This window comes from Sminthopsis crassicaudata, chromosome 5, assembly GCF_048593235.1.
Source record: "Sminthopsis crassicaudata isolate SCR6 chromosome 5, ASM4859323v1, whole genome shotgun sequence".
Taxonomy (NCBI): Eukaryota; Metazoa; Chordata; class Mammalia; order Dasyuromorphia; family Dasyuridae; genus Sminthopsis; species Sminthopsis crassicaudata.
The window spans coordinates 267904589-268048767 of NC_133621.1; the positions used below are offsets into that span (position 1 = coordinate 267904589).

Consider the following 144179-nt stretch of genomic DNA (forward strand, 5'->3'; position numbering starts at 1 on the left):
TGCAATAGGTTAGGTTCACAAAACAAAATAGTGACTAAGAATGCACTATTTGACAAAAATTGCTAGGGAAACTGGAAAATAGTATGGAAGAAACTAGCTATTGACCAATATCAAACACCCTAAAGCAAGAAAACAAATATATTCATGATTTAGACAAAAAGGGTGATATTATAAGCAAATGAGGAAAAAAAGGACTGTCAGATCGGTGAAGAAAGATAAAATTTATGGCCAAAGAAGAAATAGAGAACATAATGTGAAATGCAAAATTGATCATTTTGATTATACTAAATTAAAATTTTCTTGATTTCTAGGGGAGAGGATCAGGGAAGGGAGGGAGAAAAATTTGGAACGCAAGGTTTTTCAAGGGTGAATGTTGAAAACCATCTTTGAATGTATTTTATTTATTTATTTATTTATTTAGTATTTTCCCCAGTTACATTTAATAGTTTTTTTTTTTTTTTTAAATTAACATTTCTTTTTAAAATTTTTGGATTCTAGGTTCTCTCCATTATTCCAAGCAGCAATTAAGAAACCACTTGTGAAGATATGCAAATAAGATAAGGCTTCATCTACTTTAGAATTGGAATAGGCCTGAAGGTCCTTGAGTACTGACTCAAGGACTAACCAAAGTTCCCTTTCTGCTTTCTTCCCATGATAACATTTTCTCCCTACTTCAATCAAATATGGCAACTATGTACTTATTGGACAAGTTCAATTTCCTGGGTAGTTCTTTTGTTAAGAATGTAAGACTTTCATCCAATGAGTATGATGGTCAGTGGTAGGAGGGGTGTTTGCATTAGAGACTGTTTTATACTTGAAATAGTATATTCCAAAAGTGACTCCTCCTTTCGATTGCTTATTTGTTGAGAGGGATGCCCAATTCTCAAGAGAACATACAGTGAACTTTTGATTTGCACCTAGAGATCTTTCCAGCTATTTATTAAATGGTGACCATCACCATTCTGAGCCACACAATTTTGGGGGCTCATCTGGGATCACATGACTTGGTGAGTAGGCAAACACTTGGGTGCTAGCAGGGCAGCACCCTGCCCTGATTTTGGCAGCCCGCCAACATCTGGCTTCTCCTTGCTCTCCAAAGTAATGTATGCCTGAAATGGGAGAGACTCAAGGCAAAGCAAAATTGAGAAACTTCACAATAAAATTCCAACCAGCTAAATGTAAGGATTGATCAGTCAAGCAATTTGCTGCCCAGCAACCCAGAGGGAAGACCCTTTTGCACCCCTTTATTCAAGTTACAGACTCTGGAGGGCTGCTCTGGACAAGATAGGATAGGCCTTCTTGGGTGACTGGAGTGAATTGGGGACAATGGGCATATTTGGGCATTTTGGAATTAAGATTCCATCCAAATTCAATGGATGTGGCCCAGTCACAGCCACCCCTTGTGGAGAAAAATTTAGAAAAATGATCAGAAAATACAGGGAAAAATAATCCTTTGGGAGATAAGCATTTGGAACAAACTGCCAAATTATAAAAGAAAGAGCAAGAAAAAGATGATAAGGTATGGTTTTGACTGGGATAACTATAATATTGGCCTATGTATGGTTCCCTTCAATACTAGGTGTGTCAAAAACTAAATTTGTTTGTTAATAGTAAAAAAATCTACTAATCCAGAAGAGGAAGTATATGCTCCCTGGGGCCAGATAATGTTGAGTAAGAATCAAAGGGAAAGAATGTATTGGAGAAGACTTTAAAAACACAGCAATGAGAACCATTATTATCTCTCCATCCTCCATACTTAGCCCCACCTCAGGAAGCCATGGCCTCCAGAATTAAACTGGAAAGAGACAACTTAATTCAATCAGTTCCTCCTGGGGACAGTGGGACAGGGGGGAGGAGGTGAAGAGAACCTGAGGCTACAGGAGGATTTCATTCAATTAACCCCACTCAGCCCCTCAAGGGGCCATTTGCTTCATTCACCCTTACATTAGGGAAGTAAGAGGGTTCTTAGAGAACTGATAATTATGAGAAATTGAAATGCCGTGCCAAAGGAACAGAACATGAAAAGGCCTTTGGAGTGATTTAAGGGACCCTTTTCCAGAGCCCAAAACACCAAGTCCTAAATTGTCTCCCTTAAGAGAAGTTCCCTTCCCTTGGTTTAGGGAGGTATAGGATATGTGAATGCTCCCCTGAGTACCACAGAAGTCAGGTCCATTAAGAAAGAAATGAGGCCCTTAATAGAAGATCCCATCTGGCTAGCAGAATAATTTTACCAAATTCTGAGTCCTAATATTTTTAATTGGGGAGAACTTATTTTGAATAAGACTCCCACCCAGAATCCTTGATATGGTGGGATCCCACCAGGAGACACTTGTTCTTAGGAGGCATTGGGGGCCATAGAGATCTTTAATGACCTGTTTGCCTGAGGAGGTTAAATTATCTAAGGAGACCCTGGTGATTTACTTGCATTCATATGGGAAAAAGGGAAACATTGTGCCGATTTGTGATCATTTCAGAAGTAGGAGTGGACTTGCTGAGGAATGAATTTATTCCCCATGGACTCAGCATATACCCCAGTAGGGACTGTTTTATACTTGAAATAGTATATTGTAGAATGGTACTAATGAATGAAGAAGACCAGACTAGGATACAGTCTGAGGTTTGAGCAGGACCTGATATACAAGGAGAGCAGAGCTTCCCACCCTGTGGTTCTGAACCAATATGCCATTCTGGGCTGTGTTCCTAGTTCTGCTAAGTGATTCGGTTTATTGGATCTAAAGGATGCATTCTGCGGCTGCCCTTTAGAGGAGAGTAGTAGAAACGTCTTTGCTTTCCAAAGGGAATATCCAGAGACTGAAAGGAAGCAGCCTCTTGCCCCAAAGTTATATTGAGTCCCTGCATTTATTTGGTGGAATCCTTGAAAATTGCATGGGAGACTTCCAACCAGTAATGGGAACTTGGGTGCTACAGTATGTCAATGATCTACTAGTAGTGGGGGATGCAAGGGAACATACCAGTAGTTGTACCATTAATCTATTAAATTTCCTGGGAGGATTGCAGTTTAGAGTATCAAAAGAGAAATTGCAGTTTGTGGAGAGGGAGGTGGAATATTTAGGGCATTTGATGAGTGATGGTAGCAAGAGATTGGACCCTTCCAGAATTGAGGGAATATTACACATACACAAATGTAAGACAAAAATAAGATCTACACAAATTTCTGGGGTTGTTTGGATATTGTCAGGTATGGATAGATTCTTATTTGGCTATCACTAAACCCTTGCATAAGGTCCTGCTGGAGGAGAGTCCAAATTCTATCATGTGGGATCAAGAGAGTGATCAGAAGTTTGAGTACTTAAAGTATTTGTTAATGTCACCGCCTGAATTGGCTCTCCTCAGCTTGGAAAAACCTTTCCACTTGTTTGTCAATGTTAAGGGAAGGGTGGCTCTGGGAGTTCCTTCTCAAATAAGAGGGGGGGCAGAGAAGACCAGTGGCTTTCCTTTCTAAAGTATTAGATCCTATGGATGGCTGACCTGTGTACAAGCAATAGCTGCTACCCCTCTATTAGTGGAAGAGAGTAGGAAGCTCACCTTCAGATGCACTCTTATAGTAAGTGTCCCACAGCAAGTAAGGACAATACTAAATCAGAGGACTGGGATATGGCTCACAGATTCCACAGTTTTGAAATATGAGGCAATACTATTATGAAAAAATGATCTAGTAATTACCCAAGATCATAATCTTAATCCTGCCTCCTTTATGTTCCCTGGAACAGAACCATCCCCTGGAGAGGAACATTGTTGCTTAAAGTTAATTGATTTTCAAACAAAAGTAAGAGAGGATTTTCAAGAATCGCCAATCCCTGGGTGAGTGAATTGGTTTGTAGATGGCTTTTCTAGGATGGTAGATGGAATAAGAAACAATGGATTTGCTATTGTGGATGGAGAGAAAGATTTTGAGATAATAAAGGATTTGGACTTTAATTCCTGACTGCATTTGGGGTGATTATTACACTGAACTGAAATGACGGCTGCCTCTAGAAGCCCCCCAAGAAATCTGCTGTCAGAGAAGATTACATTTTTTAGAGAAGAATATTATACTCTGGCTGGACAACTGGTGCAGCGCAACCTCTTTTGTTGAAAGACTAGCAAGACTGCTCAACACCAGATCCTGAAAGGGGGATGACCTCTGGCTTTCAGACCATTTCAGATCATTCCAAAACATACAGGTGGATGTCACTTGGGCTGCCACCAGTGGAGCTTCCTCGAATATTTGCTGGTCATAGTGGACCATCTGACGTCACGGGTGGAGGCATTCCTTCAGCCCGAACAACTGTCTCAACTGTAAATAAGGTCTTACTCGAACAAATTATTCTCCGATATATAATAGTGGAGATGATAGACTTAGATCAGGGAACACATTTTTTGGGCCAAGTATTGCAGAATCTGATTAGGGACTTAGAAATTACTTAGGATGTCCACACCCCTTGGCCTCCTCCCTCTTCTGGGAAAGTAGAAAGGATGAATCAAGAAATAAAACAGCAACTGACTAAATTATCTTTAGAGACCTTGGACTAAATTGCCTTCTCCTCACTCTGGTCACAATTATAACCAAGCCAGGTAGAGATATTGAGCTTTCACCTTATGAATTATTGTACGGTCATCCTTGCCAGGCTTATCATATGGGAGACTGGGACCCTCTTTTAGAGATAAAGGATTTGTTTCTTAAGAGAGATGCTAAATCATTGGTATAACATTTACAAGAACTACAATGAAAAAGTTAATAGCTCAGATTCCTCCTCTAGGTTTCCCTGTTCATGGAACTCAGGTGTGAGGTTGGGTGAAGGATGAAAAGTTGACTCCATGCTGGGACGGACCCTACCAGGTGATACTGACCTCAGACACTGCAATTCTGACCCAGGAACGAGGCTAGACACACCACACCAGAACAAAAGGACTTGTGGCACCACCTTTATTGGAGTGGACAGTTGAAGATAAGGGAGGCCTGAGATTACATTTGAGGAAGGGCCCTCTACTGAATGGGAACACAGTCTCTGAACCCAGTGCATTGTAATTGTCTATATATCACTCTTCTTATTACTTTTAAAATTTGCTTTGGGCCTTTTTGCCTGTTTGTTTGCAGATATATTTTCCCCTAGGAATTTCCCCTTAGCCTCACAGTAAACTCACCTACCTCTTAATTGGGCAGGGATCTGTTATATTGGATTAATAAGGTCATTTTTTTTTCTTTCTTCCTGAACAAGCAGACAAATATTTAGAAATTCAGTTGTATGATGGTTTGAGAAGAGAGAAATGGAGTTTAGATACCTCCATTATCCAGACTGGTGATGCAAATGGTTGGGATGACACCTAACCCCCAGAAAGAATAGTTAGAATATGGGCCAGCCACCTGGGTTCAAGATGAAAATTGGAGATATAGAAGCCCAAAATATATGTAGAACAGGATAATTAGACTTCAAGCAGTTGCAGAGATTATGTTTTGGCTGACCCAGCTATTCACCCAAAGAGGCCATTTTACAGCATAGACTTGTAGGCTGAAGAAAGGGGGGTTTGTGAGAAACTAAATTTATCAACATGTTGTATAAGGAACATTGGAAAACTTGCTCCTATTTCTGTATAGACCTGGACCTCACCTTTCAATACTTCCTGGTGGTCCTGGGTTGGGGGGAAGCTGGTGGGTGGAAGTAGCTTCTTTGGTTTGGCCTTATGGCACTTAATGGTGCTATATTATTCCCTACCTGCATACCTTGTTTGATCTGATTGGTAACTGGAATAGTCCAAAACTCATTACCCAGAATGATCAGATTGGAAGGGAAAGTTGAAGGGTCTGTTAGATTGATGGAGTTCAAAGAACAAGGGTTCCCACCCTTGGGCCAGTGGCCCAAGACCACCAACAGGAGCCAGAAGGGGATTAGATAGGGAATGTGAAATTATGTTACAAAATTTGAAGAGATTTCAGTGTACAAATAAGAGGGGGAACTGAACAAGATGAGGTGAAATCTCTTAAGACAGTTGTGAAAATAGAGTAAAGAAGCTGCATGTGCTTCAGAGTTGGAATGGGCCTGAAGGTCCTTGAGCATTAACTCAAGGGCACACCTAAATTCCCTTTCTGCTATCCTCCCATGACATCATTTTCTCTCTACTTTGACCAAATATGGGCAACTATGTACTTATTGGCCAAGTTCAATTTCTCGGGTAGTTTCCTCAATTAGAATGTAAGATCCTCAGCCAATGAGAATGGTGGTCAATGTTTGTGTTAGGAACGATTTAAAGTATAAAACCTTTCCCAAAAGGTGTCTCTTCTTTTTGATTGCTTGCTTGTCAAGAAGGACACCTACTTCTCGTGAGAAGGTAAAATAAACTTTTCCTTTGCTCCTAGAGATCTCTCCAGCTTTTTAATCAATGGTGACCACTCACCATCCTGAGCCACACATAAATATCATCCTATCTTGTAGTAATGTAAACAGGTTAAATCCTTAATTAAGTCCCTTGGGCTATGACTTTCTTGATTACTTCCTTATGCTTCTCCACAGTCCTCTAAATTTTCTATTCACCTCATCCTGTTTCATTGGATGACCATCTTTTCCTCTGAAGAATTATATACAAGTTTTGTTGACAACGTGATTCTTGGTTGCATTATACTTGAATTGCTTCTGGATTCTTGAAATATTTTCTCCTTGATCTGGGAATTTCAGAATTTGACTAAGACATTCTTTGGAGTTTTATTTTAGGATCTCTTTCAGGAGGTGGTCAGTGGATCCTTTCATTTTCTATTTTAACCTCTGCTTCTAGAATACCAAAAAAGATTTCCTTCATTAATTTCTTGAAAATTGAAGTATAGGCATTTTTTTTCCTGACTATTTCTTTCAGGGAGTCCAATAACTTTTAAATCATCTCTCCTGAATCTATTTTCCAGGTCAGTTGTTTTTACAGTGAGATATTTCACATTTTTATTCTATTTTAAATTTTTTTTTTGCTTTTTTATAATTTTCCTCAATGAATTTTTGTTAATCCTTTCCTTAATGGCTAATTAGGCATTCTTCTCCTCATTAGTTTTTTTGGTATTTCCTTTTGCATCTCTAATCAATTCTTTTCCTAATTTTTCCTTTATTTTCTTAGTTGATTTTCAAAGTCCCTTTTAAGTTCTTTCATGGCCTGAGCCCAATTCCTATTTTTCTTAGTGGCTTTGGATGTAGGAGCTTCGACTTTGTTACCGTCTTTGTGTGTTCTGATAAACCTAGTCACATAATTATATTCAAAAGTCAGAATTTTTTTTCTGCTTTTTTTTTTTTTTAAATATTACTTCCATGCAGACTGTTCTTCAAAGTAACTGCTGATGCTGGAAGCCCGTCCCCCTGACCTTTACTCAGCTGCTGTGGCTTTCAGGTATCTAGGTGATGAGCTTTTGCTACATGACGGTATTTAGACATGTGGCCCAACAGTTTCTCATTTGAAGATTACAGTAAATGATTCTATTTGTAATTTCTAACCAAAAAAAACTGTACATTACAAACATATTAACATATAAATAATGAGAGGCTTCCTGCTTGAAGCCTCCACAGTAGTCTGTGCTTGAGAATACCACTGGAAGGGAAGCTTTGTCCCCCTTATAGAAAGCCCTGAAGTGGCTTGGTCTATACAGTGGCTGTTGTATGCAAGCATCATTGGATTCTTCAGTGCTTCCGGCTTCAATAACCAGTCTGTTGTTACTGTGCAAAAACAAGAGTCCACAGATGCCCATGGGAACAGGAATCTGACTGCTGAGATGTCACTGATCAGTCATTGCTCTGGCTCAAGCTCTTGCCGGAAGGTTCGTTTCTTCTCCCAACAGTGGTTCTTGTCAGCAGGCCGGTCCTTTTGCTGGCACTGGGAACCACAGTAGCTGGCTACCTGACACCGGCCACAGATGTTGAATTCATGTAACTGCTTTTCAATCAGAGTGCATGGGGGATAATGACATTCATAGTATGTGCAGGAATTCTCTTCTTCTTCTACCACATCTCCAACGAGTAACATTCAAGACAGGGAATTGTTCTTCAATAGGATCAGTGGGAAGCTGCTGAATTGCCAGCCAGTACAAACTCTGCTCCCTTTGTTTACTAGAGATTTCTTCTGCTTTAGGTCCCCAACCCCATGGCACTAACTGCAGGTTGTCTAATCGATTGTCCACTGTTACTGCATTAAGATGTACCCACCTGAAATCCCGGAGCAATTCCTCCCCTGTGTCGTTCCCACAACAACTCATGAAGTAAACGTCCAGATCCCCTTCCTTGGTTTTTGTCAAAAGCATCAGCAAATATTTTAGCACCATTTCCATCAGCAGCTACTTCCATTCATGCCTCAAAAGAGTAACTCTCCACCAGTGCGATGTCTTGTTCATCTACCAGTGTGTACTTTGTCTTCCCGGCCACTTGGCCGAGCCCCACGATGCCCAGCTTGCAGTCGGTAGTGGCCAGGCCTCCCCCTTGTAGCAGCCACCACCCGCGATGCCTCCCTCCCTCCTTCCCTCAGGCCGGGGCCGAGTCTGAGGCTAAGGCCCTGGCGGCCTCCACCACCACCGCTGCCGCCGCCGCCGCCACCGCCGCCGCCACCATCACAGCCTCTTCCCACCTGCCTGCCGGGCCTGCCACACACCGCCCTTGTCTGCTCATTTTCTTAGCCTATTGCTGGACTTTTTAAAAGTAGGACTCTGTTTCCAGTGTGGAAGGTGCATTGTCCCAAGCTTCAGGGCTTCATGCAGCTGCTTTCAGAAATCCTTCTAGAAGTCTGAATTTTGTTCATCACTCTTTTCTGCCCTCAAACTATTAGATGTATCCCTGCCACACAGTAGTTGTAAAATCTAGTGTGCTTTCTAGAGTGGGGACTCAGCTTGATCAGGACTTCCCTGGGACTTTACTCCAGACCCCCACCCCGTAATCACCGACTATCTCCATTGACCAGGAATCCTCCCTGGTGTACCTGCCGGAGAGCTTCAGAAGCCTGCAGTGCTGCTGCTGATTCAGAGGTCCCACCTTGCTGATGCTGGGATTTGGACTGGAACTGGGACCTGACCTGCACTGGGATTGCACGCTGAGTTCTGGTTCCACAGATCATTTTTGCTGACTTTCTAAGTCCTCCTTGGGCTGTCTGGGCTGAGACGTCTGGAAACAGCTAATACTGCCACTGGTTTAGAGATCAGGCCATCTGGGCTGGAGCTTGATCCAGAGCTGCACGTGTGTCCTGACCTGGTGTGTTCTGTGCCAGGACTCCGACCCTGGTATTACAGACCTTTGCTATTGAGGTTCTAAGCAGTCTTCAGCAGAAAAATGTTCTACTCCCTTTTGGGGGGGGGGTGTTCTCATCCTCTAAAATTTGTCTAGAGTCATTGTTTAAAGGAATTTGGAGCAGTCTGGGGGAGAGGTTGGTAAATCCCTGCCTTTGTTCCACTATCTTGGCTCTGTCTTTTGTATATATTTTGTAAATAAAAAGCTATCATTAAAAAAAGAAAAAAAAAGTAAAAATGTTTTTGTACAAACACAGCCAATGCAGCCAAGACTAGGAAGCAGCAGAAAGCTGGGAAGCAATATTTCCATCCAGTGTTTCTGAGAAAGGCTTCATTTCTAAAATATATAGAAATTAACTCAAATTTATAAGAACACAGACCATCACCCAATAGACAAATGATCAAAGGATTATGAACAATTTTCAGATGAATAAATAAAAGCCATTCCTAAGCATATTAAAAATTACTATACATCACTATTGATCAGAGAAATGCGAACTAAGACAATGCTGATGTATTACTTTACACTTCTGAGATTGATTAAGATGACAGGAAAAGTTGATACACAATGAAGAGGATGTGGGAAAACTGGGATAATAACGCATTACTCATGATGTTGCAAAATGATCAGACCATTCTTTAGAGCGATTTGGAACTATGCACAAAGAATTATCAAATTCCGAATTCCCTTTTATCCAGCAGTATCTCTGCTGGGATCTATAGCCCAAAAAGGGCATAAAAGAAGAAAAAGCTCACCCTTGTGCAAAATATTTGGTAGAAGCCCTTTTTTGTAGTGGGAAGAAAGTATAAATTGAGGAGATGCCCATCAGTTAGGGAATGGAACTGGTTGATTTTAGAAATGCCTGGCCAAATTTGCATGAACAGATGCTGACTAAAGCAAGCGGAACTAAGACAAAATAGTACACAGTAACAAGATTTTGTAATGATCAATTGTGATGACCTTGGCTCTTTTCATCAGTGAGGTGATTCAAGACAATTCCAATAGAATTGTGATGGAAAGTGACCTATACATCCAGAAAGAAAACTGTGGACACCGAATGTGGATCAAAGCATATTATTTTCACCTTTTTTTGGTTGTTGTTTTTTGTTGTGGTTGTTGTTTCTCATTATTTTCCTATTTTCATTCAACTTTTCTTGTTTAACGTGAAGAATATAGAAATATGTTTGGAAGAATTGCACGTGTTTAACTTACATTGCATTACTTGATATATTGGAGGAGGGGAGGGAGAACAATTTGTGATACAAGGATTTGTAAAGGTGAAAATGATGAAATCTATATTTACATGTATTTAGAAAACTAAAATGCTATTTAAAAAAAATATGGAACTGGACTTCTCTCGACTTAGAACTGTAGACTTTGGGAGCAAAAAGGGAACCTAGTGTTAGGTTTTATATGTGAGGAAATTGAGTACTGAAGACAAAAAGGCATTTGTCAAAAGTCATATTGACTGCAAGGGACTTAGCCAAGACTCAAATTCTTAATACTGTGGTAATAGTATCATAGAATTTTAGAATTAAATTTCAGCCCTTTATGAGTTCACTGTATGAAAAAAAGAACACCAAATATAATTTTCTTCATGACTATGGAAAATAATTTGCCACTTCATAATTAGAAAGGGCTTTTATGTAAGGAAAAGAAGCCTAATAATAGTAGCTTGTGAATTATCAAGAAATGGTTACACTTTCTAGGTCTTCTATGAAAGCTTAAATAGAAAAGATGGGAGAAGACAAACTAATCCCAAAAAGTAAAACCCACCTCTTGCAAATTAATGTTAGGTCACAGACATATCTATATCTATATCTATATCTCTATATCTATATCTCTATATCTATATCTATATCTATATCTATCTATCTATATATATTCTAATTTACCCTTACATGTGGCTCTAAAGAGTTGCCATTTTTGAGCACTTAGAATATTTTAATTTGATATATTTTAATTAGTTTAAATATATGCTCAATTAAAAAACAAACCTCATTTATTAATAATTTAGATTTCATTTAGTAAAAAATTCAAATTATTACAACTTCATGTCAAAACTTCAGCCAAAGGCTTTAGGGTAATAAGAATTGAACTATAACCATGATTAACAGTAGAAATTTCCTTTTTTAATTCTTTCCATAACATGCACACTTTTTTGTAACTTCATTATGACTTTTTAATCTGATGTGATATTATTAATTTTATATAGAAAATAGTTCACCTCTTCCTTAACATAATGATTAACACTACCGGCACCCGAAATGAATATGAATTACATTAATAATTGGATTTTTTACAATTAAAATTCTTATCATGTTCTACCATTTAAAGAAAAGTTGTTTTGTTTTTTAATGAAGAAAACTAAATCCTAGAGCTGACTTACTAAAGGAGAACACAAAGTATTTTCCTGAATTTTTTCACTTTAGCCCGTTTGCTGTTTTACAGATTCTTCAAATGTGGCCCGTTTCATTTTAAGCCTGTAAAAATAAATATATTGTCAACACTTCAAAGCTTCTTAGAACTTTTTATAGTTAATTTAATTTAACAATTTCTTATAAGATTCAGCACCTCAATTGCAAACCTGAAAGATAGGTTTAAAGGAGAAAAGTTTTTAAAATGCCTCTAAATCCAGAGATTTCATTTGATTCGAATGAAAACAACATGCACAGCTGGAAATGAATGCAGGATATTGAGAGTCAATATAATGTAATTGAAGAAAGGGAGGAACACAGAAAGTCTTATGTAAAAGGCAATGCTTTTTTTGGGTAAGCTTTGATAGGAGTTAGAGATTACAAGAGGTGGAGGTAAATTCCATATTATAGAATATGCAAAGGCACAGACATCAAAGACATCAAAGAATTTGAAATTGAAGAAACTCATATTTGCATATAAATGTTCCTGTCTTTATATACATTGACATTTTTAGACAAATATATCTATCTATTATAAGACACTCTGATACATAGATGACCATGATCTAAAATCACTGTGATTAGGAGTTGTGATTTCCTTGGTGTAGGAAGATACTGTCCACCTATTGAAACCTGCAAGCTCATGTCTTCCAATGTTTCCTGCCAGCATTGAAAAGGTTCAGACTGTGACTGAGGGTCACAGTCAGTATATGTCATCATTAAGATTTGAATTCTCCCCATTAAACTCAGTTCTCTTATCATTGTTTCTGGACATCAAAAAAGCCAGTCAATTTTCTTTTTCTTTAATAAAACCTGTGTTTTGATAATTTTTTCAAAAATACTTTTTAAAACGTATAATTAATAAGCTACACTAACACTTGGATAATAATAAAAAAAAACATTCTATAATGCTTGGGGGAAAATGTTGAAAAGGTACAGTTAATCAAGATGTTTTTTGAAGGGACAGTTTTTTGGAGAGTAAGTATAATAAGACATGAACTTTTTATTGGAATAGGGAATTCTTCATGAGGAAACTCCTAGCAGCATGTATCTGTGGCAGCTCTTCAATATACATTTTTAGAAAACTTTATGTGGAACAAAATGACTGGTTCAGAATAAACATCAAGTAACAAGTCAGATGTACAAAACTGAACACAAATTTCCATGATTGGAGACAGGCTGTCTATACGATGGATTACACTGCTTCTAGCGTAGTTCTAGAGGGGGTAAAATAATTTTCTAGCAGTACTTTATATGGCTTATCCTTTGAAACTCTGCTGATGAAACTGACAATATGAAAACCAATAATTTTTGGAACATGCCATTCAATCTACTTCCCTATAGCTCCATTTCTCATCCCTGAAACTTTGAGGACCAAAGTATCCCTCCTTTTGTGGGAGATAAATTCTACTTAAAGTCCACTTTTGACATTGACATTCCCAATATTGAATACAATTCATTGATTCATCTAAAAATAAATTATATGTAAACAGATTATTCCTCTTACCCATTGGAAAAAAAGTAGTTAAAAAAAACTGCATTGTTATGTCATGAATTCATTTTGATTTACACTAAATCTAATCACAGCATTAAATAAAAAAATGCTTTTAACTCTTACATTTGTGCATAATCTTCAAATTCCTTAAAATACTGCCGTTTCTTCTGATTCCCTTCTTGAGATTCTTGCAGCTATAAAAATTCCAAACAATATATTTCCAATTTTTAACTTTAAAAATCAAATCAGAATGTGATCCTTAACTAATTGATGGATTAATTAGTGATGCCTGTACATTAGACATTTTTAATTTGACATTTTTACTTGTCCATCAAGTAGTATTCCATTGCATTGACAAAAACTATGCATTGTAATCTTTCAAATGGCACTATATTCAATTCACTTTCATTTTACATGGGCTCACACCCCATATTACATATGTAAAATCATGTATGATTTCAGTACAGGACACTTCATCAGTGTTTATCACAACCATCCAGAACTAGAAACTCTAAAAGAGTTACCACAAGTAAATAGTCTTAAGAAAATTTCATAGGGTCTTCTGGCTAGTAAATCGCAGAGAATTCATTGAACTTGATTTTCCTAATTCCAAACCAACACACTACATCAAAGATGTCTTGTGTAAAATAATCAAGATTAAGCTTGTTCATTATAAAGCTACATCATGAAATTCATACTCTAATGGACAAATACATGTTTTCAAGAAAAAGCAGTCTTTGAAAAGTAACGTTCTGATGTAGGTTACTGACAAATTATATTCATGCAATTATCTAAAATACATGTTATAAAGTTTAGATATTTGGCAATTGCTCTTCTAACAGAGCTGCTAACTCAGAAATTTTGAAGTGGGTATGTTTTCATGTTGAGAAGAAGAGAACTAGATTACGAATCATCTAATCTTTTCTCCAACCATAGTGATCTTTCTCTCTCTCTCCCTCCTTTTCTCCCTCCCCTCCTCTCTTGCTCTGTCTCCTTGGCTCTCTCTTGCTCTCTTAAACAAATGCTTATATTGCTCATGTGGTGCTGGCTTCTACTATAATTTGTATTATAAATGCACTTTCCCTATTATGCATTGGCTTCCCAGTGAGGGTGCAAATTCTCAAGAGACAAGAGAGACAAGAGAGTATGGCTTTCCTATATTCTTGATAACCTAGTCGGAACTTGTCATAGTATATAGTCACAGAACTGACATTCATTACTTAATGGACTAATTGTTGAACAAAGAAGAAACAGAACTTTCACCCCAATTCTCATGTAGCTTAGTTACTCTCCTAATTAGGGAAAGAAGAAAGGGAAGAAATGGTGCCAGTTTCCCTTGAATGCCACTTAACTGAGCTAATTCATATGGACAAAGATTGATTGCTTCTTTGCTATTCCTTACAAAGTTCATTCCACACCACACTTCAATCTACAAAAGCTTTTTTGAAAGGCAGTATTTTAATCAGTGTGGGTTAAAAGGCATGGGAGGAAAATGAGAATGAGTGATAAAGGAAACGAAATGATTTGGGAAATAAAATTTATTCCATTTCCAATATTGATTTCTGAAAACTAGAAATGTTTCCTAAGCTTAGCAATATGGAAGAATAAGTTTTGAAAAGACTAAAACTAGTAATAATATATTACTTCATAAAAGTCATTATTAAAAGTTAAACAGGTAACAGAACAGTTGTTGTTGTTGTTGTTTTTTTTTTTTTTCCCCACATTAGGAGGTGATTGTCCAAGTATGACAAACAATGATTACTTTTAGAGATAACTAAAACTATTGACTTTTGTGTTTCTGGAGCAGAGAAACAAGCATTCCTTAAGTGCTAAGAACTGTGTTAAGAGCTTTACAAATTAGTTTTTTCATTTGTTTCTTAAAGTAGCTCTGGGAGGTAGGTGCTATTATTATCTTTATTTTATAATTGAAGGAGCTGAGTAAAATTACTTGACTTCCCCTGGATAACCCCAATAGTGTCTGAGGCCACATTCGAACCAAGAACTTTCTAACTCCAGATATAAAATTATATTCATATTTCCACCAAGCAGCTTATGCTGAATATATATTTGGTTACACAAAGTATGATATACCTGATTTATTCATTATTATTACTTACCAAAAAAAAAAATCCAATCCTTTTGTAAGGATTGATAAACAATATTATGAGTGAAAATATTTATCCCAATAGACAAATGTTATAAATAGCTACAAATCGTAGATGTTCCAGTACTTGTCCATATAAAGGGCAGGCACAGTTATCAGAAAATACATCATAATATTGGTTTAAAAAAAGTGTTATGATGAAAACACTTTGCATTAATCAATGACAAATTACTGAATTTTTAAACACGTACCTTCCTTTTGCTTTCATCTAATTTCTTCTATAGTTGCTTCTGTCTTAAAATCTCTTCATAAATCATGGATTTTGAAGTCATGAATAGTTCTTTTTAGAAATCCACAAGGTTTTGTTGAAGTTTTCTTATTGCATCCTGATTAAAAATATGAATGTATAATTTCTACCGCTGATTTCAGTATTAGATTACATGAAATAAATATAACTTTATTGATATTATTTTAATTTTGTTAATTGATTTAATATGTTGATTGATATTAATTGATATGAATATTTTTACATTATGTTTATTGCATGAACATATTCAGGGTTATCATAGATTTAGAACTAGTAAAATTCTTAAAGACTATTTAATGCAAGCACCTCATTTTGCAGTTGAGGAAAATGAGATCCAAAGAGATTAAATCAGTTAAATCATAAAAGTAGTCACTGAGAAAAGGATCAGAACTTAGTTCTTAAGACTACAAAGTTCTTTTGATTGTACCACATACCTTCTATTCAGCATGGAGAAAATGCTTGTTTCTCTTTCTTCATCATGAAACATTGTTTTAAATCAGATTTTCCCAGGCCATCTTCTAGAGAATTATAACACCTCCAAAGCCACATAAGGAATAAAGCTTTTTTATGTGCAATTTTACATGGAAGGTAGCGGGTGGGGGAGGATAGAATAGATACATTTTTAGAACTGATAGAAACATTTGCGGTTTTTATCTTCTATTTTTCAGAAAAAGTCTGTATAAAAATGACGCTTTTTCTTTCCTCTCATAGCTTACCCTGGAGAATGATCATTATGCACTTATGCTTGTCAAGCCTTATAAAATTACTTGAAGGGATTGATCTGATTTGAAGAAAGCAAAAAAGGGGGTGGGGAGCAGACTGGAGGGGTTGCCAGCTACTATTCATATCTTCAACTGTCCTTGCCAAGTTTTTAAAGCAGTTCCTTTTTATGCAAGCAGATGAATTATACTCCTGGTTGTAGTCAAAGGTCAGAAAGTGGAGGAAACTATAGAAAATGTGGTAGCTCTTCCATATATCTATATCTATATCTATATGTCTCTATATATACATATATATATGTATACATAGTATGTATGCATGTATATATATATATATATATATATATATATATATATATATATATATATATATATATACTTATACAATATGGTGAAAGGTCATTGGTAAAAGGAAATAATTTCATTTCATTCTCTAACCCAGCAGAAAGACCAAAGACACCCATACATACATAAATGTACATATACAAACAAACTACAAACGTATGTGTATTAATATACATACTTTATTAAAAATCCTGTGCATTATCAATATAAAGAAAATTATTGCATATGTGACTAATAGTAAATGAGGCTAAAAATAAAAGAAATTAAAAAATTATATATCATTGTATAAGATTAATTATTTTGTAAAAGAAAAAATTCAACCAATATCTAGCAACCTTTTGAAAGGAAACAGGCTAAAAGAAACCAATGTAAAATTATGTAAAGAAAATTGGCAAAATTGAATTATTATCCAAAATGCCACAATATACCATTGTGAAATGAATAGACTCAAACATATGATTATGAATACTAAAAATAAAATCTAATTTTTTTTACTGAAATTGTTAACAGTCTTTCCACTCAGTGTATAAAAGCATCATAGATAACAAAAACTGGTAGTAGATTGTAAAAAGCTATGTATTTTCAATAAATGAAGGGTGGTAATCTCCAAAACTACAATTCTGGACATTATGCAAGAAGTATTAGTGAAAATATACTGACATAAATGAAAAAAAAGATGTAGTAGGGAAGCAAAAGCACATGTTGAAAGAGGGATTTTATTATCACATACCAAAAGTTATTCTTAATGCATAATCACAATATCTTTGAACAAAATTATTTTAAACAAAAATGGTTAATCTTTATAATTTCATTAAAATATGATCAACTGTTTAATATTTCTAAAATCAATTCACAGTAGTCTGAATTAAAACTAGTCAGAATGAGCAACATGTTTTAATGGTTATGAAAAGGGTATCTATCTAATGCCCTACAGTATGGATGACTACTTGGAATTGTTACATTACTACTAGCATATTTTTTAAGCATTAACTTGTTCCAGTATTTCTAACAATTTATTCCATTGCAACATTAAATGGAATACTGGGCAAATTATTAGAACTACAAATGTATCAGTATTTACTTACTCCATTTATATTCATTAATCAATACTATGCATTTAAAATTTCATGGGCTAGCTAGACAATATTTTTAATCAAAAAATCAAAATCAAAAATCTAAAAAATGGATATTGGGTTGATTTTGATCATGAATGGTTCCTCATTCTTTTTGCATGTCTGAGTTTTTACACAAAAAATGACTAATATTAGAAACCTGCTGAAAATACAAATAACTAATTTATCTTGATCAAAATAACATTGAACTTCATTTTAAAATGTTAAATGCTTGTGAAACCATATTATTTAAAGTCCCACCACTCTTTTTGTCTTCTCCTTTTCAAGTTTTTGTAGTTTATTTCTTAAATGGATATTTTCATCAACTAGTCTTCATTTTGTTCTTCTATCACATCTAGTTTTCCAGTGTCAGTATTGAGGGTCATAAAGCTATTCTTCTGGAGCATCAGGACACAATTTGATGCTCCTACTTTGAAGACCCCTTTGTTTTGGGCATCTTTAAATCGTTTTGGAAGGAACTTATTTTCCCTCTGCATGTGGGTTGATCCTTCTGTTATGGACTCTTCTCTGAGAAATGATCTGTTCAATTTTTCATTTTCTGTATGAATTTGGTCTTCATATTTCTTTATTTTTATCTTTCACCTGGTTTAATTTTCTCTGTGTAATTTCTAACATTAATGTCTTTTCTCTGAGGGAATGACATAGTTGGTATCTCTCATTTTCATCTTTAGATATATGAATTAACAGCTAGTCCTTTAAAGGAAGGAACTCATCTTGTAGTTGCTGAAGATTTAGTTTTGGTGTTGGATGTTCCTGATCACGTATAGCAGAACTTACACAGGAAGGATGATCCATTTTTGTCTGTAGTCTTTCTCTATTTTGTTTTTCACCTTCCAATCTAGAGTTCAATATTGCATATTGAAAAAAATTATAAGTAATTGTCTTATGTGTCTTGAAAGATTATTAAAAATGGATGAAACTTTAAAATAGTTGAAAGGAAATGTTACAGTGAAGTTTGTGAGGGAAATTTGAATTCTAATTTTCAGGATTCTTTTTTAAAATTTAATATTTTTCCTATTGTATTTTAAATAAGTTTTTATTTTCAAAATACATGCAAAGATAGTCTACTTACCCTTACTTACCCTTGCAAAACCTTGTTTCTGAAAATTTTTCTCCCTTCATTCTCCCCACCCTTTCCCCTAGACAGCAAGTTAACCAATATATATTAAACATGTGCAGTTATTCTGTACATATTTCCATTTATATCATGCTCCATAAGAAAAATCAGATCAAAAAGGGAAAAAAATGGGAAGGAAAAAAATCAAGCAAACAACAACAGAAAAGGTAATACTATGTTGACAACTACATTCAGTCCCCACAGTTCTCCTTTTTGCTACAGATGGCTCTCTCCATCACAAGTCTACTAGAATTGATCTGAATCACTTCATATTGTTGAAAAGATCCAAATATATTAAGATCCTTTTGAATCTTTTAAGATATCCATCAGTATTTTAAGTCTTATACTAGTCAAAGGGTCTGCTTACAGTCTGTTTTTACCACTATTTTAATGTTTGAAGATGCAGACTGCATGTTAAATGAAGGCATCTAAACCCCCGAGTCAAGAATTCTGCCTATGCTATTCTTACTGAAGAAAAGAATTTTCTGGAATGGGAAACAGAATTGGAAATGATTTTCAGGAAAAATTAAGGAGATCAACTTGGATTAGAGACATGTTATGTTGTTCCTATTTTTCTTATAATTTTCAGTATTTCCCAACCCTTCATGATTGAGGTATTGAAGACAATGTCTTCATAAAGTTTAACGATAAATGAGAAAATAATTATAATGAACAAACAAGGAATATAACTTGTTGGATTAGAATCATATAGAATGATTGTCTTACTGAAAATATAAAGGACAGGGTCTATTGTGAGGGAGAAATCAATCTCAAATACTCCCATAGGAAAGTCAAAAGAGATTCTGCATGCTGACTTATGCTATTATTGTATATAATAGAACTCCCAGTAAGTCAACCATTATTAGAAAACTAGCATTCATTTAATGTTTCCTATGTACCAAGTACTGTGAGAAGCACTGGGGATATAAACAGAGTCAAAAATACCAATCCCTGCCCTCCAGGTGCTTATGGTCTATATGAGTAAAACAACAATTAAATAAAGGATATGAAAGCAAGTTACATATCAAATATCTTGGAGATAATATCAGAAAAGAAGGCACTTAATTACTAAAGGGACTGAAAATTGACAGTCAAATTTGAGAAAAACCAGGATAGAGTTACATGAAGTGATACATACTTAAGTGAGCAGAATGAGCACATTGTACTTCAATATTGGCTGATGATCCTCTATCAATAACTTAGCTCTTTTCAGCAACACAATGATCTAAAATAATATCAAAAGACCCAGGAGAAGAAATGTTATCTACATCCAGAGAAACAACTGATGGGAGCCTGAATGCAGGTCAAAGTATACTATTTTCATGTTTTTTTGTTTATTGTTTTTTTTTTTTGTTTTGTTTTGTTTTTGTTTTGTTTTGTTTTGTTTTTTGGTTTTGGTTTTGTTTTTTTTCCCATTTAGGTTGTTTCTTTTATGATGCCATGATTAATATAGAAATATGATTTACATGATAACATCTATATAATCTATATTAAATTGTTTATAGTTTTAGGAAGGAGGAAAGAGAAGGAGGAAGAGAGAAAATTTAGAAATCAAAATGTTTTAAAAATCAATGTTAAAACAAGTCTTTACATACCATCGGGGAAAAAAGAAAAAAGAACGAAAAAAGAAAGAAAAAACAAAAGCAGGTAGGCCAGTTTAGTTGGATCTCTGAGTTAGGGAGAGCAGTAAAGTGTGAGAAAACTTAAAAAATAGGAAGGGATCAAGGTATAAAAGCTTTTAAGTGCCAAAAAAAAGAAGTTTATATTTACTCCTGGAGGTGATAAGCAACCAATACTACTAAAGGAGGAGGAGAAAAGACATGGCAAGATTTATGCTTGAAGAAAATCACTTTGGTAGCTTTGAAGAATCGATTAGTGTGTGGAAGGCTTCATTCAGAGAAAGAAAGAGGAAGTATATAATAAAATAAGCAAGAAGCAATGAATGCCTGCATTATACTGATGATTGTAATTCAATAGAAACGGACCATTATGAGAGATGCTAGAAAGGCAGAAAATTTGTCATTATAAAAAGAAGGAGTTAAGGATGTTCTTAAGGTTGCAATCCTGGGTGAATCAGAAGAAGGTGCTCTCACTGATAATAGATATATTTAGAAGAGGGAGGGCTTAGGAAGAAAGATATTTCTATTAAGGGCAACATCCCATTTGAGATTTCCAAAAAGAAAAAAAAATTGCGAAGTATAGAAGGAGCTCAAGAGAGAAACTAGGGCTGAGTGTATATAATTGTGGAAATCATCCCTCCATAAGGGTGCTAAGGGAACTCATGAGGAGCCGATGAGACCATCAAGAGAAACACTACCATTTCCGAGGTTGTAAGCTCCATTACAGCTCAGGCCATGTTATATTCTTCTCTTATCTGCTCTAAAGTTTCACAAATTGTTTTGTATATAACAGGGGACTAGGACATTTACTGAGGAATTTGAATAAGCAGATATTTATGGCATATCAGAAATAGAAACTACCTTTCTAACCTTATTATACATTACTGCCCTCTTTGCAGTCTACAACCCAGTCAGTGTCCTTCTTGTGGTTCTATACAGGACAACACAGAACTCCATTTCCCAAAGCCACACCCTTGTGCAGGGTGTCTTCTCAGCCTGGAGTACACTGCTGCTTTCCTAACCTCCCTCTCCATTAGAATTTCTTTTAAAACTCTTGTTTAGTTACCTTCTTTACTTGAAGTTGCTGCTATTACTTTCCCCTGAAAATCATGCCCTCCTTCCTGCTCCAAATTTTGTGACTTTGTGTTTACATTTATATTTATATGCCATATTCTTGGATTGAATGTGAACTTCCTGATGGCACTTCAGTTTTGCTTTTCACCCTCAGTGCCCACAACAGAGCTTGGTACACACAAGGCACCTGATAAATATATGTTGATTAAAGACAATCTGTGCTTCAGAAAATAAGATGATGAAATAAAAATGGGCACCTACCGGAAATTGTTCCAAACAGGAAGATGGACCACATGCCACTGAATAAAAAAGATTAATTATAGGGTTCATTATACTATTATGTTAAAGATTTTTCATTTTTCATTTCCTAACCTCAATTTTTCTTGATTTTACATTAAATTTTGTAATACAATGCTTCATTGTAAGAGAAATGCTTTCAAGTCTTTACTTAAACTTATGAGTACCATACCTGCCTGCATAGAGTTCTCTATCACATTCTACTTTGTAATGCCTTAATTGGGATTTAGTTTTACTTCTTTCTGAGAATTTTTCCTGGATTGCACTAATGATCTTTTCTATACGCTTAACTTTTTTTTGTTGTGTCCATTGCGATTTTTAAAGTGTTACTGACGATTCGTACATAAAAACTTCTTCCTGATATTCACCAAGGTAAACTGAATCTGCATAAAGAAAAATACAAGTAAATAAACATAGTAGGATTTTAAATTCTGCAGGACAACAGCAATATATTTAGAATTCAGATCCTTTTCCACTGATAAAATAGTCTCCACATATGAATCTTAAGATTATACCAAAATATTATTTTGTCAGTAGATTTAAAGTGAATTTAAAATAACTTATTATGCATTATTGTTGATTGCTAAAGAGAATCTCGAAGTTGCACATTTATTAAGAACATTTTGGAGATTATTAATATTTTGGTCACTTAGAGAAAGATTCTACAATTTTACTTATCATGTCAATTGCTTCTATGCTTTTCTATTATCAACCAAGGAAAATTCATAGATCTTATGCTGGCATTCAAAATGTATAATGCACATTAAATAATATAGCACATATAGAATTGAAATACAACTTCCCCAAACTTATTCTACAAACTTTTATTGATTGAGAAAATGAATCTCCAAAATTAAGTGATTTGTCTATACGCACAAAGCTACTCCTTGTACACTTTTAATAATTTACCTTTTCATATTTATTTCTTTTTGTTATATATTGTCCAGTAAAATTGGACTTTTCACTGTCATTTTTCTGCCTCTTTGCTCACAATTTCCATGTAAGAAATCTTTACTCCAATCCCCTAGACTCCTATGACTTACGGAATTCCTACATATCTTTTAAAATTTTACAAAACAAATGATACTTCCAATTTTTAATTTTTTTATACTTGATAGCTGATGTTCTTTCCCACTTTATACCTCACATAGCAATATGACTATACTCTTTATTTACTTGTTATTTTATCATTTAACTGTTAATTATTTGGGTATTTTAAAATTAGGTTTATCTGTATAAGCTCTATCCCCCTCATAGACTATACATTCACTAAGGACAAAGACTTTGTCTTATCTAAAATTTGCGTATTTGGCACACAGTATGCTTTTTGCACTGGAACACATAGTGAGCCCTCTTTGACTACTTCTATAGCTGAAAAATCATCACCCGGAAGTTGAAATAATAATCATTTTTAGCTTGGCAAAGTCTGCCAGAGATTAGATGCCAATACTAGAGCCTCCAAGAACACAAAGTCATCTCTATTCTACTATGGGTCAATGCAATAGAACCTGTGTTTTCTTCTTGGATATAAACTTTGGTTTTGTTGGTTATTTGGTTACTGTTGGTTACTGTTAAACACTGCTATCCACTGGAAAATTTAAAATGATTCTTACCCTTAATATGATTTGAGGGAGAAAAATTACAATCCACTGTATCTGTCTCAAGTGACTGAGTGAGGTCATCAAGTGTTTTTGCAGCCATCTCTCCTTTATCCTATAAAATACATAAAGGCAAAGTAATAAGTCGATGTAAAATTATTGTAAAATAAACAGAAATGATAACAATGACTAATATTTAGGTAGCAAGTTAAGCTTTTCACAGCAGTTATTTATTATGCATTATCTCACAGCATCCAAACAAAAATTTCATGACAAAATCACTACTCATAATTATTTTACAAAGGAGTAAACAGGCTATAAGAGATGTTAGGTTACTTGTCCAAAATCATACAATCAGCCAAGAGCCCAAGAACAGCTTCAAATTCAGGTCTTCTTGACTATTCACTAGGCCCCATACCTACCCAGAACCTGATTTAGCAACCTTATATAAATTAACGTAAATAGTTACAACATCTCTTATACTTAGCCAATATTCTTTATCTTACTTATGAAGGAAATGAAGGAAACTCCAGCAATATAATTAATCTTCTGGCATTAACAAAGGACACATTTCATATGAAGACTATTTCTAATGCTATCTTTTTTCAGAATAAATATTCCTGTTTCATAATGCAGAAAAAGATTCTTTTCTGTTGACTGAAAATTGCATTATTTTCTAAATTAATTTATATTTTAGCAGGATTTATAATACCTTATTATTTTTTATTTAATGTATTCTTTACAAGCCTAAAAGACAAATAATTTATTTCCACATAAATATAAACGGGAAATGTATTGTTGTTGTAAATATTTGATTTTAATATAGATTACTTCAAAATCATATGGTTTTCATGTTTCTAGTCAATCACATAAACCACAGACTATGACATTATTTTATCTCAGAGCCATAATTTATAATAAATACTGATCTTTTCCTCTTTTAAAAGTATTTTTCAATGTGATTTGGAAATTTTGTTTTTAAAAATGTTTGTTTTTAAGTTTCCCAAATCTTTTTTTTAACCTTCTACAATTGGGCATTAAGAAATCCATTATAATTATGTATAGTAAAATAACAAATTTCTGCCTTCCCTATGTCCAAAAAAAAAAAAAGTCCAGAAAGATGATCTCTTTTAGTGAAAACTATTGTAATAAAAGCAATAAAGCAGAACACTCTGCTGCATGCACAAGGAACTTAATATAGTTATTGGATGAATAACGACAGTTCATGTTCCCATAGCACAAGAACTTTGCTTACAACAATCCTGCTGATAACCCAGGTATTATCATCCCTATTTTACAAATGTGTGTGTGATATGTCCTAGATTCTACTGCTAACATTGGCCTTGTGGTGCAGTGGCAAGTGAAGTGAATCTGGAGTTCAAACCCCAGCTCTTCTTCTTTTTCACTGGTATCACTGAAAATAAACCACTTAGGAGCCCGGACTACATGATCCCGGCACTGCCTTCCAGTTCTCAACCCACTCTAGAACAGTGGGAGACAGGAGACTTGAGTCTTAAATCTTCTCACTCCGAGACTGGGATTATTACTAATGCTTGGGTATGTATGGTGAAAACTACTTTTTACAGACAAATGTCAATCCTGCTGTGTTCTGTTACCCCAAAGAGTAAATTGGAGTGTATATCACTGGGGCAGGTTCCCCATATCTGAGAAAAGGAGAATTTCAACCATCAAACAGTGGGAAGTAATGTGGCATGTATAAAAAAGGGGAGTTTGGGCCCACTAGCTTTCCTGGAATGCATAAGTCTCACGCACCAGAATACTCAGAAAGAACACAAACAGAAAAAAAAAAAAAAAATCAGGAAAACAGTTTTCTAGAAAGAGAAAAAGCACACATTGCTAATATTTTTCTATGAACTAGTCCAATAGTAGTTTACCTTAATTCATCAGAATCTGTCTCACTTAAGGTGCTGTCATCATGACTACAGAGTAGGATATCAGATGAGGAATTCATGTTTTCACAAGTCATACTAGAATCTTTGGAAATCCACTTCTCCTTTTCAGGCTTTTTTACATTTTTCCTATGCATGTCAGAGTTATTGCAGGAAAAAAAAATCCATCAGGGTATCTTTAAATTATTCTTTATAGAAAAATTTTCATAAAACAGTGAGGGAAATTTATTTTTGCTCTTTTAACACATACAACATTTTACTTCTAGAATAAACTTCCTTAACTAAGGTACTGATCATATCATTCCCCAGATCATAAACTTTTAATAGTCCCTCTCTGTTTGTAGTGCATTAAACTGCACTGTCTGCCTGTGAAGCTTCTTCATCTAAATCCAACAAAGATTCCCACATTCCTTCCCAGAAAACAAGGTTGTTTCCAATCACAGCTGTCTTCTCTAGTCTAGGAATAGATTCTGCTTATTTCTCATCCAACTTATTTTTTAACAGACAATGTTTTCCATTTGTTGCCTGTACTTGGACTAAAAAAGATCAGTCATGTAAATGCAGGTTGTTGTGATTAAACAATTTGTGTGCAAAATATCAGGAATTTATCAAGACAGGCTTCCTATAGAGACAAGGCCAGGAGAAAGTCTTAATTGATGATTGTAGGTTGAATTCTAAGAATTCATAGAATCCAGGAGGAGGGAAGTGACACTTTCCTTATACTATGCCCTGATCACAACTTGTTTGAAGAATATGTTCATTCCTGGGAGATATATTTTAGAAAAGACAATTAGCACTTAGAATAATTCCAGAGAAGAGAAATCAGGATGGTGAAGGAAAAAGACCTTGTTAAATAAAGGGCAACTGATGATGTTTACCATAAAGAAGAGAAGAGAAAGAACTGGGATGAAAGGAAGTAGTATATGTGCTCAAATATAAAATAAAACAATGTTTAATTGACCCTCCAAAGGCTTTCAATACTAGGCACAGGAAACACATTTGGGATCAATGTATGAAAAACAAAGAACACAAAAGCAACCCACTTCCAAACAACTAAAACTTATTTAAAAAGGAATGGACTGCCTATGGAATTAACACATTCCTTTCTCTCTCTCTCTCTCTCTCTCTCTCTCTCTCTCTCTCTCTCTCTCTCTCTCTCTCTCTCTCTCTCTCTCTCTCTCTCTCTCTCTCTCCCTCTCTCTCTCTCCCTCCCTCCCTCTCTCTCCCTCCCTCCCTCCCTCCCTCCCTCCCTCCCTCCCTCCCTCCCTCCCTCCCTCTCTCTCTCTCTCTCTCTCTCTCTCTCTCTCTCTCTCTCTCTCTCTCTGTGTATGTGTGTGTAGGTGTGTGTGACAGAGACAGAGAGACAGGGACAGAGAGACAAAGAGAGGGACAGAGAGATTGTACATGCTAGTTATAACTTTGAGCAAAGGTAGTAAGATTGTTCTTTATTTACCTCAAATGGACTTCACAAACCTACCTGTTGCTCTGTTCATGTAGCTTTTAGATAACTTCATCTTCCTACTCTGATAAAGTTTCAAAGAAGAAATTTAGTGGGAAAAAGCACATTTTGTAATCATTCTTGATATCCATTTTATTCCATCATGTAATTTTATTCTCAGATTTAACAACATTTAAAAAGAATGCTTGCTAGCAACTTACCCTCTTTTGATGCCCTTTTTGTCAAACTTTCCCAAAGAATAGTAATTTCTCTGGTGCTTTAGCAGCATTTCCTCTCTCCAACTGCTAAACACACACCCCAATGAGTTATTTTTACCCAATGGCAAGAAAAATTTTAAAAACAAAAATATTCACAGCAACCACTTTTTGTAGCAGCAAATAACTGGGAATGGCTAAGCAAATTGTGTTTTGTTGATGGATGCATGGTCATTGTGTATGGTTAGAAATCATACTTATATAAAAGCATAAGAATATTTATATGAATTAATGCAAAATGAAATAAGGACAACAGGACAACAATATAAATTTTGACTATAATAATGTTATTATTGAGGACAATAAAATAACTGCAATTTAATACTGTGAAATTATAATGTCAAAGCTTAGTCCAGATGAAAGGGTATCACCTCCTATTTATGCAGGGTGGAAGACTTTCAATATGGAACACTGCATGTAATAGTGATGTATTAATTAGGGATGTTTCACTAGAAGGCTAAGGAAAGAGATCTTGAAAAATGAAGCTGATATAAAAGTAATACAAGATGATTTTTAAGAAAGGAAACTTTCTCTCAATTGTCCATTGCTTTCCTGTGTCTTACTAATAAGTCTAATATGGTTTCACTAATCAAAGGAATAAAGTAGATAACTTTCTGTCTGCATGCAACTATGGTCACAATGTATGAATACTGGCATTGAAGCAGGGAAAGATGCCCTTTTTCAGTGTCTCCCAAATAAGTTATATATTGTTGTTTTCCTAATGTATCTAATTTGTTTTTATCTTAAACTTAATTGTTCAAGGAAAAGTTTTTTAAGGCTATTAAATTACTTTTCAATTTTATTTTCAATAAAAGTAAATCCAGGCTTAATTTTTCAAACACTCTCTACTTTCTAAATGTTAGTCCAGATCACTTCCACATTTCAGCTCTCCTAAATTGGAATTTTAGAGGTCTTCAAGTATGTACAGTCCCAAAATGAATTGTGAACCCTCTTTACTGTATTCCTGTGTCTCATCTTGTGGTGCTAAGACTTTGTTAGATGGGGCAGCAGGTAGTTGTTATTTGTTTTTTTCCTCTTCCTCAACCTGTCCAGTAGCCACATGAGCACTAGAAGGCCTTAAATGCTAGGTGAGCACTGCTCTCTACAACTCTGTCAATTCCCCCTTTTGATTCTTCCATCCTGAAAGGATATTAGCCTTTTTTCTCCTCAGGCCTGTCTTACAGAGTGATGTGTTGGTAAATAGATCTTTTTAATGAGTTGCATGTCTGCAATTAAAAGTGTGAGGTTCTTGAGATTCTAGGTTTTCTGAGTTTTTTGGTGGTATCCGCAGTGCTTGGCTCATGATAAGCACTTAAACGGGTTCATTCTTAGACATTTCTCTATTGATGGGAAACTTTTTAACATCTAAAAGAACCCAACTAATTTTTGGAGTAGCTGTAAGCCTATTCTCATATCTCATTAGCACTTATTATTTATACATTTGCAAACATTTGAAAATTCCCTTGCTTTGCTCCTTGCTATCCATATCTTTTTTTTCATCCTATTCTTTTGGAACCCCTCAAAGGTTATCTAACTCTTTTAATATACACTGATATAACAATTCCAAAATAAAAGAACATACTTACAGTAAGGAACAATATACATTCATGGGACCTTCATTCCTTTCTCAGCAAAAAACAAGTGGATGCAGAGTGAATCAGAATCTAGATTTTTAGAGCAAACTAAACATACCATGAATGTTAATATTTGATAATAAACATATTTTGAATATTTTGACAAACTTACCCCTTAAAAATTGGTGCCCAAGTGCTAAATTTTCCCTGGAGGAAATGCCCATTATGGGAATTTCTTCCCCAGGAAGTGTGTTTTCTTCATCTTTACCAAGCTGATGATTCTCCATTGAAAATATCTCATTAACGTTGCCATCTCTTCTGTTTTTAGTTAATTGATCATCTTTTCTCTCGAATGACTCCATTTCGTTGTGTTGATGCTTTTGCTCCACCTAAAAGGAAAGCTTAGTATCATTGCCACTTTATTCCTTATCTGCCTCTGTGAGAGAGATGTGTGTGTGTGTGTACATATATATGTACATATACACATATCTATTCTTTAATACATAATATTTCATATACGTATTTATATGCTAACTTAGGTACAAATACTAGATTTGTGATTTCTCTAGTACAAGGATCTACTTGAAGAGAAAATTCCCTCTACCAATTCCACCAATAACGAGAACATGGAGATGTTTATTGACTTGCCTATCTATGTCAGAAGTTGGACTTGAAAAAGGTCTTCTTGGCTCACTATCAAATATGCTATGCTAACTTTAATTTTTCTATTTTATTTTGAAATACACATTATCCTCAATAGATATTACCTTCATTTTTATATCATAGTCAAAAATGATGATACTTTTATAAGTTTTGTTAGAAAGCAGAAAAATTGGTTCATTTTTCAAAATGATAGCTTAATTATCACCTCATTTTGTTTTCTCATCCTATTTTCACATGCTTCTCTCATTTCTCTCCTTTAACAAGCAGACAGGGATAAAGAGATAAAATAGCTGACTTATTTTTGGCCTTTTTTACCATGTCCCTATGACGAACAAATAGACCCAGTTCATTTTTAACTATAGGATGATTGTTTCCAATCCCATTTCTCATTTCTTTTTCCTTATTGTCAAGTTCAAAAAAGTACTACAAAAAACAAAAACAAAAAATACCCTAAAATTAGTCATTGAAATATTGGGTTAAAAACACAGGAAATTGAGGAGAGTGAGATTTAGGCAATGTGACTGCTACATTATGGAATATCAGTGCTATTCCCTGTGCAGGTGCACTGAATCACAATCTTTTTAGGAAAGAAAAAAAATTAGGAAAAAACAAAACAAAACAAAAAAACAACCTTAGTCTAATGCTCTCATTTTGTTGATGAGGAATCTGAAGCACAGATACATTAAGTAATTTGGTCAAAGTCATGATAATAAACTAATAGCAGAATCTAGTATTTCTGGGTATAGGCCCCACATTTGATTCAGAATGAATTTGCATTATTTAGTACTTTGTAGAGAGATAGACAGTTGTAGATTGATAGATTTCAGAGTTAGCATTGAGTTTCTCATCAGAAGTTTTAAGCTTAAATACCAAATTGAGATTCTATTTCCTTGTTTGTAAAGATGTCCCAGCACTTTATAGGAATAGAAATGAAGATCAAATGGGAATACTTTGTAATGAGAGTTATACTCTCATGATGTTTGGACAGGACCTTTAAGATCATCAATGGGAGTGACTCCAAGTGAGGAAACTCCCTCCATAAAGTCAGGTCAGCCTCTGCTTCTAGTAGCAGTTGCCTGGTAAAATCAATAGACTTGCCCAAGATAACATAACACATTAGAAGCAGCACTTGAATCTAAGTCTAACTGAATGAGTTTGGCTCTCTCTCCACTATCCTCTCTTTTATCTTCAGTTATTATTGTGAAAGGATAATGATAATTATAAGATAGACACATAACAGTACATATGAACCAAGAGACTCTGGCCATGTAGTCTAACTTCTCTAAGCCTAACTCTTCCTCAGTGATAAGATAAGGGGATTTGACTCCATGACTGTCAATGTTCCAAAAAATAAAACTCAATGAATGAACTATACTAATTTAATAGTATCTAAAGCCAGTCTCTTGCACAACCATATCACAAGTCAGTGTTTTGCTATTGTTTTGCTATCTTTTCTTCTAGTTTACATTATTTCTAAGTGCTAAAATGACAGGTACCTATAGCAAATTAAAATATATTTTGAAAAAGCAAGTCAATGCAAGAAGAGGAGCACTAAACTTGAAGAGAGAAAATCTAGGTTTAAGTTTCAATTCTGTAATTTATTAGTGGTGGAATAGAGAAATAGTAAATTGATGACTGATATTAAATGATTAATTAGCAAAATTGTGTTTCATTTTGTTTTGAAACACAAAAAGTCATGATTTTAGTTATATGAGTAAAGGTAAATAAGCAGATTGTCATAAATGTATTAATTTAGTCAGATGAATTTTTTAGAAATTTCCAAAGTTTGGCTTATGTTTTCAGTATTTTAAGTCACAACACATTACATTTGGTTAAGAAAATAAAAATGACCATAGAAAGCAAAATTCTTTCAAATGTCATATATTACAAGGATTTGCATAAAAGAAAATCTGAGTTCTTTATATGTCTTTTAGTTTGTGTTCTAATTATCTTTAGGCTTATCCTAGTTCTTTTGGTTACCTAGTCTAATATTTCAATTTGTATGTCTGATTTAGAAAATTCATTGGTTACATGCCAAATATTTTGGAAATTGATGGAGTAATTTAGATGACCAAAATAAAAACTGTAAAAAAGATTTTCTGGATAATTTTCTTAATGCAACTTTCAATGTAAATTGTACAAATAGCAAGCATGTGAACATAGCATTTTCATCATATGAAAAATCAATTGCACGGGAGGATTGATGAAGATGAAAAATAAATAGAATATAGAGTGTCAAAAGGTGAATCTACCTCTTTTTCTGATGGTATTTTTTCTTTATCCAATGTCAGGGACTCTGCTTGCAACATTCCTAAATCATTTGTTAATCTTTGTGAATCTTGCTTTAATTTTTTATCCAGGTGCATTTTTGAGATTTTGTCCCCATCTGGAAGGGAGTATCTCCAATGCCTTAGCTCACTGGTAGAGTTACTGGCATTTTAATCACTATCCTCAAATGATATTTCTATATGTTTGGTTTTCTTCTTACATTTTCTTGCAATATAAAGTTCAGGCTTTTTTTCTTGGCTGATTGCATCTTCCTTCATTTCATTTGAGCCCGCTCTTTTTATATTTTCTTCATTATAAGCAAAATCTTCTTCATATATATTAGAAGTACATTCAACTTCTGTGTGAATATCATTCTTAGGCTTTGGGGTGCCAAGAATGTTTTCTTGCAAAGTGCTCTGTAAATTCTGGAAAACAACATTTTCCAAATCATGCTCTCTTCCTTCAGGAAATGACGGATGAAGTCCTGCAGGGAGAGGGCCTTGATATGTCTCCTTTTCCTCAGAGTCACTTAAGGTATTTGCCAAAGTAGATGTAGCTACCTCTCCAAACTCATCTTTTTGGAGTTTCTCTTGAGTGTCATCAGCAATTTGGAACTTTTTCTCAATTTCACCATGCACCTGTGTTAACTTAGTTTTCTTGATTCTAAATTTATTTTTAAATTTCATTTTTTTCTCTTTGTCCCTCATTTTTTCAGGATTTTCTGTGCAATTTGTATCTGCATCTAAATGTATGTCCTTAACATTAGATTTCTTATTGAATTTTGCTTGTGGAGATCTTCTTTTCCAATTCAAAAATGGGAAACAAAGACACTGAAATCGTTTCCTAGATGCTGTTTGTTCTGGTATGCTGGTTGTTTCCAAAGTAACTTTATCCTGGGGTAATGAAATAAGGACAAAGAACAATTAGAACTCAAACAAATAATAGTTAAACTTAATCTTTTAATCTTAGTGTTTTACATAATCACAAATCATCTATGTTTCAAAAGAATGTTAGAAAAAATTAAATTTTCTCTAAATGAAAGAAAAAAATGAAATTTTAAAGTAAGTTTTAGCTAGGATATTTTGTATTAGGTTAATATTATACTTGTATTGCATACTATGCATACTATATTCCCAAAAAAACAAATAGGAAAATTTCTCATTTCATATTTTAATAGTTTTTCCTGCTCTAAAAGGACAATTTTTTAATCAAAAATAGATTGTAAAGAGATTTTGTTTTTAACTGATAAATTTAAATGATAAATTTTGAAATAATAATACAGATATGTTCTGCCTAATCTGCTTAGCCAAAAAAAAAAAAGTAAAATATAAGGTTGAAATGGGATAAAAAATTAGAGAGATATTTTTAACTAGTAAATTTTTTCACCACATTTATGTGTTTCTCTATTATTCATTTTGTAATTTCTTTGAATTAAAGTTCAAATAAAAGTGTAAAAATAGCAAATGTAAATTATGACGTAAGTGTGAGGAAAACTAGAATGTGATTTAAAGGAAACTTATTTTCAAAAATATATACCTATATAGATTGTCCCCTTCTGAGTTCAGTTCGAGTCCATATAATCTCTCTTTTTTAAAAATTAGAGGATAAGACTGGGCAAGAGAAAACAAATGCTTTTTGCATATAATTAAAGAATAAGAGATAAGAAATGATTACAAAATGATAACTTAGGGACATTAATAGAATTATTCGGCCATGGAGTATTAAGTAACTATTTCAAAATAGTCAAAATGTGATTCCCTGACCCAGTATAATCATTCAAATGTTCAAATGAGTTGGGATTATAATTCTATAATTAAATGGGACAAACCACAATATCCATGCCTACCTACAGATATTTTGGAATAAATTGTTTTTAGAATCACATCATTTACAAATAACAGTCAACTTTTTTTTTTCTTGTTCAGTCATGTCTGACTTTTTTCAAGACCTACAAACAGCTTCTTCCGTATCTAAAGACCCACTGAATTCTATTAATTGCTAACCCTGGCCAAAACAATCCAGGAGCCTGGGACTCCGCACACCTTCAAGATCATAAAAAGGAAATCCTGGAGTCCACTCTTGGCAGGAGCCCTAAAACATGGTGTCCTTACACTGGCCATGTAAGAGTTCCTGTCTACCCAGGGACCAGCTCTGGCCCTGGCATCTTTCTACCTTTACCCTTACTTCCAAACCCCTACAATACACCTTTTTTTTTTTTTATCAATCTAGGTTTTCGGGTCTGTAAATTCCTTTACAGCGACTCTGCGCCATCACTAGACTGCATTGAACTATGTATCCTTGCACCAAACCCAAAGGGGTTCCCCTTCCCTAACTCTCATCAAATCTTCCTGACTCCAGATCTGAATCTCTATCTCCTATGCCACTTAGTTGTTGACAAATATGTAGAATATATTTATACTTTAAATTGCATTGAATGTCATTTCTCCAAAATTAGACATTTATTAACTCCTACTTGAATTGAGATGGCAAAATCTTATTGGGCTGATTTTCATTATATCCCAAACAAACAGATTCAGCAAGAAAACAAAAGCACTACAACTGCATAAGAATATCATCCACAATATCCCTAAATAGTTGACAGTGAGCTTCCAGCTAGAGACATTAATTGTTGGGGTCCATATTGCCTTCTAAAGCAGTTATGTTTTTTGTTGCTCTATCCATGATGGAGAATCTGTTATTTCCTTTAATGAACACAGATCAAGTAATAGAATCTTTTCATGTAAAACTAAGGGCTGAAGTATAGACCTCAATGATAACTATTTTCTGTTCTATATCATGGCTATTCCTGTAGCTGAAACCTATGGATTTTAAGAAGATATTCAATTCACTGATTTGTTGATGAGTGTGCTAGTATTTGGGCAATACTCAGATTAAAATTCAATAATTAATTCACGAGGATGTTATCCGATCTGAATTGTTGATTTTTAAGAAATCACATTGGAACAGTCATTTCAATTCTTGTTTCTAGGCAGAGAAATAATGATTCAAAAATATGATTGAAATGTATTGTCTAGAAAAGATTGTGAAAAGGTTGTGAACTGGAATCTCGTTGTAGAAAGATGGTGTTGGGAAGGTAAAGCTGTGTGACCTGCTTTGTTTTTCAAGCCTCTCTTGTCTCTTGATTGTGCAGGTTGTTCTAACAAAATGAACATGATAAAAAGACTATTGAGAGCAGATTCTATCTTGCAAAAAGCATCTGAAACCTGGACTTTAGAACTCTTCTGATTTCAGTTAAAGAAGATATTACTAGTTAGTGAGACTAAAGCATGACACATCCTGAGTCTATTCCCCACTGAGCTCAAGTAATGTGGTTAGGGTTAGCACCAAAAAAAACCCTTCAGCTAATTTGCACATTGAACTGAAAAATCTTTGCCTAAAATCTTTGAGTAATTACAGTTTACCAGGGAGTTGTCATGGTATTAGGAAAGGTTAACGTTGTTATGAATTCCTTGGAAGTTCCAGCATGAGTAATAAATAGTTCCTGCATATTTCCCATAAGAAAATCCAAAGATGAATAATTAAGAATTCATATGTGTTCAATAGAACAAAATATACTAGATATCTCAGAAGTTTCACTTTAAAAAAAATTCTCATCATTCTAAAGATAGAAGACTAGATCCAAGGAATGTCAAAACCCAGTGTGCCTGGATTTCAACAAGTATTTCAAAAAGTTTCTCACAAGATCTTTGTGGCCTAGGAGAAAAATGTGGACTGTATTAAAGAAAAATTTGGTAGATTAGGAGTAGTTTCACTGGGTGGATTTAAACAACACCAATTTTCCTGGAGGGCAAAGGGTAGCTTTACCTCCAGGGCTTTCTCTATCCAACACTTTACACTGATAATCAGGATGAAGTAATAGATCTAATGCTTATTAGCAGAATTGTCAATGGAATGGGATTGATAGAGGATATAGAAGAAATAAATCAAAGAACTGAGATTCCAATGGATCTTTATAGATTAGAACAAGGAGATAGTGCTAACAAGGAATATCTCAAAGGGGACAAATTAAAATACTGGAATTATATTTTTAAAAATCAGCTGCATATGTATACAATGGGGCAAAACAGTTTTTCATAAAAATTCTCAAAGACCAAGAAATATTTGTTAGTGGGTCATAAGTTTAATATGATGAGGGTATCAAAAGGGATTATATGATCTTTGCAGCAAAAGTGACGGGCCTTATTCTATCTTCATAATTCCACATTATTATGTTTAGGTAGGACACTGGAAAAGTGCAGTCCAGAGGAACTAAAAGAGTCATTAGAAATCAACCACGATTTATATCATAGGACAGTCTGGTAATTAAGTAGGGGTGTCTAGTTTTCAAAAAAGACAATTTAAAAGATGCCAGGAATCGAGAAAGAGCTATCAATCTGTCAATCCTTTCCGTGTCCTGGGCCAGGTGAGGTTTCCCGTGATGTCATCAAAAAACTAGGGAATTTCTTCAACTTCATTCTTTAACTCAGAACCATTAGCCCTGGCTGCACATTATAGAAAGCTGTAATTTAGCTCACTATAAGAAAACATCCCAAACTATCAGAGCTGTTCAATATACAATGGGCTGATTTACTTGGGGAGTAACTTTTCAATCACATCAAATTTTCTACTTTTTTGGGGGGATTCTGCAGACAGGATTTGTTAATTCTGACAAAGATAAACTAGATTCACTTTGATCATCAATGCTAAGATATTATTATGATGGCACCTTCAATGCCATACATTGACATTTTTATATATTGATGGAATGTAGTATATTTTTTCGAACGAGACATACATTTCCAGATATTGATATTCCAGGTTATCCTGCCATCAGTGACAAAAATGTTAGCTTGCCTAACAAAAAAATCAGAACATATTTTTTAAAATGTGCTCTTTCACATGCTTCCAGATCTATGGTATTTCTGTTATCATAATTATTTTGCTGAATAAAGGGAAAACAATGAAATAATCAAGTAGTTTAACTAACTTCTTTATCATTTAAGAAATGTTCAAAATTGCAGTATCTTTGGATTACTCTTTTTCTTCTATTATTACCTAGCTAGGGTTGGAGTTTTGCTGTTGGTCCCTATACCCACAAAGAACATTTCAACTCCTAAAAAAAAGACAAAAATACATTTTAAAGTACACTAAGTTCTGAAAATCACTTCCAGTAAAATTAGTATGAAAGACACTTTTACTAAAATAAAATATCAGAAATTACAGTATCTATTGTTGTATAACAAATGGTCAGTAGAATGATTTTACAGAGGCCTGAGGAGAATTACATGATGATGCTCAGAGAAATAAACAGAATTAGGAAATCATCATGCATGGCAACAAGAAGAATATACGATGATCAATTCTGATAGATGTGCCTATTTCCAACCATGAGATGATTCAGATCCATTCCAATAATCTTGTGATGAAGAGAGCCATCTACACCCAGAAAGAGGACTGTGTAAACTGAGAATGGACCACAACATATCATTTTCACTCTTTCTGTTGTTTGCTTGTATTTTGTTTCCTTTGTCAATTATGTTTTTCCTTTTTCAATTGATTTTTCTTGTGCAGCAAGATATTTATATAAATATGTATACATATATTGGAATTAACACATATTTTAACATATTTAACATGTATTGGATTACCTGCCATCTATGGAAAATGATGAAGAGAAGAAAGGGAAAATTTGGAACACAAGATTTTGCAAGGATCAATGTTGAAAAATTACTCATGCATATGGTCTATAAATAAGAAGCTTTAATAAAAATCTGTAAAAAAGGAAAATTTAACATCACTTTTCCATACCTGTTCCTGGTCACTTTTATCAAAAATGTCCTGGCTTCCATCTGGTGGTCCTTTACATTTCAATTCTCGTTTCAAGTCTAAGTAACATTTAAGTGAAAATTTATTTTATTTAGAATTATTTTTCTTATATGAATGAAATCCTCTCCTTATTAACAGTAATGGCAGTTGTGACAGATAATGATTTTATCTATTGTAATCTATGTTCAGATAAGTCATAAAATATCAGAAATTTCTACCTTATTAATTAATTAATTTGATTATTTTGCTATTTCAATCTACTGCTAGATTTTAAGCTTTTTATGAGATGCTCATTTTAAAACCTTTCAGTTTTGTAAGTAATTTTTAAAAAAGCATCACTGGTCTAATTCTGCAATTATTAATTCAATGTTATTACCATGTAAAATTCCCCTCAACTTATATAAATTAACATTCATGAAAAACCAAGCTATTTACAGAGATATTGATAATACATCTCAGAAAATAAAATTTAAAACTTTGAATATCTTTTATTTTATGATAAAAATTAGTTTATCATACATCAGTCCAAAACATCTTAACAAATTTTGTACTACCATAAACTATATAAAGTTAGGCTTAGTATATATCGGTCTACTCGGCACTAAGAAACTGAAGGAGGGTTAGAACGTTGACAATGGAAACAAATGCTTCCATAACAGCATGAAACAGATTTAATTAGTAATATAACCATTTTAACTAACTTGCTTATTAATATTTTTGCTCATAAAACTAGGCTAAAAAAGTCATTAATTTTCCTCTTTCTAAATACATAATAGACAAATTGCCTGATACATTTCTACCCTTATTGTTTTGTTTTGTTTCCTTCATTCATGGATGCACCATTTTCTGATTGGGGAAGACAGTGTTTCAGTGACTATGGACAGGTGGACAGGAGAGACTGATAGCATATGTGCTGCTAGAAGTGACCCATATTTCTTCCTATGTGTATACTCTGTGTGGGCGCCATTGCAAGTCTGACAGTTCAGTGATGATGTTATTTTTTTTTACCTCAGAAATTAATGAAGTAGACAATATATAACTCATACTCATTGGATAGGAGAAGTCACCTTCTGTCCATCAGTTTCTAGAATATCTGGAACAATGAACTCATTTGATCCATAGTTCCCTTTATGAAAAGTTCGGAAAAACAAAAGGGTATTGTATCTAATTTGAATAAGCCTTACAATGGATGACAGTGTCATGTACATAATAGTAGGTACTTTGTAACTTTAGTCTATCGTGTTTTTGTTTTTGTTTTTTGCTGAGGCAATGGAGGTGACTTGCCCAGGGTTGCACAGCTAGGAAGTTGAAGTGTCTGAGACAGATTTGAACTCAGGTCCTCCTGGCTTCAGAGCTAGTGCTCTATCCACTATACCAACAAGCTGCCCCAGTTGATCATGTGTACAATGAATATGCCTTTAAAAGAAACCAACAAATTGAGATATTGGGAAATAATTATCAAGAAGACTAGTAAACTCCAGAAAAACTTTATGGAGTTTGCACATGACAAAGTTTCTGAAAAGGGAGATTTCACCAGATGGCCTGAAAGGACACAGGGCAGGACAATATGTAGGAAAATGATGAAAATAGTTTGGATGAAAAAGAGGGAACACAAACAGGACGAAGTAGGGCTGAAAAGGTGAGAGTCTTCCTGTCCAGGGCTTTAGGGGCCCCTATTTCTGCATCTGCTAAATTATTAGTGGCAAGTGATTTCCCTCTCCCCTTCCCCAGTTATGTGAAAACTTTTCTTTTTCAGTTTGTATTTTCCGTTCACCTCATTTTAACATTCTTAAACTATTGTTACTAGACTCTAAGGTTCAGCAAAGTAGGCCAACAAAGAACTCTCAAGGACATCTGGAGCTCCTCCTATTCAGTGTGAAAGGAAAGGAGTCTTTGGTTGCTCTCTCCCCACCCTGGTTCCAAAACAGCATCTTCCCCTATCTATTTCTCACTTCCTATTGCCTGCTCTTTTTTTCACCCTTTCTCACTTACTAACATTTATTGACATTATGCTAGAGTACAAAAGTCTGAACAGAAACAGAATAATCTAGCAACTTCTGAAGGTTTTTAAAAATGAATTTTTATGACAAGTATCTTCAGGTTACACTTTACAGGAAGTAAATAAATTAAAGACTTCAGCATCTGGGGGTGAGAGACATCAATGAAGTTAGAGAGGCAGGCCTGCAATGAGGAAGGTTTCAGCCCAAGTTCCACCTCTGAAACACACTGGTTGTGTGACTATGAACAAACTTTCAGTGCTCTAGGCAATTCTCTGAGGCTTTGTTTCAATGAAGTTTAAGGTCTAGTCTCTATCACCAAAAAACAAATAAAGAAAGAAATAAATGATGTGACATGACCTCATATCATAGAAGTTGTCATCTGTATAACTAACCAATTCAGCTGAAAAGTAACTCATTCAGTTTGCTAAAACTAAGCACATTGCAAAGGCTGGAGGAATATTAGCAGAGACACTTCCTAGAGCCAATTAGTCACTCCACATCATGTATAGCTTATTTCTTTGTCCATTAACCTCTTGCCTTCAACAATATTGATTATAGTACTGTGAGTAGCAGTGGGACAACATGCAATTTCTTATCTTCTATCTATTTGATGATACTTTACTCCAGCCCCAACATTCTATCCCCTATTTTTCCAGCTCTCACATACATTATATTTTTGGTTGCTGAGGCAATTGGGGTTAAGTGATACTCAACTAGGAAGTGTTAAGTGCATGAAAATAGATTTGAACTCAGGTCATCCTGAATTCAGGGCTGGTGCTCTATCCACTGCCTAACCTATCTGCCCCTTCTTTTTCCTTTTTTAATTGAAACCCCACTTTCTACACAATATAAACTTACCTTCATGTTGTCCCAAAGAAATAACGTCTTGTATATTTTGACTTGTAGATGCAAATATATGTTCTGAAGATCTTTCCAAGACACTTTCAAAAGAACACTGATAAAATGAAAACATCAACAAAATTGTTAACAAGTCCACTGATTAAAGTACTCCTAAATGTTTTCTACAATTAAATTGTGAAGAATTTCCACCTAGAGAGAAGGATCTATAGAAAACACAATATTTTTACAACATTTTCTTCAAAAGAACCGTTTCATGCTTACACTTTTCATGATTATTTTCTATCTTTTTTTTTTCTTTAGAGGAGATAACTCTGAGTTTTCATACAGAAATGGTTGAACTTGTAAGGAAGGATAAAATTCTAACTCAGGATATCATTATGATTGTCATTACATAATACATAAAATAATATTTTTCACATGCTAAATATATGTGAGAAGAAAATGTTTTTGTACATAATCCCTCTTAAATAGTGGCCTATTTAATAGAGGCCTAAGCTTGGAATCAGGAAGATTGCTCTTTATGAATTAAATTCTGGCCTCAGACACTAGCTGTATGCCCCTGGACAATTCATTGAATCTCATTTGTCTCAATTCCTTACTAAGAAGGAAATGCCAAACTATTTCTATTCCTTTGACAAGAAAATACTAAATGTGCTCTTGAAGAGCCAGACACAAATAAAATGATTAAATGACAACAAAGCCTTGGCCAGTCCAATTTGATCTATGTTTGACCTATCTATCCATCTATCCATTCATTTATCGATCTATCTATCTATATATGTATGTATGTCTGAAATGTGTATATGTATCTAAAACATATACACACTGATATATATTATACACTTATTCCAATATATATACATGTCTACTATAAATATATATATATATATAGAATTATATATATATATATATATACATTAATACAAAAATACATACAAAGAAAAACAAACAAAAGACAAAATGTTTTAAAAAGTATATAAAAAAGATGAGAATATGTCTTATATAAATTTGCCAGTGGCATTTCTCTAATCATCACAGAAACAGAAAATTTAACTTAACCACAATGCAGATCTATTATACTATATAATTCATTGTTACTAGTTGGGTATTCAATATCCAACTCTACCCCTCTCTCATACTTAGATTAGGAGTTTTTCTCTTGGTTTAATTTCTTGTTCTCATGCTTGATGTTTTTTTTTTTTCCTTGTTTTTGCTGATGCAATTGGGGTTAAGTGACTTGCCCAGGGTCACACAGCTAAAATGTGTTAAATGTCTGAGATCACATTTGACTTCAGGGCTGGTGCTCTATCCACTGTTCCACCTAGCTGCCCCTCTGCTTGCTTGCTTTAATTCACTTAAGGACCCTCCAAATCATGAGGTTGTTTTTTATTTTTTTTTAATTTCTCAAGTGGTATCTGATACAAAAAACTGTCTCCTTTCTTCATTTTACATACATTCGTAAGCACAGGCATATTTGTTTTCTTGTTTTCATATTTTATGCTTCTATCTTTGGTTATTTCCAACATAAAGCTGAGAGCTAATCCATTTAACTGTTCTTGTTGCAAAAGAGACTGTGCTGTAATTCAGATTTCTGACACTCATTTGCCAGAAGAAATGGAAACCATCTGACTTTTCTCAAATTCCTAAAATTTAAGCAATCTATGAGATAATTCCATTGAAATGTTTCCCGACAACACATTAAAAAGTTGTCAGCTTGTAATCATATAAGCCCCCCAAAACTTTGCAACTTCTTCATTTCTATTTATGATACTTATATTTTACAGGTACTTAGCCTTTAAAAAACTCAGTTATGGCCTTTTCTCTCTGCAACCCAATAATGGGTACATACTGCTGAATCTTTCTCTAAAATGAACAAGTTATTGTTTAACATTTCATATTTCCACAACCACTCCATTTTGTTTTATTTTATCATCTTGCATCCTACTGAAATGACTTTTTGGCCTATAATGTATATCTGTTCCAGGTAATCTTTCAGTCTGATTTCAATGTTTTTTAAAAATATGTTTCAATATGTTATTATACTCTATATGAAAAGACAGTGACTCCCAAGACTCTCTCTTTTATAGAAAATAATTTATGTTCCCATTACAGGTCCTCTATTATAGCTAAATGTCAAGACTTACATTACTTGGAAACATCCCTATCTTTTGCCTATCCTCTCTCCTAGAAGTTTTCCTCCTTCTTTTAAGCCAATCAAGTTTTGACCTTATTATTAAGGCCTAAGTATTACCTCTTGTCTTTCCTGATTAAGCACAATTAATTATGTCATTTCTTTTGTATTGGACTCAGCAGTAGTATGTACAATTTGAAAAGAAAAAATATAGCTATATATAATATGTACACACTGGGGCAAAATTGTTTTTCTTAGAATGTCTTGTGACAAAGACCTACATGTATTAGTTATTGTGCTATAAGTTTAAAACGATGTGACTTTCAAAAAGGCAAAAGTAGGACAGCATTCTTACTGAGACAAGATAGGCTTATACCCTGTCTTGGTAAAATCACATATTTATTACGGTACTTAGGACAATGGAAATTTGCAAGTTAGAGGACCCTTAAAGACTTTAGAAGTCATCCATGACTTCTACTCGATAGAAAAAATACATATTTAAAACAGAAGTCTTGTACTATGTGTGTGTGTGTGTGTGTGTGTGTGTGTGTGTGTGTGTGTGTGAGGTGTGTGTGTTATAGGTCTCTTTTAGTTTTGTAAACTTATGGAACACTATTCAAAGAAATATTTTTAGGTTTATAAAATAAAAAACACAAGTTTATATAGGAAATGGATTAAAAATTAGAAAATCATTCATCCATTCCAATTGCTACCACCACAAATTTATGATATATAACTGGACCCTTAAGGGAACCCTATGATACCTTCCTTATCAAGTGACTATCCCAATCCCCACAGCAGCTCTTCCACAACTTTTCATCCTCTCTCAAATTTTCCATGGTTTCTTTCTTGCCCACACTTTGAAATGAGAAATTTGCTTCAAATTTTACTAAAAAAAATGAGGCTGTTTGAAATGAGCTCCCTCACCTCTTCTCTTCCACATCTCCTATCTCTCAGATGCCTTCTGCCAATATCTCCTTCATTCCTACCTTGCATGATGAAGTAGGCTTACTCCTTACCAAGCTTGAGCTTTAAAACTTATTCAGGTGACCCTGTGCCATCCCATCTCCTCCAACAGATTTCCCCCCTCACTCATGCCAACTCTATTATTTATTTTTAATTTCTGTAATCTATTCCATATCCCTTACAAACATGTCCATTTTGCCAACATGCTGAAAATCCTCTCTAGACATTTTAATCCCTGTTATCATCCTTTCTTTTTTTTTTTTTTTTTTGTAGTGCCCTAAGCCACAACCGTATTGTACTGCCTTTTTACTGCAAGCAGCCAGAAATGTAAGCAAGTAACAGACAGAATGGAAGTAGACTTTTCAAAATGTCTTAAAACAAGGGACCATGAAATTGGAACCCAATGTTTACAAAATAAAGAAATATGGGTCACAAACCCCAAAATACCTACCAAAAATATGGACATGTGAACAAAAATCGTGGTTAGAGCACTGAAGCTGCATTCACAAAGATCTGAGTTCAATTTCAATTTCTCTCTCAAACATTTACTAGCTGTGTGACCCTGCAGTAATCCTAATTAACAGCTATTTGTTTCAGTTTCCTCATTTGTCAAATGGTAATGATAATAGTATTTACATCTGAGGATTGTTGTGTGAATCAAATGTAATGTGCTGAGTATAATATCTACCATGGGAAAAGTACTATATAAATATTTATTATTTATCAATGATATATAACCCATTACTAATCCAACAAATTTACTAAGGAAAAAAAAAACATCATTAAGTCATATTTTTATATGTAAGTTACTCTACTAGATTCAATGGGAGAGTCTAAAAAAAACCCAGATTTTTTTTGCCCAAGGAAAAATGTGGTATCAATAGACCTCAAAAGAGGGGGAGAGCTTGCTTCCATAGAGGAAGAGATAAAATAGTATAAAGGAAGATAAAACTACAGTTTACAAAGGCAACAGGTAAATGGTGGAGAAATACATTTTGAGAAGAAACTCTAAAGTCTTGAAGATTAGAAAATACAAGGCATAGGCAGAGAACAAAATTTCTATAGTACTTAGAATTTCTTTAGGCAAGTAGTGAAAGGTAAGGTCAATAAGTACACTACAATAAACTCTACTAATAATAATGACTTATTTTTTGGTGAGGCAATTGGGTTTAAGTGACTTGCCCAAGGTTACACAGCTATTACATGATAAGTGTCTGATATTACATTTGAATCAGGTCCTCCTTGTTGCAAAACCACTGCCCTTACCACTTATCCAACTAGTTGATCCTATTAACTTAAATATTTAAAATTAAAACCTATAATAAAACAATAAGATTTTTGATCCACCATGCAGGATCCATGTTATCAAACATAATAAGTACTGCAGACAAAAATCAATAAGTCTGATTATATAGAGATCTGTGTAACAAACAAATAAACAAACAAACAAAAACGTGCTTTTGAAACTAAAAGAATAGAAAAAGGTTGGAAAATATTTCAAATCTCTATATAAACTAAGTTAGATAATAACAATATGTAAGATATACATTCAACTCTCAATATGCATATATTTTAACTTTTGCAAATTCAAGTATTTGTGAGATTAAGTCAGTAACCTCATGTTCACTTTCATGATAACAACCTGCATGCAAAGTAGAGATGAAAAATGAAAGCCACAATGCTGCAAATTTGTGGAGCAGCTGATATGTATTATTCCCTTCATTAGTCTTATTCATCTTATTTTTATAGATTAAAGAAGTCTGTGCATTCCATTGCCTATGAAAATTTACATGTCTGGACTTAAAACTCAAAGATCTATTATAATTATGCTCCCAAAATCTAATGCAACACTCAAGGGGTCCTCTAAATAAGAACATTACAGAAATATATCTCATTACAACAAAGAATATTGAAGAAAGTAGATTAGGACACATTGAAATGAGATTTCTTTTTTTTTTTTTAAGACAAATTCTAAACACAGACTGTATAAACAATACCTTAATAAAACTGTAATCAATCTTAGTGTCACAAGATTACATAACTTAGAAAAAAATCCTTTTTAAGCAGTTATAATATAAATATATGCCTATACATGTGTATGTATATATATATATATATATGTGTGTGTGTGTGTGTGTGTGTGTGTGTCAGACACAGTGTACAATGGTGTGAATATGAATACAAGTAAAAGGAAAGGCAGCCTTCCCCTCAAGGAGCTTAAATTCTAATGAGTAAAAGGAAGCTGGAAAAAGGTCAAGGACAAAGGATTCATCTGGGAACATGTCAGAAAATTACTTCAACAGTATTTCTAGGTTAGAAATAATATGGTCAATCATTCCTAGGTAAAGATGAACTTTGGTTTGGTGGTCATTGGAATTGAATGCCCTCTTTCCCATTTCCCATATATTCTATGTATAGTTTGACTTTCAAATCATTTTCTAACAATGTGACTTCCATGACAGCTGAAGATTGACTGTATCTGACACATATCTTTTAATCTCTAAATCTAGCAAAATAGCTCAAAATGAAGAAATGACAATAAAAATATCATTAACTTCATGAAAAATGTTCCAGTTTCCCACCACTGAAAAACTTAAAAATCAACATGTTTATTTTATCACCTTAAGAAGGTGAAAAATTAAAAAGAATAGAGAATTCTGGGAAGATGGAGGAGCAAGTTGGTAAATTTGAAGCTCTCCAGATTTTCCCCACAAATAGAACAAATTTGTGCCTCAGGGCCAACACTGGTGATAGATCAAGATAACTTGGGGCAGGACAGGGCTTCTGATACAATCCAAAAAGCCCCAAGATTGAGGAGTAACTTGTCTGATGTGCAAACACCTCCAGGCAAACTACACAGAAACATCAAGTGGGGAGCCTCTCAGCTAGCTGGATATGGCTGGAGTCTCGGCAGAAACTTTCACTCCACCCCACTCTTTGTCAAATTCGGGTTTGAGTCTAGGAAGACAGAGTGAATCCTGGATGACTGGGAATTCCAGGCTCCACTGTGCTGCAGAGAGAAGGCCCTGGGTAGGAAGAAATCAGCACTTGGTGAAGGTGGAGCTCTTGATTTGGAATTCCTGATCAGAGTGGAGATCTCAAGGGAAGCTTGAGGCACCATCCTCCAATCCTATGATTAGAGATGTTTATACTTCTTATTAAAAAAAAAATGAGCCAGCAAAGTAGACTCCCACCATTAAATCATATTATGGGAATAGAGAAAACCAGAATTCATCTTCAGAGGAGGACATTTTAGTAACAAAAAGCTTCTTCTACCTCAAAGAGTAATGTGAAATGGCCCCCTGCCCAGAGAGAATTTATGGAGGAATTAAAAAAAGAATTCAAACATCAAATGAGAGACATAGAGGAAAAAACTTTAAAAAATAAAAATAAAAAGCCAAACAATGAAAACAAGACGATTATGAAAAAAAAAAGTTAGCCAACTAGCAAAGGAGGGACAGAGTCTCAAAGATGAAATTTGAAAATGAGAATTGGATAAAGGGAAGCCAGTGAAGCTATGAGAAACCAAGAAATAACAAAATAGATTATAAAGAATGAGAAAATAGAAGAAGGTAAAACATCCTATATGAAAACTGAAGAGATGAAGAGCAGATCAAGAAAGAAAATATAGAATAAGCTCACTGTTATAACTTTTTGACAAAAAAATGGACCTTGACACAATAATGCACGAATACAGTCCTGGAGTGATAGGACATGAAGGGAAAAATAGAAATAGAAAAAATCCCTGATCACCACCACAAAAGATTCTTTTTGGAAAATAAACAGGAATATTCTAGTCAAATAGTGAAATCCCCAGATCAAAAAGAAAATTTTGCAAAAAGCAAAAAAAAAAAATCAAAACATTGGAGCTGTTACAATTAGAATTGTGCAAGACTTATCAGCACCTACAATAGAAGACTACAGGTCTACAGGTCCTGGAATCAATCTATCCACAACAGGAAAAAAAATAAAAAGCTATTCCTATGGCCAAAAATATCACATCCAACAAAATTATCTATAATTTTGAATGATAAAAAATGAATATTAAATGAACTTGCAAATTTTCAGGACTTTCTTTCAACCAAACCTGAACTTAACAGAAAATTTAACATATAAGGGACAATATTAAAGAGCAATTTTGAAGAATTCCGCATAGAGAAACTGTTTAAACATCAAAATATTGTTTGGTTTTCCCTGGAAATGTGTACTATGCTTTTAAGATTTACATCAACAGTAAGGTAGCTCAAAGGAAAGACTGGTAGAGGTAAGATAAAAATAGTAATTATGTAATAGAAAGAAAGCATAGAAGAAGAATACAAGCAAGCATTAGAGAGAGGGAAGACTCAGTTCTGAAAACCTACTCACATCAGGAATGGGTTCAACACTACATATATAATATGAAAAGTATAGCACTCTCCAAAAATCTATAAAGAAGTAAGGGTAGTGGGGTGGGCAGATGGGGAAGCAAAGGGTGAGGAAAGAAGACAAGGGAGGGATCCTGGAGTGGGGAGAGGTTAAGTAATAACAAGACAAGTTATAAAACAGAATTTAATTAGAATCAGTAGGGATAGGAAAGTCGTGTGTGTGTGTGTGTGTGTGTGTGTGTGTGTGTGTGTGTGTGTGTCTATATATGTCTACATAAATATATATTTTCTTAATGGTAGCTTTCTTGAGGGTGAGAGGGTAGATGAAAGGAAAGAGTATAGTAAATAAGTTATACGGCAGAGAAAACAATTTACAAAGAAGTAAAGAAAAAATGGATATTCATGAACTTAATTTCTTCTAATAAATATATAATTTCTTTATCTGGTAATTTGTTGATGTATATTTTTAATTCTCCTTGAATTTTTGAAGGGCACATGACAATGTTATCTTTTGCTTTGTTTTATTTTGTTTTGTATTCCTTTTCTGTTTTTATTTTTTTTACTGTTTTTTTCAAATAAAATAAATTTTACAAATAAACAAAATGTCATAGAAAAACAAAAAAAAAAATTTACAAATCGTGGGAAATTCTAATATACCACTAGGAGAACTATAATTGGTCCAGGTGTTTTAGAAAACAATATGTAAGAATCAAAATACTATTTTTTTTTTCCATTGCTAAGAATTCATCCTAAAAAGAGCAAGGACAGGAAAAATAAGAACTATGTGTACAGAAATATTCATAGGTGCTCTATTTGTAATAAAAAATCAGGAGCAACCGGTGCAACCAACTTTTACAGAAAATTAGTATTATTATGGAATGAATCACAGATATGGAGCAAGAAGAGACCTCTAGGAACATCATAATATTATTTATTTTAGAGTGTAAGTCATGGGATTTGAAGCCTGGTTCTCCACTCCAAATCTAAGACTCTTTTCAGTGCATAGTTAAATACAAAGGTAACAAGAAAATATGGAGACTGATAGAGAAATATTAGCAGAATGTAAATTGCATAAAAGTTGGTTTCAGTTAGTTATTCAGAAGAAAAAAAAAAAACACAACAAAACTTAGAGGTGGGGAAACTTGAAAGTCTGATGCAGAAAAAAAGCTTCTTTGCTTTAAAATAATTTGGGTCCTTTTAACTCCATTTGGATCTTTGGTATTAAATAACTAAAGAGATTGTATAGTATGTTTACAATATCTTTTAACAAAACAAAGCACTGTCTAAACTGAAATATGAGTAGAAAAAAAAATCAATAAAGAAACTTTACCTCCATATCAAAACTGAATTCGTTATCTGTGATTAGCTGGAGAATTTTCCATTCTGGTATGTCAGAGTATCTTTCAAAAAGAAACCAAAAATTAGTTCTTTTATTTCCAGAAGTCAATCATGAACAAGAAAACTTTTTAGTTGTTGCAAGGTTCTTTGTTACCCAATGATATGTTACAAAGGATGATTGAATAGAAGATATAATCAACTATTCCTATTCCAAGATTCATTTTGGTAGAGAAGAAAATATTAGTTTAGAAGCTATCAGGGGCTCTTTCCTCCAGAATAATCTCACTTAATTTTTACACTTTTCTAAAGTTGATAAACAAACACAATGGGACATTATAAATTCCCAAATTATTAAAACCTTGGAAATCTATTTGTAATAGCATGTCACTGTTCTCTGTACCTTCCCTTCTAAATTGTGACAATTACCCTCAACAGGTTTCAGCTCTAGATATGAGTTGTATTTGTTGTTCAATCATTTCAGTAGTGTCTTATTCTTTGATCCCATTTGGCATTTGATTGGCATAGGTACTAAAGTGGTTTGCCATTTCTTTCCTCAATTCTTTCACAGATGGGGAAACTCAGGAAAACAGGATTAAGTGAGACTTGCCTGGAATCATAACCAAATAAGTATCTGATCTAGATTAGAACTCAGATGACCCTTCTTGATTCCAAACCCAGGACACAGTGCCCACTGCTTTGCCTAGTTGTCCTTTAGATATGTGAATATATCATGCGTTCCAGTCTCAGTAAGTCTTTATTGTAAAAGTAAATGTTTATCTTCCTTGCTAGAAAAAGTTTTTACAATCCCTGTGGTAATCTACTTTCAAGGAGTTTCAACTCCAGATTTTTCAATTCACTTGCGCTGGAGGGAGAGAGTGGTTGAGTTCAGAATTCAAGTTGGGGTACATTATTTGTCTTTGATTAATGTAGGGAAATTTCAGAGAGAAAATAATGCAGATGAGCAACTGTTATGGGAAAAATTTCTGGGGCACACTTGCTCAATATAACAAAGGGGGGACTTGAATCCAATTTATCTTTATTCCCTGTTCACTAGCACAAAACCATTCTCTTCTCAGCTCCTTAGGATGTGTTAGCACATCTTTCTTTCTCTTTCCTTCTTCCTTTCCTTCTTCCTTTCCTTCTTCCTTTCCTTTCCTTTCCTTTCCTTTTTCCTTTCCTTTTTCCTTTCCTTTTTCCTTTCCTTTTTCCTTTCATTTTTCCTTTCCTTTTTCCTTTCATTTTTCCTTTCCTTTCCTTTCCTTTCCTTTCCTTTCCTTTCCTTTCCTTTCCTTTCCTTTCCTTTCCTTTCCTTTCCTTTCCTTTCCTTTCCTTTCCTTTCCTTTCCTTTCCTTTCTCCTTTCCTTTCCTTTCCTTTCCTTTCCTTTCCTTTCCTTTCCTTTCCTTTCCTTTCCTTTCCTTTCCTTTCCTTTCCTTTCCTTTCCTTTCCTTTCCTTTCCTTTCCTTTCCTTTCCTTTCCTTCCTTCCTTCCTTCCTTCCTTCCTTCCTTCCTTCCTTCCTTCCTTCCTTCCTTCCTTCCTTCATTCCTTTTGCTCTGATACTTTGATACACATGAGCAATCTCCCTTCCTTTCTTCTTAAACTTGAGAACTGACTGCTTATTTGGTCCTGTTTTTTAACATTCTTCTTCCCTTTCTCATTTTTCAGTTGTATTTCATCTCCTTTTCCTCCTCTTTATAGCCTTCACCTTGTCTTCTTTCTTATGTCTTTTCCATCTCCTCAAATCCTCTTTGGGCTCACTTTCTTTTCTTCCTTTAGTTGGAATCTATCTTCTTCAACTCAGCTTCTCAATTTTCACTTCAACTAACTCTACTTTTTACTTAAACTTCTCAAGGCCTCCTGAATTTTTTTATTAACTTCCAAATTTTTATTTTTCTTTCCAGATTCTTAGGGCTTCAAAATCATGTTCCTATTTGCTTCCCCTTAAATTCACATCTAAAAGAGGAATAATATAATACCATTAACAGGAATAATGTAAATGCTGCAACATGTCCATCAACCATAATCCCATAGAAAAAGAGATCAATTTCCTGGGACTATCTTGTTAGCATATCTAAAAGACTGACTCAATTATCTCTTTAGGTATCCTGCAACAACTCCCATAGATACAATGTACATGAGAGTTTGTTCTTACCTAGGCCCCCCCCCCCTTGTTCCCTTCCTAACTCTGTTCTAATGGGCTCTTTTCTCTACAACAAGGACTTACTTCCCTCTGACTTTAAAAAGCCATGTCACTTGAAACATCTTGCTTAATCATATTTGATTTAGCCCCTAAGCTATTTCACATTAATCAATGCCATCCTATGGGGCTGTGAAAATATCTCAGTTGAATTTGTCATATTAGGAACTGCTCTGGGTGCTTTATAGTTCTAATACTTCATTTTTTAAATAAATATAGGAAGAAAGGTTCCAAATGTTCAGCTTCTTGGGATCAGGGGACTCTTCCCACCAATCTCCCGAGACAATCACTCCCAACTTTGCCTCTTTTCTCTTCACCTTCCTCCTTATTTAAGAGAAAAAAATTATCATTTCTTGGAATACTTCATTCTACTTGATCATCTAGAAAGTGGAAAGGCATTTTTCCAGAATTTTCACCTTCTTTTATATTAAGAGTAACTCTTAACACTGACAGCAACAAAGAGCACAGAATCTGTAGGACACTGCAAAATAACATTCTGTGCTGTGGGAAAATGAGCTCACTAAAAGTGAGATACTTAGCAATCTCTGTTTTAGTCATTCCTGTTAATGACCTTTACAACTAATCCTTTGCCATATCTGTTTGCCTTTGTAGGAGCTCCAGAGAAGTGCGTTTTCAAAAGGTTTACTACTTCTCAAGATACAATGCCAACTTGCCCACATCTCTCTAATTGGAAAGAAGAATATTCCTGCCAAAGTCTCAAAGTAAAAATTAGCTCTCTACCATAGTTGTCTACAAGAGTTCCAAGCAGAAACTACTCACCAGACGCTTCCTTCTTCTCTACCATTGCTTCTCTCCTTGCTGAGAAATCTCCAATACCATCTCTTGTCTTAATTTAGGATCCTGGTCCCAGTGACTAACCCCCAGCCCCTGTTGATAACTCCTTGATCTGAGCACTTAGGTAAAACTTCTGCAAGTAGAAGATGATACATATTTGCATTGCAGATGTGATTTAAAAGCCCCCTTCCAGGTGGCTAACATGTGGTGTGGCCATATGGAACATAGCTGGTTCATTCTTCATTCATCAAATACTATTTATTAATAGTTCTATTAGGGTTTTGTGGATAGGAAGTAGGAAGGGGGTAAAAATACAGTGGATTCAACTTCTTCCTTTGTCACATAATGATTTCATGAACCCAAACTAGTCACTTAATCCTTCAGCTTCCTCAGTCAACTATCTATACACAAAACAGTTAATAATCTGATAAATAAGCTTGAATAAACACATGCACACACATACACATAGTGTACATATATGTGTGTATATATACACACACATATGCAATATATGCATAAACATATATACACACATAATAATGTACATATATATATATATATATATATATATGTGCAAATGCACATGTACCTAGTAGGTGTCCAGTAAACCTAATTTGTTGAAAGTTAATTAAGCAAAAACATGAATTAATATGATAGTATAAAAATTCTATAGCATAGTATAGCATAGTATACTATAGTAGTATAAAAATTTTGGATTCATGACAGTCTGCTTTGTCTGAATTGAAAAACCTATTGAAGACTGGACCAAGAAGATTAATCAAAAGCTACAAAGCCTACCTGCTTGTAGAATCTTCTGAAGAACTTTCTTCTGCTATTGTAGAAAAAAGTAAAATACAATTAAAACTTAATATATAAAAATTAATATAAAAGGCATAATTTTAAAGCTATTCTACAATGTATTTTTGAGCAACGCCAATATGATTCAAAGGGAATTGTGATATAGATAAATGTCTTTAAGTTGAATGAGGTGGGTAGAAAGAGGTGGTCTTAAAATATGAGTTATCTGTGAGTGATCTGGTTACATTAATTGCTTCGCACTTTCAGAGCACCATATCTCTAAGCAAATACCATAAATAAAAAGAACAATCTGCTCTAACATGATTAATTTGGGCTTTTTTATGTAAGTAGATTGCAAAGACGATATTGGGAAAGATCGACTTTCTTACCACAGTCCTCACAGATAAAATGTTTGGAAATATAGTACTGCCACATTCAGCATGACATGGCAGAATATTCCCTTTTATAAATCAGAGAAATCCACAGACATTCAGTTTAGCATAACATAACATATTTCTATCTCTTCTCCATGGGCAAGAGATCCAAAACAATGTAACCTGTCTAAAGCTCTATAATCCCTGGAAGAAAGGGATTAATAAGTAGAAAACCAATGTATTTTTTTCTATTCAAGTCTTCTTGGGAAGGGAAACTAAAAATAAAAACAAAAGTAATGATTTACAATGCACATCTATTATTTCTTCTGATCTTTGACTGCAAAATATAGTTTAAAAATATTGTACTGGGCAATAAAATAAGAAATTCTTTTTTTTTTACTACGAACCATGACATGAGTCTAAGGGAAAGAACTAAGAGATAACTATTTCTCCATTTCACTAGGTATATTATTTTGTTATTTAATTCATAAATCATTCTCCAAAATTGAGTTTCTCCAAAACATTGAAAATGATGCTGCCAGATTGCTTTTGAACTAATTATGTCCAAAGGAATATGAGATTTCATTTGTATGGAAATCACAGTGATAAAAATTACCTTCACTGATAAACAGGGAATTTCTCTGCAAATGATATTCTTTTAATTTAATAGTTTTTATTTACCAGATATATGCATGGGGAATTTCACAACATTGACAATTGCGAAACCGTTTTTTCTAATTTTTCCCCTCGTTCCCCCCCACCCCAAAGATGGCAGGTTGGTCAATACATGTTCGATATCTTAAAGTAGAAATTTATACATATATGACACACACACACACACACACACACGACACACGACCAAAAGGTTGTTTTGCAGTCCAAAAAGAATCGGACTTTGAAACAGTGTACAATTAGCCTGTGAAGGAAATATAAAATGCAGGCGGACAAAATTAGAGGGATTGGGAATTCTATGTAGTGGTTCTTATGCTGGGTGTAGCTGGTTCAGTTCATTATTGCTCTATTGGAAGTGATTTGGTTCATCTTATTGTTGAAAATGGCCATATCCATCAGAATTGATCATCATATAGTATTGTTGTGCAAGTATACAACGATCTTCTGGTCCTACTCATTTCACTCAGCATCAGGTCATGTAAATCTATCCAGGCTTTTCTGAAATCATCCTGCTAGTCATTTCTTACACAGCAATCATATTCCATAATATTCATATACCACAATTTATTCAGCCCTTCTCTAATCAATGGGCATCCGCATCCCTTTCCCTTCTTTAAGATCTCTTTGGGATATAAGACCAGAAGTAAAACTGCTGGGTGAAAGGGGATGCACAGTTTGATAACTTTTTGAGCAAAGTTGAAAATTGCTCTCCAGAATGGCTGGATGCATTCACAATTCCAGCAACAATGTGTCAGTGTCCCTGTTTTCCCACATCCCCTTCAACATTCTGCATTATCTTTCCCTGTCATTCTAGCCAATTAGAGATGTGTAGTGGTATCTCAGAGTTGTTTTAATTTGCATTTCTCTGATTAATAATGACATGGAGCATCTTTTCATATAGCTAGAAATAGTTTCAATTTCTTCTTCTGAGAATTGTCTGTTCATATCCTTTGACCATTTATCAATAGGAGAATGGCTTGATTTCTTATAAATTAGAGTCAATTCTCTTTATATTTTGGAAATGAAGCCTTTATTGCAAATGATATTCTTAGTGAATTATTAAGTTGAGGCACTGTGAGGTTAAGCAACTTGTGTAGAGTCAACCAGCTAGGATGTATCAGAAGTGAGTTTTAAACCTATGTCTTCTGACAGTAAAGGACAGCTCTTTAGCCAGTTTACCCAACTGGTTAGGACCTGCAAAAATGTTCACTGTGTCTCCTCAGACTGAGAATTTAGAGTTCCCGCTACTCTCTGATATATTTTAAGTGAAATTTCATTATATAACATAATACATATTGAGTTATCTAATAATGATTTATTTCCATTTAAACATAAATAAGCTAAAAATGTCATTTTATACTATGCAGCCAAAAATGGTATTTCTAGATACTTTCCTGAAGAGTGGAGGGCCTGAAGATATCAACTATGTTCATAAATATCAAAGTAGCTAATGCTTCTCCCTAGGCAGATATTTTAGTATGGTAGTTTTTTAAAACATAAAATCAAAGAGACAAAAAATGCACAAATCTTTGAGCTCTTCCTTCCTTTTGTCACATAAAGCCTCTGAATTGGTTTTCGAGTGACAGAAACCACATATATTTTCAGCAGAAGATACTTTGGAAGAACTTCAGGAAAAGTCGGTCTGAAGAACAGGGGTAGGGTGGAGGTGGCCCAGCAAAGGTACAATACAGGGACTGAGGTCAGAGTGGATTCTGTCCCCTGGAGAAATTTACTGGGAATCTTTTAACTATAATACAAGCTATTCTGTCTTGGTTCAGAAACCACTGGATCAGCAAACAGACTTTTCCTGAAGTTCTTCCAAAATATCTTCTGCTGAAAGACTTTCAACTCAACTTCAGAAGACAAATAATGAGACCCCAAACCCCAGGAAAACAAATGGGTTTAGCCATGCTTACACAGCACTAGATGGAAGACAGCAACCCTGGCCCCAGGAAAGCATGAAACTACTGTTGCCTGTAGAGGAAATTTGAGATAGAGGAAATTTGGGACAATTTCCCTATTGTCCTAAGAGCAGACCAGAACATTTAAAAATGAAAAGCAAAAGAACTCTGACCATAGATAGATTCTATGGAGATAGGGAAGTGCAGACCTCAAACCCTGATGACACTTGAGGCAAAAAGCCATCAGGTCAAGCCTCAAAATGTAAGATAACTTGGTCTGCAACTCTGAAGATTCTCTTAGTAAGAATTATAAATAGATCTTAAAAGAGTTAAAAGGAAAGTGGAGAAAGGAAATGAGAGCTTTAGAAAAAGAACCAGAGATCTTGTTTTAAAAAAAATACTACTTCCCGGGGGGGGGGGGGGCAGAGCCAAGATGGTGGAGAGGATAGATGCTTCATTCTGAACTCCCTTCTACCCTCACTTACTATATACCTAATTCAGCCTCAGAAATCATGCTTGACTGGTAGGATTCCCAAATATTGGGAGTACAACACTTTGCCAGCCAAAGATTACTTGGAACTTCGCCAGATAAAGTCTGTCTTGATCGGGTAGGAGGAGTCCAGAGCAGCCAGGGAGTCAGAACACGGAGGCTTGCCCATGCTGAGTGGACCCGGAGCACAGTGTGATCCCTGTGGGTGGAGAATTTGCATGGAGGACTCTACCACACATTGTCTGCTCTGCTTTAATTGAAAAGCAGTAGATCAACAGAGAAGTTACACAAACACCAAAAGTAGCATATACGCCAAAACACCAGAGTTTAACAGGACCTGACCATACCCACCCAGCACCAGGAGTGACCCAGCACAACCCCAGTACAGCTGTTCAGCCATAGTCTACCAGAACAGAGACACTTCTGCTGCTCAACCGCTTGTCCCAAGGCAGCCACTAATGGGGCTCTGCCCAGGGCACACTTCCTGCCCAGTGGGGTACTTCCAAAGAAAATCACACTACTGCATAGCAGGGTTCTGCCCAAGACACTCATAATTTCTGCACAGTGGGGGCTCTGCCCAGGGCAGTAAGACTTTGCAGCAGAATGTCCACTCTTCAAGCCTGTTTTTGCAGGACAGTTACTGTCTATCTGTCCCTGTTTTGCAGAGGAAGCTGAGAACCTCCTTGCCCTGAAGCCAGACACTAAGGGCTTTAAAAAAAATGAATAAAAAAGCCAAGCTAGCTTTAACTATAGATAGCTTCTATACAGAAATAGAGCAGATTTCTAACCCTAAGGAGACTAATAGAAGAAAATTTCCAGAAAAAAAAAAACAAAAACAAAAACAAAGGGGGATATAACCTGATCCCCATCAGACAAGTTCAACTGGAAGAAATCAGAAAATATCCTAAAACAGAGCTAGAAGAAAAATGGATAAAAAAAAAGAGAAGCTCTGCAAAAGAGCATGAGAAATGCATATAACTCATTAAAAGAAAGATTTGATAAAGTGGAAAAAGAAAACAACTTCCTGAAATGTGAAATGGAAAAGGTAAGGGACTCCCAGGTAAACAGAATTTGTGAATTGGAAAAGGTAAAGAAGTCCCAGGAAAGTAAGATTTGTTCATTGGAAAAATGAAAATAACTCATTAAAAACAAAACAAAACAAAACAAAACAAACAAACAAAAAAAAAATGAGTGAAATGGAAAAAATTCCATAGAGCAAAACAAGTCATTTAAAAACTCAATTGGACATATAGAAAAAGAAGGGAAAAAAGTTAATGAAGCTAATAACTTATTAAAAATAAGAACTGATTTGATTAAAAATCAGAACTGATCAGAATTGAATGTAAACTGCTTGCATTATTATCTTTCTACCCAGGTTACTTATACCTTTGGAATCCAATTATTACCATGCGACAAGAAAATTGGATTTACACACATATATTATATCTAGGTTATGCTGTAGTACATTTAATATTCATGGAATTGCCTGTCATCTAGGGGAGGGAGTAGAGGCAGGGAGGGAGGGAGGGGAAAATTTGGAAAAATGAATACAGGGATAATGTAAAAAAATATATATATTCATGCATATGTACTATGAAAAAATTATATTTATAAAATTAATTTAAAAACTCAGAATTGAAAAAACAGAAATGAATGATTATTTGAGACATCAAGAATCAGTCAAGAAAAAACAAAAAAATGAAAAAAATAGAAAAAAATGTTAAATATCTATGTGGAAAAATAAGAGACCTGGAAAATAGATCTAGGACACATAATCTAAGGATAATTGGAATCTCTGAAAAGCATGATGAGCAAAAAGAGCCTAGACACTATTTTTCAGAAAATCCTCCAAGAGAACTGCCTCACATGTAAGAGAATCAGAAGGTAAAATAGGCATTGAAACCCCAAATGAAAACGTCAAGTAATAACGTGGCTAAATTTCAGAACTGTCAGACTTAGGAAAAAATGTTACAAGCAGCCAGAAAAAAAAAAAAAAAAAAAAAAAAAAAAAAAAACAATACCAAGGAGCGACAATATAGGATAACTCAGAATCTAGCAGCTTCCACATTAAAGGATCAAAGGGCCTGGAATCTCAGCTTCTGAAAGTCAAAAAGACTTGGAATGCAGCCAAGAATAAACTACCCAGCTAAGCTGCACATTTTCTTCCAGGGAAGAAGATAGATATTCAATGAAACAAGTGAATTCCATTTATTCCTAATGAAAAAATAAATAAATAAATAGAGCTAAACAAAAAATTTAACCTCCCAATAGGAGAACCATAAAAGATAAAAAGAACTCTTTTTTTTTGTTATAGGCATACATAAAGAGCATTTGTATAATTTGGTTTTACTGTTATAATATTTAAAAAATTGGAAAATAAAAGTGGAAAGGGGATTTTATCAGAAAAGGGAAAAGGGGAGATAAAAAGAGGGAAATTACATCACACAAAGAGGCAAAGGAAACCTATTATATCTGAGGGAATTAAGGGAGAGGGAGGTACATCGTACTCTCATCAGATTTGGCTCAAAGAGAAAATATTAGACATATTTGGTTTACAGAGAAACTTCTCTCACCCCATTGAAATGTGGGAGATGAAAAGGGAGAAGGAAAGGAGTAAACTAAATAGAAGGGAATACAGAAAAAAAAAATAAGACAAAATTAAAGGAAAGGAGGAGGGACTGAAAGGGGATGGGAGGGATTCTAAAAAGGGAGAGCGGCATGAGGCAAGTGGTGCCCTAAGTTTAATACTGGGGACATGGGTAAAGAGGGAAAGGAAAAGGAAAGTATAATCTGGGGATAATAAGATGGCAGAAAATACAGAATTAGTACTTTTAACTGTAAATGTGAATGTGATGAATTCTCCCATAAAGTGGAGTCTGATGCACACTGCATCAAAAGCCAGAATCCTTCAATATATGGTTTGCAGGAAACACATTTAAAGCAGGGTAATACATACAGAGTCAAGGTAAAAGGCTGTAGGAGAATCTATTCATTATGCTTCAGGTGAATTCAGAATAGCAGGGCTAGCCATTTTCAGATCAAGAAAAGCAAAATATTATCTAATTAAAAGAAATAAGGAAGGAAAGTACATCTTGCAAAAGAGTAGCATAGACAATGAAGCAGTATCAATACTAAACATATATGCACCAAGTAGTGAATATATATTGTGCATATATGGTGCCCCAAGATCTCCTAAAGGAGAAGTTGAAAGAGTTGGAAGAAAAAATACACAGCAAACTATAATAGTTGGAGAACTCAACCTTGCACTTTCAGAATTAGATAAATCAAACCACAAAACAAATAAGAAAGAAGTTAAAGAGGTAAATATTGGTAATATTGGAAAAGTTAGATATGACAGATCTTTTGAGAAAACTGAATAGAGACAGGAAGGAGTATACTTTCTTCTCAGCAGTTCATGGAACTTCTACAAAAATTGACCATATATTGGGACATAAAGACCTCAAAATTAAATGCAGAAAGTTAGAAATAGTAAATTCATTCTTTTTAGATCACAATGAAAAAACTACATTCAACAAAAAGCTAGGGCTAAACAAAAAAGTAATTGGAAACTAAATAATCTCATCCTAAGGAATGAATGGGTCAAATCATAGACACAATAATTTCACTCAAGAGAATGACGACAATGAGACAACATACCAAAATTTGTGGGATGCAGCCACAGTGGTAATAAGGGAAAATTTTATATCTCTAGAGGCTTACTTGAATAAAATAGAGAAAGAAGATCAATGAATTGGGTTTACTACTTAAAAAGTTAGAAAAAGAGCAAATTAACCCTCCCATCAAATATTAACTTGGAATACTAAAATGAAAATGAAAATAAAATTGAATATAAAAAAACTTTTAAATTAATAAATAAAACTTGAGAGTTTGTTTTATGAAAAAAAACGATAAAATTGATAAACCTTTGGTAAATTTGATTAGAAAAAGGAAAGAAAGTGGGGCAGAGCCAAGATGGCACAGAAGATACACATGCATTTCTAAGCTCCCTTTTACCATCAATACCAACTAGTGAAATCAGCTTCAAAAATAATGCTGGACTGATAAAAACCACAAGGATTAGAAGCACAACTTACCAGAAAAAGAGAATCTGGAATTTTAACAGAAAAGGTCGGTTCTAAGAGGAGGAAAAAAAGCACCGGCACAGACAGGGTTGGACTAAGGGCTAGCACATTGAGTCAAATGGGCTGGGGAGAACTCTGGGATCAGAGAAGCCACTGAGATAGAGGAATCTGGCATAGGCTGATAGCTCCACTCTGCTTGTAAAATGGCACATAAGAAGAGAAATCAAAGCCACTTTAAAGTAAAAATCCAGAAAATATAATCACCCCAAACCAGAAGTTACCTAACACTAATCTCATTATGGTGTGCAGCCCCCTTCTGCTGTCTGGGGCTTTTCCTTAGGGCAGTTAAGAATGTGAACAGCAGGGGACACAGCCTGGGGCAGCCTGTAATCCTCATAGTGTGGGGCTCAGCCTGAGGTAGTGGAATTCTCACAGTAGTGAAACTTCAGCAGCAGTGGAACTCCCACAGCAGCAGAACCCCTGCAACAGCAAGTGTGCTTTCTGAGCAGAGATGTCCAGTTTAAGAGCAGGGGCTTTTTGTGTCAGCTGGTAATATTTACGGCCCTATGGGAGGCTTTGCCTGGGGTTTGTGACGCTTTTACTGTTCAGCCTCTAGTCTCAGGGCAGTTGCTAGGTGACATAGTGTGGGTCCTTCAATGGGCACTCCTTGCTGCAGCCCTGCTAACCACCTCTGAGTCATTTCTGTTGGGAGGAAGAGAACTCTCTCCCAGAGTTCTCTCTTAGCCCAGTCAAAGGATTGCTGCATCCTATCAACTGTCTGGGAGAAAGCTGGTAAATTTCATACAAAAGAGCAGACCCCCACAGAGTTTTAAGAATGAGTAAGAAACTGAAGAGAATGATTGACACATTCTATACTGAGAAAGAGCTGGTATCCAACCCCAAGGAAGCTAACAGCAAACACTCTCCAGATAACAGCCTAAAAGGGAATGATACATGCCCGTCAACACATAATCCTCTCCTAGAAGAGACTGGTCAAAAGTTAAGAGATTTTGAAGAAAAATGGGGAAAGGAAAGAGAAGCTATGATAGAGAATAACAACGTCCTGAAATTTGAGTTGGAAAAAAATACAGAATTCACAGGAGGTGCAGGGAAACAAAATTTTGTGAATTAGAAAAGATTAACAAAAAACAGGAAAGTAAGATTTCTGAATTGGAGAAGATAAAAAAAATCCTTAAAAAGTAGTGTTTGTGATGTGGAAAAAGAAAATAACTCACTAAAAAAATAGTGAAATGGAAAAAAATTCAACTGAGCAAAATAATTCATTTAAAAGCTCAATTGGACCCATACAAAAAGAACTAAAAATTTGAAGAAAATGACTCATTAAAAATCAGAACTGAACAAATAGAAATGAATGATTCATTGAGAAATCAAGAATCAGTCAAACAAAACAAAACAAAACAAAAAAATAAATAAATGAAAAGCTGGAGAATAACATCAAATATTTACTGGGAAAATCTATAGACTTGGAAAATAGATCTAGGAGAGATAATCTGAGGATCATTGGACTTACTGAAAATTATGATGAAAAAAAGAGCCCAGATTCTATTTTACAGGAAATCATCAACGAGAATTATCCAGAGATAATAGGAACAGAAGGGAAAATAGGCGATGAAAGGATTCCTCGAACATCTTCTGAAAAAGACCCTAAAAAAAGAACATTGTGGCTAAGCTGCCAAACTACCAAACTAAGGAAAAAATATTGCAAGTAGCAAGGAAAAAAAAATTCATATCAAGATTCCACAATAAGGATCACTCAAGACCTGGGTGCCTCCACATTAAAGGATCGTAGGGCCTAGAACCTGATATTCTGAAAGTCAAAAGAACTAGTATTGCAACCAATAATAAACTATCCAACTAAGTTTAGCATTTTCTTCCATGGAAGAAGATGGACATTTAATGAAACAGAGGAATTCCATTTGTTTCTAAGGAAAAAAAAAAAAAAAAAACAGATTTAAACAAAAAATTTGATCTACATCCACAAGTCTCAAGAGAAGCAAAAAAAAAAAAAAAGGTAAAAAGCACTCTTGAGAACTGTATCTCTGTTGTGGATACAAAGTCCACATGGATAATTTAATTTTACTGATATAACATGAAAAAGAAGTAGTAAAGGGAAGGAGATAGTATCATAAAATGGGAAAGGAAAGATAAAAAGAAGGAATCTAAATCCCAGGAGGAGGCATAGAAAATTTACCACATCTGAGGGAACTTAGAGAGGGGGAGAAATATTGTATAAATCTTACTCTCATCAGAGTAGGCTCAAAGAGTAAATAATTGACATATTTGTTTTTCACAGAATTCTCTCTCACCTCATTAAAAGTGCGGAGAGGAAAAAGGAAAAGAAAAAGAGGAATAAGGGAAGGGTACAAGAAAGGAGAAGGGACTTAAAAAGAGGGGGGAGGGATACTTAAAAGGGAGGGCTATGCATCACAAGTGGGGTCCATAAATTCAATACTGGGTAAAGGTTTCAGGGGGACAAGGGGGAAAAAAAAGCATAATCAGGGAATAATATGATGGCAGGAAATACAGAATTAGTAATTTTAACTCTAAATGTGAATGGCATGAACTCTCCCATTAAACTGAGGCAGATAGCAGACTGGATCAAATGTCAGAACCCTACAATATGTTGTTTACAGGAAACACATTTAAAGGAGGGAGATACATACAGAGTAAAGGTAAAAGGTTGGAAAAGAATCTATTATGTTTCAGGTGAAGCCAAAAAAGCAGGGCTAGCCATCCTTATCTCAGATCAAGCAAAAGCAGAAATTGATCCAATTAAAAGAGATAAGGAAGGAAACCATATCCTGCTAAAAGGTAGCATAGATAATGAAACCATATCAATACTAAACATATATGCACCAAATGGTATGCCATCTGACTTCCTAAAGGAGAAGTTAAGAGAGTTGCAAAAAAAATTAAACAGCAAATCTATAATAGTGAGAGACCTTAACCTTGCACTCTCAGAATTAGATAAATCAAACCATAAAAAAAATAAGAAAGGAATTAAAGAGGTAAATGGAACATTAGAAAAACTAGGTATGATAGATCTTTGGAGAAAACTGAATGGTGATAGAAAGGAGTATACTTTTTTCTCAGCAGTTCATGGAACCAATACAAAAATTGACCATATATTGGGACGTAAAAATCTCAAAATTTAATGCAGGAAGGCAGAAATAGTAAATGCCTTCATCTCAGATCACAATGCAATAAAAACTACATTCAACAAGAAGTTAGGGGCAAATAGACCAAAAAGTAATTTGAAACTAAATAATCTCATCTTAAAAATGACTAGGTAAAACAGCAAATTATAGAAAAAAATAATAATTTCACACAAGATAATGACAATGATGAGACATCATACCAAAATTTGTGGGATGCAGCAAAAGAGGTGATAAGGGGAAATGCCATGTCTTTAGAGGCTTACTTGAATAAGAGAGAGAAAGAGAAGATCAATAAATTGGGCCTGCAACTTGAAAAGCTAGAAAAGGACCAAAATAAACCCCCCAACCAAACACTAAACTTGAAATTCTAAAATTAAAAGGAGAAATCAATAATATTGAAAGTAGTGGGCAGGTAGGTGGCCCAGTGGATAGAGCACCAGCCTTGAATTCAGGAGGACCTGAGTTTAAATCTGGCCTCAGACATTTAACATTTCCTAGCTGTGTGACCCTGGGCCAGTCACTTAACCCCAGCCTCAGGAAAAAAAATAAGAAAAAAAACAAAAAAATGAAAAAAAAAAATCTATTGAATTAATAAATAAAACTAAGAGTTGGTTTTATGTAAAAGCTAATAAAATAGATAGACCTTTGGTAAATCTGATTAGAAAAAGGAAAGGGAAAACTTAAATTGTTAGTCTTACAAATGAAAAGAGGGATCTTTCCACCAATGAAGAGGAAATTAGAGAAATAATAAGGAGTTACTTTCCCCAACTTTAAATGGATGACTACCTCCAAAAATATAGGCTTCCTAGATTAAGAGAAGGAGGAGGTAAACTGCTTAAATAGTCCCAACCAAAAACTAAACTTGAAATTCTAAAATTAAAAGGAGAAATCAATAATATTGAAAATAGTGGGCAGCTAGGTGGCCCAGTGGATAGAGCACCAGCCTTGAGTTCAAATCTGGCCTCAGACATTTGACACTTCCTAGCTGTGTGACCCTGGATAAGTCACTGAACCCCAGCCTCAGTAAAAAAATAAAGAAAGAAAAAAAAAAAAAGAAAGAAAAAAACCCCTTTTAATTGATAAATAAAACTAAGAGTTGGTTTTATGAAAAAGCTAATAAAATAGATAAAACTTTGTTAAATCTGATTAGAAAAAGGAAAGGGAAAACAAATTGTTCGTCTTAAAAATGAAAAGGGGGATTTTTCCACCAACGAAGAGGAAATTAGAGAAATAATAAGGAGTTACCTTGCCCAATTTTAAATGGATGACTACCTCCAATAATATAGGCTTCCTAGATTAACAGAGGAGGAGGTAAACTGCTTAAATAGTCCCATTTAAGAAAAAAGAAATAGAACAAGCTATTACTCAACTCCCCAAGAAAAAATCCCCAGGACCAGATGGGTTTACATGTGAATTCTACCAAACATTTAAAAAACAAGTAGCCCCAATGTTATATAAATTATTTGAAAAAATAGAGGATGAAGGAGTCCTACCAAACTCTTTATATGACACAGACATGTCACTGATGATACTAAACGAGGTAGGTTGAAAACTGAGAAAGAAAACTATAGACCAATCTCCTTAATGAATATTGATGCTAAAATCTTAAATAAGATATTAGCAAAAAGACTTCAGAAAATCATCCCCAGAATAATACACTATGATCAAGTAGGATTTATACAAGGAATGGAATGCAGGGCTGGTTTAATATTAGGAAAACTATTAGGAAAACTATTAGTATAATTGACCATATTAATAATCAAATTTTAAAAAAGCTTATGATCATCTCAATAGATGCAAAAAAAAGCATTTGATAAAATATAACATCCATTCCTACTACAAACACTTGAGAGAATAGGAATAAATGGACTATTCCTTAAAATAGCCATGAGCCTATACTTAAGACCATCAGTAAGCATACTAGGTAATGGAGATAAACTGGAACCTTTCCTAGTAAGATCAGGAGTGAAAAAGGTTGCCCACTATCACCATTACTATTCAATATTGTATTAGAAATGCTAGCCACGGCAATAAGATTCAAGAAAGAGATTAAAGGAATAAGAGTAGGTAATGAAGAAATCAAACTATCACTCTTTGCAGATGGTTTGATGGTATAGTTAGAGAACCAAAGAGATTCTAATAAAAAGTTATTGGAATTCACAACTTTAGCAAATTTGCTGAATACAAAATAAATCCACATAATTTTCCAGCATTTTTATACACCACCAACAAAATGAAACAGCAAGAGATACAAAGAGAAATTCCATTCCAAACAACTGTCAAGACTATAAAATATTTGGGAATCCATCTACCAAAGAAAAGTCAGGAATTATATGAGCAAAATTACGAAACACTTGCCACAAAAATAAAGTCAGATTTAAATAATTGGAAAGACATTAAGTGCTCTTGGATAGACCGAGCGAATGTAATAAAGATGACAATGCTCCCCAAACTAATCTATTTATTTAGTGCTATACCAATCAGACTCCCAAGAAACTATTTTAATGACCTAGAAAAAATAACAACAGAAATTATATGGAACAATAAGAGGTCGAGAATTTCAAGAGAAGTAATGAAAAAAAATTAAATGAAGTTGGTCTAGCTGTACCTGATCTAGAACTATATTATAAAACAACAGTCATTAAAACCATTTGGTATTGGCTAAGAAATAGACTAGTCGATCAGGGGAAAAGATTGGGTACACAGGACAAAATAGGGTACAACTATAGAAATCTAGATTTTGACAAACCCAAAGACACCAACATTTGGGATAAGAATTCATTATTTGAAAAAAAAAAAAAACTGTTGGGAATACTGGAAATTAGTATGGCAAAAATTAGATATGGACCCACACTTAACACCATATACCAAGATAAGAACAAAATGGGTCCATGATTTAGGCATAAAGAATGAGATCATAAAGAGATTAGAGGAACTGGGGATAGTCTACCTTTCAGACCTGTGGAGGACAAAGAAATTTATGACCAAAGGAGAACTAGAGATCATTATTGATCACAAAATAGAAGATTTTGATTACATCAAATTAAAAAGCATTTGTACAAACAAAACTAATGCAAACAAGATTAGAAGGGAAGTAACAAATTGGGAAAATATATGGAGGGCTGTGAAAAGCAAGTGGTGTTCACAAGTTTAATACTGGGTAGGGGGGTAAGAGGGAAGGAAAGGTTAAAAACATAAGCAGAGGTTAACAGGATGGCAAGCAATATAGAATTAGTCATTCTAACCATAAATGTGAATGGGATAAACTCCCTTGTAAAGAGGAATCAGTGAGTAGACTAGATTAAAAGTCAGAATCCTACTATAAGTTGTTTACAGGAAATACACCTGAAACAGGGTAATGCATTCAAACTAAAAGTAAAGGAATCTACTATGCTTCAGGTAAAGCCAAAAAAGCAGGGGTAGCCATCATCATCTCAGATCAAGTAAAAACAAAAATTGATTGAATTAAAAGAGATAAGGAAGGGCATTATATCCTGCTAAAGGGCAGCATCAATAATGAAGCCGTATCAATATTAAACATATACTCACCCAGTGGTGCAGCATCTAAATTCTTAAAAGAGAAAATAAGGGAGCTGAAAGAAGAAATAGACAGCAAAACTATAATAGTGGGAGATCTCAACCTTGCACTCTCAGAATTAGATAAACCAAACCATAAAATAAATAAGAAAGAAGCCAAACAGGTAAATAGAATACTAGAAAAGTTTGATATGATAGATCTTTGGCGAATTTCATTCAATTTATATTAAATCATAAGAAATGGTATCATTTATTTACCCCACATTTAAGCGTAAAAACATTATATTATCAAATGTAATATTTAATGTTTTAAGTGTTAAAGAGTTTTCACTTTTGGTTAAGTTATTTGGTTATTTTGGTTTAACATATGTAGAATAATTTGGTTAAACATTTATAAAATAATTTGGAAGTCAGAAAATTGATAGTGTAGCCTAACATTTATTGGGGAGATAAAGCAGATAAAAGTGACACAAACATTGCTTTGTAGTTTCAGGGTAGTAGACCTACAATTTGGTAATTAATTCATTAACCAAAGATAAAAAAGTTTCTATTATTTTAAAATAGAGAATGTATGAATTTTAAGATAGCGCTTATTTTTTAATTAACTATTTATTTGGGTTTATCAGTAGTTCTACCTTTTTTGTACAGGAATGGTACACTGAAAGCAAATCCAAAACCAGAAGGTTGCTCTGAACAGCTGATTTGGGATGTAGAGGGCTTATTACAGTCTTTCTGATTTTCAATTTGTTGATAATAAGTAAGTCTAAAAAAAAAGTAAACAAAATAAGTCTGCATCACCCAAATAAAATAATATATGCAACAAATCTTTATGTATCTCAAATATTAGACACTTTTAATATTTTTATTGTTTTAATAAAGTCTTTAATAAAGCAATACTAATCATTCAACTGAGATGTAATACATTTGTCTTCAGAGTCACAGTACTATAGAATTGTAGGCTTAAAACTGAAAAGGCTTATTAAGGGCATTAAGGGTAATCTTTTTATCAGTTAAATAACTAAATCCCAGAAAGGATCCAGTTGTCCAGACAAGTTGTCCACACACAGTGAGAGGGATGATCTTTCCCCAGGACTTCTGACACCAAATTGAGCATATTTACCCCTACAAACTGCCTGTGAATACTTAATGTTGGCCATTAACATATAGGATTCTTTTTCATTAGCACTCACATGAAGATATCCAAGATATAATGTGATTTTCCCTAAACCTTAACTTTAGGTCTCTTACAAGTGAGAGATGTCTGCAAGACATTAAAAAAGAAATAAACAACAACAAAACCCACTGCCTCTATCAATGTACACAATTATTATTATATTATATAATTTGTGAAGATCAAATACGAAAATGTAAGTAAAACATTGGAAAATCTTAAAAACACTATTAAAATGGCAGTTATTATCATTATTACTTCTGAAAATTCTGATATCAGACTTGTGTGGTTCTAGCTCATATCTTTTTTGCCCGTGTTGTACTCAACTTCGATAATTTGAGTTGGTCATTTGCTCAATTTCTTCTTAGGATCCTTAAGTATGAAACAGAGGTCTATCCTCAAGAGGTTGCCTGTTTGCCCAGGGCTATTCTGAACATGTGGCAGTTGGAAGAGCTGGAATTTTCCAGGGACTTTGCCAGACAGTTGTTACATTATGCAAGTATAAAAACCATATTCACTTTCGATTTTATGGAGGAAAAATTCTTTTAGATGCAGTTACATAAAGACATTTAGAATTATGTTAGCACTTACAGAGGATAATCATATTGCTGAGCATACTGCTCAGCTGTCCATCCATACACATCTTGGATAGTGGGATCAGCATTATGGTGGAGAAGCAGAGTGACCAAATCTGATGATTCCTGAGTGACAGCAATCATAAGGGCCGTTCTAGAATAACAAAGAAACAATTCATTTTTAAAACTTTAAACTAATCACATTTAATCATGTTTCTAGATATACTTCAATAAGAAGATATCTCATATCATTTAGTCTTAATACACATATGCAACATGAACATATAGTGATGGAGAGGAGTATTTTGATTACTCAAGTGCAGCATTAGAAATGACAATGAAAACCAGACAGAAAGATGGAAAAGAGAACTTTTTTGTCCCCTTCCAATTTTAGTAGGGATTGTGAAATTAATCATAATTTAAAAAAAGAGAGATTGTGTCAATGTTCCTTGGGTGACAAAATTAAGGCAATTCAGTTTGTTTACTGGCCTGAAAAGTAAAGTGGAAGCTCTTTGAAAGGGGTAGCTAGATGGCACAATGGATAGAAACCCAGCCCTGAAGTTAGGAGGACCTGAGTTCAAATTTGGGCTCAGACACTTAACATTTCCTAGCTGTGACACCCTGGGCAAGTCAGTAGCCCCAGTTGCCTCAGACAAAAAAACAAACAAACAAACAAACAAAAACAATTAGAAACAATCTTATCAATTCCATTAAATTCTTACTCCAGTGCCCTATCATAATGTAGAAGTGACAATTGGTTGTCTAAAGCAAAATCAGATGAAGCTCTTTTATGTCTTAACTTTCTGAAAGTCTTTGAACATGAATACAGCAATGAACTTTCTTGTTTAGGGGAACACTTATGTAAATTTAGAAGAATTAATTGCCAGAAAGAGAGCACCAATTGATTTGGAGAAAGATCATTAACTCACAAAGTCAACTTATTAAAATTCTTAAGGAGCTGAACAAGTGGAAAGAATATCTATGTTGATGAAAACACAAATGTTTTCTGAAATACTTCTGAAGTACTGAGCTTATTGTATGCTGGATGATATATGGGTTTTTGATAAGCTAGTACTGATGAAAGATAGTACTATCCCTTGACTACTTAGTCATAAATGACAAAACAGCTTGATTCTGTTAAAGGTTCAGTTAGTGCAAGAAAAATCCTCACTGATGAAATCATAGATTTAAAAAGAAAAACTATTTATTTTGAAATATTAATAAGCTCTTTCTAGCAGATAGAAATATTAATTCTCTTTTTTCTCTGATCCTAACTCTCTAATATCAGATCTAAGAAAGGAGGAAAAAGTATGTTTGGATGGGAATTAAAAGATAATGAGAGATATTGAAACTGATGGAATCATAAACTTTAGTATTAGTAGTTAATATTATCATATGTCTAAAAAGGTGTGTTTTGTTTTGTTTTTTATTTTTATTAACATTGTGTTCAGCAGTCAAGATCGGGAAGTAAATAATAAATCATTTTGAGTCTTCCACATTAATCTCCAAACAACATAAAATTGCTCCCCAATGAAACTTCTATAATAGCAGAACCATCAAAAGGATGGAGTGAAACTATCTGTGAGTTTAAGAATCTTGGAAGATTGGCAGGAAAGATCTCCCTAGAATAAATGGGAAATGCAGTCCAGAACAAGAAGCATCTCAGGAAACTTACATCAGGTTCCACCTCAGCAAACCAGCAGTAGATTCTGAGTGTCAGCTCAGAGAATTAGGCAAAAGCTAACACCAGCACCTCCCATGTACCTCCATGTTGGCATGGCCAGGGGAACAGGCAAACTTCAGCTCCGAGTTTTTAGGATAGCTCCCTGGTAAACAAGAAACCCCCAGGGGCCAGAACTCATGTGTTTCAGTGTAGCCCTAGGAAAAGAGGTCAATTTCAAACCTAGAGGTACTTAAGCACACAGGCAGCCACAAGTGGTTAAACTGCTACTTGCTTCAGTGTATCTCTGGAAAAGTGCAGAAAAAGCCTTAGAAAAAGGCAGGCACAAACACTCGGACATTGGCTCAGTATAAGCCTCCAGCAGTGTCAGCTACTCTACCCCACCCCATCCCTAAAGAAAAAGAGAAAGTGGTTTCAGGCCCAGAAAGGACTTTTAGGAGAGCTCAAAAAATAGCTTAAAAATCATATAATTCAAGGGCAAAAAAATAAGAACTTTTCATTGGCATTTTGCCCATAGATATTTTCACATAGTTGCCCTCATCTATTCTGTCACCATAATAACTTTCTATGGTCAGATCTCTTTTGCTCATCCTTTAGCACTGCTGGAGGCCCTCAGGGTCTTACAGCCTGCTTGGTACTAAATTGAGCTGTTAGTGATAGTGTTTGGCATGTATTGAGGCCCTTGAGGAGCTTCTGCATTCACCCCCAATACGACAAAGGACAGGGTAATCCAATCACTGGCAGGTACCTGTTTGCTTAGGTGCCTGAAGGTTAGAGTTTACTTCTTTATCTGGGGCTACACTGAAAGGAGGTCTGGCCTCTGGAGCTTGCCTGTTTTCAAGGACCTAGACTGAAGCATGTGACCCTTGTCAGAGGTAGTCTCCCTGTTCCCCTGACTATACTGGGATATTTTGGGGATCCAATGTTGGCATTTGCTTACTCCACCATACTGGTTCTCAGTTTCTACATATGGTTCCTGAGGTGGGGCTTCCTACTGGCTTGCTTCCTGACTTGCATTGTGCTCCCCTTTTGCCTCACACATTTCCTGCTAATTTTTCAAGATTTTTGGGCTCACAATTTATTTCTCCCAGTATTTTTGATGATTCTTCTCTGCCCCGATTTGGTGTGGAAACTATTTTATGTTTGTTTTTTGGCGAATATGAGAGTGCTACACTGATTTCCTGCTGAGTTTTCTAGCTCTACTCCCAGAAGTCATTCAAAAATATTAAATGCATTCTTTTCAGATCTTAATGCAATAAGATAAAATTCATCAAAGGGCAGTGGGAAAAACAGTTAAATCATTAATAAAAAACTAAATAATCTAATCCTAAATTTAAAAACAAAATTTCAGAATCAATGCTAAATCAAGCCTCTTAATAGAATCTGGAGTGACAGAATCCACAAACTTTCATAGTATAATCATTTTCCAACTTAAGATACTTTGCAAGGATTTCAGGAAAGGTCTGGCTCAATTGGATGGGGAGATGTATATGTATACATATACATGTATATATGTATATATGTATATATATATATAGATAGATAGATAGATAGATAGATATAGACATAGATAGATAGATAGATAGATAGATAGATAGATAGATAGATATGTATACACACACATACATGCAAATTAATAGCAATGATCTGCAATGACCAGCTGTAAATGCCTTTCTTATTCTGAGTAGTACAATGATCCATATCTACTCTGAAGGACTTAGGATAAGAAATTGACCTCTCTTTTTCTCTCTCTCTCTTTCCCTCCAATCCTGCTTTTCTTTCTCTCCCTTTAAGTTTTATTTTTCTTTGAAGAAAAAACAAAAAGGATTTCATTATGATCTTATGCAAAAAGGCATGTTCATCAGTAGGAGTACTAACTTTACTTTTCTTAAAGATTGTTCTTGTTATTGTTGCTGTTGTTTGGGGGTTTTTGTTTGTTTTTACAATAAGAGAGTTCTATGTTTTCTTTCTCATCTATGGAAATGTTTTGCATAACTTCACATATAGTTTCTTAATAGGAACTGTGTGTAGGGACAAAGGAGAGAATGTGGAACTCACATTTTTGTTTTGTTTTACTTTTTATTTAATTTTATTTATTTTTAATTTTTTTAAATACATGTATATTTTCAATATTCAACATGCAAAATATTGTGTTCCAAATTTTTTCTCCTTCCATTTCCCTCACCCATCCCCAGTTAGCAAGTAATTCAATATATTAAACATGTGCAATTCTTCAATACACATTTTCACAATTATTATGCTGCATAAGAAAACCAGGTCAAAAGGGGGGAAAAAAGAAAGAAAGAAAACAAAAAGGAAGCAAAGAGAAACAACATCAAAAGTGAAATACTATGTTGTGATTCCCACTGAGATCCCATAGTCCTCTCTCTGGGGTGCAAATGGCTCTCTTCATCATGAGACCACTGGAACTGGCCTGAATCACCTTGCTGTTGAAAAGAGCCATTTCTGTCAGAAATGATCATTGTATAATCTTATTGTTGCTGCATACAATGTTCTTAGTTTTCCTCACTTCACTTAGCATCAGTTTATGTAAGTCTCTCAAGACCACTCTGAAATCATCCTGCTGATTATTCCTGATAGAATAATATTATTCCAAAAATGTAATATGCCATAACTTGTTCAGCCACTCTCCAACTGATGGACATCCACTCAGTATCCACTTCATTGCCACTACAAAAAGGGCTGCTACAAACATTTTTGCCAACATAAGTCCTTTTTCCTTTTTTATGATATCTTGGGGATACAGGCCCAATAGGGACATTGCTTGTTTAAAGGGACATTGTTTCAACATTGTTTCATATTGCTCTTCAGAATGGTTGGATCAGTTTACTTCACCAACATACCCTCCAATATTTATCATTATCTTTTCCTGTCATCCTAGTCAATCTGGGAGGTATGTAGTTGTATCTCAGAGTTGTTTTAATTTGCATTCCTCTGACCAATAATGAATTAAAGTATCTTTTCAAGTGACTAGAAATGGTTTGGATTTCTTCATCTGAAATTGTTCATATCCTTTAACCATTTGTCAATTGGATAATGGTTTGTATTCTTATTAATTTTTATTTGAATTAATTCTCTCTCTATATTTAGAAATTAGGCCTTTATCAGAGCCCTTGGAAGTAATTTTTCTCAGGTTACTGCTTTCCTTCTTATCTTTATTGGTTTTGCTTGTACAGATTTTTTTTGTGTGTGCAGAAAATTTTTAAATCACATTAATTTAAAATTAAATTATCCATTTTGTATTCCAGAATGTACTCTAGTTCTTCTTTGGCAACAAATTCTTTCCTTCCTCACTGAACTGAGATTATTCTTCTAATTTGCTTATAGTAACACTCTTTATGTCTAAATCATTATTCCATTCAACTTTTTCTTGGTATAAGGTATTAGGTTAGGATCAATCATTTTTCATTTTTTTTACGATTTCTTTGGAATGCAGGTAAGTAGAGACACTGCTGGTTCAAAGGGTATGCACAGTTTGATAACCCTTTGGGCATAGTTCCATATTGCTCTCCAGAATGGTTGGGTCAGTTCACAACTCCATCAGTAATATAATATTGTCTCAGTTTTCCCACATTCCATCTAACATTCATCATTATCTTTTCTTGTCATTTTAACCAATCTGAGAATTCTGTAATGGTACCTCAGAGTTGTCCTAATTTGCATTTCTCAGACCAATAATGATTTAGAACATTTTTTCACATGACTAGAAATGATTTTAATTTCATCATCTGAAAATTGTCTGTTTATATGCTTTAGCTACTAATCATTTGGCGAATGGCATGTCTTTTCTATAAATTTGGAACTCAAAACTTGTAAAAAGAAATGAAAAGGTTTAAATGTAACTGACAATAAGAATAAATAAATTTTCAAAAAGCGATTATAGGAACTTATTACCAGAATTATACAAAATGGTTACATAGCATTTATACCAGGAATAGAGAGCTGTCTGAATATCAGAAAAAACTAACAGCATAATTGACTATATCAATAACAAAACTAACAGAAATCATATAATTATCTCAATATATTCAGACAAAAGCATTCAACAAAATATAATATTAATTCATATTAAACAACAACAACAAGAGGATGTAGTAATAAATCAAATTTTCCTAAAAATGATAAATACCATCTATCTAAAACCATATTCAAGCATTATATGCAATGGGAATAATATGGTAGAAACATTTCCAGTAAACTCAGGAGTGAAATGAGGTTGTCTCTTATCCCCACTACTATTTAATATTGTATTAGAAATGTTAGCTTTAACAATAAGAGGGGGAAAAAGAAATGACAGGAATAGAGTTGGTAATGAGAAAACAAAACTATCATTATTTGCAGATGATATGGCATGTTTAGTTAATCAACTAAAAATACTAAAAAAGAATTAACTTTAGTAAAGCTGGATACAAAATAAATGCCCGTAAAAGAGAATGATATAAATGGGATGACATACCAAAATTTATGAAATGTAACCAAAACAGCATTAAATAAAGGTAAAATTTACTTCTCTAAATTCTTATATCAGTGAAATAGAAATAGAACAGATCAATGAATTGGGCCAGAAACTAAAAAAAAAAAAAAAAAAAAAACCTAGTAAGAGAGCAAATTTAAAAATCACTAATTCAGTACCAAATGGAAATCCTCAAAATCAAATCTGAGATTCAAGAGATTTAACTTATTAAAAAAATGTAGTGGAAGTATTAAGCTAATAAATCCAATAGCTGCTTTTATGAAAAATCATTGAGATACATCATTAATTAATTAGATTTTTTTAAAGAGTGTTGAAAACCAAATTCCAGTATCAAAAAATATGAAATTATCACTAATGAAGAAATTAAAGCAATTATTGGCAAATATTTTGCCCAATTATGTGCTAATAAATATGAGGAAATCAATGAATATTTAGGAAATCATAAATTACCCAAGTTAAGTGAACCGGAAATAGAATGCCTAATTAAATAACTGCATCTTAGAAAAAGAAATTGAGCAAGCCATTATTGAACTCCTTAAGGAAAAAAAATCCCCAGTGCCCGATGGGTTCACTTGGGAATTCTAATAAACATTCAAAGAAAACTTCATTCTATGAGCATATACATTGCTAGGGAAAATAGGTGAAGGAGTCCTGCTAAATTCCTTTTATGCAACAAATATGGTGCTATACCTAAATAAGGAAGTGCTAGATAGAGAAATAAAATTATACTCTAATAAAATAAAATGATAAAAGTTGAAGAAAAGATAGGAAAATTGGGACATTTATGCATTGTTGGTGGAGTTGTGAACTGATCCAACCTTTCTGAAGAACAATTTGGAATTATAGCCAAAGGAGGAGAAAACTGTGAATACCAGCAATGCTATGTTTGTACCCCTATGAGATGATAAGAAAGGGGGAAACCCCGGAAAGCCTGCGTCTCTCAGAACCCAGCCACCCCCAACCCCCACCTGGACTGATTCAGCGCGTTCTCAGAGCCTCAGAGTGCAGACTCAGTACAGTCATCGTTGTTCTGTTAGTGGCTCTCTGCTGCCCTACCCCCAGTCTGTAGAGGAAGCCCATTAATACCATCCATCCCCATCCCCCGCAAAACAGATCAATTGTTTCTCTTGTCAATTTTTTTTTCTTCGATTCCTACTCTGACAAAATGAACAAAAATTTCAAAAGGGTTCTAACCATTGACAGCTTTTGTATATAGAGAGAGCAGACTTCAAACACTGAGGAGACTAAAAACAGACTGTCCCTAGAGGAATCCCCTAAGGGGGATATGAGCTGCTCCTCAATACAAAAGAATCTCATAGAGGAAATCAAAAAGGCTCTCACTCTCACAAGAGAGCTGGAAGACAAATGGGAAAAGGAAAGGGAAGCTTGGCAAGAGAGCCTGGAGAAGTCATCCCATGCATTTAAAGACAGGGTGGATAAAGAAATCAAATCATTGAGAAACAAGATTAGTGAGCTGGAAAAGGTAAACAGCTCCAAGGAAAACAGGATTAGTGAGCTGGCAAAAGAAAACAGCTCTCTAAAGAATAAAATGGATAAAATGGAAAAAAAATTCCATAGAAGAAAAAAACTCAATTGGACAATTACAAAGAGATATAAAAAAAGTGAGTGAAGAAAATACATCATTGAAAATTAGACTCGAATAAGTAGAAATGAATGACTCAAGGAGAAACCAAGGGGTAGTCAAGCAAAACCAGAGAAATGAAACAATTGAAAAGAATGTCAAGTACCTTATTAGAAAGACAACAGACCTGGGAAACAGATCCAAGAGAGACGATTTGAGAATAATCGGTCTCCCTGAAAAATGGGAGGAAAAAAAGAGATTGGACACCATTTTCGATGAAATTATCAAAGAGAACTGCCCAGATGTTCTGGAAACAGAGGGTAAAATAGACATTGAAAACATTCATCGATCACCTACTGAAAGGGAACCTAAAATCAAAACGCCAAGAAATATAGTGGCCAAGTTCAAGAACCATCAGACAAAGCAAAAGATATTGGAAGCTGCTAGAACAAAGCAATTCAGATATGGAGGATCTACAATAAGAATAACCCAGGATCTAGCAGCGTCCGCATTAAAAGAACAAAGGGCCTGGAACATGATATTCCAAAAGGCTAAGGGACTTGGTATGCAGCCAAGAATAACTTACCCAGCAAGAATGAGCATCGTTTTCCAGGGAAGAAGATGGATATTTAACGAAATAAATGAATTCCATCTATTTTTGATGAAAAAAACAGATTTACATCAAAGGTTTGATCTTCAAATACAGAACTCAAGAGATTTCTAAAAAGGTAAAAAGAAATCTTGAGAACTATACTTCTGCCAAAAAAATATGTAAAGAACATATATACAATTTGTCTTAGAAACTAGAGGTGGAAAGGAAATTATATCATAAAAAAGGGTAAAGTGGTGGGACTACATCTCATGAAGAGGCAAAGGTAACCTATTATATCTGAGAGAAAGAAAGGAGGGAGATGAACATAGTGTGTCTCAATCGACATATTCGATTAATGGTGAAACTTCTTCCATTTCATTGAAAAGTGAAAGGGAAGGAGTAAGCTAAGGGGAAGGGAATACAGAAATTTTGAGGAAAAGGGGTAAAATAAGGGGAGGAACTTTAAGGTGGGGGAGGGATCCTAAAAATGGAGGGCTGTGAAAAGCAAGTGGTGTTCACCACTTTAATACTGGGTAGGGGGGGATGGCGGAGAAGAAACACACGTCTCTGTGAACGTCCTCACTCCCTCACAACCAATTAGATAAATTAAGTCTCAGAATTAGCTCAGGACTGATAGATACCATAAGGACTGGAAGCACGACTTACCAGCTGAAGAGAATCTGGAGTTTCAACAGGAAAGGTCAGTTCCCGGGGGAGGAATAAGAGAGACCAGCACAGACGGTGGGGTAGTGGCACACTGCGCCCATTGCGCTGGGAAGGGCTCTGGGATCAGATAAGCCACTGAGGTAAAGGAATCTGGCACAGGCTGTTAGTTCTTCTCTGCTAATTATTTAGCAGTTCAAAAGAGAAAGCCAAAATATTTTAAAACTCAGATTAGATTTTCCCTGGACCCTGAAGGTGACTCAGCAGATCTCGGCACCAGGGGGTGTGGCGTCAGCTACCTCCTGAGAATAGTTAAAAGATTGACAAGTGGGTGGATACGGCCCAAGGCAACACACACTGCCTAGCTTAGCTGGAGGGAGTGGAACTCAGCTCCAGGAAGTCCCAGAGAAGCGAAACCTTTGAACTAGGGACCAAGGTTTCTGGCAGACACTTCCAGTTTGAGCACAGGGGCTTTTCACATGACCTGCTGCAGACATCCACTCCCCACCCGGACACATAGGCTGGGCTTTGTGCTGTCTTTACTATTCTACGCCCTCGAAGCACAGTAGCGCTAATCACCTCTGAGGCACTTCCAGGGAGGGGGTGGGGAACTCTCTCCCAGAGCTCCATCTTAGCTCAGGCGCAGGAGCCTCTGCATCCATCTGGTCTGGGAGGAAGCTGGTAAAGAAGTAAATAAATAATTTCCTACCCCAGGGACAGACCCCAAAAGATTTTTTTAAATATGAGCAAAAAAGCTAGAAAAACCATAGATTCCTTCTATACAGAGAAAGAGCGGGTATCCAACCCCGAGGAAGGTAACAGCAGAGAGTCAGCAGATAACAACCTAAAGGGGAACGATTCCTGCCCCCCATTACATAACTCTCTCCTAGAAGAAACTCGTAAAAAATTGAGGGAGATTGAAGAAAAATGGGGAAAGGAAAGGGAAGCTATGATAGAGAATAACAATGTCCTGCAATTGGAGTTGGAAAAAATAAAGAATTCACAGGAGATGCAGGGAAATGAAATTTACGAATTAGAAAAGGTTAAAAAAACACAGGAAAGTAGGATTTCTGAATTGGAAAAGATAAAAAAGTCTCAAGAAAATAGAATTTCTGAATTGGAAAAAGAAAATAATTCTCAAAAAAAAAATTAGGGAAATGGAAAAAAATTCAATAGAGCAAAATAATTCATTTAAAAACGAAATTGGGCATTTACAAAAAGAACTAAAAACTGTGAAAGAAGAAAATAACTCCTTAAAAGTCAGGATGGAACAAATAGAAATGAATGATTCACAGAGAACCCAAGAATCAGTCAAACAAAACAAAAAAAATGAGAAGCTGGAGAACAGCGTCAAATACTTACTGGGAAAATCTATAGACCTGGAAAATAGATCTAGGAGAGATAATCTGCGGATTATTGGACTTCCCGAAAACTATGACCAAAAAAAGAGCCTAGATTCTATTTTACAGGAAATTATCAAAGAGAACTGTCCAGAGATAATAGAAACAGAAGGGAAAGTAGATGTGGAAAGAATTCATCGAACTCCTTCTGAAATAGACCCTAAAAAAAAACACCACGGAATATAGTGGCTAAGCTGCAGAATTACCACACAAAGGAGAAAATCCTGCAAGCAGCTAGAAAAAAAACAATTTAAATACCAAGGTGCCACAATAAGGGTCACCCAAGATCTGGCTGCCTCCACATTAAAAGATAGAAGGGCCTGGAACCTGATATTCCGTAAGGCAAAAGATCAAGGACTGCAACCATGAATGAACTACCCAGCTAAGTTTAGCATCTTTTTCCATGGAAGAAGATGGTCATTCAATGAAACAGAGGAATTCTATATGTTTCTAAGAAAAAAACCAGACTTAAACAAAAAATTTGATCTACATACACAAGACTGAAGAGAAACAGAAAAAGGTACACAGAACCCTTGAGAACTGTAACTCTGTGGTGGGTATATAAAAAATACTCAAGGATAATTTGATTTTACTGATATAAAAGAAAAAAAGGGGGGTGTAATAAAGGGAAGGAGGTCGGTTCAGAAAAAGGGGAAGGAGTGATAAAAAGAGGGAAACTACATCCCAGGAAGAGGCATAGAAAATACACCATATCTGAGGGAACTTAGTGAGGGGGAGAATCATTGTGTGAATCTTACTCTCATCAGGAGAGGCTCAAAAAGTAAATAATTCACATATTTGTTTTTCAGAGAATTTTTCTCTCACCTCATTAAAAGGGGGGAGAGGAAAAGGGAAAAGGGAAAGGAGAATAAGTGAAGGGACTTGGAGGGAGGGGGGAGGGATCCTAAAAAAAAAAAAAAAAAAGAGGGAGGGTTGCGCGTCACAAGGGGGGTCTGTAAATTAAATATCGGGGAGGGGGATCAGGGTGGTCAAGGGAAAAAAGCATAATCTGGGGATAATACGATGGCAGGAAATACAGAATTAGTAATTTTAACTGTAAATGTAAATGGGATGAACGATCCCATCAAACGGAGACGGATAGCAGATTGGATCAAAAAGCAGAACCCTACAATATGTTGCCTACAGGAAACACACTTAAAGCAGGGAGATACATACAGAATAAAGGTAAAAGGTTGGAACAGAGCCTATTATGCTTCAGGTAAAGCCAAAAAAGCAGGGGTAGCTATCCTTATCTCAGATCAAGCAAAAGCAGAAGTAGATCTCGTTAAAAAAGATAAGGAAGGAAACTATATCCTGCTGAAAGGTAGCATAAATAATGAAGCCATATCAATACTAAACATATATGCACCAAGTGGTATAGCATCTAACTTTCTAAAGGAAAAGTTAAGAGAACTACAAGAAGAAATAGACAGTAAAACTATAATAGTGGGAGATCTCAACCTTGCACTCTCAGATTTAGACAAATCAAACCACAAAACAAACAAGAAAGAAATTAAAAAAGTAAATAGAATATTAGAAAAACTAGGTATGATAGACCTTTGGAGAAAACTGAATGGCAATAGGAAGGAATATACTTTCTTCTCAGCAGTTCATGGATCCTATACAAAAATTGACCATATATTAGGACATAAAGATCTCAAAATTAAATGTAGGAAGGCAGAAATAATAAATGCCTTCTTCTCAGATCACAATGCAATAAAAGCTACATTCAGTAAAAAGTTAGGGGTAAATAGACCAAAAAGTAATTGGAAACTGAATAATCTCATCTCAAAGAATGACTGGGTGAAAGAGCAAATTATAGAAACAATTAACAATTTCACCCAAGATAATGACAATGATGAGACATCATATCAAAATCTTTGGGATGCAGCTAAAGCAGTAATAAGGGGAAATTTTATATCTTTAGAGGCTTATTTGAAGAAAATTGAGAAAGAGAAGATTAACGAATTGGGCTTACCACTTAAAAGGCTAGAAAAAGACCAAATTATAAACCCCCAACCAAAAATTAAACTTGAAATACAAAAATTAAAAGGAGAAATCAATAAAATTGAAAGTAAAAAAACTATTGAATTAATAAATAAAACCAAGAGTTGGTTTTATGAAAAAGCCAATAAAATAGATAAACCTTTGGTAAATTTGATCAAAAAAAAGAAAGAGGAAAATCAAATTGATAGTCTTACAAATGAAAAGGGGGATCTTTCCACCAATGAAGAGGAAATTAGAGAAATAATAAGGAGTTACTTTGCCCAACTTTATGCCAATAAATTTGATAATTTAAGTGAAATGGATGACTTCCTCCAAAAATATAGGCTCCCTAGATTAACAGAGGAGGAGATAAATTGCTTAAATAGTCCCATTTCAGAAAAAGAAATAGAACAAGCTATTAATCAACTCCCCAGGAAAAAATCCCCAGGGCCAGATGGATTCACATGTGAATTCTACCAAACATTTAAAGAACAATTAGCCCCAATGTTATATAAATTATTTGAAAAAATAGGGGATGAAGGAGTCCTACCAAACTCCTTTTATGACACAGACATGGTACTGATACCTAAACCAGGTAGATCAAAAACTGAGAAAGAAAATTATAGACCAATCTCCTTAATGAATATTGATGCTAAAATCTTAAATAAGATATTAGCAAAAAGACTTCAGAAAATCATCTCCAAGATAATACACTATGATCAAGTAGGATTTATTCCAGGAATGCAGGGCTGGTTTAATATTAGGAAAACTATTAATATAATTGACCATATTAATAATCAAATTAATAAGAACCATATGATCATCTCAATAGATGCAGAAAAAGCATTTGACAAAATCCAACATCCATTCCTACTAAAAACTCTTGAGAGTATAGGAATAAATGGACTATTCCTTGAAATAATAAGGAGCATATATTTAAGACCTTCAGTAAGCATAATATGCAATAGAAATAAACTGCAACCTTTCCCAGTAAGATCAGGAGTGAAACAAGGTTGCCCACTATCACCATTACTATTCAATATAGTACTAGAAACGCTAGCCTCGGCAATAAGAGCCGAGAAAGAGATTCAAGGAATTAGAGTAGGAAATGAGGAAATTAAACTATCACTTTTTGCAGATGACATGATGGTATACTTCGAGAACCCCAAAGACTCTGCTAAAAAGCTACTAGAAATAATTCAAAATTTCAGCAAAGTGGCAGGATACAAAATAAATCCACATAAATCCTCGGCATTTTTATATATCACTAACAAAATGCAACAGCAAGAGATACAAAGAGAAATTCCATTCTAAACAAATGTTGAGAGTATAAAATATTTGGGAATCCATCTACCAAAGAAAAGTCAGGAATTATATGAGAAAAATTACAAAACACTTGCCACAAAAATAAAATCAGATTTAAATAATTGGAAAGACATTCAGTGCTCTTGGATAGGCCGAGCGAATATAATAAAGATGACAATACTCCCCAAACTAATCTATTTATTTAGTGCTATACCAATCAGACTCCCAAGAAACTATTTCAATGACCTAGAAAAAATAACAACAAAATTCATATGGAAGAATAAAAGGTCGAGAATTGCAAGGGAACTAATGAAAAAAAAACTCAGAGGAAGGTGGTCTAAGTGTACCTGATCTAAAGCTATATTATATAGCAGCAGTCACCAAAACCATTTGGTATTGGCTAAGAAATAGACCGGTAGATCAGTGGAACAGATTAGATACAAAGGACAAAAAAGGGTACATCTATAGCAATCTAATCTTTGACAAACCCAAAGATTCCAACATTAGGGATAAAAATTCATTATTCGGAAAAAACTGTTGGGAAAACTGGAAATTAGTATGGCAGAAATTAGATATGGATCCACACTTAACACCATATACCAAGATAAGATCAAAATGGGTCCATGATTTAGGCATAAAGAGGGAGATAATAAATAGATTAGAGGAACAGGGGATAATCTACCTCTCAGACTTGTGGAGGAGGAAGGAATTTATGACCAGAGGAGAACTAGAGATCATTATTGATCACAAAATAGAAGATTTTGATTACATCAAACTAAAAAGTTTCTGTACAAATAATACTAATGCAAACAACATTAGAAGGGAAGTAACAAATTGGGAAAATATTTTTAAAAACAAAGGTTCTGACAAAGGTCTCATTTCCAAAATATATAGAGAACTAACCATAATTTATAAGAAACCGAACCATTCTCCAATTGATAAATGGTCAAAGGATATGAACAGACAATTCACAGAGGAAGAAATTGAAACTATATCCACTCACATGAAAGAGTGTTCCAAATCACTACTGATCAGAGAAATGCAAATTAAGACCACTCTGAGATACTACTACACACCTGTCATATTGGCTAAGATGACAGGAACAAATAATGATAAATGTTGGAGGGGATGTGGGGAAATTGGGACACTAATACATTGCTGGTGGAGTTGCGAAAGAATCCAGCCATAGTGGAGAGCAATCTGGAATTATGCCCAAAAAGTTATCAAACTGTGCATACCCTTTGACCCAGCAGCGCTACTACTGGGATTATATCCCAAAGAAATACTAAAGAGCGGAAAGAGACATATATGTGCCAAAATGTTTGTGGCAGCTCTTTTTGTTGTAGCTAGAAACTGGAAGATGAATGGATGCCCATCAGTTGGAGAATGGTTGGGTAAATTGTGGTATATGAAGGTTATGGAATATTATTGCTCTGTAAGAAATGACCAGCAGGAGGAATACAGAGAGGCCTGGAGAGACTTAAATCAACTGATGCTGAGTGAAATGAGCAGAACCAGAAGATCACTGTACACTTCAACAACAATACTGTATGAGGATGTATTCTGATGGAGGTGGAAATCTTCAACATAAAGAAGATCCAACTCACTTCCAGTTGATCAATGATGGACAGAGGTAGCTACACCCAGAGAAGAAACACTGGGAAGTGAATGTAAATTGTTAGCACTAATATCTGTCTGCCCAGGTTGCATGTACCTTCGGATTCTAATGTTTATTGTGCAACAAGAAAATGATATTCACACACATGTATTGTACCTAGACTATATTGTAACACATGTAAATTGTATGGGATTGCCTGTCATTGGGGGGAGGGAATAGAGGGAGGGGGGGTAATTTGGAAAAATGAATACAAGGGATAATATTATAAAAAAAGTATATATATATATATAATTTAAAAAATTAAAAAAAAAAAAAGAATTTGGCCCCATATCATTTGGTGCATATATGTTTAGTATTGATATTATTTCAGTGTCTATGACAAAGCTTCTTAAATTGAGTCACGAAAAATTTAGCATCAATAAAACTATAAAATATCCCACTAAGATTTAATTCATTATATAAAAATAAACAAGTGTATCCATGTAATTAGTATGGAAATTTGCTTTTGTCTTTAATGAATGGTAATATACATAATATACATACACATACATATACACCAAAAACTGTTTTAAAATAAATTTGTTCATGATTAGAAATAAAAAAAAAAAATACTTGGTAGGGGGGTAAGAGGCAAGGAAAGGGGAAAAGCATAAGCAGGGGTTAATAGGATGCTAAGCAATATAGAATTAGTCCTTCTAACCATAAATGTGAACAGGGCAAACTGCCTCATTAAGAGGAAGCTGTTAGCAGACTGGATTAAAAGTCAGAATCCTACTATATGTTGTTTACAGGAAACACACCTGAAACAGGGTGATACATTCAAACTAAAAGTAAAAGGGTGGAGCAGAATCTATTATGCTTCAGGCAAAACCAAAAAAGCAGGGGTAGCCATCCACATGTCAGATCAAGCAAAAACAAAAATTGATCAAATTAAAAGAGATAAGGAATGGCATTATATCCTGCTAAAGGGCAGCATCAATAATGAAGCAGTATCAATATTAAACGTATATGCACCAAGTGGTGCAGCATCTAAATTCTTAAAAGAGAAATTAAGAGAGCTGCAAGAGGAAATAGATAGCAAAATTAAAATAGTGGGACATCTCAACTTTGCACTCTCAGAATTAGATAAATCAAACCACAAAATAAATAAGAAAGAAGTCAAAAAGGTAAATAGAATACTAGAAAAGTTTGATATGTTAGGTCTCTGGCGAAAGCTAAATGGAGACAGAAAGGAGTATACTTCCTTCTCAGCAGTTCATGGAACCTATACAAAAAATGATCATATACTAGGGCATAAAAACCTCAAAAGCAAATGCAGTAAGGCAGAAATAGTAAATGCATCCTTTTCAGACCACAATGCAATCAAAATTACATTTAATAAAATGCCAGGGGAAAATAGACCAAAAAATAATTGGAAACTAAATAATCTTAAAGAATGACTGGGTAAAACAGCAAATCATAGACATAATTAATAACTTCACCCAAGAAAATGACAATAATGAGACATCATACCAAAATGTGTAGGATACAGCCAAAGCAGTAATAAGGGGAAGTTTTATATCTCTAGAGGCCTACTTGCATAAAATAGAGAAAGAGAGGGTCAACGAATTGGGCTTACAACTAAAATTGCTAGAAAAAGAACAAATTAAAACCCCCCAGAAAAACACAAAACTTGAAATTCAAAAAATAAAAGGTGAGATTAATAAAATTGAAAGTAAAAAAAAAACTATTGAATTAATTAATAAAACTAAGAGTTGGTTCTATGAAAAAAGCAACAAAATAGACAAACCCTTAGTAAACCTGATTAAAAAAAGGAAAGAGAAAAAGCAAACTGTTAGTCTTGAAAGTGAAAAGGGTGAACTCACCACTAATGAAGAGTTAATTAGAACAATAGTTAGGAGCTACTTTGCTCAACTTTATGCCAATAAATTCGATAACTTCAATGAAATGGAAGAATACCTTCAAAAATACAGCTTGCCCAGATTAACAGAGGAAGAAGTAAGTAGTCTAAATAGTCCCATCTCAGAAAAATAAATAGACCAAGCTATTAACCAACTTCCTAAGAAAAGTCCCCAGGACCAGATGGATTTACATCTGAATTCTACCAAACACTTAAAGAACAACTAACTCCAATGCTATGTAAACTATTTGAAGAAATAGGGATTGAAGGAGTCCTACCAAATTCCTTCTATGACACAGACATGGTACTGATACCTAAACCAGGTAGATTGAAAACTGAGAAAGAAAACTATACACCAATTTCCTTAGTGAATATTGATGCTAAAATCTTAAATAAGATATTAGCAAATAGACTTCAGAAAATCATCCCCAGGATAATACACTATGACCAAGTGGGATTTATACCAGGAATGCAGGGCTGGTATAATATTAGGAAAACTATTAGTATAATTGACCATATTAATAATCACATTAATAAAAACCATATGATCATCTCAATAGATGCAGAAAAAGCATTTGATAAAATCCAACATCCATTCCTACTAAAAACGCTTGAGAGTCTAGGAATAAATGGACTATTCCTTGAAATAATAAGGAGCATATATTTAAAACCTTCAGTAAACATCATATGTAATGGCGATAAACTAGAACCTTTCCCTATAAGATCAGGAGTGAAACAAGGTTGCCCAGTATCACCATTACTTTTCAATATAGTACTAGAAACTCTAGCCTCGGCAATAAGAGCCGAGAAAGAGATTCAAGGAATTAGAGTAGGAAATGTGGAAATCAAATTATCACTTTTCGCAGATGACGTGATGGTATACTTAGAGAACCCCAAAGACTCTGCTAAAAAGCTATTAGAAATAAGTCAGAATTTTAGCAAAGTGGCAGAATACAAAATAAATCCACATAAATCCTCGGCATTTTTATATATCACTGACAAAATGCAACAGCAAGAGATACAAAGAGAAATTCCATTCAAAATAACGGTCGATAGTATGAAATATTTGGGAATATATCTACCAAAGGAGAGTCAGGAATTATATGAGCAAAATTACAAAACACTTGCCACAAAAATAAAGTCAGATTTAAATAATTGGAAAGACATTCGGTGCTCTTGGATAGGCCGAGCGAATATAATTAAAATGACAATACTCCCTAAACTAATCTATTTATTTAGTGCTATACCAATCAGACTTCCAAGAAACTATTTCAATAACCTAGAAAAAATAACAACAGAATTTATATGGAACAACAAAAGGTCGAGAATTTCAAGGGAAGTAATGAAAAAAAAATTAAGTGAAGGTGGTCTAGCTGTACCTGATCTAGAACTGTATTATATAGCAACAGTCACCAAAACCATTTGGTATTGGCTAAGAAATAGACTAGTTGATCAGTGGCATAGGTTAGGTTCACAGGGCAAGATAGTGAATAAAAATAGCAATCTAGTGTTTGACAAACACTAAGATCCCAAATTTTGGTATAATAATTCATTATTTGACAAAAACTGCAGGGAAAACTGGAAATTAGTATGGCAGAAACTAGGCATGGACCCACATTTAACACCACATACTACGATTAGATCAAAATGGGTCCAAGATTTAGGCATAACGAACAAAATCATAAATAAATTGGAGGATCATAGGATGGTTTACCTCTCAGACTTGTGGAGGAGGAAGGAGTTTGTGTCCAAGGGAGAACTAGAGACCATTATTGATCACAAAATAGAAAATTTTGATTACACCAAATTAAAAAGTTTCTGCACAAACAAAACTAATGCAAACAAGATTAGAAGGGAAGTAACAAATTGGGAAAACATTTTTATAGTTAAAGGTTCTGATAAAGGCCTCATCTCCAAAATATACAGAGAATTGACTTTAATTTATAAGAAATCAAGCCATTCTCCAATTGAAAAATGGTCAAAGGATATGAACAGGCAAATTTCAGATGATGAAATTGAAACTATTTCTACTTATATGAAAGAGTGTTCCAAATCACTATTGATCAGAGAAATGCAAATTAAGACAACTATGAGATATCATTACACACCTGTCAGATTGGCTCAGATGACAGCAACAAATAATGATGAATGTTGGAGGGGCTGTGGGAAAACTGGGACACTGATGCATTGTTGGTGGAGTTGTGAAAGAAGCCAACCATTCTGGAGAGCAATCTGCAATTATGCCCAAAAAGTTATCAAAATGTACATACCCTTTGACCCAGCCATACTACTACTGGGCTTATATCCCAAGGAAATACTAACGAAGGGAAAGGGACCTGTATGTGCCAAAATGTTTGTGGCAGCCCTTTTCAGAGTGGCTAGAAGCTGGAAAATGAATGGATGTCCATCAATTGGAGAATGGTTGGGTAAATTTTGGTATATGAATGTTATGGAATATTATTGTTCTGTAAGAAATGACCAAGAGGAGAAATACAGAGAGGCTTGGAGAGACTTACATCAACTGATGCTAAGTGAAACACGCAGAACCAGGAGATCATTATACACTTCAACAACAATACTGTATGAGGATGTATTCTGATGGAAGTGGATATCTTCAACATAGAGAAGAGCTAATCCAATTCCAATTGATCAATGATGGACAGATTCAGCTACATCCAGAAAAGGAACACTTTGAAATGAGTGTAAACTGTTATTTCTACCTTCTGAATCCATTTCTTCCTGTGTAACAAGAAATTTGGTTCTACACACATATATTGTATCTAGAATATATTGTAATATATTTAACATGTATAAGACTGCCTGCCATCTGGGGGAGGAGGATGGGAAGAAATCTGAACAGTAGTAAGTGCAAGGGATAATGTTGTAAAAAATTACCTAAAAAAAACCTAAAACCTAAAAAAAAAAACTAATGTGATTAATGTGAAAATGAGTTTTCCAAGATAAAAGCACTTCTCTCCCCTACATCAAATTGAAAGGATGGAAGAGATTTAGAAACTCAAAATCTCAGAAAAGTGAATGCTCAAATTATCTTGACATGTAATTGGTAAAACATCAAATGTTATTAAAAATAAAATTAATACATTCAGAGTAAAATTTCAGAAAGAAATTATCAACATTTTTTTCAATTTCAGCTCAATGAAAATCCAATCTATTACTATTCAATATTTGTAATATTTCTTTCACTGGGAAGTGATCTTTTTTACTCTTTTAGAATTTTTCTTTCTTTCAAATGCTTTAAAAATTATTCTGAAATATCTCTTGCACTTTTGGGAGGGGGCTTTTTCTCTCATGGACTTTTTTTTTATAGGCATCTAGTTCAGGTCTTGCCACTCTTCCTGCAGAATTTTGAATTTATCTTGCCTCACAGAGAATTTTAGATACTGAACTGAATGGGTTCAAATGTCCCACTATTGGTCATAATGAAAATAGAAATATTGATGATTCTGTTCAATTTCATATTTATTCATTGTCATTCTTCCAGGTTTGTAGACAAATTCTTTCAGAATGATCTGGCTAGTCTTCATGCAAAACAGCCTACAGGCTTATTCTCTCCTTAATGGCTTTTCATTTTTTTGCAAAGCAATACCTGTCTTCATCTTCTAACTTCAATTTTTTTTTTTAAATAAATTGTGTTGTTCTAAGCTTGAGCTAATTTTAGTGCTAACATCTCTCTTTATTGCAGAGATGATATATCCCAACTGATGCAGGTTCTGGGCTATTTTGGCTTCCTCTTTGAGATAATGGTTTAGTATTGACGGAAGTTCCCATTTTGGAGGGTTTGATAGCTTGTTTAAAAACAGCAGGTTATAGCTATTATATCCCTTTCATATTTAGGCTTTCTCCTCATTTGCATTAATTTTTATCTTAACACTGGCCAGTCTATGATCTGAATGTCCATAACCATCTAATTCTGAAATTATTCCAACAATGGTAACCAATCATTTTTGTTTGTTAGGATGATATCAGTTTTGTGTTTGGGAGTGGGTGGTTGTAGTTGGGTTTTGCTTTGTTTTTGGTGATATCAAAAATTTTTCTTTCATGCATATGCTAAGATCAAACAAGATCCCATGACACATTCCACCAAAGAGATACTTTTTTCCAATAAGCTAGATGTAAATAATGAAGTATATGCTCACCTAAGGTGTTTGCCAGTGCTGTTTAGGATGCTCTGGACAGAGTCCAAATAGAATAGGTTGTATATGATGGAAATGATTTCCAAATACTCCTAGTTGGAGATGACATTTTGCTGACTGCATCAAGTCTTGGAACATGAAAAAGTCCCACATTCAGTAAAAAGAGATTGGTTAAAGTAGATAAAAGTAAGTATTTCCAGATTCTGTGTAGTTTAATGGGCAGCCCCATCTAGTTGGTTTGTCTATAGGTTTGTAGATGTGTTTCTATGTACAGATATACATGCACACATCAAAGCCTGCATGGGCACTGAACAACAACAATGCACTGGTCTCAAAATTGTTGGGGAAGGGAGAGACAATTGGATGTCATTTGAGAAACTTCACAGCACTTCTAATAATCACATTGCCACATTTCATAAGCACTACTATTCTTTCAGGAATTATATTTGGCTATAGTAAAGTTTTTAAAATCCCAGACCCAAACACATGATCTCAAAAGAATGAAAATTATAGATAATTCCAAGGATCCATGGACATATATGTGGTGAATATAAATAGATGTAGGCAATAATGACTTTGATGTAGTAAGTGATGTCAAAGACATGAATGAACAGAAAGAGAGGTGGACTAATCTTGCATTGAAAATAAAAATTTGCACTGGTCCTCAAGTATTAAAAAAACCAAGAGAATAATTCACTATGTTTCCTGGATTCTTTATGAAGAACAATAAAATTTCTGTAGGAGCAGATCAGATAGAAGGATTAAAAGAAGAAAGTGTCATAAGAATTCACATTCTTGATTAAAGATCAAGGGTCCATTCAAAGGATTTCATAGAATTATCATGCTTTTATTTATTTGCATTTGTCAATGTGCATATTCCTAAGGGAAAGTGAAACAAGTAATAACATGAAATATATGTTATGATCCTCATGAGTGACATTAAGATTATTTCATAAAGAAAATCAATTGAATGAGAGTACAAAACTTTTGTGGGACAATCTTAAATAATTACAAATCAATAAAGAAAACTGCAAATAGTAATCACCAATAAACAAATGCTTAGTATGCCTATAGGAAGTGTTTTCTCTCTTGCAGAATCATAAATAAGAGTTTTTTTCTTTTCATAGGCAGTGTTTGTTGACATTTTTCACCTCTTTGCAATGATATTCAATTTCAATCACTATTGTTTACTAAGCATTCCATGATGTAAATTCCATGACTTAATCTTATTCTTTTAGAGATGTTAATTTTTTTCAATTTTAAGTTTTAGTTACTGTACCTTTTAGCATTATCTAAGGCATTTGCATTTGCTCCATTCTCTAAGAGCAAGTCTGCCATGTTGATGTTATTTCTTGAAATTGCCAGCAAAAGTGGTGTGAGGCCTTCCTGCAAAGTCAAAATAAAGATATCTTTATATTAAGCAAGAATTCTATATTTAATTCAATTCAGCTTATAACATTTTGTAAACATCTTGTGAATTTGCTAATGACACGTTAATGGAACACCAGCGTTAGAAGACCAGAGCACAAATCCTTTATTAATTAATTCCTATGTGACCATAAAGCAAATGATTTCACCTCTCTGGGTCCTAAGTTTCTTTACCTGTAAAATGAAACTAGAGATCACTGGGATTCCTTCTAGTTTATAATATGTAACAATATTTTAAAAGACAGAAATTCAGAATTTGTTGAGACCATTTCATATTATGCCATGAGTGTCTCCCATTCTTGTCACTTTCATTTCTTTTTTTTAAATTAATTTTGTAATTATTATATTTTTGACAGTACATATGCATAGGTAATTTTTTTTACAACATTATCCCTTGTATTCCCTTCTGTTCTGAATTTTGCCTATCTTCCCTCCACCCCTCCCCTAGATTGCAGGCATTCCCATACATATTAAATATGTTACAGTATAACTGAGATACAATATATATGTGCAGAACTGAATTTTTGTTGTTGTTGTTGTTGTTGCAAAGGAAGAATTGGATTCTGAAGGTAAAAATAACCTGGGAAAAACAAAACATGCAAACAGTTTCCCCTCATTTCCCAGTGTTCTTCTCTGGGTGTAGCTGATTCTGTCCATCATTGATCAATTGGAATTGGATTAGATCTTCTCTATGTCACTTTCATTTCATAATCAATTATTGTCCAAATGAAGCCAAACTTATTTCCACAGACCTCTACTAAAAGAAAGCTATATCCTGGTTGGGTTTAAAGTTGACTAGTTATCTTTACCATTCCTCCTGAATTTATAAATTCAAAACAATCACAACCACAACAACAACAAACAAAACAAATGTTTTAAAATTTTGCCTTAAGAGGGTTAAATCTGGAAGAAAGCCATTTGCCTAGTATTTTCCCTCTCTTACCAACTTTCCTAGAAAGAAAATGACTTTAAATGTGTAGTCCTTAGGATCAAAAGAACAAAACAAAACAAAACAAAAAAACAAAACACAACAAAACAAACAAACAAAACAACATGTACTTAAGAATTTGTTCCTGTGAAAATTTTGTCTCTGTGTAGTGATACCTAGTAGGAACAAATCGTTTAAAATCTGCTTTGTTATACAAGAGGTTAGCTTCTACCTTATTTTTTGCTTCAATATCAGTCGGGTATTGAAGTAGTTTTTTTGCTATGAATTCATTATGACCTAGGACAACATAGTGAAGTGCAGTGTTGTTGTTGCCATCCCCAAGATTAGGGTCTGCACCATGTTCAAGCAAGATTGTTGCACACTCCTTCTGCTGACATTCTATTGCCTGTAGATATAATATACACAAAGAAATAACAAAGCAATATAAAATTTAGTATATTCAAGCATCATTAGGGATATTTAAAGAAGTTAGCAAAAGCTACTAACTTATTTACTAACTTTTAATTTTCTTAATCACAGAAAGAAATCAACATGCATTTCATTGACCATCACGGTTAACTAATACATACCTTTATTAACGGTGTTCGACTGTCATTGTCCAACAAATTTAGTTTGCAATTTTTCTCTACTAGGAGAGATACAACATCTGGATGTCCATTGGCACAAGCCAGGTGAAGAGGTGTTCTACAAAAATGAGGGAGTAATATGATTGTTTGATAATGTACTACAACAATCAAAATTTTACCATTTTTAGGATAGTTTTAATGTAATATGTATTATTATTCTTATGCCTAAATTATAAATAATTTCCAAAAATAAATGGGTACTACTGTCCCCTAAAGAAATACAAAATATGCATTAACTCTCATTGCTGGTATGGTAGACAAAATTGCCAGGGATGGATGGGGTGGGGTGGAATATATTCAGGAGGTAGATTTACATTTCATTACAGATTGCATTAGAAATTTGCTCCGTTTCTGACCTGTGCTAAATCACCTTTCCTCAGGCAATTTGCTGACCCCTTGCACCTTGGCACTTACCATATTGGTTACCAAAACCAATGGTAACCAATTGGTTACCATAACCAAAAAATAAGAAAACAGATTTTTAAAAATAAGAAAATAGAACAGATTGTGAAACAACTCATAAAAAAGCAATAGATCTATAGAGAAAATAAAGAAGAGAAAATATAAGAACTGGACTGCCAGAAAATTATGACAAAAAAGCAGCTCTTCCAAATCTTTTCATCCCTTTTCAAACCTCCCATAGTATACTCTGTTCACCTTTTCAGCTAATTAAAAAAAAAACCTACTCATATTTTACTGGGGAAAAAAAATTGAGACCATTTCCTGAGATCTCCCTCTTTCACCCTCTTTCTCACCTAACTCATCTAAATATCTTCTACCATTATTTTTCATTTACCTATCTCATATGAAGAGGTAGTCTTTTTCCTTGCCAATAAAAATGCCTCTTTGTATACAAGCGATACCATTCTATAATACTTACCATTCCTCTTGTCACTTATCTTCAATCTTTCATTGCATCCTGGATATTTCCCTGCTTGCCTACAAAAATCCCCTTGTCTTCTCCCCCCTTCCCCAAAGTAACTACACTTGATCAACTGATGCCTACTATCATCCCCCATTTCTCCTGTCTTTTGTAATTGAATGTCAGAAAATTAAGGGTTTTTTTCTAAATTCTTCACTGAATCTAATGAATCTATCTCTTAATTAACAAATATTTTTCTTTATTCTCATTTTAGTAACCTCTGGTGTCTTTGAAAGTGCATTCATTTTCTCCTTAATATTCCCTTCTAAATTGTGTAACACTGCTTTCTCCTGGTTCTCTTCCCAAGTATCAGATTCTTAGGCTTCTTTGCTTAAGTCCCTTTCTTGATTAACCTCTTAGCATAAGGTCAATCCCTACTGCACTATTCCTTTGTATCTATATCTATCTATCTATCTATATCTATCTATCTATCTATATATATATATATTTATATCTATATCTATAGATCTATATCTATAGATCTATAGATCTATATAAAACACAGGTCTTAATAAAAGCACAATTAATTTTCTGCCTTGAATCTTTCATTCTTCATAGATCGTGTCCATATTTCACCAGCCCAGGGCAGCTAAGTGGCACAATGAACAAGAGTTCTGGACTTGGTGTCAGGAAAACTCTTCTTGAGGTCAAATGTGATGTTAGATAAGTAAAGTTTTGTGACCCTGAGGTTATTTGACCTTGTTTGCCTCAATTTCCTATCCCTCAAAAGGGGGTTGAAGGAAATGGCAAAACATTCCATTAAGTTTCCCAAGAAAATCCCCCAATATTCTTAAGTATAGCCTGACAAAATCGTTTTAGACCTGTAAACAATTCAGCAGATGGGAATAGTATTTGCTTCCACGTTGCTACTGATCAAGAATATGTTGGCCTGACGAAATGACAAATGGAGTTTCCAATTCATTAAAAGTGGCTAGGTAGGAAGGGGAAGTGAAGCCCGCTTTTGGGACTTGCTATCCTGACCCTGTCCTAGGTGCTGAAGTGGTTTGATTTCCCGATGGTTAATTGGGATGCACTTCATCTACTCCTGTGCAGGGATGTCTTACCTAGGGTTTGGGCTTTCCCTTCTCTCCTTCTAACCCAACCTTTGCTCTTACCGCTTCACTTTATCCAGATCATTCACATCGTTTTTTCCCAGCAGCAGTAGCTGCTGCACCTTCGCCACATCTCCACGCAAGGCAGCTTTGTGGATCTTCCTGAGGTCCTTGCTCCGGATCAGGTATCCTTCGGTGGGGTAGGGTGTTTGGACCCCAAAGGAACTCGAAAGCTTGAAGGGGCGAGATGGAAATTGCCCCTTCTTCTTGCAGAAATTGAAAATCTTCATTGCGGAGAAAGGCTTTAGGCTGAGGAGTTCTCGTTCGCGCCCCTCAGCCTACTCAGAAGGGGAATTAAAAGGGGGTATTAAAGGGGGAATTCAATGGGGGTATTTAAGGGGAAATTAAAATGGAAACAAAGGGGAATTAAAAGGGGAAATAAAGGGAAAATGAAAGTGGAAACAAAGGGAGAATTAAAAGGGGAAATGTCAATAACCCGAGACTCGAGATTTGGGGATCTGTGAACTCGCAACAGTTAATAACCGATTCAGCACTAGAGCTGATAGCAATCCTGGCAATGGCCGGAGGGAAAGTGATGCCTTTATCAGGTCAGAGGTTCAGGAGGATGCGATAAAGGGTCAAGGCACGCACTGGTGAGCGCACGGATGCCAAATCCGTTAGCTCTCAGCTCGAGGAGTCCAAAGCTCGAGGGCACGAGGATGGGTGAGACCTGGAGCTCTTGCGTTCAAATCTCGAGACCTGTTTTATTTACTTTTGTAATGAGCAAAGCACTTCCTCTCGGAGCCTGGTTTCTTCTGTAAAATGATCTTCTACTCGATAATCTCCCAAGGTTCTTGCAGTCCTTTTAACAATTCTGTGAAACTGAAGGAAGCGACCCTCGGGGCCCAGATGGACAAATACAGTCCAGTGCCTCTTCTGATTCTTCCTACCCCGTAAGTGTGTCGGGGAAGCATTTGTACCGGACAGACAGCCACACATCTGGTGTCAACCATGTAGCCCTCGGTTCAAGACCATCCCTACAGAATTTAATTTTCCTTATTGGTGCTCTTATTAAAGGAGGGAGAAGGGAAGGATTTCAACACTTTCTATGCAATGGAAAGAGATACCCCTTCTAGTTTAAATATAAACATAAAGATTTAAACATACCCTAAGGCTATATAGACGATAAAAGCCCCATTCAGGTGTGGGCTAATGAGATTGCCTCCGAGTATTGTGTTTTTATGGAAGTTTAAGTCACTTGGAGGGATTTTGATGAGGTCTGCTATAATGTGGGTAGAAGGTCCCAGTATTTTGTTTTACTGACTTGGGTTCAACGTCCCAAACGTAAGAAAATTTCTTCAAAAGGAAACAATGCAGGTCATGCTCTTGCTAGTCTTGTTTTTTTGCCCTCTCCTGCTTTTCCCTGTGCCTATGTTCCATTAATGATGTGAAATGTATCCTGTGCACATCGGCTCATACTGATTTCTTTCAGCTCCAGATTAACTGAACCTAAAAATACAGAAATGATACATGCTGCTCCTGCTGCTGCTGCTGATAGTTCTCCTTGTCATCTTGTCTTCTCTTCCTCCCTCTTCATCTCCATTCCCTTGTCTCCCCTTTCCCCCCTCCCTTCTTCGTTTTTCTCTTTCCCTTTTCTTCTTCCCCTTCCCTTCCCCCTCCTCCTTTCTTCTCTTTTCCTTCTCCTAGTCCCTCTTTCCCTCCCTCTAGTCCTGCATTCCCTCCCCTCCCCTCCCTTGCTTTTCCTTCTAGTCGTTCTTTCCAACAAACCAAAATATCAATTCTGCCTGTAGGTCTTTTGGTCTCCGTAGGGATTACTTGTGATCCAGTTTGTAAATCCTGTGGTCAACATCTAGGTTATACTTGTGAGATGGCTCCAACAATATCTATTTAAGGCATAGTCTCCATTGTTTGTGCCTTACCTGATATCCTGTAGAACTTCAATACTGTCTCTAAATTGCATGTGATGGATAAAATGCCTAACATTTAGCACTACGATATACTTTCAACAGATTTGGACAATGGTTTGGCTTGTTTAAAGGCCCCTGAACAAGTAACAGACTCCATTATCATATACATATTATACTATCTATACATTGTGGACAGAAAAGTGGTCATGAATTATATAATTATTTGAAAATACAGATACTACTTATTGGGGAGAAGATCAATGTATATGATCTGATAAACAGGTAAATCTAGTATATGGATATTCAAATATAGAGGCAAATCATTAATTAAAATGTCATGACTTACAGGTCATGTTCTTTGTGGCACAGTTCTTTTTTGATGTCCTGACCCAGTTTCCCTACTTGTCTTATTTAGTTACTCTGCTCAGGTTATAAGCATTCCAACTTAATGTTTGATGGGATGAATGTACCCATCCAGGGACCTCCCCCATTATGTCACAGGTCTTGTAACCCTATAAAACCATCTTATATCCCACATTCAGGGACACATTCTTTGAGAAGAGAGTCTCAGTCAGCCCTGGGACCAACCATGATCCATTTGGTCCCAGGAAATCTCTCTATTAAATAAATTGTTAAATTGTTCTCTAATCTCTATCTTGCTCAGTTTTTCAAGCATTACAATGACATACTAGGCTGAAACCTAGTATGAAATTTGTGGAATTTGAAAAACATTTTCATAAACTTTTAATGAATGCAGATGTAAATGGACAAATAATTTCTCTTGGTGACACTAATAGCTCTCACATACTTCATACCTTAAGGTTTACACAGTACTTTATATGCTTTATCAGCTGAGTACAAACCATCATTTTATCACTAGGAAACCATTACTTGTTGCAGGATTAAATCAATGTTAAATTAGATTTGACCATTGTCTCCTTAATTCCACTTAGTACCTTGTTTCAAGTTCTGGCCCATAACATCTCCCATTTTCTTTTGTTTTTAGAACATAGGTGGTCATGAGCTCCCTGACTTCTCAAGGTGGTGTTCAAGGAGAACCAAAAAAGGAGGTGATCACACCTTCCCTGACTGCTTTTAGTTCTTCTCCGTTGTTTTGAGATTTTTTTCCCCTTTTTCTGTCTCTGTCTGATGGACAAGGAGGATATGGCTCATTGGCACCCATCTGATTCTTTCTCCATCTGTAGAAATACAAGCAAACTTTCTTCCCCAAGCAGTTAACCTATCTAGTCCCTTCTATTTACCACTTGCTAAATTTCTCCTCAACACCTGGCAATGACATTGGAGCTGATCGCACTGGACACTGCCCTTCTTTTGGGTTAAAAAAAAGCCTGTATTCTCTCCAATTATAATCCCTTTCTCCCATCTGATTTTTTTTCTGATTCATCACATCAGAATCCTGAACTTCTAAAGGTGTAACCTTGGCTGCCATCATGTCCCATCTGTTTTTTATTTGATGTCTTGGAGCTGGGCCCTGCCTCTCATTTCCCTGTGTCAATCTACATTCTGAGTCCCAGTGGAAACCTCATTTGCATTTTGGACATAGTATTTTAGGTTTTGTGTCACTCTATCTTCTCACTCTATCTCTATACCTACATTGAGCTCTCAGATGTCCAACTTTCCCACATTGAAAACATCAGAGAGTATCTCTGGAAGTCCCTTGTCAAGAGGGATCCCGTCTTCCCATGTTCATCATAGTCTGAGTACAATAAGCATTTTGTGCCTACTGTGGCACAGTGTCTTATGATATCCTCTAAAGGAGCATCTTTGTGTAGTTCCCATATAAACCTTCTGCAATCCTCATTAGCATTTTACTTAGCCAGCTGTCTTCTCATCATTCCTGTAGCTGCATTTTCTCCAATGGTTCTTGTGACAGCTGTTTGCAAACGTCCCACAAAATCAGCAAAAAAATCATTGGAACCTTGCTCTATTTTTATGAAGGCTTCCCCTCGATCTTTTCTTGGGAGGGTGCCCCAAGCTTTTATTACAGCAGTAGCAATTTGTTCATAAGCTGCTATGAGATAGTTAGTCTGTGTTGAATTGTCTGCATAATGACCTTCACCTGCTAGTTGGTCAAAGGTGATCTGTACATTAACTTCAGTTTTCTGTTTGTGGTGGGTTTGTGTCCTGCATAATTCATTATATTCAGAAAGCCACAAGTTTTGTCCAGCTTCTAAAGATGTCCTTGTTATGGATTTCCAATCACTAGGGGTTAAGATTTCATAAGCCAGATTGTCTAGTAACATCTTAATATAAGATGATATAGCCCCATGAAGTGTGCAATCCTTTTTCAAATCTTTTTTTTTTTTTCCAGGTCAAAAGCAGTGTATCTTACTGTTGACCTAAGAGTCAAGTACTTCAATCACAGGTATCCATTTATTAAATCAGATAGATATATCCTGTCCTTTGTTTGCCTTAACCAGTCCCTTTTGTAATCTTGTCATAGGCTGCTTCATAGGTGATGCTGAATGTGTTACTGCCCCTTTCCCTTCTTCTTCTCCCTCTACCCATAAAATGTTGAGGGAAGTAGGTCAGGGGTTGGGAAATACCCTAATTTCTCTTGTTGTGAACTACCACACTAAGAATTGAACTTAACTCCATTCTTATCTAATTCTTCATGCTTTTCACCTAGTTTTTCTTGATCCTCCCTCCCTTGCTCTTTACTCTTTTTTCTTACCCTAATACTTATTTCTTAAAGCCAATTGTATTAAATGCTATGTATCAAGTGTTTCTTTGGATATTGAGTCAATTCCATTATCATTGTAGTATTCAGATAATTGCTCTCCTGCTAATTTCAACTCATTTGGATTCAATTTTTTTTTTCCTTAGAGAACCAAGGATATGTGTACTGTACTGTTTCTAAAAATTCATTGATCTGCTCCCAAGTTACTCTCAAACATTGGCTTTTCATAAATCTGACAATGCTCACTACACATTTTACCTTTATTGCAAAAGAAGGCTGTTTTCTAAGCATCTGTCCCATTTCAGCTGAAGTACTAGTTTAGCCCTTAATAAAGTTTCCTTCTTGTACTCACTCTAATTTTGGGTTCAAAGATGAAGGTCCTTGGTCCCACGTTTAGGTGCCAAAATGTAATATGGTCTCTAAAATGTAATGTTTTCTGTTGAGGTTTCCTTGGGGTCTCTGGGAGCAGCCTTGGTTTCAGTTCAGTAATCACCACATGAGTAGCAGGGCTTAAAATCCAAATCCTTTATTGTCTCTTTCAAAATTTTGTCTCCTTCACTTGGGGCTCAGCTAGATTTCTGGAGGCCTAGCTCTCTCTTTGGTTCCTAGAACTTGAGCTCCCACTTGCCTTCTCTGGCTTCTGAATCTCCCCAAATCCAAAGATTTGTGCTTCAGCCATGATAAGGGTGGACAATGGAATGAATCTGTCTCAGCCTCCTACCTCTTCTAGTGTGCTTGTCTCTTCTGGCCCTGAGAGCTTCTGCATATACATTCCACACTGAGTAAAAACCAATCATGATATCACTAGGAGAACATTATTTGTTGTAGGATTAAATCAATGCTAAACTAGATTGAACCATTGTCTTCTCCATTCTACCTTGTAATTCCACTTAGTACCTTGTTTCAAGCTCTGGCCCATAACAGGGGACTGAGTCAAAACCACAAGATGAATGAGCCCAGGTGATCTTGTAAATTTCAAAAGATAATGAGGCTATAAAAGGCCACTGAAATTGTGACTATAGGGTTTACTGAAGTGGTCAGTTGTAGTGGTAGCAGCAGGTTGCAGCAAAAGAAAGAGTTGGCATATGAGAAAGAGAAGCCACTGGAAAAGATCTGCCTTGGAAACCTCCCCCCCACACACACAAACACAGTTTGATTGAACCTTCTTCATGAAAATGTGAAATTGTTAATTTAAACAATTGTCAAACAGAATTATGTGTGCAGACTTACTTAAGCTTCCTACAGCTTGGCTTCCAGTTGAATTTTCAAGTCCTATTTAAATTGTTCATTTAATGTACACTCTAATTCACCTCTGCTCATCATTGTTTTCTATGGGAAAGGAAAAAAAAAAGTCCTATTATCTGAATTATGGGATGATATTTTACATTTCTTTCCATTGGAGAAAACCTAGCTACTCAAAAGCAACACTCAGGTAGACTCTAGCCATTTTCCCTTTGAAGTAGGGTGGAAGTAAGGAAAAGGGAGAGGAGGAGCCAATGGATGCTCTAACAGATTCCAATTTAATTGCTTTTTTTCTGCTATTTGAATGTCAGACTTCTCTCAAAATTGAATATTGGGGAAAGGGGAAAGGCAGGTGAAGGGCAAAAATTAGTGGAGGTTGCGGTTCTTTGTGGCTTTTCCCAAGGAACATGTAGCTAGTCATTGCATTTGATATGGGGATGTTAGCATAATTTTGGAGCCCTTTCCATTTGTAGAGCTCAGTGGATTGAATGCAATACAGGGAGTGACAAAGACCTTAACACAAGTCCAGCCTCACATGCTTTCTATTTAGGTGATCCTGGACAAGACACTTACCTTCTGTTTGCCTCAGTTTCCTCATCTGTAAAATGGGGAGAATAATAGAACCCAATTCTCAGCACTGTAATAAGGATCAAGTGAGATAACATTCACAAAATGCTTAGCACAGGACTTGCATGTAGTAAGCACTATATAAATGTTACTCATGATGACAATGATGATGTTAATTATTGGAGAGATTCTCCACAGAGAACTCTTGTAAAGTGAGTGGGTGCCTTCCCATATAGAATCTAGCATAAGCACATTTAGCTAGATTTCTCCAAGGCCCACAAGCTTTCCTTTGATTTTCTTTCCCCTAGCCCTGACTTTGCAAATATTCTATGGTGCTAGAGGTAATGGTTGTTTTCCTCCATTTTCAAAGAGGACCAAAATGACATTACTATGTTAGTGTCAAATTAATGCATCTGACTGGCGGATCAGATCAATGTGACCTTGGAATCTTGTCCCACAGGTCAGACACTGTTAGGATTCTTACAAGGTGCTAAGACATGGAATGGATAAAGATAACAATTATCTTTTTTAGCATGGTTCAGTATGACTGATCTGATCCTACAAGGAGATGTTATGGGCCAGAACTTGAAACAAGGTACTGAGTAGAATTGAGGAGACGATGATTAAATGTAATTTAGCATTGATTTAATCATACAATAAATAATGGTTTCCTAGTGATGAAATGATTGGTGTGTGCTCAATGTGCAGCATATAAGAAAGAAGCTCTCAGGGCCAAGGAGGACTTTGGGAGATTCAGAGTCAGGATTTGGTCAAGGAGATTCACAAGTCGGGCAGAACGAAGGAAGACAGAGAAGTGGTGGTAGGCTGTCCTCGGGAGAACACTGAAACCAAGATCTGGAAGGCCTTCAGACAACTAGCCAAGCCCCAAATGAAGGAGATAAGATTTGGAAAGAGACAGTAAAGGCTTTGGACTCCTGGCTGCATTTGGGATTATTGAAATGAACTAAAACTAAGGCTGCCTCCAAAAGCTCCCCAAGAAACATACTCCAAGAATGATTATAATTTAGAGAAAAAAAAAAAAAAAACATTACAAGACACAAATAGTTCATATGAATATTTGAGGTGATTTCTCTAACCTTGTGCATCTCCCACTTCTTTTGCACTAATTCAGTCCTATTTTGCTCATACAGCACATTTGTCTAAGGAGAGCATGCCATGAAGAGCAGTTCTAAGTCTCTCAAGTCATGTAATCAGTTCTCAAGTTGAAACCTTGAGAGTGTCTCTGTACTGCTTTTTCTGAGCACCTTGTGAGTTCTTGTCTGTGTGATTTCTCCATAAAGGGCTTTTTGGCAAGTGTCCATAAGGCACTTAGAACAGTGTGATCAGCCCACAGATTTGCACTCTGTGCAGTTTGGACACTTGACAGATTAGTTTAAGAAAGGACTTGGGAACGTTACAGAAAAATTGGGGAGAATCAGAGTGCTGCAACTGCCTCTGCCCATGCTGGACAAACAAAGTGCCCCCAACTCCTAATCTTCTCTTTCTCCCACTTGATCCCCCAACATCCCCACCAGTTCCTAGAGGTCCTCTTTTAACCCACCCCAGATGTAGACATTTTGAACCTGGCATACTGTGAGTGTTACTCCCTGGCTCTCAAAAAAACAAACAAAAAAAAAAAAAAAAAAAAAAAAAACTAGCCTTGAAACCTCACCCAGGTAAGAATCCAAATGAAGGAGAAAAGTTCAAACAGATTTCTCAAGTTTATGACATGATTTCTGATGCAAAGAAAAGAGACTTTATGACAAAAGTACAAAACAAGCTATCAAAGAGGATGGTTCTGGTGTTGGCTTTGGTTCTCTAGTGGATATCTTTGACATGATTTTGGAGGAGGTGGAAGAATACAAAGGGAACAGAAAGGTAAAAATGTTGTTAATCAGTTGTTTGTGAAACTGAAAGATTTATATAATGGTGCAACAAGAAAATTGGCTTTGCAAAAGAATGTAATTTTTTTTTCTTTTTTTCTTTCTTTCTTTCTTTCTTTGTTTGTTTATTTATTTATTTCAAGGAAAGGAACTATTTTCCTTTTTATTATTTCAAATTACATTTAGATTACAAGTTAGAGACATAGCAAATAAATAGGTGACTTCACTTTACATCCTGCTCCTAATATATATAGCTAGGTGACCCTGGTTTCCCTAGTCAAGTCACTTAACCTTTTTTTTTTATTATTAATTTTATAATTATAACATTTTTGACAGCAAATATGCATATGTATTTCTTTTTTTACAACATTATCCCTTGTAGTCCCTTTTGTTCTGAGTTTTTTTTTTTGCTTTCCTTCCCTCCATCCCCTCCCCTAGATGGCAGGTATTCACATACATATTGAATATCTTATTGTATATCTTAGGTAGAATATATATGTGCAGTACCGAATTTTGCTGTTGTTGTTTTTGCAAATGAAGAATTGTATTCAGAAGGTAAAAATAATCTGGGAAGAAAAACAAACAACAACAACAACAACAACAAAAATGCTCACAGTTTACACTCATATCCCAGTGTTCCTTTTCTAGTTGTAGCTGATTCTGTCCATCATTGATCAATTGGAATTGGATTAGCTCTTCTCTATGTTGAAGATATCCACTTCCATCAGAATACATCCTCATACAATATCACTGTTGAAGTATATAATGATCTCCTATTTCTGCTCGTTTCACTCAACATCTCTCCAAGCCTCTCTGTATTCCTCCTGTTGGTCATTTCTTACAGAACAATAATATTCCATAACATTCATGTACCATAATTTATCCAACCATTCTCCAATTGATGGTCATCCATTCATTTTCCAGTTTCTAGCCAATACAAAAAGGGCTGGCACAAACATTTTGGCACATACAGGTCCCTTTCCCTTCGTTAGTATTTCCTTGGGATATAAGCCCAGTAGTAGCACTGCTGGGTCAAAGGGTATGCACATTTTGATAACTTTTGGGGCATAATTGCAGATTGCTTTCTAGAATGGTTGGATTCTTTCACAACTCCACAAACAATGCATCAGTGTCCCAGTTTTTCCGCATCCCCTCCAACATTCATCATTATTTATTCCTGTCATCTTAACAAATCTGACAGGTGTGTAGTGATAACTCAGAGTTGCCTTAATTTGCATTTCTCTGATCAATAGTGATTTGGAACACTTTCATATAAATGGAAATAGTTTAAATTTCATCATCTGAAAATTGTCTGTTCATATCTTTTGAGCATTTATCAATTGGAGAATGGCTTGATTTCGTATAAATTAAAGTCAATTCTCTGTATATTTTGGAGATGAGGCCTTTATCAGAATCTTAACTATTACTTCCCTTCTAATCTTGTTTGCATTAGTTTTGTTTGTGCAAAAACTTTTTATTTTGATGTAATCAAAATTTTCTGTTTTGTGATCAATATGGTCTCTAGTTCTCCTTTGGACACCAATTCCTCCCTCCTCCACAAGTCTGAGAGGTAAACTATCCTATATTCCTCTAATTTATTTAGATCTCGTTCTTTATGCCTAAATCTTGGAAGCATTTTGATTTTATCTTAGTATGTGGTGTTAAATGTGGGTCCATAACTAGTTTCTGCCATACTAATTTCCAGTTTTCTCAGTAGTTTTTGTCAAATAATGAATTCTTATCCCAAAAGTTGCAATCTTTCGGTTTGTCAAACACTAGATGCCTATTTTTATTCACTATCTTGCCCTGTGAATCTAACCTATTCTACTGATCAATTAGTCGATTTCTTAGCCAATACCAAATGGTTTTGGTGACTGTTGCTTTATAATACAGTTCTAGATCAGGTACAGCTAGACCACCTTCACTTAATTTTTTTTTCATTACTTCCCTTGAAATTCTCGACCTTTTTAAATGAATTATTTTGCTCTATTGAATTTTTTTCCATTTCCCTAATTTTTTTTTTTTGAGAATTATTTTCTTTTTCCAATTCAGAAATTCTATTTTCTTGAGACTTTTTTATCTTTTCCAATTCAGAAATCCTACTTTCCTGTGTTTTTTTAACCTTTTCTAATTCACTAATTTTGTTTCCCTGCATCTCCTGTGAATTCTTTATTTTTTCCAACTCCAATTTCAGGACGTTGTTATTTTCTATCATAACTTCCCTTTCCTTGCCCCATTTTTCTTCAATCTCCCTCAATTTCTTAAGAGCTTCTTCTAGGAGAGAGTTATGTGATGGGGGGCAGGAATCGTTCCCCTTTAGGTTGTTATCTTCTGAATCTTTGCTGTTAACTTCCTCGGGGTTGGATACCCGATCTTTCTCTGTATAGAAGGAATCTATAGTTTTTCTAGCTTTTTTGCTCATACTTAAAAAATGTTTTGGGGTCTGTCTCTGGGGTAGGAAATTATTTACTTCTTTACCAGCTTCCTCCCAGACCGGATGGATGCAGCGGCCCCCGCGCCCGTGCTAAGAGAGAGCTCTGGGAGAGAGTTCCCCACCCCCTCCCTGGGAGTGCCTCAGAGGTGATTAGCACTGCTGTGCTTTGAGGGCGTAGAATAGTGAAGACAGCAAGAAGCTCAGCCTATGTGTCCGGGTGGGGAGTGGACGTCTGCAGCAGGTGACGTGAGAAGCCCCTGTGCTCAAACTGGAAGTGTCTGCCAGAAACCGCGGTCCCTAGTTCAAAGGTTCCGCTTCTCTGGGACTTCCTGGAGCTGAGTTCCACTCCCTCCAGCTAAGCTAGGCCGAGTGTGTTGCCTTGGGCCGTATCCACCCACTTGTCAGTCTCCCAACTATTCTCAGGAGGTAGCTGAGGCCACACCCCCTGGTGCCGAGTCTGCCCCAGGGTGGGGGGGGGGGAAATCTAATCTGAGTTTTAAAATATTTTGGCTTTCTCTTCTGAACTGCTAAATAATTAGCAGAGAAGAGCTAACAGCCTGTGCCAGATTCCTTTACCTCAGTGGCTTCTCTGATCCCAGAGCCCCTCCCAGCGCAATGGGCGCAGTGTGCCCCTACCCCACCGTCTGTGCTGGTCTTTCTTATTCCTCCCCTGAGAACTGACCTTTCCTGTTGAAACTCCAGATTCTCTTCAGCTGGTAAGTCGTGCTTCCAGTCCTTGTGGTATCTATCAGTCCTGAGCTAATTTTGAGACTTAATTTATCTAATTGGTTGTGAGGGAGTGAGGACGTTCACTGAGTAGTGTGTTTCTTCTCCGCCATCTTGAAATTGAAACTATATCCACTCACATGAAAGAGTGTTCCAAATCACTACTGATCAGAGAAATGCAAATTAAGACCACTCTGAGATACTACTACACACCTGTCATATTGGCTAAGATGACAGGAACAAATAATGATAAATGTTGGAGGGGATGTGGGGAAATTGGGACACTAATACATTGCTGGTGGAGTTGCGAAAGAATCCAGCCATAGTGGAGAGCAATCTGGAATTATGCCCAAAAAGTTATCAAACTGTGCATACCCTTTGACCCAGCAGCGCTACTACTGGGATTATATCCCAAAGAAATACTAAAGAGCGGAAAGAGACATATATGTGCCAAAATGTTTGTGGCAGCTCTTTTTGTTGTAGCTAGAAACTGGAAGATGAATGGATGTCCATCAGTTGGAGAATGGTTGGGTAAATTGTGGTATATGAAAGTTATGGAATATTATTGCTCAGTAAGAAATGACCAGCAGGAGGAATACAGAGAGGGTTGGAGAGACTTAAATCAACTGATGCTGAGTGAAATGAGCAGAACCAGAAGATCACTGTATACTTCAACAACGATACTGTATGAGGATGTATTCTGATGGAAGTGGAAATCTTCAACATAAAGAAGATCCAACTCACTTCCAGTTGATCAATGATGGACAGAGGTAGATACACCCAGAGAAGAAACACTGGGAGGGGAATGTAAATTGTTAGCACTAATATCTGTCTGCCCAGGTTGCATATACCTTCGGATTCTAATGTTTATTGTGCAACAAGAAAATGATATTCACACACATGTATTTTACTTAGACTATATTGTAACACATGTAAAATGTATGGTATTGCCTGTCGTCGGGGGGAGGGAATAAGGGAGGGGGGGTAATTTGGAAAAATGAATACAAGGGATAATATTATAAAATATATATATATATATATAATAAAAAAAAATTAAAAAAAAAAAAAAAAAAAAAAAAAAAAAAAGAAAACACCCTAATTCTAACTATAAAGAGAAGCAACAGTTCCTACCCTCATCACATCTTATGCAGACCAGAGCCAGCTACAAAATATCTCTGTATGTTCCTCATCAAGGAATAGTAATCTTTTCATTTTACCGATAAGAAAACCAAAGCCAAGTTGGGGGGCAAGGGCAGTGAGTGATTTGCCTGAACTCTCCTAGTGAGTAAGGAAGGATCAGAATTCAAACCAGGGTCCTTTGGCTACAGATTTAGTGTTCTCCCCCATACCATCTGAGTCATAATCCAAGGAGGTGAATAGAATCAAGTGACTATTCTGTTATGGGTGGGAATTACCTTTCTCTGAGGAAGATTGAGAGCATAGAATATGGCTTTTAGAGACTGCTAAGTGGTATAATTGTTGGCTTTAGAGTCTGGAAAAACCAGGTTCAAATGCTGCCTCAGATACTTATTAGCTGTATGTGACTCTCAGTTCCTCATTTATAAAATGGGGATAACAATAATTGTAGAATTACTATATCAAATGAAATAGCTTATGAAAAACATTTATAATTTAGCACCATGTAAATACTAGTTCTTAATATATGTGATCGTCCAGCTGTATTTATTGTTCATCTTTCATTTGCAAAGAAAATCAATAACATCATGGGTGATGTCTTGACTCGAAAATGAATTGGATTTAAAGAGGCAGAGCTGCACATAATTGTCAGCCACATTCTCAGTTGTTGAATCATCCAAGTCCGGTGGTAGGACAAAAATCAGTAAGACCGGTGATGAGTCAGAATGCAATGAATGACCTTGATTTCTGATGTTGACCAAATTCTAAGTGGTGTCTACTTTAGCTGCCTTCATTGCCATAGAAACAAACTGTATTCAGATGCCCGTTTTGTTAGGAAAATCTTCACATGCTTGGGGCAGACATCTCCCTAACTCCCCAACAAATATACCCTCAACCTGGTATACTGAAGTGGGGTCTCTATGCATGCTACAGCTTTTGGGGGCCACAAGTGAGATCTGGGTAAATCAGATGGATACCAAGAGCAGATGATCCACCCTGAAAAGGGCTCAGCAAGCTCTCACACCAGAGGTGTTAGTCCCTCCTCCTGAATAACCCATACATCCCTGTTCAGTTATAAATTAATTGCTAAGTAATTGACTGAGGGAATTATATTCCTTCAGGGAAAGTGGAGGGGCTATTGATAATGCTCACCCCAAGGTGTGCCAGCACACCTGCATTCACACTCATGCCTAAGGTCACAACCATAGGTGAGTAATGAAAAGCTAAGTGAGTCAAAAGAAATAACTCCCAGACAAAAACAGATAATCCACAAGGAACAAAAATTGGGATTTTACTGTATATGTTGTGAGATGTCAAAGAAATCTCTGCATCAAAAATTTTCTCTAAGAATTATTTTAACTACATCGCAAAAGTTATCATACTATAATAAATTCTCAGTAATCAGTCAACACATATTTATTAAACACTTATGTGCAGTACTCAGGAGTGTGCTTATAAATGTTTAAAAGAAATTCACATCGGACCTTAAAAAAAAAAAAAAAAAAAAAAAAAAAAAAAAAAAAAAAAAAAAAAAAAAAAAAGAAATTCTCGACCTTTTCTTGTTCATATAAATTCTGTTGTTAGTTTTTCTAGGTTATTGAAATAGTTTTATGGAAGTCTGATTGGTATAGCACTAAATAAATAGATTAGTTTAGGGAGTATTGTCATTTTAATTATATTCGCTCGGCCTATCCAAGAGCACCGAATGTCTTTCCAATTATTTAAATCTGACTTTATTTTTGTGTCAAGTGTTTTGTAATTTTGCTCATATAATTCCTGACTCTCCTTTGGTAGATATATTCCCAAATATTTTATACTATCAACAGTTATTTTGAAGGGAATTTCTCTTTGTATCTCATGTTGTTGGATTGTCTTGGTAATGTATAAAAATGCTGAGGATTTATGTGGATTTATTTTGTATTCTGCCACTTTGCTAAAGTTCTGACTTATTTCTAATAGCTTTTTAGCAGAGTCTCTGGGGTTCTCTTAAGTATACCATCGTGTCATTTGCAAAGAGTGATAGTTTTTTTTCCTCATTTCCTACTCTAATTCCTTGAATCTCTTTCTTGGCTCTTATTGTTAAGGCTAGCTTTTCTAGTACTATATCAAATAGTAATGGTGATGGTGGGCAACCTTGTTTCACTCCTGATCTTATGGGGAAAGATTCCAGTTTATCGCCATTACATATGATGTTTACTGACAGTTTTTAATATATGCTCAAGTGTTTTTAGTAGGAATGGATGTTAGATATCATCAAATTATTTTTCTGCATCTATTGAGATGATCATATTTTTTTTTATTAATTTGATTATTAATATGGTCAATTATACTAATAGTTTTCCTAATATTAAACCAGCCCTGCATTCCTGGTATAAATCCGACTTGATCATAGTGTATTATCCAGGGGATGATTTTCTGAAGTCGTTTTGCTAATATCTTATTTAAGATTTTAGCATCAATATTCATTAAGGAGATTGGTCTATAGTTTTCTTTCTCAGTTTTCAATCTACCTGGTTTAGGTATCAGTACCATGGCTGTGTCATAAAAAAAAAAAAAAAAAAAAAAAAAAAAAAATTGGTAGAACTCCTTCAATCCCTATTTTTTCAAATAGTTTATATAGCATTGGAGTTAGTGGTTCTTTAAATGTTTGGTAGAATTCACATGTAAATCCATCAGGTCCTGGGGATATTTTCTCAGGGAGTTGGTTAATAGCTTGTTCTATTTCTTTTTCTGAGATGGGACTATTTAGACTACTTCCTTCTTCCTCTGTTAATCTGGGCAAACTATATTCCATTTCATTAAAGTTATCGAATTTATTGTCATAAAGTTGAGCAAAGTACCTCCTTGCTATTGTTCTAATTTCCTCTTCAATAGTGGTGAGTTCTCCCTTTTCATTTTCAAGACTAACAGTTTGCTTTTTCTCTTTCCTTTTTTTAATCAGGTTTACTAAGGGTTTGTCTATTTTGTTGCTTTTTTCATAGGACCCACTCAGTTTTATTAATTAATTCAATAGGTTTTTAATTTCAATTTTATTAATATCACCTTTTAGTTTTAGAATTTCAAATTTTGTGTTTGTCTGGGGGTTTTAATTTGTTTCTTTTCTAGCAATTTTGGTTGTAAGCCCAATTCGTTGACCCTCTTTCTCTATTTTATGCTAGTAGGCCTCTAGAGATATAAAACTTCCCCTTATTACTGCTTTGGCTGTATCCCACACATTTTGGTATAATATCTCATTATTGTCATTTTCTTGGGTGAAGTTATTAATGATGTCTATGATTTGCTGTTTTACGCAATCATTCTTTAGTTTATGATTATTAAGTTTCCAATTATTTTTTGGTCTATTTTACCCTGGCTTTTTATTAAATGTAATTTTAATTGCACTGTGGTCTGAAAAGGATGCATTCATTATTTCTGCCTTACTGCACTTGATTTTGAGGTTTTTATGTTCTAGTATATGATCAATTTTTGTATAGGTTCCATGAACTGCTGAGAAGGAAGTATACTCCTTTCTGTCTCCATTTAGCTTTCACCAAAGATCTATCATATCACACTTTTCTAGTATTCTATTTACCTTTTTGACTTCTTTCTTATTTATTTTGTGGTTTGATTTATCTAATTCTGAGAGTGCAAGGTTGAGATCTCCCACTATTATTGTTTTGCTGTATATTTCTTTTTGCAGCTCTCTTAATTTCTCTTTTAAGAATTTAGAGGCTCTACCACTTGGTGCATATATGTTTAATATTGATACTGCTTCATTATTTATGCTACCCTTTAGCAGGATATAATGCCATTCCTTATCTCTTTTAATTAGATCAATTTTTTTGTTTTATTTGAGATGAGGCTGGCTACTCCTGCTTTTTTGGCTTCACCTGAAGCATAGTAGATTGTGCTTCACCCTTTTACTTTTAGTTTGAATGTATCACCCTGTTTCAGGTGTTTTTCCTATAAACAACATATAGTAGGATTCTGACTTTTAATCCAGTCTGCTAACTGCTTCCTCTTTATGAGAGAGTTTACCCCATTCACCTTTATGGTTAGAATGACTAATTCCATATTGCTTGCCATCCTGTTAACCCCTCCTTATGCTTTTCTCCTTTCCTTCCATCTTACCCCTCTACCCAGTATTAAATTGGTGAACACCACTTGCTTTTCACAGCCCTCCCCTTTTTAGTATCTCTCCCCCACTTTAAAGTTCCTTTTCCTATTTTACCCCTTTTTTCTTACAATATCTGTATTGCCTTCCCCTTAGCTTACTGCTTCCCTCTCACTTTTCCATGCAGTGGAAGAAGTTTCACCATAAATTGAATAGGTCTATTGACACACACTATCATCTCCCTCCTTTCTTTCTCTCAGATAGAATAGGTTACCTTTGCCTCTTCATGAGTTATAGTACCACCACTCTACCCTTTTTTATGATATTATTCCCTTTCCACCTCTAGTTTCTAGGACAAATTATACATGTGTTCTTTACATATCTTTATGGCAGAAATATAGTTCTCAAGATTTCTTTTTATGTTTTTAGAAATCTCTTGAGTTCTGTAACATTTGGTGTAGGTCTGGTTTTTTCATCAAGAATAGATGGAATTCATTTATTTCGTTAAATATCCATCTTCTTCCCTGGAAAACGATGCTCATTTTTGCTGGGTAAATTATTCTTGGCTTCATAGCACTTTCTGAATATCATGTTCAAGGCCCTTTGTCTTTTAATGTGGACGCTGCTAGATCCTGCGTTATCCTTATTGTGGCTCCTCCATATCTGAATTGCTTGTTTCTAGCAGCTTCCAATAGTTTTTTTCCTTCATTTGATGGTTCTTAAACTTGGCCAATATATTTCTTGGTGTTTTGATTTCAGAGTCCCTTCTGTAGGTAAAGGATGAATTTTTTCAATGTCTATTTTACCCTCTGTTTCCAAAATGTCTGGGCAGTTCTCTTTGATAATTTCCTGAAAATAGTGTACAGGCTCTTTTTTTCCTCACATATTTCAGGGAGTCTGATTATTCTCAAATTGTCTGTCCTGGATCTGTTTTCCAGGACTGTTGTCTTTCCAATAAGGTACTTGACATTCTTTTCAATTGTTTCATTTTTCTTGTTTTGCTTGAATACTTCTCGGTTTCTTTCTGAGTCATTCATTTCTACTAGCTCAAGTCTAATTTTCAATGTTGTATTTTCTTCACTCACTTTTTTATATCTTTTTGTAATTGTCCAAATGAGTTTTTAAGTGAGTTTTTTTCTTCTATGGATTTTTTTTTTCCATTTCATCCATTTTAGTTTTAGAGAGAGCTGTAATCTTTTCCCAGCTCACTAATCCCGTTTTCCTTGAAGTTGTTCCACTCTGGATAACTTCTCCAGACATTCTTTCCAAGCTTCCCTTTCCTTTTCCCATTTCTCTTCTAGGTCTCTTGTGAGAGCCTTTTTGATATCCTCTATGAGATTCTTTTGTATTGAGGAGCAGCTCATATCCCCCTTAGGGAATTCCTCTGGAGACAATCGGCTTTTAGTGTCCTCAGAAAGAAAAAAAAGAAAGAAAGAAAGAAAGAAAGAAAGAAAGAAATATAGAAAGAAAGAAAGAAAGAAAGAAAGAAAGAAAGAGAGAGAGAAAGGACCTCACTGTCTAATATTTTATCCTACTTGATGGAAGCTTCAGAATCTTCCTAAGACAATTCAAATGGAAGTGATTCCATTTCCTGGCATGGTGTTGGTATACTGTCCAAGTTTCACAGACATACAATAATGAAGCATGCACAACAGCTCTATAGCCCTTCAGTTTGGTAATTAGTCTAATAAGTCTCATCTCCCAAGCTTGTCCTCAGAGCCTCCCCAACACTGAGCTACCTCTGGCAAAGGGTGTATTAACCTCAGAATTAATGGCAAGATACGAGAATTTATCCACAGCATTCAAAGCTTCTCCATGTGCTGGAATGGTGTTTCCATATATGAGTGGTGTGCTGCTGACTGATGGACAAACTATGTTTTCTTCTTGGTGAAAGGCCAAAAATTATCAGAAGCAGCAGAGAATCGAGCCATAGTTAGTTGCATGTCAGCTTCACAAGCTACATTGAGTGCACAATCATATGCAAACAAAATAAAAACAAATATTTATGCTGGGGCAAGCAGGTGGCCCAGTAGATAGAGCATCAGCCCTGAAACCAGGAGGACCTGAGTTCAAATTTGATCTCAGAAACTTAATGCTTCTTAGCTGTGTCGTCCTAGACAAGTCACTTTACCCCAATTGCCTCAGAAAAAAAGAAAACAAAAAAACAAAAAACAAAAAGAACCCAATACTTATGCCAATATAATTGTAATTGCAGCAACAGCTACAAGTGAGCACAAAGGAAATCATTTTCATAGGAAGAGGAGGAGAGATGGAAACTGTGGAAGAGCACTGACACTTTCCCAAATGAAAATCAGAGACTCTCAAGGTTAAAAGCAAAATGGATTTATTATGATCTCACAAGAAAGGGCAACTCCCAATAGAGAAGGTATCGTCAGTAAAGTAGTGCAAAGCACAAGCTGAAAATACAATATTGTATAGAGCCTAATGTAGAAGCTTCCACAACTTTTTTTCCCTTTTCTCCCATTGGCTGCTGGAGTCCAGGCTTACATCCTAATGAGATAATCTATTCAGAGCCTAAAAATCTATCCCAGAAACAAAGAATACTAGCTGATGACACATTCTTAATGATAATGAAAAGGAGGAGGAAAGACAGGAAGGAAATATAATCACTAATCAAACCCCTGCAACTTTTGCCTCAATCTGTTACTGAAAAGTCTCAAGTCACAATTAGGGCATAAGTCAATGCCCAATTCTTGTGAGAGGTCTTCACTCAGTTCATCCCCTTCAGAAACTGAAAAAGAAAAATAGGCAGAGAAAAAAAGACAGACATTAAAAAATCACAAAGAAAATTCTGCTGAATGATGAATTTTGTCTTGGACTGGTGAAGACCAGCACAGCAAAAACTGAATATTACTTTCCTAAAATATCTAATAGCGATTCCTTACTGGATTCCAGCCTAATCCTTCTATAATTCTTTATGGTTTAACACTTTCTTTCTGCTTGGTGACAAAGCTCCTTGGTCCATCTTTGAGTTGTTTTTATAAGATATTTTTCTTCTTTGCCTAGGAAACCAAAGGCTACAGTAAAATATAGACTAGTCCCTGGAATTGGAGAGAGAGGGCTATTATATAGATTAACCAAGAACCTCTTTTGAAAGATAATCTTCCAAACACAGGGTGGATACTTGTACAAATAACTATAGCAAGTGAAAGCTTGTCATTGGCTCAAGTTCTTATGCCTCAGTAGTTGCTAGGATAATATCTATCTTGAGTGGATGGAAAGAATGACTGACTGGGCATCAGCTGATCCAGGAGAAGTTTAAAAAGTTCATTTTCTCCTAGGCAAAATTGTACCAAACTTGGGGAAATCAGCTTTTAAATTCAACATCACTCTCAGAGAAGATCTTGCTGAGAATATTCTTCTAATAATTAGCATTTACATAGGTTCAAAAGTACTTTTTATATGTAAACCCCATTTAATCCTCACAACATTCTGGTGGTGAGGGAGCTACTATTATTATTCCCATTTTACAGATCAAATAACTGATACTAAAAAGGATTGATGATTTGTCTTGGGTCACACATTTGGAGAATATTTGAGGTTGGATTTAAACTCAGATCTTTTTTATTGTCCAATCCTATATACCTTGTGCCACTTCTACAATTATCAACAACAACTACTAAGTATTCCTTAAAATGATGATTATTGCTGCTTATATCATATTAGTTAAAATCATAATAATGAGTGTACAGTCCTTTTGTTAACAAACTTAATTGCAGGTGCATTATTAGGAAAGAGTATTATGCTTCCCACATTATACAAAGTCCAATTTACATAACTGAATGATGAATGCCTAGGCAGAAGACCTATAAACACAACCAGGTTTAGAATATTTTCATAAATTCTGCTTTGTAGATTTTCAATTTTGGTTTTAAGTATGTCCATAAAAATCTGTCACTGACTTCATTGGCTTTTAATGGGACAAGAAACAAATTAATTTCATTTGTTAAAACCTAAAATTTAATGATTTCTGCAAGCAATAGCTGATGTGAGCTGAGTTCTTTAGTTTGCAAATTTTAGTTATCACTCTGAACCCTCATCTACAAACCTTGTCCCAACTCTTGTGACTGTATGGTAGCATCTAGGATAGTAACCTGAAACACAGTAGGTACCTGAGAAATGCTTGTCAATTGACTCAATTGTTATAATTTTCGACCAACACCTTCATTCTGTTTCAAGTAAGCTATGCCTCACTAGCTGTTGTGCTAAATATTATCCTGAATAGATAGAATTACCGATTGGGCTTCTGTGGAGCCGGGAGAAATGGGGAAAGTTCATTTTCTCCTAGGCAAAATATTACCAAATTTGGGGATATTTCTCATGGACTTGAATTCTTGCTCCTGTTTCCTTCTCTCCAGACAGTGCGAGGTTTGTCTTCTGGGGATATTTAACATAATAAGGCTCTTGCCTTTTTAAAGCTATTATCCATACTTTTTCTATTAGGAACAAAAAGTACACTGAATGAATGGGCTTCAAGACAAGTTATATTCTGCTGAGTTTTGCCTTTTACAAGTTAATTTTCAGGGAGAAGAAAGTCTTAGAAATAAAATCTGTTATAAAAATTTTAAACAGCAGGGGCTGAACCAAGATGGCAGAAAAGATACATATCTTTTTTTCTGACTTCTCCCCGTGTCACTCAAATTAACAACAAATTCACCCTCTGAACTAATTTTGGAGTGACAGAACTCACAAATATTTGGAGTGTAACAAATTTCCAGCAGAAGATAATTTGGAATATCTCCAGAAAAGATCTGTTTCAATCAAGCAAAGAGGGAGCGAGGCCAAGTGCGAGCTGGTGCAATGAGGACAGGCCAAGTAAAAAGGCAGTGCAAGACCCAGGGTGGTGGCACCTCCACAGCACCACACAATCAACTAGAGGAATCTATAGCAGTGCTGGCAACTCTGACCTGATGGTAAGCCAATAGATCAGCAGATTAGCTGTAAGCCATCTAATGCAAACACAAAAGACAAATAGTGAGTCCCTATACCTTAGAATAGTCACGGGACATGGCCAGGCCCACTCAGCACCGGAAGTTAGTCACTACTGATCCAGTGAGGCCATTGTTGCCTATAGATGAAGCTTGGATAATCTCCCCTTTACCCTAAAGGCAGATCTCAAACTTTTTTTTAAAACATGAGCAAAAAGGTAAAAAAGAATTCTGACCATAGATACTTTTTTATGGAGAAAGAGAAGAGTCAAAGCCTGAAGAAACTAAAAGCACATCATCTTGAGATGAAGCCCCAAAAAGTGATATGAATTGGTTCACATTTTACAGGGTTCTCTTGGAAGAATTCAAAAAGTATGTTAAAAGAGAGAAGAAAAATGGGGAAATGAAATGAGAACATTGCAAGAGGGTTTGGAAAACAAACAAAAAAACAAACAACAACAACAACAACAACAACAAAACCATAACATTTTCTAAAGAAAAAACCCTTATAAAACAGATTTGAAAACATGGATAAAGGACTCCTTGAATAACAAAATGTGTAAAATGGAAAAAGAATACAACTCCTTAAAAAACAGAATTAGTGAAATGAAAATGAAATCATAGAAGAAAGCAACTCATTTAAAATTTCAATTGTCCAAATACAAAAGAAAATTTAAAAAGTAACTGAAGAAAATAATTCACTAAAAATTTCCATTTGGAAATCACTCAATGAGACATCAAAAATCAGTCAAGCAAAAACAAAAATAAGTGAAAAAACATATGAGAATATCATTGGAAAAAAAAAAAACTGACTTGGAAAACAGATCTAGAAGAGACAATCTAAGAAAATGAAAACCATGATTAAAAAAGAGCCTCGACATTATCTTTCAGGAAATCATCAAGGAAAACTGCTGTGATGTCCTTGAACTAGAGAATAAAATAGCCACTGAAACAATTCATCCACCACCTCCTGAAAGAGTACCCAAATTGAAAACTCCAAGGGATAAAAGAGCTAAATTTCAGAACTATCAGACCAAGGAAAAAATATTGTGAGCAGCCTCAAATACCAAGAAGCCACAAGTAGGATTACCCCTGACCTTGCAGCTTTTAGCTTAAAAGCTCAAAGGACCCAGAATCTGATACTCTCAAAGACAAAGGAAATTGGAATGCAACCAAGAATCAATTATCAGGCAAAATTGATCATCATCTCTCCGGGGTGAGCTTTCAGTGAAACAGGTAAAGTTCAGTTATTTATGAGGAAAAGACCAGAGTTTACCCCAAAATTTGAACTGCAAATACAGAACTCAAAAGAAGCATAAAAAGGTAAAAATAAATGCACTCTTGAGAACTATATCTCCATTATGGGTATACTTAATTGAATGCACGTATAATTTGGTTTTACTGTGATAATATAAAAAAGAAACTACAGATAGGAAGGGGGTTATACCAGAAAAAAGGAAAAATGGAAGTTAAATGAGGGGAACATCACATGAAGAGGCAAAGATGACCTATTATAATTGAGGGAGAAGAGGCAAAGATGACCTATTATAATTGAGGGAAAGAAAGGAAGGGGATGAACATTGTATGAATATTATTCTCATTGGATGTGGCTCAAAGAGAGAATATCAGACTATTTGGTTTCAAAGAGAAACTTCCCTCACCTTGTAGAGAAGTGAGAAGTGAGAAGGGAAACATGACATGAAAAGGGAAAACATAAGTAGTGGGGGGAAAGTATAAGAAAGGGAAAGGGACTATAAAAGGGGAGGGCCATTTAAGGGAAGTGGTGGTCAGAAGCAAAATTCTAGGGAAGAGGGAATGAGGGAAAGGAAAGAGAAAAATACAATTTGGGGTAATAAGATGGCAGGAAATATAGAATTAGGCATTTTAACTGTGAATGGGAATGGGATGAACTCTTCCATAAAATGGAATCGAATAGCAAACTGTTTTAAAATCCAGAATCCTACAATATGTTGTTTACAAGATTTAAAGTACATTTAAAGCAGTGTGACACATTTCCGGTAAAGGCAAAAGGCTAGAGAAAGAATCTATTATGCTTAAAAAAGATAGCTATCCTGACCTCAGATCAAGGAAAAACAAAAAGTGATCTAATTAAAAGAGATAAGAAAATTATATCTTGTTAAAAAAAGATACCATTGATACCATTGATAATGAAGTAATATCAATACTAAACATGTATAAACCAACAGTTGTAGCATCTAAATTCCTAAAGGACAAGTTAAGAGAGCTGCAAAAAGAAATCGATAGCAAAAGTATAATATTGAGGGATCTCAAACCACATAAATCAAACCACAAAATAAATAAGAAAGAAGTTAAGGAGATAAATAGAATTTTAGAAAAGTGAAGTATGACAGACTTTTGAAGAAAATTGAATGGATATTTTTTTTTCTTGGCAGTTTATGGAAACTATATAAAACTTGACCATGTATTAGGGCATAAAAACCACAAAATCAAATGAATAAAGGCAGAAACAGTAAATGGATTTTTTTTTTGAATCATGATGTAATAAAAATCACATGCAATAAAATGCCAGAGGAAAATAGAACAAAAAATAATTGGAAACTAAATAATCTAATCATAAAGAATGAATGGGTGAAACAACAAATTACAGATATAATCAATAATTACATCCAAATGAATGACAATTATGTGGCAACATATCAAAATTTGTGTGATGCAACCAAAATGATAATTAAGGGAAATTTTACAGCTCTAGATGTTTACTTGGATAAAATAGAGAAGATCAATGAATTGATTGCTAAATCTAAAAAAGAAAAAGTGAAAATCCCCTAATTAAATCCCAAATTTTAAGTTCTAAAAATAAAATGGGAGATTAATAAAACTGAAAGTAAACAAGCTATTGAATCAATAAGTAAAACTAAGAATTGGTTTTATGAAATAAACCAACAAAATAGATAACCTTTAGTTAATGTGATTAGAAAAATTAAAGAGAAAACTCAAATTATTAGTCTCAAAAATGAAAAGGGAGAAATTTCCACCAACAAAGAGGAAATTAGAGCAATAATTATGAGTTATTTTACCCAACGATATGTCAATAAATCGGATAATCTAAATGAAATGGAGGAGTACCTACAAAAATATGGGCAATCTATATTGCCCAAGTTAACAGAAGAGGAAATAAATTATTTAAATAGTCCCATCTTAGAAAAAGAAATAGGGGGCATCTAGGTGGCCCAGTGGATAGAGCACCAGCCCTGAATTCAGGAAGACCTGAGTTCAAATTTGGTCTCAGACACTTAACACTTCCTAGCTGTGTGACCCTGGGAAAGTCACTTAACCCCAGCCTCAGGAAAAAAAGAAAGACAGAAAGAAAGAAAGGAAAGAAAGAAAGAAAGAAAGAAAGAAAGAAAGAAAGAAAGAAAGAAAGAAAGAAAGAAAGAAAGAAAGAAAGAAAGAAAGAAAGAAAGAAAGAAAGAAAGAAAGAAAGAAAGAAAGAAAGAAAGAAAGAAAGAAAGAAAGAAAGGAAAGAAAGGAAAGAAAGAAAGAAAGGAAAGAAAGAAAGAAAGGAAAGAAAGGAAAGAAAGAAAGAAAGGAAAAAAGAAAGAAGGAAAGAAAGAAAGAAAGAAGGAAAGAAGGAAAGAAAGAAAGAAAGAAAGAAAGAAAGAAAGAAAGAAAGAAAGAAAGAAAGAAAGAAAGAAAGAAAGAAAGAAAGAAAGAAAGAAAGAAAGAAAGAAAATGAAATAGAACAGGCTACTAATTAACTCCCCAAGAAAACATCTCTAGGGCCACATGGATTTACATATGAATTCTACCAAACATTTAAAGAACAGTTAATCCCAATACTATGCAAACTACTTGAAAAATAGGGAAAGAAGGACTCCTATCAAACTCCTTTTGTGACACAGATATGGTATTGATATCTAAACTAGGTAGTGTGAAAATGTTGTTATTGTGTAAAATGTTTTCTTGATCCTGTTTTCTTCACTCTACATAAATTGGTATCACTCTTCTCAAGTTTCTCTGAAATTATCTTTTATCACTTCTTAGAGCAGATTAATATTATGCTTTATTTTTATACCATTGTTTGTTCAGCTGTTTTCCAAATAATAAAAATGTCAATTTCTTTGACACCTTATCCCCCAAAAAGTTTTTCTGGGGTTTTTTATATTCATAGGTCCTCTAACTCATTATTTGATCTCTTTCACCTATAGGCTTTAAAAAAGTATTTTGTTAGATTTGTTTTTTATTCTAGATTTTGGTCAGTTACAACTGAATTGACTAGCTTCAAGGAACTAAATCAATCATTGCACACTTCAATGAATTCCAGCTTATCACCCCCTTCATAAAAATATGGGACTTTGTCGATGATTTAGCTCTATGTCCATTCTCAGCAGGAAGTAGTTTTAGAAGATAGGATCATCACTCCTACTTCCAGGGGACTTTGGGCTCCATTGGTTTGTGGAGGAACTGGAATTGATTGATGAATGGACCCCAAATTATCCAGTATCTGGATGAGTCTCCTGTTACAATGTATTTAAGATGACCCAAATTTTTACATCTCAGATATGGGATTCCATGATATGTTCAGGCTGCTCAGTAATATACTCTACAGCATGGTTAAATAATACAAAGATGTTTCTAACTACATATGCTGTTTTAAGGAATGGCATTGGAATCTAAATCATGAATGTGCTAGGAAGATATATTATATTGTAAAATGCTACAATTGTGTTTTATCCCAGTTAGCTATTAGAAATGTCTTCTAATTTATTACCTATGGTTGTTATTATTGAACACACATCCTGTGTGATGGTGCCTACTAAGGAGTTAATCACCACTGCTACAGGTCATGGAGATAACATCAAAGGAAAATTAGGAAACAAAAGCAGGAAAAGGAGAATTGTTGGATTACTCATTGCTGGAGTTCTGGCAACTATAGCAGTTATTACAACACTTACTATTTCAGCTTCAGCTCCTAACAATCTATTCAGATTGTCCAATTTGCAAATCAATTAGCAAAAAAAGTATCATTAGCTCTTAATAAAAAGAACAAATTAATATAGATACTGAATTAAAAGAAGGACCAAAGTTAATGGAACAATCATTAATATAGTTAGGGGATCATGTAAACAATTTGGAAACTCAATCCCAACTAACTTGTGATTATAAATTCACTCATATATATTTAATTCTTCAGATGGGATAATGATACCACCAAAGTGACATGGTTTCAAATAAGGAAGAAAATAAAGGGAGCTATATTTAATTCCAACCTCACTTGAGATATATCTGAATTAAATGTCTTGGCAGAAAACATAGCAAAAAGCAGTGTCCCTGGAATTGATGTCGATAGCATAGCAAACTATGGCTAAAAAGTTTTGTGTTATTCTTATATTCATTGGCTTAGTGCCTTGTGCTTTCACATATGTCTTAAAAAGGGGGGAGATGTAGAAGTCCATGAACAGAAGGAGTCTATTCCAGGTGTTGCTTAAGACCTACTCTCTGTTAAGGCGAGCCCATGTAGGCTCATCATCTCTTCAATCTTTGAACAATCTTTGAAAGAAATTCTTGGGGTAAATTTAGGAGAATGTATACAACAGCAACAAGGCATTTCAACTACACTATTTATCCCTTAACAATGATTTAAGGAAATACTTGAGGTAGATACATTAGTCTGATCATTTCTACTACTTACTACACTGTTTTGAAAAGTACTTTGGTACTGATAAAGCATCACAACTATTTACAATTCTGTTGATGTTTATGAACATGACAACTAGGTTATTTACAATTCTGTGTTGATAATCATCTTGGTATTGATAGGTAAGATACATACTGAAATCTCAAAGTATTCATTGAGCATTAACTCTGGAATGTATAAGATGTCACCTGAAGATGTATTGTAACTCTAGCCAAAAGGGTATATTAAGCCTGGCACTCATGATTAATAAACGAAGACTGCAAAGCATATCTTCCACCTGACTTCAGAGATTCATTCACACTCTCAGTTATTCACTGAAGTTGGACGCCAACAATCTGTCTTTCAAAAACACTATTAACACAGCAAGAAGCAAGATTATCTTCCCAGGATTGGAGGCTCAGACTCCAGGAATGTGGAACACCCCAGGGTTGAGGATTGGGGTTCAGAGAAATGATTTATTTTCCCCATCCAACCTCTTACTACAAAGATGCTCATGTTTGGAATAAACACTAGAGGGTCTAGAGAGAGTATTTAGATAAAGATTTTTGGCTCTTCTTTGGAAGTAACAGGACTGGAAGAAACAAAACTTGAGCTGAATCCATTCATTGGTAGTGATGGTGGTGCTTATTCTGCTGTACAGAAATATTCCTTATAGCCTCCAAAGGGGCCTAGCCATCTTCTCTCCTTCCCCTCAAGCACCACACCTCATCAACTACTGGTCCTTTATTTTTATAATGGTGGCTTTTTGTTTTTCAGGATCTGTGCAGGGATCGATTTTGGCAGAATTCATATGTTTCTCCCTCCTTACCTTCCTTCTCATTACGCTGGATGACATCAGGTGGTCCAATGTAGACTGAACATAGGCAGTTCTTCTGGACATATTTCTGCATTTGTCATGCTGCACAGGAGAGGTTGGATCAAAAGAAGAAGAAAATCAGAGGGCAGAAAACAGGCAAGCAGGCAACAACAGTGAAAGGTGAGAACACCGTGTCCACCTTCAGCACCCTTAGTCCTTTCTCTTAAGTTAGACTCCTCTATCACAGGTTCGTTGGGGTTGCTCTGAATCACCTCAATCAATAAGAAGAAAAATTGTCCTGACCAGAAACATGGATAAACAAAGATAACCTGCATTGGTCCTTTCTGTCCTATGAAAAGAGCACTAGATTTGGAGTTAGGCAAAGAGCACTGGATTTGGAGTGGGGGAAGGGAAACTTAAGACACATGAGTTTCACTTTCTTTTCCTAGTAAAATGGGAATAATGATATTTGCATCTCCTTCACAAGGTTTTTAGAATTAAATGAAATAATGTAAATAACGTACTCTGTAAACTCAAGTTTAATATTAAATAAATGTGAATTGTAATTTTTTTAAAAAGTTAATTGTGTCAACAATAACTTGAAGATGCCACAAAGGTGTTTTTTTAAAGTGATTGTATCAAATGGTACCCTAGTACATTCCCAAGTAAGTTTTGCTATTCTTGATCCTGAACAAAGTCAGACATTCAAAACGACATCTTGCACATACCTTTCAGCAAGAACAAGGTGAAGAACAAGGTAAGTGGGCAAACCAGAATATAAGATTGGCATCCTTTCTGAAAAGCTTTTTAAAGCTGAAAATAAGTTATGTTTACCTTAGGGAAAAGACACTAATTTTAAAAGACACATAGAATTAAATCAGATTTGTTATAAAGGAACTTGAATGCACATATCAAATGGAAAAGGAAAAACGTAAGAGATCTATTCTCAAAAAGAGTCCATGTGATGAGATTTAGGTTTTGGGGTTCCCTTTAGTAGGCCTAGATTTGGGAATGATAAGGTCTAGATTTAGGGAACCAAAATAAGCTTAGGGTTTCTGGTGGTCAGAGAGTTAAATGATAAGGTCCAGTGGCAGGTTTGGGATTCAGGGAACTAAATGGAGAGGTTTGGATCCCCTCTTGGGATTTGGTGCAAAGATAGGGAATTTGGGGGAACTCCCTTCTGGCAACACAGGGATTCTCTATAAAGGAATTTACAGGCCTGAAAACTGAGATTTGTAAAAGATTTATTATAGGGATTGGGAAGTAATGTTAGAAATCCTGACAGAGAGGCCTAAGGTCTCATTAGGGAGAGAGGTGAGGATAAAGAGAGGATAATACTGGAAGAGAATAGTATTCCAATAGGCAGAGGTTTCCTAGATATGGCATGGCATGGCATGGCATAGCATGGCATGTTTAGAACCTCTGCAAAGAGAGGATTCTAGTTTAGCTCTTTTATAATAGGAGCTTTGGCTACAAGCTGAAGGGGGCTAGTGGGTGGAATCTCAAGTTAGCTCATCTCCTAGCTGGGTTTCAGCTTGAGCTGGAATTTGAATAGAATGAGTTTCTTTCGTTCAATAGGATCGGAATTCTTTTGCTATATAACATATTAAAACTGCCTGTTTCCCTTGGGCAGGGTCCCTCACTGAGGCAGAGTTAAAGATTTTCTCTTTCAAGGAGTTTTAGAGTTTCTGGGTTCCTTCTTCACATGCCAGAGATTTTAACCCAAAGGCAGAGTGAAATTAGTTTACTCTGACAACAGCTTGAAGATGCCCAAAGCAGAGGTGTCTTTAAATTAATGGTATGTCCTGGTATAGTTTAGGGATCTCTCAATGAATCTTTATGCTAAAACTGAAAAACAAGGTTTTGTGGTAGAAGAACAAGATTGACTTTTAAATTCTCTCTTCTATCACAAAATCTTGCTTTTCAAATCAATGAACATACCATTTTAAGAGAGCAAATACATAATTATGAAAGTGAGAAGATAGAAAGAGCTTTAGATTTTTAAATGATGTCATCTCAAAACATTTTACATTTTGAAATGAAATGTTAAATTTATTTTCAACAAAATAAATTAGGAATTTGAATTTTCAGCAGCCTGAAGATAAAACTTTTCAATGTAAAATTGTGACATGCAAGAACGGGGAATGATAAAAATCAAACTGATATTCATTTTTAGATAAGATCATTTATTTTGATTAAAACTGTTGTGCAACTTATGACATTTTAAAGGCAGAGTACTACTTAACCACTTGTAAGTAAACTTGATAAATTTGTATTTCTAATAATTTGTCTCATATTCCATTTAAATGGTTCAATGGAATATATTATGAGAAATGCTAAAACAAAATTCTGAAAAAAATATTCTAGGTGTAGGTAATGTAACAAATAAAATTAGACATCTGAATTGAGATTGGAACATTATAGTCCGACAATTGATATGAGACATTATAGTTACCCTTTCAATAATCTTTGAAATAGGTTTATCAATATTACTAGATTTAATTCAAACTATTTTGAATTACTTTTAGAAATATGAATCATATTTTTTTTAGTGACATGACTAAGATAAGACATTACTTTAACCAGAAGAAAGGGAATAAACTATTGACTGCCAGGCTACATCCATAGAGGAGAAGACCAACACAAGTAGAGGTTGGCAAGGAAAGAGGATAACACAATTGATTGGCAGTGTGTGTTCCTGCAATTGCTCTCAATAAAAGAAGCAAAATGCTCCAAGAGAATCAAGGTTCCCAGATGGGAGCATAAGTTTCTCAGGTCATTTCCCTGGAGGAGACAGCTCTTCTCTGAAGTAAGAGAACTTCTTATAATGCAAATTAACAGTGGCATTTATATTAGTTAGGTTATCTCAATGTATGTGCAGATTTATTACATATTACATACATACATTACCTAACTACTTTTTCAGGCGTGTGCTCTAAATGCTTTGTGTATTGGCAATTCACCACTTTTGTGTGATATTAATAAAAAAGTGCCAACAGCCTAAGGTGGGAAGGAAGAAGGCAATGAGAAGAAGGCAGAATTGAAAGTCAGTAGAGATGTCACAAGACAAAAAAGACAAATAGATTACAAGTTAAGGACAGAGAATTGTCATTGAATACAATCAGTGTCTCACAGTACAGGCAATGAGATATAGGACAATAAATCAGATAGCTCCTATATAGAAGCACTTAGCTGAAAGCTGAGAGTAAGCAGCAGCTAAGGCACAAGACTTGGGATTCCAGTTATTTTTAAGGAAGTTTAGTTAGGAGACCTGTCTTCTGGGACCTTAGTGCTATTTGGTGATGAAAAGACTAAACTTGTCTCTTTGTAAATTCTTAGGTTGATGTGAAACGAAACTATTCTTAGGTTGATATGACATGAACCTGAGGGAGGGAAAGATAATATTTCCTAGGACACACACAGACCTAAAAAGGTCTAACCTGTAAACTTAACCTAACCTGAAAGGAATATAGAATCTTAAGAAAGTGAGCTATTGCAAGGGAAAGGAGGGAGTGAGAAGCCAGCATGAGACTGAGCATGGTGAGCTAATAAGTAACTTAAGGGAACATCTACACTTTGAGGACATTGTTTATAAGGGAAGAAAGGGGGCATGGTATTACAATTTGGATTTCTGATTGGATACAGGGTTTTGAAAGACCTCCATCAAGGGTGGGACTGGAAGGCTGACATTCCCTGGTTGCCTCAGGGAGTATTACAATTTTATCTCCAGGCTTTCACTGTTACCTCACCTACCCACCCCAGGACCTCATCACTAGAGGATTTTATATTGGGTTTCAGTGATTTTTCGTCTCTTCCCATTGTAGAGTTTATATCAACTAGAATGTATATACATATACATTGTATTAATAGAGAGCATTGTCAAATGGGAGAAATATTAGACTTGTTTTATTCATGAATGGAAGGTATAGATCTGCAAATTGAGTTTTGATGTAGAGAAAAAAAAAAAAAACTTTCTAACAGTAAGAAGGATCCCAAAGGGAAATAGGCTATTTTAAGAAAGACTGCTTTTAAGGTGAAACCAGTCTTTTAAGGGGAATATTTGTAGGGCCTCTTAGGAAATAATACCTTTTTAAAAAGATTTTAAAGCACAAATAAAGCACCAATTTGATTGCACAAATTTGTAAGAAACCTCACACTTAAAAGTTAAGGACTTAAAAAGAAGACTTAAAAGTTAAGGACTTAAAAACAAGTTAAATTGATTTAAGACAGTGAAGGACTCACATTAGAATTTCTATTTTCATTTCAGCAATTTTCTGTTTCTCTAAATTGTAATCATTCTTTAGGAGCAGGTTTCTTGGGGAGCTTGTAGAGGCAGCCTTCCTTTCAGTTCAGTTCAATAAAAACAAAATGCAGCCAGGAGTTGAAGTTCAGATCCTTTATTGTGTCCTTCAAAATCCTGAATCTTTTCCTGGGCCCAGTTAGCTTTCTTAGAGGCCTATCCCTCTCTTTGTTTCCCGCAAGCTCATGTGCAAATGGCTCCAGCCAGCACGAAGGTTGAAGTGGGATTGAGTCTGACTCTGAATACCCCAAGAAGTTTTCCCAAAGTCCTCCTTGGCCCTGAGAGCCTCTTGCTTATATGCTGCCCCCTGAGCACACACCAATCATTTCATCACCAGGAAACCATTATTTGCTGTAGGATTAATTCAATGCTAAATTAGATTTAATCATTGTCTCCTCAATTCCACTCAGTACTTCAAGTTCTGGCCCATAACATCTCCTTGTAGGGTTAGATCAATCATACTGACTTAGGTAATTATATCCATTCCAGTGACTTAGCACCTTATAAGAATCCTAACACATTTCTATTGTCACTACCTTCCACCAATTAGTGATGAAAACCATCTCATTCCACTATGCTTTATACAATGCTTTTTTTTTTATTTTAGAGAAGCAAAGATTTTCCCCTCCTGCAGCAAGAATAATAAATGATTACTCCACCTAAAACTACATTTTAATTTAATACTCTAGTATTTGATATTAAGACATTTCTTCAACTCTGAAACTATATACCACTAAAAGGGAAAAATCCTAAAGATGTTTTTAAAAAGTAGTAAAGTAGTAAAACTAAAAATTATTTTGGAGACAAGTAAAAAAGTACCACTTGAGAAATCATAAAAGTTTTAACTATTTGTGACGACTAGAGAGAACCTAAAAGCAGTTACTAAAATGAAAAACCAAATAAAATACCATTTCAAAATAAACTTCAAATAAAATTCAAAGTCAAAACGAAAAGATAAGTAGATTTCCTGGGAAGAAGAAAGAAATGACAGATGATTGACTAAATCTAAGAGGCAAAAATAATAATAATAATAATAATAATCTGCTTACAAGACTATCTGAGGCATATAGCAGCTTAGAAATTTTCGTCCCAAGTGAGGATGATTATGATTTGACATAGTCATAATCCAATAATCTTGCCTAGGACTGCAAAGATTGGGGCTAAACCTAGAGTCAAGTTCTCTTTCTAGAATCTCAACTATTATGATCATTAGATAAAAACAATACATAAGGCCTAGAAATACTGATAATAATCCTGTACTAGGGATTGGGAGTAAATAGGGAAGTAAAATACATCTGAAATTGACCTACCAGAAGTGTAAAATGGTAGGTGAATTTCAAGTGCATTGTACTTCCATGTTTGGCTGCAAAGCTGCAAGAGGATGCCTCTTTAAAAAACAATACTCAAAAAGGATGGAGATCATACACACTTGATCCACCTGTGGGCACTAAAAGGTGAAGGGAAAACCCCTTTTTCTTTCCTTTTACCTTGTGGCTCAGAGAAATGGGCTGTGGTATTTGTTTCTCTTCTGTTTTTATTTGGCCTTATCGGTTTCTAGGCAGAAGTGATAGAATCCCCATCAGAGCTAGGAGTTTAAGCCATGACAATATAGGATTCAGCAGCCAGCCAATTCAGTAGAAAAGCGTAAAGAATTCACATGCCTGGCTGTAACGTTCAGCCTACCTTTCTGGAGATCCTCTGGAAGGGCCATATATGAAAAGACTCAACTTGTCTCTTTGTAAATTCTTATATATGCTCTTTAAAAGAATGCAATTTGGAAATTAACTTCCCTGTGTATAATTTCTATGATTCATTGTATCTATCTGTATTGGACAACTAAGTGAGGTATTCTGAGAGAGCAACGAAGCTGATACTATAAAGTATACATGCAAAACCAGTTGCCTTCAGTTATAATCATTAATTACAAGCCTGCTTTTTGCCTGTCTTTATATGAAAATCATATTGTAAATCTTTATTTTAAACTGAAAATATGGATAAATAAAGTTTTCCAAGCACTTAGGATTTGCTTGGGACAGGAAAGTTCTTATTGAAATCATCTAAAGAAAAAAAAATAGCATATATGTACATAAGGCTGTAGATATGCAACTGAACAAAATGTATATTGAGTTGCATTTTCTATGATTACTAGAAGCTTCTTTTGCTCTATATTGTGTACAATAGGTTGACCTGTTGTTTCTAGTAGTTTGGTTGGAGGCATGAAGCATGGAGTAGACACTATTTGCCCATCCTGGTACAAGGTAGTATCCCTATCTTCTGACATTTTCATTTGATTTCTCTCAACTCATTGAGTTCTCTCATCTCTCCTCTCCATCTCTCTCTTGCCTTGCCTTGCTTACTCAAATCCCAGCTAAAATCTTCCTTTCTACAAGACGATTTCCCCAATCCTCCTTAATACTGATGTCTTCCTCTGGTGATTTTCTAGTTTGTCTTGTATGTAATATCATGTTTGTACTTAGCTATTTTCACATTGTTGCTTCCGTAGGAATATGAGTGTGCTGACAGTGAGGACTTTCTTGTATCATTCTTTGTATACTCAGCTTTTAGTGCAATGTAAGTTACATAGTAGACAATAGATTTATTGAATGACTGTTACTCACACATAGCGCTCCATCACCTGTCATAAAGTATCTTCACTGGCTGTTCCCATACCTGGAATGCTCCTCACTTCCATCTCCTGGCTTCCTTCAAGTCTCAGCTAAAGTCTTGCCTTCTATACATGCTTTATCACCCTTAAAACTAGAGCGTTCCATCTGAGACTACTCCCACTTCAGTTTATAAGTATCTGATTTACACTTAGTTGTTTTGACCCATGTAATCTGACAATCTCTCTCTCTCCTTTCCAATGCATCATACTTCTTCAACATACATTTTGTGCTCCCAGAAATACCCTCATTTTCTATTTCCTCAACTTTCTCATTTCATACAGTATACTTCATCATACCTTGACCTGATTCAAAAATAGTTAGACCTCTGATCACCAACTAATACAGCACTGCTGCCCTTATAAATTCTCAATTTCTTATTTGATCACACTCTATTCTCATCCCACCTCTTTGCAAATTTAAACCCTGTTCTTCATCCAGACCTGACCTCTAATCCCAGATTAGACCATCCCTTCTGGACTAGCTTTTCTTCTTTCCCCATTTTGATTCCCTGGCGAAGCATTCAATTTGTCTGTTCAACTCTACATACCCACTTATCAAATTGCCAACTGTATCTTTCTCAGACTCAGTCTTGAATCATTCCTGCCCTTGAATCACTCCTGCCCTGCACTGCCTTTGCCCTTATATACATGCTACAGAAAAGAATGCAACTGTGGGCTACTACTACATAACCTCAGCCGGGTTCTGAAAGACTATTTATCTCATTTAATCAATCAAATACTTTCAGCCACTGTCTTCTCCTTCACCTCTCTCACATGAAGAGGTGGCGCTTCTCCTTGCCAATGAAAATGCCTCTACACATACAAGCAATACCATTCTATCTCACCTATCATTTCTCTTTAAACATTCCTCTTCTCACTTAACTTCAATCATTCCCTGCATCCTGGCTATTCCCCTGCTTGCCTACAAACATCCCCAAAGAACCTTTACTTATTCAATCCATACCCTCTATCATCCCAAATCCCTACTGTCTTTTGTAGCTAAATGCCTTAAGAAGCCCGTTGACAACTGGTATCTCCACTTCCTCTCCTGTCATTTTCTTCTAATACTCTGTGTTCTATCTTCCAAATTCTTCAAAATTATTAGTGATCTCTTAATTGCCAAATCCAATGGTCTTTTTTCAGTTCTCATCTCTACCTCTCTGCAGTCTCCCTTGGTGATGAACTCCTCTGACTGACCTCGTCCAATGCAGGGGTAATCCCTGCTCCTTCATTTCTCTGTACCTATTGCTGACACAAATAGTAATGGTTTAATAGAAGCAACAACTTTTGGCCTTGGCACCTTTATTCTTCACATATTTCACCAGATGGGGTAGTTAGGTGGCATAATGAATAAGAGATCTGGGTCTAGAGTCAGGAAGAGTCATCTTGAGGGGCACCTAGATGGCAAAAAGGAAAAAGCACTTGCGCTGGAATTAGGAGGATTTGAATTCAAATCTGTCTTTAGACACTTAACACTTCCTTGTTGTGTGACTAGGCAGACGAGTCACTTAACAAGGTTTGCTTCATTTGTCAAAATGAACTTAAGGAAACAGCAAACCATTCCAGCAACTTTGCCAAGAAAATTCCCTTCATTTTAGACATGACAGAATTTCAGCATAAGAGAATAGTATTTCCTCCCACATCATCACTAATGAAGAATAAGTTAGTTTTTGTTTTAAAATAAAAAGCAATTTTTCATTCATTAAAATTGAACAGGCACTTTCCAACAATGAGATGATTGATGCCAGTTCCAATGATCTTGTGGTGAAGAAAGCCATCTGCATCCAAAGAGAGAACTGTGGGAACTGAATATGGATCACCACTTAAACATTCTCACTCTTTTATTTTTTATTCACTTGCATTTTGTTTTCTTGCTCATTTACTTTCCTTTTTTTAATCTGATTTTTCTTGTGCAGCAAGAAAAGTATATGTTTATACATATTAGATTTAACATATATTTTAATATGTGTAACATATACTAGATTGCTTGCCATCTAGGGGAAAGAGTGGGGGCAAGGAGGAGCAATCTGAAACATAAGGCTATGCAAGGGTCAGTGTCAGATTATCGATGCATATGTTTTGAAAATAAAAAGTTTTATTAAAATAGTTTTAAAAAATTAATAGGCAGCAAAACCATTTTGCTGACAAATAGAGTAGCTGATCACTGGAATAGGTTAATTTCATGGTCAAAACAGTCAATAACTATAGCAATTTGTAACCCTGGCCCTCAGTTTCCCTTCTCATCCATGGGGTAAATATAGTACAACAAACTATTATTCACCCTTGTTATACAACTGTGGGATAGCCCTGGGAACAAATATCGCTTTCAGAACATCATCCTGGGTGGATTTTGGCCAAATCCAACAGAGCAGAGTTATCTATATACTAGAGCAAGTTACTCCAGTAACAATTTTCTCACCCTTGACAAGCTCCAGAAGGTCTGGCTCCCCTTCTATATTTGCTGGAGAAAGTGAAGTTAGCGTCGTTGGCATGTAACCTTCTTTGCTCCTTGGGTTATTTAAGTCACATTTATGCTTATGCATAAATTGTCATCTCACACCAATCTGATCAATTGAATCAAATGATCTTGGGCGACATCTAGTGGTTCTGTCCAAGATTGCCCTTAAATTCTCAGTTAAAGCTCTTCACCCCTATTCTCTCACTCCAGCAGCCAAAGCTGCTCTGGCACAAGTTATAGACTCTCTTCACTCAGGGTCTCATCATTATGACCCAGAACTTCCAGTTACCCTGTCTCTTTCTCCTGCTCCCGAATACCTTACAGCCTTACTCCACCAAGGTGATTCTATTTTAGAATGTTTTTTCCCTTCTATTCAGCCTTACCATGTGATTTTACCTTATGCTGCTTTGGCAGGACACCTCCTGCAAAGAGCAATTAAAAGAACTCTAAAGCTTCCTTGTTTCTCTGTTTGTCTCAATCCTTTGGTCTACCACATCCTTTATGTCTATCCAAGCTAATGAACACTTTGCAGTTTTTCAGGTGGCAATCTTCCACAGAGGCTGTAATTTGTTTCAGTTGTTTACAGCATATCATTATTGCTTTGCAAAAAACAAGAAGCTATTAACCAACATTTATTACAACTTATAATTGAAGTAAGAGATACATTATTAGTTTTAGGAGATCATGTAGATTACTCAGAACCACAATTTATGTTGACATGTGATTATAGGGGGAGCTAGGTGGGGCTGCTAATAGGGCACCAGCCCTGAACTCAAGAGGACCTGAGAGCCAATCTGATCTCCAACACCTAACACTTTCTAGCTGTGTGACCCTGGGCAAGGCACTTAACCCCAATTGTCTCAGAAAAGAAAGAAAAAAAAAAGGAATGTTATTTTAGATTTCACCCTCTGTATGTCACTGCTGTAACATCCTTCTAAGAATGGTGTTAATATGGCAATCTTTGAAAAAATCATATGAACTGGGCTTCTACAAATCAATCTGACCCCAAAGGCATTGATGAATTCAGGAATTTGTTCCAGCAAGCCTTGATTTCTTGGCACTTTGCCTTCTCCTGCCATGGTTCTATTATCACTGCTCCTTTGTTGATATTTACATTCTGTTGACAGATATCTTGGCTTTGTCAAGTTGCAGGGGGTGTGTACAAAACAGTTGGTGGTTATTGATCACCTGGTACTTCTGCAACAAATTGCCTGCTTCCCAAACAATCAGACTTGCTTAGTCTGTGATTAGTTTGCAGAATTCCAGGTCATTCTGATCTGGCACTGAAACCCTCCTTCGAGCCAGCCAGCAGACAGTCAAAGGCTGAAAAGGACTGGGAACAGATATGCTGGAATGGAATGGTAAATAGGCTGGATAGAAGGTGATACTTTATCTGAAAACATTAAAGTTTTTCTTTGAACCCTAAATTGACAGTCGCTTCATACTGTGATTGATTTATCTACTTTTTGTTTTTCTTTTGTTTCCTTAGCAACTTTGTGGTTTTAGAGCTTAAGAGAAGGCTCAAAAACTACAAAACACTTTGCACACAAATAAAGTCAGATCTAACCAATTAGAAAAATATTAAATGCTCTTGGATAGGTAGAGCAAATATAATCAAGATGACAGTGTTACCTAAAATAATTTATTAGTTAAAAAGTTAAAATTTATTTAAAAATAAATTATTTAGTAGTTAAAACTATTTAATGACCTAGAAAAAAATAACAAAATTCATCTGGAAAAACAAAAGGTCAAGATTTTCAAGGGAAGTAATGAAAAAAAATCAAATGAAGGTGGCCTAGCTGTGCCAGATCTAAAACTGTATTATAAAGCAGGGGTCACCAAAATCATTTGGTATTGGCTAAAAAACAGACTAGTTGATCAGTGGAATAGGTTAGGTTCACAGGACAAAATAGTCAATAACTTTAATAATCTAGTGTTTGACAAACCCAAAGACCCCAGCTTCTGGGATAAGAATTCACAGTTTGACAAAAACTGCTGGGAAAATTGGAAACTAGTATGGCAGAAAGTAGGCATTGACCCACACATAACACAGTACACCAAGATCAGATCAAAATGGGTTCATGATTTAGGCATAAAGAATGAAATGAGAAGAACAGAGGATAGTTTACCTCTCAGACCTGTGGAGGAGGACCAAAATTTGTGACCAAAGAAGAACTAGAATCAGTATTGATCACAAAATACAAAAATTTTGATATCAAATTAAAAAGCCTTTGTACAAACAAAACTAATGCAGACAAGATTAGAAGGAAAAAAACTGGGAAAATATTTTTACAATCAAAAGTTTTAATAAAGGCCTCATTTCCAAAAAGGCCTCATTTCTAAAATATATAGAGAATTGACTCTAATTTATAAGAAATCAAGCCAATCTCCAATTGATAAATGGTCAAAGGTTATGAACAGACAATTCTCAGATGAAGAAATTGAAACTATTTCTAGTCATATGAAAAGATGCTCCTACTCATTATTAATCAGAGAAATGCAAATTAAGACAACTCTGAAATAGAATGACAGGGAAAGGAAATGCTGAATTGTTGGAGGGGATGTGGGAAAACAGGGACACTGGTACCTTGTTGGTGGAATTGTGAATACATCCAGCCATAATGGAGAGCAATTGGGAACTATACTCAAAAAGTTATCAAACTGTGCATCCCCTTAGACCCCAGCAGTGTTACTACTCCCAAAGAGATATTAAAGAATGGAAAGGGACCTGTATGTGCAAAAATGTTTGTGGCAGCCCTCTTTTGGGGGCCAGAAATTGGATGCCCCTCGATTGGAGAATGGCTGAATAAATTGTGGGATATGAATATTATGGAATATTATTGTTCTGTCAGAAGTGACCCACAGGATGATTTCAGAAAGACCTGGAGAGATTTACATGAACTGATGCTGAATGAATGAGCAGGACCAGGAGATACTTGTATACTTCAACAACAATACTACAGGATGATCAATTCTGATGGATGTGGCCATTTTCAACAATGAGATGAACCAAGTCAATTCCAATAGAGAAGTAATGACCTGAACCAGCTACATCCAGCAAAAGAACTCTAGGAGATGATTATGAACCACTACATAGAATTCTCAATCCCTCTAATTTTGTCCGTTTGCATTTTTGATTGCCTTCAGAGGCTAAATGTACACTATTTCAAAATCCGTACAAATCTTTTTGTACAGCCAAACAACTGTTTGGACATGTATACATATATTGTATTTAATTTATACTCTAAAATATTTAACATGTATTGCCATCTGGGGGGAGGGAAGGAAGGGAAAAATTAGAACAAATGGTTTGGCAATTGTCAAGGTTGTAAAATTACCCATGCATATATCTGGTAAATAAAAACTATTAAAATAGTAAAAAAAAAAAAAATTGGACTGCTGGTATGAGGAGACAGAAAGTAAACTGGTCCTGGGAATTCAGCATGTAGAGACTGAGTTCTAAGCTTCCAGAATCCTTACAATGAAAGTCCTGGGGAAATTGACAGAATTGGAGACTGCATAAGTGAAGGGATATCCCTTACTGGAGTAAGCTCTCCACCAGAAATTCACTCTAAGGTCTCTGACTTCCTGATTTTAGTTCCTACTGATAGTGAAGCCATAACAGGAGAAAGAAAGAGACATAGGCAGAAACAGAGACAGGGGGAGAGAAAGGAAGGAGACAGAAAGAAAAGACATGAATAAAAATTTGGTAACTACCACTAGTCATAGGAAAACTCTAGATGTGTTTTATCACTGCTCTCAGAAAACAAGTGACTACTCCCTGTAAACTGATCCAAACATTTTGGAGAGCAATTTGGAATTATGCCCAAAGGGCTATCAACCTGGGTATACCCTTTGATCCAGCAGTGTTTCTACTGGTTCTGTAGACCAAAAAAGATCATAAAATTGGAAAAGGATCTACATGTGCAAAAATATTTGTAGCAGTCTTTTTTATCGAGGCGAGCAATTGGAAATTGAGTGAATGTTCATTAATTGAGGAATGACTGAATAAGTTATGGTATATGAATGTTATAGAATATTATTTTTCTATAAGAAATGATCAGCAGGATGATTTTAGAAAGACCTGGAGAGAATTACACAAACTAATGCTGAGTGAAGTGAGCAGAACTAAGAGAACATTGTACACAGCAAGATGGTGATTCAGACCAATTCTCATAAATTTGTGATGGAGAAAGACATCTATATCTAAAAAGAGGAATGGGGAGACTTAATGTGAATCACAATCTGGTATTTTCACATTCTTTGTTATTTGCTTTTTGTTTTCTTTCTTTTTCTCCCCTTGTTGATGTGATTTTTCTTGTGCCTCAAGATAAATGTAGAAATATGCATAGAAGGAAAAAAAAAGAGAGAAAGCTCAGTAAAAAATAAAATGTCTTGACCATAAACACCGGTGTTTCTCCTTTTCTTGCTTTCATGGTCTCTATGAGTGCTGGCAGGTCTGTCATTGGTATTCCACAATAAAGAGTGATATTAGAAGCAAACTAGCAGAACATAGAATAGTTTGTCATTCAGATCTGTTGAGAAGGACGAAATTTGTGACCAAAGAAGAACTGGAACTCATAACTGAACACCAAATACATAATTCTGATTATATTAAGTTTAAAAGTTTTTGTACAAACAAAACTAATGCAGACAAGATTAGAAGGGAAGCAATCAATTGGGGAAACATTTTTACGTTAAAGAATTATGATGATAAAGGGCTCATTTCTACAATATAGAGATTATTGACTCAAATTTATAAGAATTCAAGACATTCTCCAATTGATAAATGATCAAAGGATATTAATAATTTTCAGGTGAAGCAATTAAAACCATTTCTAGTCATATGAAAGGGTGCTCTAAATCACTATTGATCAGAGAAATGCAAATTAAGACAACTATGAGATATCACTACACATCTCTCAGATTGGCCAAGATGATAGGAAAAGATAATGATGAATGTTGGAGTGGATGTGGGAAAACTGGGACACACACAATGTTAGTGGAATTGTGAACCGAATTAGCCATTCTGGAGAGCAATTTGGAACTGTGATCAAAAACTTATCAAACTGTGCATGCCCTTTGATCCAACAATCTTTTTGCTGGGCTTGTACCCCAAAGAGATCTTAAAAGAGAGAAAGGGACCCACATGTGCAAAAATATTTGTGGCAGCCATTTTCAAGAAACTGGAATCTGAGTCGATGTCCCTCAGTTGGAGAATGGCTGAATAAGTTCTGGTATATGAATGTTATGGGATATTATTGTTTTATAAGAAACAATTAGCAGGATGGTTTTCGAGAGGTCTGGAGAGACTTACATGAACTGATGCTAAGTAAAATGAGCAGAACCAGGAGATCACTGTACACAGCAACATGCTGATCAGTTCTGGACATGACACTTTCCAACAATGGGAATGCTGAGGCCGGTTCCAAGGATCTTGTGATGAAGCGAGCCATCTACATCGAGAAGGGATTGTGGGAACTGAGTATGGATCATAACCTAACATTCTCTTTTTGTTGTTGCTTGCTTGCATGTGGTTTTCTTACTCATTTTCTTTATCTGATTTTTCTTGTGCTGCAAGATAATCGTATAAATATGTTTACATATATTGGATTTAACATGTAATTTAGCATATATAACATATATTGGATTGATTGCCATCTAAGAGAGGGAGTGGGGGAAAGAAGGAGAAAATTTGGAACACAAGGCAATGCAAGGGTCAATGTGGAAAATTATCAATGCATATGTTTTGAAAATAAAAAGTTTTAATTTAAGAAATAAACAAACAAACAAACAAACAGAACACTTTTCGACCTCTCCCAGCCCTATTTTATATAAGGAGAAAACCACATCCAGAGAGGCTGAAAGACTTCCCGGGTCATGCAAGCAAGAAGTGGCTTTGATTTCATGTTCTGTTCTTTTCACTATTCTCTTAGTATGGGTATACTCTACCCATACTCTAACTATAGTAGATGTCCAAATAAAGCAGTACTGTCACTACCAAAAAAAATTAATAAAAAAAAAAAATAAGCAGGAAAGACAGGTGGCTCCAATTTTCAGTACTTGTTATCTAATCCCTAGGAGGAAAAGTCTGACCTTGATCCTGTCCCAGGTGCTGAGAGGGATTTCTTTTCGGAGGGTTAATGGTGGTGGGGGGGGCAAGGACTCACATGGAAGGATGGGGAGTGTCTTTGGCTACTCTGTTGTGGGTCTTCCCTTCTCCACCCCTCTCCAAACATTTGCTCTTACCCCTTCACCTTATTCAGATCATTCACGTTGTGCTTTCTGAGCAGGGGACTGCTGCACCTTCGCCACATCCCCGAGCAATGCAACTTTGTGGATGTTCCCGAGGTCCTTGCTCCAGACCAGGTATCCTTCTGTGATACATACCTAGTATCTTGTGGTTCGTTCATACAGCACTTTTCATACTTTATCTTTATTTTTTATTGCACTTTTAGTTTGGACTCCAAGTAACAAGGCAGTTTGATGAAGAGGCGAAACTGCCCCTTCTTGCTGAGGTGGAAAATCTTCTTCATCCTGGACACAAGTTGAATGAAGCCAGGGGAGAGGGCTGGTTGAGAGAACTGGCGGGTAAGTCCCCTCTTGGGTCCCTCAGCCTGCTCGGAAGGAGAATTAAAGGGGGAATAAACAGGTAAATCACAAGTAACTGGAGGCCGGAGGTTTAGAGACTTATGAGCCCACAGCAGTTTTAACCGATTTAGCCCTAGAGAGCCGCCTGCAATCCTAGCAATGGCAGGAGGGAAACTGAACTGCGGCTGTGTTTGTCAGGTCCGTGGTTCATATGGATGCGAAAAAGGGGGAAATCACTGACAGGTGGGTGCGTCCGTTAGCTCTCAGCTCGAGGAGTCCAAAGTTCTAGGTCTTGCGTTCGAATCTTGGAACTGCTCTGTTGCTTACTTTGATGGATTCACCATTTCCTTTGCCCGTCTCGGTTTCTTCTACTGTAAAATGAAGACATTCTACTAGATAATTTCTCAAATATCTTGCAACCCCTAACAGTTCTGTGAAGTTGAAGAAGGCGCCCAGATTGAAAAGGAGTCCTGGAATAGACAAATGTAGTGTAGATTCCTTTTTTGATACTTCCTTCCTTGTTATTGACTTCATGAGTGTCTGGGAAAGATTTGTACGGGACAGAGAGCCTGTCCCATGGAGAGGAGAGCTGTTCTCAATCAGGCAGTCCTGAGTTCAAGCCCATCCTATACAGCATTTAAATTGTCTTATTCATGCTGTAATTTATGGAGGAGCAGAAGGGAGAAGAGGTTTACAGTAGTTCAGTGGAGAAAAGATATGTCACTTTTAGTGGAAAGGTTTAAACGTACCCTAAGATTGTAGAATATATAGAGGATATCCTATGTATATAGAGTGCTCTATATACATTAAGAGTAGTGACTGAGTCAAAACTTCAAGAAAGATGAGCCCAGAAGACTTTGCAAATTTCAGAAAGTCATGAGGCTTTGGAAAGGCACTAAAACTATGGCTGTAGTTCTTTACCGAAGTGGTCAATTGTGGTGGTGGTAGTAGCAGTCTAAACAAGATGAAGAGTTGGCATTTGAGAAAGAGGAGCCATTGGAAATATCTGCCTTGTAAACACACACACACACACACACACACACACACACACACACACACACACAGTGTGAATGAAACTTGGTCATGAAAAATGTAAAATCATGAATTTGAACACTGTCAAACTGAATCATTGTTTTAGCCTCTTGGAAGATAATTACAAATTACAACTTGGCTACAAGTTGCATTTACAAGTCCTATTTAAGTTTTTTTTTTTTTTTTTTTTTTTTTTTTTTTTAATGCACACTCTAATTCTTTTTATGCTAATCATTGTTTTATTTGGGGGAAGAACGTAAACTGTCCTTTCATCTAAGATATGTGATAATATTTTGAATTTCTCTCCTTTGGGAAAAACCTAGATTCCCCAAAACAACACTAGCATAAATAGGCATTTTTCCTTGGAAGAAGGGTGGGAGTGAGTAGAAAGGAAGGGAAGGAGGTAATGGAAGTTCTAATTTCATTGCAATTTCATTGATTTCTTCTGCTATTTGAATGTCAGACTTCTCCCAAATGTGAACCTTGGGAAAAGGGTGAAGGTAGAGGAAGGGAAAAAGGTAGTGAAGGTTAAGATTCTTTTTGGCTTGTGCCAAGGGGTTAACCATTGCCCCTGTTGTGGGGACTGGTGTAATTTTGGATCCCTTTACTTTGGAGGGCAACTAGGGGGCTCAGTGCATTTAGAATAAGACATCGAGTGAGAAAGACTTTAATTCAAGCCCAGGCTCAGATGTTTCCTATGTATATGATCCTGGACAAGATGTTTACCTTCTAAATGCTTCACTTTTCTCAGCTATGAGATGGAGAGAATAATAGCACCCACATTCCAGAACTGTTATGAGGATCAAGTGAGATAACATTCACAAAGGGCTTAGCACAGGTCTTGCATGTAGTAAGCACTATATAAATGATACCCATGATGATGATAATTATTAGAGAGATTCTCTACAGAGGACTCCTGTAAAGTGAGTGGGTGTCTTCCCATATAAAATCTAACATAAGCACAACTAGCTAGATTTCATCAAGGTCCACAAAATTTCCTTTGATTTTCTTGTATATTTCTTTCCTCTAGCTCTGACTTTGAGGATATTGTATGGTGCTAGAGATAATGGAGGTTGCCCTTCATTTTCAAAGAGGACTAAAATGACATTACTATGTTAGTATCAAGTCATAATATCTGATTGTGACTGATCAGATCAATAAGACCTTGGAATCCTGTGCCACAGGTCAGACACAAATTGTCCTAATGCATATTTGAGATGGTTTCTCTAACTTTGTTTATGTCTTGCTTCCTCTAAGTGAATTCAATTCTGCTTTGCTTATAGAGCACAGCACACACTCTGATGATGGCGTGCTGTACTTGCTGTTCTATGCCAGTGTCTTCCATATAGCCATATAGAAAACTTGAAAGTTCTTAAGAGAAACATTAAGAGTGTCTCTGTATTGCTTTTTTTGGACCATCTTGTGAGTACTTGCTCTGCGTGAGTTCCCCATAAAAGAATCTTTTTGGCAAATATATGTAAGGCATTCAGAACAGTGTGTTCAATGCAATAGATTTATATGCTCTACATTAAAGTTTGAATGCTTGGCAGTTTAGTTCAAGAAAGGACCTCAGTGTCTTGTATTTTATCCCACCAGGTAAGAGTTTCAGAATCTTCCTAAGACAATGCAAATGGCAGTGATTCAGTTTCCTGAATTCTTGGAATGCTGGCCAAGTTACACAGACATAACAACAATGAGGCCACTGCAATACCTCTGTAGTCCTTCAGTTTGTCAGTCGGTCAAATAGTTCTCAAATCCCAAGCTTTCCCACAGAGCCTCTCAAGCATTGAGCTAGCTCTCATAAAGACTATGTCAACCTCATAATCAATGTGTACATCCCTGGAGAATGTAGTGCCAAGATAAGTGAATTTATCCACACTATTAAAAACTTCTCTTTTTATTGTCAGTGTTTCCACATATAGATGGTCTGGTGCTGCCTAATGAAGAAACTGTGATTTCTTGCTATTAATTGTTAGGCCAAAATTTAGTAGAAGGAACAGAGAATTGATCCATACTTTGTTGCATCTTGGCTTCAAACTCTACATTGAGTGCACAATCATCTGCAAATAAAATGAAAGCAAATGCTTGTGCCAGTGTGATTGTAATTATAGCAGCAGTTGTGAGCTAGTGCCAAAGGAATAGTTTTTATGGGAAGAGGAGGAGAGATGGAAACTCTATGGGACAGCAACCTTTACTCAAATTAAAATCAGAGACTCTCAAAGCAAAAGCCAAAAAAGGATTTATTGCTATCTCACAAGAAAAGGCAAGGGCCAACAGATGAGGTATCAGTAGAAGAATTCAAAGCACAAACATCAAACAAAGGATTATATAGACTCTAATGCAAAAGTTCCCACTCCCTTCTAACCTTTTCTCCCATTGACTAGGGGCAGTCCAGACTTATACCCTAATGCAAAAATCTACACAGAGATTAAAAATCTATCCCAGGAACAAAGAATACTAGCAGATGACATACTCTTCCTGTTTATGAAAACGTTAGGATATGGGTAGACTGGAGGGGAATGTAAGTTTATCTAAGAAAATCAAACAGCTGCAGCTTTTTGCTATAGTTCAACTTGTTATTGCATACTGAAGACAGAAGTAGGGCATACATTGAAGCCACATTCTTATGCGAGGTCTTCACTCATTTTATCACACTCAATCCCTTTTTTTTTTTTTAATTTTATATAGTATTCGCAGTATACATGCATGAGTAATTTTTTATAACATTATCCCTTGTATTCATTTTTCCAGATTTTCCCCTCTACTCCCTCCCCTAGATGACAGGCAATCTCATATATTTTACATATGTTACAGTATAACCTAGATATAATATATGTGTGTAAATCCAATTTTCTTCTTGCACATTAAGTATTGGATTCTGAGGTATAAGTAACCTGGGTAGATAGACCGTAGTGCTAATATTTACATTCAATTCCCAGTGTTCCTTCTCTGCGTGTAGTTCTTTCTGTCCATCATTGATCAGCTGGAAGTGAGTTGGATCTTCTTTATGTTGAAGATATCCACTTCCATCAGAATACATCTTCATACAGTATGGTTGTTGAAGTGTATAGTGATCTTCTGGTTCTGCTCATTTCACTCAGAATCAGTTCATGCTAGTCTCTCCAAGCCTTTCTGAATTCATCCTGCTGGTCATTTCTTACAGAACAATAATATTCCATAGCCTTCCTATACCATAATTTACCCAACCATTCTCCAATTAATGGACATCCATTCATCTTCCAGTTTCTAGCCACTATGAAAAGAGCTGCTACAAACATTTTGGCACATACAGGTCCCTTTCCCCTCTTTATTATTTCTTTGGGATATAAGCCCAGTAGGAGCACTGCTGGATTAAAGGGTATGCACATTTTGATAACTTTTGGGGCATAGTTCCAGATTGCTCTCCAAAATGGTCGGATCTTTCACAACTCCACCAACAATGTATTAGTGTCCCAGTTTTCCCACATCACCTCCAACATTCATCATTATTTGTTGCTGTCATCTTAGCCAATCTGAGAGGTGTGCAGTGATATCTCAGAGTTGTCTTAATTTGCATTTCTCTGATCAGTAGTGATTTGGAACACTCTTTCATATGACTGGATATACTTTCAATTTCATTATCTGAGAATTGTCTGTTCATATGCTTTGACCATGTATCAATTGGAGAATGGTTTGATTCCTTATACATTAGGATCAATTCTCTATATATTTTGGAAATGAGACCTTTATCAGAACCTTTAACTATAAAAATATTTTCCCTATTTGTTACTTCCCTTCTAATCTTATTTGAATTAGT

At 35.3% G+C, this 144179-nt stretch overlaps 1 protein-coding gene, 1 long non-coding RNA gene and 1 pseudogene across 11 annotated transcripts; all 3 read right to left on the bottom strand.

Annotated features, from left to right (window-relative positions):
* Positions 1 to 434: 434 nt before the first annotated feature.
* Positions 435 to 8458, bottom strand: LOC141544599 (zinc finger MYND domain-containing protein 19 pseudogene; annotated as a pseudogene).
* An 8329-nt stretch (positions 8459 to 16787) lies between these two features.
* LOC141544613 (uncharacterized) lies at positions 16788 to 95798 on the bottom strand. Of its 10 annotated transcripts, none has more exons than XM_074271007.1 (18): positions 95265 to 95798; positions 93171 to 93285; positions 92813 to 92986; positions 91504 to 91610; positions 68865 to 69002; positions 67738 to 67865; positions 52868 to 52901; positions 49071 to 49140; positions 40277 to 40373; positions 37401 to 37477; positions 31577 to 32485; positions 26852 to 29050; positions 25360 to 25503; positions 23480 to 23579; positions 22158 to 22249; positions 21831 to 21868; positions 20015 to 20101; positions 16788 to 18597 (listed from the first exon to the last, which is right to left on the bottom strand). In XM_074271007.1, exons 1-11 carry the CDS (start codon positions 95489 to 95491, stop codon positions 31763 to 31765), a joined length of 1890 nt encoding a protein of 629 aa, XP_074127108.1. In that variant the 5' UTR covers positions 95492 to 95798; the 3' UTR covers positions 16788 to 18597; positions 20015 to 20101; positions 21831 to 21868; positions 22158 to 22249; positions 23480 to 23579; positions 25360 to 25503; positions 26852 to 29050; positions 31577 to 31762. The 10 variants fall into 10 exon arrangements, with proteins under 10 accessions (XP_074127108.1, XP_074127105.1, XP_074127104.1 ...); XM_074271004.1 differs by having other exon boundaries at positions 22039 to 22249; XM_074271003.1 differs by having other exon boundaries at positions 20015 to 22249; positions 26852 to 26897; positions 27034 to 29050.
* A 41236-nt stretch (positions 95799 to 137034) lies between these two features.
* Positions 137035 to 140019, bottom strand: LOC141544614 (uncharacterized). Its single transcript, XR_012482704.1, has 2 exons — positions 139010 to 140019; positions 137035 to 138334 (listed from the first exon to the last, which is right to left on the bottom strand). It is a non-coding gene; the product is annotated as an uncharacterized LOC141544614 (long non-coding RNA).
* Between the last annotated feature and the right edge of the window lie 4160 nt (positions 140020 to 144179).

Coding starts and splice junctions, on each gene's coding strand:
- LOC141544613 (XM_074271003.1), bottom strand. CDS start 95,491: ATGAAGATTTTCAATTTCTGCAAGAAGAAGGGGCAATTTCCATCTCGC. Junction 92,987..93,170: donor GTCGAACACCGTTAATAAAG/GTATGTATTAGT, acceptor TTATATCTACAG/GCAATAGAATGTCAGCAGAA. Junction 67,866..68,864: donor CAGCAATATGATTATCCTCT/GTAAGTGCTAAC, acceptor CTTTTTTTTTAG/ACTTACTTATTATCAACAAA.